At 59.3% G+C, this 129,470-nt stretch overlaps 12 protein-coding genes and 2 long non-coding RNA genes across 42 annotated transcripts; 6 read left to right on the top strand and 8 right to left on the bottom strand.

The window, feature by feature from the left end:
* Nucleotides 1-3,858: 3,858 nt before the first annotated feature.
* POP7 (POP7 homolog, ribonuclease P/MRP subunit) lies at nt 3,859-5,176 on the bottom strand. Its single transcript, XM_008257990.4, has 2 exons — nt 5,021-5,176; nt 3,859-4,884 (listed from the first exon to the last, which is right to left on the bottom strand). The coding sequence occupies exon 2, from the start codon at nt 4,872-4,874 to the stop codon at nt 4,452-4,454; it is 423 nt and encodes a 140-aa protein (XP_008256212.1). The 5' UTR covers nt 4,875-4,884; nt 5,021-5,176; the 3' UTR covers nt 3,859-4,451.
* Nucleotides 5,177-12,194: 7,018 nt separating this feature from the next.
* GIGYF1 (GRB10 interacting GYF protein 1) lies at nt 12,195-25,832 on the top strand. 12 transcript variants are annotated; one of them, XM_051847690.2, is made up of 29 exons: nt 12,195-12,217; nt 12,759-12,805; nt 14,465-14,533; nt 15,400-15,628; nt 16,195-16,462; nt 16,590-16,698; nt 16,794-16,923; nt 17,506-17,601; nt 17,689-17,800; nt 17,905-18,013; nt 18,638-18,678; nt 18,831-19,001; nt 19,141-19,397; nt 19,481-19,589; nt 19,933-20,070; nt 20,238-20,338; nt 20,528-20,699; nt 20,786-20,952; nt 21,035-21,135; nt 21,217-21,333; nt 21,418-21,518; nt 21,734-21,816; nt 21,914-22,066; nt 22,154-22,381; nt 22,617-22,810; nt 22,897-23,057; nt 23,139-23,305; nt 23,382-23,511; nt 23,608-25,832. In XM_051847690.2, exons 6-29 carry the CDS (start codon nt 16,664-16,666, stop codon nt 23,658-23,660), a joined length of 3,126 nt encoding a protein of 1,041 aa, XP_051703650.2. In that variant the 5' UTR covers nt 12,195-12,217; nt 12,759-12,805; nt 14,465-14,533; nt 15,400-15,628; nt 16,195-16,462; nt 16,590-16,663; the 3' UTR covers nt 23,661-25,832. The 12 variants fall into 12 exon arrangements, with proteins under 12 accessions (XP_051703650.2, XP_051703659.2, XP_051703658.2 ...); XM_051847699.2 differs by lacking the exon at nt 12,195-12,217 and adding an exon at nt 12,234-12,388 and having other exon boundaries at nt 21,050-21,135; XM_051847698.2 differs by lacking the exon at nt 12,195-12,217 and adding an exon at nt 12,234-12,388 and having other exon boundaries at nt 22,620-22,810.
* A 709-nt stretch (nt 25,833-26,541) lies between these two features.
* Nucleotides 26,542-31,820, bottom strand: GNB2 (G protein subunit beta 2). Of its 2 annotated transcripts, none has more exons than XM_070064441.1 (11): nt 31,754-31,820; nt 31,355-31,598; nt 29,057-29,202; nt 28,788-28,826; nt 28,576-28,682; nt 28,247-28,310; nt 27,993-28,155; nt 27,836-27,902; nt 27,398-27,599; nt 27,090-27,306; nt 26,542-27,018 (listed from the first exon to the last, which is right to left on the bottom strand). In XM_070064441.1, the coding sequence occupies exons 3-11, from the start codon at nt 29,111-29,113 to the stop codon at nt 26,912-26,914; spliced, it is 1,023 nt and encodes a 340-aa protein (XP_069920542.1). In that variant the 5' UTR covers nt 29,114-29,202; nt 31,355-31,598; nt 31,754-31,820; the 3' UTR covers nt 26,542-26,911. The 2 variants fall into 2 exon arrangements, with proteins under 2 accessions (XP_069920542.1, XP_069920543.1); XM_070064442.1 differs by lacking the exon at nt 31,754-31,820 and adding an exon at nt 29,548-29,590 and having other exon boundaries at nt 31,355-31,517.
* An 8,614-nt stretch (nt 31,821-40,434) lies between these two features.
* Nucleotides 40,435-51,757, top strand: ACTL6B (actin like 6B). Its single transcript, XM_002711912.5, has 14 exons — nt 40,435-40,580; nt 40,990-41,066; nt 41,260-41,425; nt 41,715-41,815; nt 45,251-45,348; nt 46,057-46,151; nt 46,219-46,325; nt 46,924-47,013; nt 47,127-47,188; nt 47,305-47,419; nt 47,556-47,636; nt 47,729-47,824; nt 48,032-48,118; nt 51,494-51,757. Exons 1-14 carry the CDS (start codon nt 40,556-40,558, stop codon nt 51,572-51,574), a joined length of 1,281 nt encoding a protein of 426 aa, XP_002711958.1. The 5' UTR covers nt 40,435-40,555; the 3' UTR covers nt 51,575-51,757.
* Nucleotides 51,758-51,950: 193 nt separating this feature from the next.
* On the top strand, nt 51,951-63,152 carry TFR2 (transferrin receptor 2). Of its 2 annotated transcripts, none has more exons than XM_008257995.4 (20): nt 51,951-52,019; nt 52,613-52,654; nt 53,053-53,113; nt 53,345-53,570; nt 53,686-53,872; nt 55,857-55,997; nt 56,072-56,183; nt 56,277-56,399; nt 56,727-56,843; nt 56,981-57,120; nt 57,454-57,617; nt 58,214-58,333; nt 58,610-58,692; nt 58,796-58,859; nt 58,952-59,019; nt 59,101-59,177; nt 59,265-59,349; nt 59,438-59,665; nt 60,107-60,247; nt 62,548-63,152. In XM_008257995.4, exons 3-20 carry the CDS (start codon nt 53,081-53,083, stop codon nt 62,803-62,805), a joined length of 2,367 nt encoding a protein of 788 aa, XP_008256217.2. In that variant the 5' UTR covers nt 51,951-52,019; nt 52,613-52,654; nt 53,053-53,080; the 3' UTR covers nt 62,806-63,152. The 2 variants fall into 2 exon arrangements, with proteins under 2 accessions (XP_008256217.2, XP_051703662.2); XM_051847702.2 differs by having other exon boundaries at nt 53,053-53,122.
* LOC103348618 (uncharacterized) lies at nt 53,720-60,190 on the bottom strand. The gene is made up of 4 exons (XR_011384556.1): nt 60,041-60,190; nt 55,762-59,694; nt 54,447-54,546; nt 53,720-53,855 (listed from the first exon to the last, which is right to left on the bottom strand). It is a non-coding gene; the product is annotated as an uncharacterized lncRNA (long non-coding RNA).
* A 2,800-nt stretch (nt 63,153-65,952) lies between the features above and the next one.
* MOSPD3 (motile sperm domain containing 3) lies at nt 65,953-68,394 on the bottom strand. Of its 6 annotated transcripts, none has more exons than XM_051847713.2 (6): nt 68,141-68,394; nt 67,608-67,872; nt 67,397-67,472; nt 66,967-67,196; nt 66,256-66,420; nt 65,953-66,155 (listed from the first exon to the last, which is right to left on the bottom strand). In XM_051847713.2, the coding sequence occupies exons 2-6, from the start codon at nt 67,810-67,812 to the stop codon at nt 66,124-66,126; spliced, it is 708 nt and encodes a 235-aa protein (XP_051703673.2). In that variant the 5' UTR covers nt 67,813-67,872; nt 68,141-68,394; the 3' UTR covers nt 65,953-66,123. The 6 variants fall into 6 exon arrangements, with proteins under 6 accessions (XP_051703673.2, XP_008256218.2, XP_002711960.2 ...); XM_008257996.3 differs by having other exon boundaries at nt 68,070-68,155; XM_002711914.5 differs by lacking the exon at nt 68,141-68,394 and adding an exon at nt 67,985-68,119.
* Nucleotides 68,395-68,493: 99 nt separating this feature from the next.
* LOC108176796 (uncharacterized) lies at nt 68,494-69,654 on the top strand. 3 transcript variants are annotated; one of them, XR_001793498.3, is made up of 2 exons: nt 68,494-68,814; nt 68,986-69,654. It is a non-coding gene; the product is annotated as an uncharacterized lncRNA (long non-coding RNA). The 3 variants fall into 3 exon arrangements; XR_007920175.2 differs by having other exon boundaries at nt 68,494-68,872; XR_007920176.2 differs by having other exon boundaries at nt 68,494-68,872; nt 68,950-69,654.
* PCOLCE (procollagen C-endopeptidase enhancer) lies at nt 69,257-74,641 on the bottom strand. Of its 2 annotated transcripts, XM_051847710.2 has the most exons (10): nt 74,150-74,485; nt 73,268-73,376; nt 72,678-72,936; nt 72,405-72,479; nt 71,736-71,860; nt 71,210-71,346; nt 70,610-70,893; nt 70,344-70,421; nt 70,047-70,217; nt 69,257-69,915 (listed from the first exon to the last, which is right to left on the bottom strand). In XM_051847710.2, the coding sequence occupies exons 1-10, from the start codon at nt 74,242-74,244 to the stop codon at nt 69,758-69,760; spliced, it is 1,491 nt and encodes a 496-aa protein (XP_051703670.2). In that variant the 5' UTR covers nt 74,245-74,485; the 3' UTR covers nt 69,257-69,757. The 2 variants fall into 2 exon arrangements, with proteins under 2 accessions (XP_051703670.2, XP_051703671.2); XM_051847711.2 differs by lacking the exon at nt 72,405-72,479 and having other exon boundaries at nt 74,150-74,641.
* Nucleotides 74,642-75,184: 543 nt separating this feature from the next.
* FBXO24 (F-box protein 24) lies at nt 75,185-84,292 on the bottom strand. 4 transcript variants are annotated; one of them, XM_017342581.3, is made up of 10 exons: nt 83,961-84,292; nt 81,722-81,820; nt 81,436-81,619; nt 80,277-80,515; nt 79,857-80,091; nt 79,032-79,190; nt 78,652-78,773; nt 78,322-78,453; nt 76,076-76,246; nt 75,185-75,769 (listed from the first exon to the last, which is right to left on the bottom strand). In XM_017342581.3, exons 1-10 carry the CDS (start codon nt 83,997-83,999, stop codon nt 75,419-75,421), a joined length of 1,731 nt encoding a protein of 576 aa, XP_017198070.2. In that variant the 5' UTR covers nt 84,000-84,292; the 3' UTR covers nt 75,185-75,418. The 4 variants fall into 4 exon arrangements, with proteins under 4 accessions (XP_017198070.2, XP_069920541.1, XP_051703666.2 ...); XM_070064440.1 differs by lacking the exon at nt 83,961-84,292 and adding an exon at nt 82,010-82,235 and having other exon boundaries at nt 78,652-78,704; XM_051847706.2 differs by lacking the exon at nt 83,961-84,292 and adding an exon at nt 82,010-82,233.
* A 98-nt stretch (nt 84,293-84,390) lies between these two features.
* On the top strand, nt 84,391-96,942 carry LRCH4 (leucine rich repeats and calponin homology domain containing 4). 3 transcript variants are annotated; one of them, XM_051847704.2, is made up of 18 exons: nt 84,391-84,746; nt 88,265-88,409; nt 88,535-88,661; nt 88,798-88,903; nt 92,693-92,829; nt 92,955-93,067; nt 93,209-93,308; nt 93,512-93,602; nt 93,689-93,765; nt 93,875-93,936; nt 94,023-94,145; nt 94,231-94,299; nt 94,379-94,482; nt 94,594-94,677; nt 94,880-94,965; nt 95,149-95,286; nt 95,376-95,453; nt 96,622-96,942. In XM_051847704.2, exons 1-18 carry the CDS (start codon nt 84,527-84,529, stop codon nt 96,724-96,726), a joined length of 1,965 nt encoding a protein of 654 aa, XP_051703664.1. In that variant the 5' UTR covers nt 84,391-84,526; the 3' UTR covers nt 96,727-96,942. The 3 variants fall into 3 exon arrangements, with proteins under 3 accessions (XP_051703664.1, XP_051703663.1, XP_002711962.1); XM_002711916.5 differs by having other exon boundaries at nt 84,394-84,746; nt 95,685-96,942; XM_051847703.2 differs by lacking the exons at nt 94,594-94,677; nt 96,622-96,942 and adding an exon at nt 95,685-96,315.
* A 140-nt stretch (nt 96,943-97,082) lies between these two features.
* On the top strand, nt 97,083-98,708 carry SAP25 (Sin3A associated protein 25). Its single transcript, XM_051847712.2, has 6 exons — nt 97,083-97,380; nt 97,545-97,639; nt 97,734-97,834; nt 97,920-98,070; nt 98,164-98,261; nt 98,340-98,708. The coding sequence occupies exons 1-6, from the start codon at nt 97,232-97,234 to the stop codon at nt 98,631-98,633; spliced, it is 888 nt and encodes a 295-aa protein (XP_051703672.1). The 5' UTR covers nt 97,083-97,231; the 3' UTR covers nt 98,634-98,708.
* Nucleotides 98,709-98,820: 112 nt separating this feature from the next.
* LOC100339305 (insulin receptor substrate 1) lies at nt 98,821-101,498 on the bottom strand. 2 transcript variants are annotated; one of them, XM_008258003.4, is made up of 3 exons: nt 100,779-101,498; nt 99,428-100,557; nt 98,821-99,322 (listed from the first exon to the last, which is right to left on the bottom strand). In XM_008258003.4, exons 1-2 carry the CDS (start codon nt 101,185-101,187, stop codon nt 99,446-99,448), a joined length of 1,521 nt encoding a protein of 506 aa, XP_008256225.1. In that variant the 5' UTR covers nt 101,188-101,498; the 3' UTR covers nt 98,821-99,322; nt 99,428-99,445. The 2 variants fall into 2 exon arrangements, with proteins under 2 accessions (XP_008256225.1, XP_051703669.1); XM_051847709.2 differs by having other exon boundaries at nt 98,821-100,557.
* Nucleotides 101,499-105,982: 4,484 nt separating this feature from the next.
* On the bottom strand, nt 105,983-129,125 carry AGFG2 (ArfGAP with FG repeats 2). 2 transcript variants are annotated; one of them, XM_002711917.5, is made up of 13 exons: nt 128,591-129,125; nt 118,345-118,438; nt 117,044-117,159; nt 115,525-115,678; nt 114,753-114,918; nt 114,030-114,155; nt 113,341-113,373; nt 108,643-108,763; nt 108,438-108,505; nt 108,182-108,265; nt 107,244-107,372; nt 106,952-107,037; nt 105,983-106,701 (listed from the first exon to the last, which is right to left on the bottom strand). In XM_002711917.5, the coding sequence occupies exons 1-13, from the start codon at nt 128,809-128,811 to the stop codon at nt 106,642-106,644; spliced, it is 1,458 nt and encodes a 485-aa protein (XP_002711963.2). In that variant the 5' UTR covers nt 128,812-129,125; the 3' UTR covers nt 105,983-106,641. The 2 variants fall into 2 exon arrangements, with proteins under 2 accessions (XP_002711963.2, XP_008256226.1); XM_008258004.4 differs by lacking the exon at nt 107,244-107,372 and having other exon boundaries at nt 128,591-128,964.
* Nucleotides 129,126-129,470: the final 345 nt, after the last annotated feature.

Below are 129,470 nucleotides of genomic sequence, written 5' to 3'. Positions count from 1 at the left end.
GATGGCTCGAGCAGTTAGGTTCCTGACACCCACATGGGAGACCTGGACGGAGCTCCCAGCTCCTGGCCCCAGCCCCAGCCCAGCTCTGACTGCTGCTGGCATTCGGGGAGTGAACCAGTGGGTGGGAGCCCCTGTGTCTCTCGCACATGAGTAAATCACAAGAATGACCCCCGACTCTCTAGCTCTTTGTCTCACCATGTGATCTTAGCACTGCTGGGCCGTCCGTCTGTTCTGGGGCCTTCACCAGAGCCAAGCCCATGCTGGTGCCATGCCCTTGGACTTCCGGAACTGAGAGCTAAGTCAGCCTCTTCTCTGTGTAAAGTACCCACCCTCTGTTAGTGTAACCGAAAACTAACCGAAGCCACAAGTACCCCAGATTTGCGACTTACACACACACGAATCCTTTCCTTCTCCCCATTCCCATTAAGGAGCCTAGAACGGGCCGTCCCCGCTAATGCACCTGGGAAGGCAGCGGACGATGCTCCAAGTGCTTGGGCCCCTGCCACCTCATGGGAGACCCGGATGGAGTTCCCGGCTCCTGGCTTCAGCCTGGCCCAGCCCTGGCTGTTGCAGGCACTTGGGGCGTGAACCAGCAGGTGGAAGATCTGTCTCTCCCTCTCCCTGATGCTCTTCCTTTCAAATAAATAAAGCTTTTTTTTGTTTTGTTTTGTTTTTTTTTTTTTTTTTTTTGACAGGCAGAGTTAGACAGGGAGAGAGAGAGACAGAGAGAAAGGTCTGCCTTCCATTGGTTCACCCCCCAAATGGCTGCCACGGCTGGTGCACTGAGCCGATCTGCAGCCAGGAGCCAGGTACTTCTCCTGGTCTCCCATGGGGTGCAGGGCCCAAGCACTTGGGCCATCCTCCACTGCACTCCCGGGCCACAGCAGAGAGCTGGCCTGGAAGAGGGGCAACCGGGACAGAACCGGCACCCTAACCGGGACTAGAACCTGGTGTGCCGGTGCCGCAGGTGGAGGATTAGCCTAGTGAGCCGTGGCACCGGCCTCTTTCTGACTTTATAAGGCGACTTTACAGTTTCCATTGCGGCCTGGTGCCTAACACAGACCCCTGCATGGAGCGAGATGGGTCGCAGTCAGCCGCCTCTCTTCTCCATGACAAGCACCTGGATTTATTTTATTTATTTATTTATTATTATTATTATTTTTTTGACAGGCAGAGTGGACAGTGAGAGAGAGAGAAAGGTCTTCCTTTTGCCGTTGGTTCACCCTCCAATGGCCGCCGTGGCCGGTGCGCTGCGGTCAGCACATCGCGCTGATCCGAAGGCAGGAGCCAGGTGCTTCTCCTGGTCTCCCATGGGGTGCAGGGCCCAAGCACTTGGGCCATCCTCCACTGCACTCCCGGGCCACAGCAGAGAGCTGGCCTGGAAGAGGGGCAACCGGGACAGAATCCGGTGCCCCGACCGGGACTAGAACCCGGTGTGCCGGCTCTGCAGGCATTGGATTAGCCTATTGAGCCGCGGCGCCGGCCAGCACCTGGATTTCAATGCTGGCCTCTGGGGATGGTTCTGAAGCAGGAAGTCACTTCCTATTCATTGTGGGCTCTGCCCCTGTAGAGTGAGAAGGAGGGAGCCAAGGGGCCCAGCCTTTGCACACACCTCTGCCCCTCCTCCCATTTTCCCAGGCTGGGACGGACATCACCACGCAGAGCCAGGAGGCAGGTGCTTCTCTACAGAGGGGGACGCAGACGGAACTGGAGAGCCCTCAGGGTTCCTTCCCCGCCCCTCCCACCATGTGTGGGCCCCAGGGGATGAAGGGGCCGTGTCCACACCCCCGACCTGCTCCACACTCCCAGAGCAAGCCCCCAGACCCTCTCTGCCTCCAGTGGCGACATCTAGGGGCTGTTTCTGCGGAGCTGCCACGGAGGGAAGCCCTCCTGGCAAGCAGTGAGAAAACATGTACTAGAAACAACACATAAACAGTGTGGGAGCCAGAGCTGCCAAAGCAAACCAAACAGCAGGGCTGCCTGCCACCGCCTGGCCTGGGCCCCGGCCAGGCACGCGGAAACCAAAATACATACGTGCAGGGAGACACACAGGCCGTCCGGCTTCCCGAAGCTTCCCGCCCCGCAGTGGGGGAAAGCAGGGTGAAGGAGCTGGCCGTCAAGGCCAATGGCACGGGGTGGCCAGATGGAGGTGGCAGCAGCCTCCTGCCTTGTTGGCGTTCCCTCCATTGACCCCTTCGCCACACACGCCCTCTCCTTTCTCTGCTCCGCAAACTCCTACTCACCCTTCAACACCCAGGTCAAAGGAGAAACTCCTCTGGACTCCAGCAGGAGGTGAGCCCTTTCGGCGTCCACATTTCTTTATCACAGGTCCTCTTGATAACAACGCAATCCATCTTACTCATCCACCCTCAGATGGCGAGCACCTTGAGAACAGGGTCTGTGCCACACACACACAAGCCTGGCTTTCATGCTTCCAAACCGACCTACTTCCACTCGGCCTAGGATTAAATCGTCACTGGCCCTTAGAGGCGTTGAAGTTCTGTGACCTCCAACAACAGCCGGAAGTCCAGCTTTCGTCCTATCTGGCCCATGTGTATAGTAGTCACCCCCTGGAGATGGTTTCTGGAAACTTCCCCATACCAAAATCCATGGGAGCTCAAGTCCCTTATGTAAGATGGCAAACTTGGGGTACAGCGGGTTCAGTCGCCACCTGTGACACCAGCATCCCTATCAGGGTGCCGGCTTGAGTCCCGGCTGCTCCTCTTCCAATCCAGCCTCACACACCTGGGAAAGCGGTGGACGATGACCCGAGTGCTTGTGCCCCTGCCACCCATGTGGGAGACCTGGATGGAGCCTGCCACTACTGGCTTCAGGCTGCCCCAGCCCTGGCTACTGCAGCCATTTGGAGAGTGAACCAGTAGATGGAAGATCTCTGTCTCTCCTTCTCTGCCTTCAAAATAATAAAATCGTGCAGTATTTGCATAGATTCTACATACCTCCTCACCTACACTTTAGATCTCTACACTTCTTAAAATACCTAATACAATATAAATATTATAAAGTTGCCATTTTGTTTAGGAAAGAACAAAAATTTCAAGTCTGCACATGTTCAGGACACAGTGTTTTCAGAACAAATGTTTTCAGTCTGAATGCATGGATGTGGAACCCGACGCAGGGCTCGCTGTCCACACATCCCTGACCGAAGCACCTTCCACAGAGCATTCCAGTGAAACGGCACTTTAAAAAAAAAAAAAAAAAAAAGGCAGTAGAAGATGGCCCAAGTCCTAGGACCCCTGCACCCACGTGGGAGACCCAGAAGCTCCTGGCTCCTGGCTTCAGATTGGCCCAGCTCCAGCTGTTGCAGCCATTTGGGGAGTGAACCAGCAGATGGAAGACCTCTCTCTCTCTCTCTGCCTCTCTGTAACTCTGCCTTTCAAATAAATAAATCCTTAAAAAAAAAAAAAAAAAAACCTGGCTTTACCCAATATACTGATCTCAAGGGCCACACCAGGGTCACCACCCATCTTTACAAACACTGTTGTGGTAACCCTCATTTTTTAAAGATTTGATTATTAATTTGATGGCAGAGTTTGTAGAGAGGGAGAAACAAAGACTCTCCCATCCGCTGATTCACTCCCCAGCTGGCCACAACAGCCGGAGCTGGGTTGCTCCAAGGCCAGGAGCCTCGTCTGGGTCTCCCACATGGGCGCAGGTGCCCAAGCACTTCTGCTGCTTTCCCAGGCGCACCAGCGAGGAGCTAGAACGGAAGTGGAGCTACCGGGACAGGAACCAGCGCCCGCGTGGGGTGCCGGTGCTGCAGGCAGCCAGGGCAGCAACCGTACCACAGTACCGGCCTGAGGGGATTCTCATTTGGTAAATATAAAAAACCAGGCCATCTCACAAAGATCCAAACGAGTGTTTATTGTCTGTGAGCAGTTATGGGGGTGGGGGGCCTTCCTGTGTCACTGAAGCAGCCCGGCCAGAGCACTTGTGGGTCACCAGGCCACAGCCACCCGGGAGCCTCTTGCAGGGGTTCCGGTCCAGGAGCCCCCGGCCCACCCCCAGTCGGTCGGCTCCCTCCCATACTTAAACCCTCCCCTTCCCCGAGCCTGGCCCATCCCGGTTGTCCAGCCACCCTGCTGAGGTCACTTTCTCGAGAGCCTGGACAACTTGCTCCCGGCTGCTGTCAGCGCGGGATCACCCGGATCACCCGTGCAGGCAGGAACCGCGCCGGGTCCCCTTGGAAAGCCCCCTCCTTCCCCTACTGCAGCGGCGAAGAGGCCGGGGTGGGGGTGGCAGGGCCACTAGCACTTGCTGTCCCTACTGCATGGGACAGCAGCCACAGATGCCGGGAAGACCCACTGTGTGGGCCCAACAAGATAACAGGCCTTGTCCTCCGTGGCTCCGGCTGGAGGAGCCCCCATCTGGGCCCGGCTGTGCAGGGGGGCGGGAAAAGGGCGGCAGGGGTGGGACAAGGGACAGTCAATCAATCACTTGGGCGTGACCCTGAAGACTCGGATGTGGATGGCCGAGTTGTTGCGGATTCGAGTGAGCGGCTCCCGCGCGTCGGTCTCCGGCTCCAGCTCGTCCACCAGCTCCACAGTGGAGGTGTTGGCGGCCACCTGCAAGGACCCGAAGCTGCCGGCCTGCAGCTGCAGGGCGATGTTGATGGCGCGGTTGATGGCCAGGCCCAAGCCATGAATGTAGATCTCCGTGCACGCGTTCTGGCCCCGCGCGCCTCCGTCCAGCAGCTTCTGGCAGCGGGCCAGCTGCGCCTTAAAGTCCGTCTTCATGTTGACGTAAATGTCATTGGGCCTCCGGGGCAGGCGGTGGGGCAGCCGCTTGCGGAGGGTGTACTCCACCGGGTCCAGCTCCGCCTCCACGGGCCCGCGGGGCTCTCGGTTTTCCGCCATGCCGTGCGCCCTGGCACGGGAAAACGGACATCAGGAAGGGAGCGCGCTCGACGACCCCCGTCCCCTCCGCCCTCAGCCCCCCTTTTCCCCTCCCACGCGCCGTCCACCCCGCGCCGGGCCACTCGAGGGTGCCGCCCGCTACCCACCGGCCGCAGGGACGGGAGATGCACGGCGGCTGGCAACACGCTCACCCCCGCGGTCGCGCGCCCTGGCGACGAGGGCCTCCGGCGAAGGCTGCGCAGTGCGCACGCGCGCCGGTCGCGCGCGACCCGCGAATCACCTTCCCGGCCTCCGTTCTCCCCGCCCCTTTCCCGAGCGCTCTCGCGACGGCGCGACGCGTTTGGGTAACGCGAGGCTTCCGGGCGGGATCTACCACGTAGACGCCTCAGGGGCGGGGCCCGAGTCCAAGCTGGGGCGGAGCTCCCGAGAGGGCGGGGTCGGCTGCCTCCCGCCAAGTCCCAAGTTCTCGGCCCGCGGAGGGGTCTCCCGGGGGTGGGAGAAGCAAGTTGGCTGGGGGTCCTCTACGAGGGCTTCCGAAGCGAGCAGGGAGTAGGGTGAACTCAGAAGGCCTCGATGGCGAAGAGGCCTGGAGGCGAGTCAGGGACTCCCGCGTCCCCAGCAGTTCCTCCGGTCTGATGGGCAGCGCCGGCCTCCCGCCCAAGGCCGGACCGGGGACTGAGCGGCAAGGCCACCTCGCCGGAGGACGGGGCTCCGAGACCCCCGCCCCCTCCCGCAGGTCGCGCGATCCGGCCTCATCCCCAGACTCCGCCGGGGACCTCCCGACTGTCCCCGTGCGCGCTGACCACCCTACACCCCTCAGCTATCTCAGGCCGGCTGCAGCCGCTGCCCCCACGGGGTGGCAAGGATGTGCCGCCCCCTGGTGGGCAAGGAGTGGTGGCCACGCGCGGGGTTCCGGACTCCCCAGGGCGTGGGGAGGGGGCGCTCCAGCTTCTGGGCTGGACCCTCGGGCATGCCCTGCCTCAGTTTCCCCATATCCCACATGCCGTCTCGTCAGCTGTACCCTGGTATAAATGAGCTGGCGCGGCTCTTCTCCGGCCGCAGAGGCCAGAGTCTGAAACCATTTGAGCAAAGATTGCAAAGAGCTCAGATTCCCGAGGACTTGGCTCCCAGCACCATGTAAGCCCCGTGCCGTCAGTAGCTTCCGATCCATTCCACAGGGGTGAGGTTGAAGTGGTCAACAGAATAAAGACGTCCGTTCTCTCCGAATTCGTCTACAGATTTCATGCAAGAATCTTGGTAGATCTAAACGAGCTATTTCAAAAAGTATTTGAAAGGCAGGGAGACAGAGAGAGAGAGAGAATCTTCCATCTGCTGGGTCATTCCCCGGATGGCTGCACTGGTCGGGGCTGGGCTGGGCCATGCCCAAGCCAGGAGCCAGGAACTCCATTTGGGTCTCCCACCTGAGTGGCAGGGGTCCACATGCTGGGGCCATTATGCGCTGCTTTCCCAGGCACGTCAGCAGGGAGCTGGGTTGGAAGTGGAGCAGCCGGGGCTTGACTTTGTGACGCTGCCACTTGGGACGCCTGAATCCCTATCAGAGGGATACCCCCTGTATCCTGCCTCACACCCAGCCTCCTGTTGGTGGGTCTGGAAGGGCAGCAGATACAGCTCACATAGGGGACCAGAATGGAGGTCCTGGCTTCATTGAACCTATTGACAGAACATCTGTCTTCGTCTCTCTCTTTCAAATAAATAATCAATTTTTAAAAAAAGAAAATGGGGGCCAGCACTATGGCGTAGTAGGCTAAGCCTCTGCCTGCGGCGCCAGCATCCTATATGGCTGCCGGTTCAAGTCTCAGCTATTCCACCTCCGATCCAGCTCTCTGCTTACGGCCTTGGAAAGTAGTAGAAGACGGCCCAAGTGTTTGGGCCCCTGCACCCATGTGGGAGACCTGGAAGAAGCTCCTGGCTTCTGATCAGCTCAGCTTCTGCCATTGTGGCCATTTGGGGAGTGAACCAGGAAGACCTTTCTCTGTCTCTCCCTCTCTGTGATTCTGCCTCTCAAAAAAAAAATATTTAAAAAAATAAAATGCTGGGATCCTGCCATTGAATTTAAGAATTAGTATATTAATAATCAAGAAAAGAATAAGAGAGGACAAAAAGAAAAAACAAGTCACAATAAAGAAAACAACAGGGGCTGGTGTCACGGCACAGCAGGTGAAGCTGTTTCCCATCCCAGCCACTCCGCTTCAGATCCCGCTCCTTGCTAATGCGCCTGTCAAAGCAGCGGGAGGTGACCCAAGTGCTTGGGCTCCTGCACCCATGTGGGACATCAGGAGGGAGTTTCTGGCTGCTGACTCCAGCCTGTCCCAGCCCCGGCCATTGTGGCCGTTTAGGGAGTGAACCAGTGGATGGAAGACCTTTCTCTGTCACTCCCTCTCTAACAATGTGCATTTCAGATAAATATTTAAAAAAAAAAAAGATGTGGTATCTGCAGGGGGACAGACCCAAAAATCACTAGAACAGAATAGAAAACCTAGAAAAAGGCTCACGCAGGTGGAGCCAACTCGTTTTGACAAATGTTTTTTTTTTATTTATTTATTTTTTTTGACAGGCAGAGTGGACAGTGAGAGAGAGACAGAGAGAAAGGTCTTCCTTTTGCCGTTGGTTCACCCTCCAATGGCCGCCGCGGCCGGCGCGCTGCGGCAGGCGCACCGCGCTGATCCGAAGCCAGGAGCCAGGTGCTTTTCCTGGTCTCCCATTGGGTGCAGGGCCCAAGCACCTGGGCCATCCTCCACTGCACTCCCTGGCCACAGCAGAGGGCTGGCCTGGAAGAGGGGCAACCGGGACAGAATCCGGCGCCCCGACCGGGACTAGAACCCGGTGTGCCGGTGCCGCTAGGCGGAGGATTAGCCTATTGAGCCGCGGCGCCGGCCCGTTTTGACAAATGTAAAAATGGTCCGGTGGGCAGAGGATGGTCTTTTCAACCAGTGTCCACACTGGCAAACAGGCAAAAGAAACTAACCTCGGTCCTCTGTGGACAAGAAATAAATAATAGGAGATGGATGGTAATCTAAGTAGCAAAAGCTGAAGCTGTAAAGCTATTAGGAGAAAATGTAGGGAACAATCTTCATGACGTAGGGTCAGGCAGGGGGCTCCTGGAAATTGTCCCAAAAACAAAATCCATTCAGGGAAAATTGAGAAATTGGACTTTAACAAAATTTAAAAACTGGCTCTGTGAAACATGTTAATAGGATGAAAAGGGAAGCCATGCACGGGGAGAAAATGTTTGCAAATCACTTAGGCAGCAAAGGACTTGTATCCAGAATATATAAAGAACTCTCTATGCTCAAGAAGTCGGCCACAGACAACCCAATTAGAAAATGTGCATAGGCCGGCTCACTAGGCTAATCCTCCGCCTTGTGGCGCCAGCACTCTGGGTTCTAGTCCCGGTCGGGGCGCCGGATTCTGTCCTGGTTGCCCCTCTTCCAGGCCAGCTCTCTGCTGTGGCCAGGGAGTGCAGTGGAGGATGGCCCAAGTGCTTGGGCCCTGCACCCCATGGGAGACCAGGAAAAGCACCTGGCTCCTGGCTTCGGATCAGCGCGATGCGCTGGCCGCAGCGCACCAGCCATGGCGGCCATTGGAGGGTGAACCAACAGCAAAAGGAAGACCTTTGTCTCTGTCTCTCTCTCACTGTCCACTCTGCCTGTCAAAAAAAAAAAAAAAAAAAAAAGGAAAAAAAAAGAAAATGTGCAGAAGTCTTAAAAAATTAATTTATTTGAAACGCAGAGATACAGAGAGAAAATGGGAGAGACACACACAGAGAAGTCTTCCATCTGCTGTTTCAGTCTCCAAATGGCCACAATGGCCAGGGCTGTGATGATCTGAAGCCAGGAGCTTCCTCTGGGTCTCCCACGTGGGTGCAGGGGCCCAAGGACTTGGGCCATCTTCTGCTGCTTTCCCAGGCCACAGCAGAGAGCTGGATGGGAAGTGGAGCAGCTGGGTCTCCATCTGGCGTTGAATAGGGATGCTGGCACTGCAGGCGGAGTCTTTACCAGCTACGCTACAGGGATGGCCCCAGGTCAGAAGCCTTGAGTAGATACATCAGGAGAAGGGGGGGTGGGTAACGATGGGGCTAAAACAAGCGCATCTCAAGATGTCAGTTCCGGGGCAGGCGTGTGGCCGCATGAAGTCAAATGTGTTCCCGTATCAGAGAGCAGGTTCCAGTTCCAGCCACCCAGCCTCTGATCCAGCTTCCTGCTAATGCATCCTGGGAAGGCAGCAGAGGACCGGCACAACTGCTTCAGTCCCTGCCACCCACGTGGGAGTTCCAGAGGGAACTCCAGGCTCTTAGCTTCAGCCTGGCCCCTTGCTAGCTGTTGTAGCGACTTAGGGAATGAACTAGCAGGTGGAAGATAGCACTTCCTCGCGCTCTCTCTCTCTCTTTCTCCTCTCCCCCTCCCTCGATCACTCTGCCTTTCAAGTAGATGAAAATAGATACACATTAAAATTAAAAGCTGTACAACTGCATCAGCCTTTAAGGAACTGTGCACGAAGACCAGGAGGAAGCAGCACCACCGCCTCCCCAGAGTGGCTAAGATACAAAGTATCCACAACTCGAGTGTGGGAAGCAGGCAGGCAGCCTGGCGCTTGCACACAGGGCTTGTGGACCTGAACCATGGAGCAGGTATTCCGGAAAACGGCTTGGCAAGTTCTTCTTTGTTTAAGATTTATTTATTTATTTTAGAGGCAGAGCTACAGACACGGACAGGGAGAGACACAGAGAGCGTGAGGTCTTCCATCTGCTGGTTCACTCCCCAAATGGCCACAACAACCGGAGTTGGGCCAATCCAAAGCCAGGAGCTTCTTCTGGGTCTCCCACGCGGGAGCAGGGGCCCAAGGACTTGGGCCATCTTCTACTGCTTTCCCAGGCCATAGCAGAGAGCTGGATCAGAAGTGGAGCAGCCGGGGCTCGAACTGGCCACCTATGTGGGATGCTGGCATTGCAGGTGAAGGCTTAGCCTACTAGGCCACACACTGACCCCTGCAGTTTCTTCTAAAATGAGACAGACACCATATGACTCGGGAAAAAGCACCCCCGGACATTTAAAAACCTGCACAGTGGTGGCCATCCACAGTTTTCTTTGCAATAGCTCCAGGCTGGAAACAAGGCAGAGGTCTTTCCGTGCAGGAATTGGTAAACCACGGAATGTCCACACCACGGAATACTGGACAGCAATGCGGGCTGGGTTAGGGATGCCTGTTGTGAACACTGGTTATGTCAGCTTTTATTTTAGTTTTATTATTATTAATTATTTGACAGGCAAAGACACAGAGGGAAAGGGAGAGACAGAGAGAGAGTGGTCTCCCATCCACTGGTTACTCCCCCAGATGGCCACAAGGCCAGGAGCCAGGGGTCTCCCATGTGCATGGCAAGTACCTAACAACTGATTTCCCCAAGAATACCCCTCTTCCGATGCTTTCTTTCCCGGATGCATTAGCAGGGAGTTGGATCGGAAGCAGAGCAGGTGGGACTCGAACCAGGGCTCCGACACGCAATGCCAGTGTCGCGAGCCGCGTTCTAGCCCACAGAGCCAGCCCCTAGGGCCGCTAAGCAGGACAGCAGGACCTGCGCCTAGATGCAGGGGCATGCACGGGATTCCGCGAACACGCCGCCCCCTTGCGGGGGTGGGAGGAACAGCCTAGGGTTTCCAGAGGTAGCGAGGACTCAGCCGAGAATGTCTGACCGCGGAGCCCACGTCCTGGAACGGGGAGGGGGCGCGTGTTGAAGCCCTGAACCCCGGGAGGGCAGGCGGAGACCAGCACAGCCTGAGTGGCAGGAGGAAACCCTGGGAGATCTGGCTCCTGGAGCGAGCAGCGAGCGGCTGCGACACGGGCTGCCCGTGGGTGATAAATTCATGATGATGGGCAGGTGCACTTAGCAAGCCGGGGGCCAGTGCTGACTTGCCAAGGGGGTCTATTTGCTCCACCAAAGAACCCAGCTTGTGGCAGGGAGCAATTCTGCACGCACGCAGTTAACGTGAAGGCCCATCCTGTGTCATCATTAACAACAAGCCCGGTTAATGAACAATCTTCAGGATGCCTAAAATATGCCTTAAAAATCTTTGCTGTCCAGGGGTGGGCGCTGCGGCCACATCGGAGCGCGGGTTTGAGTCCCTGCTAGCCCCCCACCTCTGATCCAGCTCCCTGCCAATGCACCTGGGAAGGCAGCAGGTGGCGGCCCAAGTACTCGGGGGTGGGAGACCCAGATGGAGTTCCCGGCTGCTGGCTCCAGCCTGTCCAGCCCCCTTGGCTGCTGTGGCCATTCAGGGAGTGGCTGTGGCATAACGGGTTAAGCTGCAGCCTGCAGCACCATCATCCCACAGACACCTACGGTATCGGCTGCGCCACTTCTGATCCAGCTCCCTGCTAATGCACCTGCGAAAGCAGAGGAAGATGGCCCAAGTGCTTGGGCCCCTGCACCCACGTGGGGGACCCAGAGGAAGCTCTTGGCTTCAGTCTGGCACAATCCTGGCTCCCGTGGCCATCTGGGGGAGTGAAACAGCAGATGGAAGACTCTAACTCTGCCTTTCAAATAAATAAATATATGTATATATATATATATATATATAATTTTTTTTTAAGGCAACGGAACTGTAAGAGGCGACGACAGCGGTCAGAAACTCCAGGTGTCACCAGCCAGCGGGGCCTCGGGCCGTTTCTAGATCGGCAGGGGTTTTGCTCATTTCCTATATCCCACGAGTTCATCAGAACAGTGTTGCACTTTGTCTCCTCCTCCAATCCAGGAGGGCTGCTTGGAGGAAGCCGGCCGGCCAGAAGAAACCCGGGATGCCCCTCACAGGCCGCAGCTGCCATCCCCAGGGGCGCGGGTCACGTGCCGCGGGGGCGCGCGCAGGCAGCACCCCGGGGACACCCCTTCCCCGGCCTGCAGCCGGGGGCCCCGCGTCACGTGACGAGCCGGGCACCCGGGTCACGTGCCGGGGGTGGCGGTGTGAGGCTAGACTCGGGGGCGGCGGGCGTCCGGGCTGCGCCCCGGCGGGCACGCGGGGAAAGCCAGAGGCCCGGGGGTGCGGGTCCGAGCGGGCCCCGGCCGCGGCGGGCGGCGGCGGGCGGCGGCGGCGGCGGAGGGGGCGGCCCCGCGTCCGCGTCACGTGGTGCGAGGCGGGCAGCCATCTTGCTACAAACACAAACAGAGAGGAGCGGCCGCCGCGGGAGCGCCAGCGCCCCCTCCCCCGCCGCCGCCGCCGCCGCCGCCGCCGCCGCCGCCCCCCGGCCCGCCGCGCGCCGCCGCCCGCCGCTCGCCGCCCGCCGCGCGCCGCCAACGCCCCAGGACCGAGCCCTCGCGCCGCCCGCCGGCCGCGGTAAGCGCTCGGCGGCTCCGCGGACCCCGGCCCGCAGCCGGCCCCGGGGCAGGCCCGCCCCCGACGCCGCGGCGGCCGCGCCGAGCCAGCGGGAGCCGGAGCCAGCGCGCGGGCCGCCGGCACGGACTCTCCCCGTCTCCTCCCGGAGGCCGCCGCCGCCTCCGCCGCCCGGTGCGTCCGCCCTCCGCCCCTCCCCGCCGCGGGACCCTCCCCCGGAGCGGGCCCGCCTCGGCGCGGGCTCGGGGTGGGGGGGCGGCCGGCGCCCCTCCCTGAAGGGCACGCCGTCCTCCCGGCCCGGCCCGCGCCGCCCACCCGCGCGCTGCTAACGGTCGCCCCTGCGGAGCCCTGCCCGGGCCCCTCCCGCCCGCGGGGCCCCTGCCCCGGGCCCGCGCGCCCCGGGCCCCGCGGGGCGTCCAGGGCGGGCGCTCCACGACTCGGGCCGACCTGGAAGGCTCCCCCGCCGCCCGTGCCCCCGCGGTGCCCCGACGGTGCAGCAGCGCCCCGGGCGCTCACACTTTGCCTTTTCCTCGCGTAACTTTAGGGAGACCCTCGCCCCTGGTCGTCCCTGGAGTTGCCACCAGCGTCCAGGTCAGCGGCATCCCGGTGCGGGCGCGGCCGAATAAATACTTGCTGGCCGGATCCTCCCTCCAGTCACCCCAGTCTCGCTCCGCTCTTGCTTCTCCAAGCGCGGCTTTCCCGAGCACCGGTCAGCGCCACTGCCCCTCCCGGCTGACAGCTGGCCGCGGCGCCGGCCCCCACCCCCCCTTTGCTGCCGACCTGTGGGAGTTTGGGCCATGACTCCTGCCCCCTCCACCCCAGCTGCCCGGGTTCTGTGGGTCCTGGTCCCCCCACTTGGGGAGAGTTCAGGGCAGAGCTGCCTGGAGCCCCCGGGGACCTCGGGGGTCCGCTGGGGCGGTGATAATCAGGTGCGGGGGTGTGTGCCTGGGCTGCTGGCCACACACGCGTTGGTGCCGCGTGTGACACGGTGCTCAGGGGCCCTGGTGTACGTCGGGATGGAGTTTGGGAAAAGGAAAAGTAGCCCCACTCTGAAGGAGAGAGCGCGGGGAGAAGAGGAAGGCTGTGGGAGGGCTTTGAAAAGTCTAGCAAGAAATGTAAGCATGGCTCAAGCTCTCCGAGCGGGGGGCCAGCGGGGGAGTTTGGGACGGCCCCTGGCCCGGTGCACACCTGCCCCAGCCTCAGATGCTGGGTACCTGGTCCCAGCCCCCGTGCCCTCCCTTGTTGTCCCTGGCTGAGCAAGTGGGCAGAAGGGATCAGATGAGGTCAAGTGTGACAGTGGCTCAGAAGTTAACAGGCCCACGATTGCCAAGGGCTGTTGCTGTTGGGCGGGATGGCTCGGCCGGGAGGAACCCTCACCCCACCCCTCGTGGAGAATCTGCATCCCTAGGCAGGACCAGGTCACCTCCAGGCAGGTGTGGGGCTGTGCCGAGGCCGGAGGCTGCTGGAGGGAGTCACCAGACGCTGTTCTTAGCCTAGCCCAGCGCTCCAGGTCCATGCAGCCTGGGGGGAGCGCCTGGGACCAGGGTGCGTCCTCTCACCTCTCCAGTAGGGGGCAGCAGTGAGGAGCTAGGGGAGCAAAGGTACACTGAGGCAGGAGAGAGAGGACCAGGGAGGGGGCACACAGCTCGGACATAGGCCAAGTGCAGGGCCAGGAGGAGTGTGGCAGGCCAAGGTGGGCTTTGAGCAGCCTGCAGGAGAGAGACGGACGTGGTCCTGCCCACCCCCACCTGCCACCTCTCCCCTCTGCTTTGGTGGTAAGGGATCCAGCTGCTTGGGCCGCAGAGTTTGTGATAAGCAAACTTGGGACCTTCGAAGGTTTGCCTCCTGGCAGGATTTCAGATTCCTCTCGGGACAGCTGTGCAGAGGGAAGATGGGGGGAGGGTCACATCTGCTTTCTCTTCCATTAGGGCTGCGAACCCACAGGGCTTCTTTGCCCCCCTTACAGTCACTGCCCACATTGGGGCCAGAAACGCCTTTGTCAGGGGCTGCTCCGTGCACCCTGGTCCCCTGCCCGTCTGTTCCCCTCTGCTCAGGTGCCACCGCCCTGAGTGGCAGTCCCCTGGGGAGCAGAGGCAGCCCCCCCCCAGAAGTACCCTGCTCCCCTAGTCCTGTTAGTGTGAGGAGGGGGCGGCCCCTTTCCTGCCTTGCCCTCTCTGTCCCCGGGTCTCCCCCAAGGCGTGGGTGGGTTGGGCGTTTGCCCCAGTCTGAGCCACTCCCCTCCACTTCCAGCGGGACAGAGAGGACAGGACACGGGCCACCGAGGAGCCCTGTCTGCACCGCTCCCTGGCAGGCGGGAGGGTGAGTCACCCCTTTTTCTGCTCTCTCGGCTTCTGCCTGGCAGCCTGGCCCGGCCCCTGAGACCCGTGTCTGGCCCTCTAAGGCTGAGCTTGTGTGAGGGATGGGGCTGGTTTTTCCTGGAGTGGAGAAGCCTCGGGTCTCAGTACTTTTCCCCTGAAAGCTTTCTCTCTGGTGGTGAAATACGTGTAACTTGAGCTGCGTTTGTTTTAAAGATTTGTTTATTCGTTTACTTGAAAAAGCCACAGAGATCCTCCATCCACTGGTTCACTCCCAGGTAGCTGCCCCGTCCGTCCGGGGCTGGGTCAGGCCCAAGGCCAGCTCGCAACTCCTGGTCTCCCACGCGCATGCAGGGGCTCAGGCACTTGGACCATCTTCCGCTGCTTTCCCAGGCCATAGCAGGGGGCTGCATGGGAAGTGGAGCTGCCGGGACTCGAACTGGCGCTCCAGTGTGGGGTGCTGGTGTCACAGGTGGCAGTTTAGCAGTTTAGTCTACAGCAGCACAGCGCGGGCCCGTGAGCCACGGTTAGGCAAGCTCTCTGCAGCTTCGGTGCAGCCAGCACCGCCATTGTCCCCAGCGCTTCCTGCCCCCCGCACCCACCGTGTGCTGTGCCTCTGTGTGCCTGCCTTGCCTGGGAGCCTTGCCCACGAGCAGGCCTGCTGTGGCTGCCCCCTCGTGCCTGGAGGGTCTCAGCGTCCCGGCCTCCACTGCACCGCGCAGGAGGCCGTGGGGTACTTGGCCTCTCTGCTGGCTTTGTGTGCTGTGTGCCCTGAAGGGAGACGTTCCCCTGCCCCGGGGGCCGCCACTCCAGGGGCCAGCGTCTCTTCCCGGGCCCCTCCAGAGGGAACCCACTTCTCTTCCTCCCCAGGCTGTGGCGTCCTGGAGTGCATGGTGCAGGCAGAGACAGGCAGCTCCAGCCTCCCTCCCAGCCAGTGACGGAAGCCCCTGCGCCTGCCCCGACGCCTCCCCACTGCCCCCAGAGTCCTGTGCTCGGTCCACCAGGGATGCACCTCCTCCTGGGGGTCTCCCCTGTCCTTTAGAGGAGCCGGTCACTGCCTCCCGTCAGCCTCTGACCGTGACCTTCTCTCTGGTTTATGGTGAGGAATCCCTTGTCGCTATTGCTCTAAGAACTGTGCCCCCTCGGCTTTTTTGGTCGACTGACCCTGACGTGGGGCCGGGGGCCTGGGTCTGTCTGCCTGCCTGCTTGGTGATCCGGCCCGCCATGCACTGGGCCAGGCCAGCAGCCTGCAGCGAGTGCCCCTGCGTTGGTCCTGGGCAGCCTCCTTTCTGACAGCGTCCGTCAACTCCAGCCTCCAGGCAGCCCATCCGGATTCCTTTCAAGAGACAAGTCATTTTGCTCCCAAATTCCACCACTGGCCTCCTCTCCCTGGGATATTTGTGGCTCCAGTGGGGTTTTCGTTTGCTTGTTCTTATCTTTGCCCTGATGTCCACCTTGATCTTGGTTACGTCTGTTCCTAAACTCTGTGCCCTGCCCTGTCTGGACCTCCCACTGGGAGTGCAGAGGAGCTGGTGCACACTGGGCACCCAGGGGCCTGCGCGTGTGCTGGGCAGTGTGGGCCTCCGGTTTATGCAGGGTAGAGGAGGGCGGGGGCAGGGAGGCTGTGGGCCCCCGTCCCTCTCAGCACCTGCCTCTCTCCTCAAGGACTCTTCCCAGATGTGAGGGTCCCTCCCGGACACTGCTGAGGCCAGATAGATAGCCAGTGGCTTGAGGACCCGAGTTCACTCCAGTGCCGGCCCTTTCCGGAGAGAGCCCAGCCCTGCCCTCCCGCTGCCCAGGGGCAAGGCCGCCGGGGGAGGCTGGGCCCAGGCAGCACGGCTGTGACCACCAAAGGCCTCCAGCCCCCAGGTCTTGCCCACCTGAACTCTTCTCGGGTTAACTCATGGTGTGTGCAGCCACGTGGCTGGTGTAGGTGAGTCCTTTCAGAAGCTGGGTGACCCAGCCCAGCCCGAAGCCTGTCCCTGTGCCCGCGGGGCCGGTCGCCCACGATGCAGGTTTCTCCGCTGTCCCCAGGGTCCGGCCTTCTCTGTGCTCCACAGGTGTTTGGAGCGTGAAGCCCGGGTCCTTGCTCGTCACTCACCCCTGACCTCCAGGAGCCACGCCCAGCCTCAGCATGGCGGCGGAGACGCTCAACTTCGGGCCCGAGTGGTGGGTCAAGTGTGCGGTGGCGGGCGTGGGGGGGCCAGGAGGAGAGCACGGCGCCCCAGCCTCGTCCTCCTCTGCCCCCCCCCCACCTGTTCCAGGCTCAGGGCCCTTTCCAGCGGCGGCAGTGTGGCCTCCCCGCCCGCCTCCCCTGCCATGCCCAAGTACAAGCTGGCTGACTACCGCTACGGGCGTGAGGAGATGCTGGCCCTCTATGTCAAGGAGAACAAGGTGGGGGCTGGGGGGCGTTGCTGTGGCTCCACTGCTCGTGGCCTGGGGCAGCTGGAGAACAAGGTGGGGGCTGGGGGGTTGCTGTGGCTCCACTGCTCGTGGCCTGGGGCAGCTGGAGAACAAGGTGGGGGCTGGGGGGGGGTTGCTGTGGCTCCACTGCTCGTGGCCTGGGGCAGCTGGAGAACAAGGTGAGGGCTGGGGGGGTTGCTGTGGCTCCACTGCTCATGGCCGGGGGCAGCTGGAGAACAAGGTGGGGGCTGGGGGGGTTGCTGTGGCTCCACTGCTCATGGCCGGGGGCAGCTGGAGAACAAGGTGGGGGCTGGGGGGGTTGCTGTGGCTCCACTGCTCATGGCCGGGGGCAGCTGGAGAACAAGGTGGGGGCTGGGGGGGTTGCTGTGGCTCCACTGCTCATGGCCGGGGGCAGCTGGAGAACAAGGTGGGGGCTGGGGGGCGTTGCTGTGGCTCCACTGCTCGTGGCCTGGGGCAGCTGGAGAACAAGGTGGGGGCTGGGGGGGTTGCTGTGGCTCCACTGCTCGTGGCCAGGGGCAGCTGGCGCCGTGACCCACCAGCCCCATCCGGCAGGTCCCTGAGGAGCTGCAGGACAAGGAGTTCGCTGCGGTGCTGCAGGAGGAGCCGCTGCAGCCGCTGGCCCTGGAGCCCCTGACGGAGGAGGAGCAGGTGGGCGGGGCTGCGGTGGGGGTGTGGGAGGACAGGCGGGGCGGCGGGGCGCCTGGGTCCTCATTCCCGCCCTGGCTCCCTCCTCAGAGAAACTTCTCCCTGTCAGTGAACAGCGTGGCTGTGCTGAGGCTGATGGGGAAAGGGGCTGGCCCCCAGCTGGCCAGCACCTCCCGTGGCCGGGGCAGCTCGCGGAGCCGAGGTACAGGGGTGACTGCTTGGTGGGGGGTGGGCATGGCTGGAGCCCGAGCACTCGCAGGCGTGTCCTGGCAGGGTTCACACCCAGGTGTGTCCCCTCTTCCCTAGGCCGTGGCCGAGGTGACAGCTGCTTTTACCAAAGAAGCATCGAAGAAGGGGAGGGAGCCTTTGGACGGAACCCCCGGGAGATCCAGCGCAGCCAGAGCTGGGATGACAGGTGGGGGCCGCTGGGAAGGTACGGGCAGCCCTGCCAGGGAGCCCTGGTCAGAGACCTCTGGGCCCTGCCCCGCCCCTTATCCTGATTTTTTTTTTTTTTTTAAGATTTACTTTAATTATTTGAAAGACAGTTACAGAGAGAGGTAGAGAGAGATTAGTCTTCCATCTGCTGGTTCACTCCGCAAATGGCCGCAATGGCTGGAGCTGAGCCAATCTGGAACCAGGACCTTCTTCGGGGTCTGCTATGGGTGTGTGTGTGTGTGTGTGTGTGTGTGTGTATGTACGTGCATGCATGTGCATGTGCAGGGGCCCAAGTGCTTGGGCCATCCTCTGCTGCTTTCCCAGGTGCATTAGCAGGGAGCTGGATTGGAAGTGGAGTAGCCAGGACTTAAACTGGCACCCGTATGGGATGCCGGTGCTGCGGGCCAGTGCTTTACCTGCTGCCCCACAGTGCCACCCCCCACTGTCTTTCCTTTCTCCCTGTGACCTTCCATCCTGTGTGCCCTGTCCCCGCCCCCCCGTCCCCTCTCCACCTTTCTCGGGGCAGAGTGGACGAGGTGCACAGCTGTCTGCAGTGTGGGAAGGGACACTGTCCTTTTTCTGAACAGCCCCTTTTCTCCTGCAGAGGTGAGAGGCGGTTTGAGAAGTCAGCAAGGAGGGATGGAGGTAGGAAAAGGCGAGGACCTGGCCGGGCGACCCGGGGTGGAGTGGGGGCGCAGTAGGGGCGTGGCCGCTGTGGCTCCTCCGCCGCAGGAGGAGCACTGGCAGGAGTCTGCTGGCCCGGCTGCCCTCTGAAGACCGTCTCTTCCCGTGCTCAGCGCGATCCGGGTTTGAGGAGGGCGGGGCCGGCCCGAGGAAGGAGCACGCTCGCTCGGACAGTGAGAACTGGCGCTCTCTGCGCGAGGAGCAGGAGGAGGAGGAGGAGGGCAGCTGGAGGCTCGGGGCGGGGCCCCGGCGGGACGGAGATCGCTGGCGCTGTACCAGCCCTGGTGAGACTGGGCCATGGGCAGCACGGTGAGGGCGGGCGGAGCTGGCTGGAAGCAGACCTGGCCCTGCAGGGTCTGGTGTGCTGCAGAGGAGGGGAGGCCCTGCCCGCTCTCAGATGCTAATTCTCTGACTTTGGCCCAGATGGCGGCCCTCGCTCTGCAGGCTGGCGGGAGCACGGTGAGCGGCGGCGCAAATTTGAGTTTGATTTGCGAGGCGGGGATCGAGGAAGCTGCAGTGAAGAGGAGGGGCGGGGCGGGGGAGGCGCCTCCCACCTCCGGCGGGGCCGCGGGCCTGACGGCTTTGAGGACGACAAGGACGGGCTCCCCGAGTGGTGCCTGGACGATGAGGAGGAGGAGATGGGCACCTTCGACGCCTCTGGGGCCTTCTTGCCTCTCAAGGTACCTGGGGAGCCTGTGCTCGGCCGGGGGGCGTGGCCGCTGCGCCCTCCACCCACACGTCTGCCCCACCCCCACCCCCACAGAAGGGCCCCAAGGAGCCCATTCCAGAGGAGCAGGAGCTTGACTTCCAGGGTCTGGAGGAAGAGGAGGAGGAGCCTTCAGAAGGGCTGGAGGAGGAGGGACCTGAGGCAGGTGAGTGTCGGCGTGGGCTAGGGGGGTGCCAGGCAGGCAGGGGGCCGTCACAGGCTGTCCTGCGGCTAGGATCAGATGAGCTGGTGCTGAGAGATGGGAGAGCGACTCGGGAACAGCAGATCGAGCTCCTGAAGGTAGCGCAGCCGACAGAGGCCCTCGCCGCGGCTGTGGAGCAGGTGTTGGGGGCCCGACGTGTGACGGCCCTGCCGCGGTGTGGCCCTTGGCTGTGTTTATGCTCACGTGTTCCCCCCGGACCAAGTGGGACTTGCTGCCTCTTGTGGGAACTCCAGGTCCAGCCCCCCGTTCTTGGGGTCTCAGCCCCGCCGTCACCCCTCTCTTGCAGGTGGGAAGGAGCTGACCCCGCTTCCTCTGCAGGAGGACAAGTCCAGCTCCCCGTCGCCTCTGGCCACCTTGGGCCCGCTCTGGGGAACCAATGGAGACGGGGAAGAAGCTGTGGAAAAAGAGCTTCCAGCTGCTGAAGGTCGGGGGGCGGGGGCTGGTAGGGAAGGCACGCCCCTCGAGGGGGGGTACACTGGGCATGTGCAGTGGGGGCTACAGAGGGCCCGCTCTTCTGGAGTGGCAGGGGTAGGGGGCCAGGCTGCCCCCCTCCTGCCTCCCATCCCACCTTTTTCTGTTTGTTTTTCCCAGGGGATGAGATGAGGGGAATCCCGCTGAGTCCTGGGGGGGCCTCACCCCCTGGCCCGCCTGGAGATCTGGAGGATGAAGAGGGCTTAAAGCACCTGCAGCAGGTGCGAGGGCGCCTGACAGCACGAGACCCTCGCTTCCAAGGCCGCAGAGAGCCGCTGTGCCCCTGTCCCCGTCCCAGATTCCAGCCTTTTCCTAATTGTGTCCTGCCTTGTCCACACCCTGGCCTCCTGACCCCAACCCCAGCCCCATGCCGAGGCGGCTGAGCCTGACCTCTCTTCCTGGGCTCCCAGGAGGCGGAGAAGCTGGTGGCCTCCCTGCAGGACAGCTCCCTGGAAGAGGAGCAGTTCACAGCCGCCATGCAGACCCAGGGCCTGCGGCACACCGCGGCCGCCACCGCCCTCCCCCTCAGCCACGGCGCTGCCCGCAAGTGGTTCTACAAGGACCCACAGGGGGAGATCCAAGGTAGCAGCAGAGGCGTGAGGGGCTGCTGGGGGCCGCGCCAGCTCCAGGTGTGCCCCCCCCCGACTCCCATGGCTCTCTTGTCGCAGGCCCCTTCACAACCCAGGAGATGGCCGAGTGGTTCCAGGCCGGCTATTTCTCCATGTCTCTGCTGGTGAAGCGGGGCTGCGACGAGGGCTTCCAGCCTCTGGGAGAAGTGATCAAGATGTGGGGTCGGGTGCCCTTCGCCCCAGGGCCCTCGCCTCCCCCCCTCCTGGTGAGCCGAGTTGTCTGCAGAGCAGGTGGGCAGGCGGGGATGGATGGTGGCCGCCGTGTGCACTGGGCATCCTCTCACGCAGGGAAACATGGACCAGGAGCGGCTGAAGAAGCAGCAGGAGCTGGCTGCGGCGGCCTTGTACCAGCAGCTGCAGCACCAGCAGTTTCTGCAGCTGGTTGGCAGGTATTTGGGGCCCCGGGCGAGCTCGGCAGGCTGGCTGGGCACTGGCTCTCGGGGCCCACTGCCCTGCCCGTGTCTCTGCAGCCGCCAGCTCCCGCAGTGCGCGCTCCGGGAAAAGGCAGCTATGGGCGACCTGACGCCGCCTCCACAGCAGCAGCTCACCACGTTCCTGCAGCAGCTCCAGGCTCTCAAACCCCCCAGGTCCGTGCCGCTGCCCCCGGGGTGTGGAGCTCAGAGAGGGTGGGCGGCAGTGAGCCGGGTCCTGAGGGTTTGTTTGCTCCTCAGGGGTGGGGACCAGAATCTGCTCCCGACGATGAGCCGGTCCTTGTCGGTACCGGATTCGGGCCCCCTCTGGGACGTACATACCTCAGCCTCATCACAGTCAGGTGCGTGGTCAGCGGCCCTCCACCCGGGCCCTTTCTCAAGCCCTGGGTCCCCACCGTCTCAGCATGGCCGCCTCCCTCCCTGGCAGGCTTTGGGCAGGTAGGGCCCTGGGGCTGAGGTGGCTTCCCACTGCTCCGCCTCCTACCCCGAGCCAAGGCTGGGCTGAACAGCGGGCCGTGTCCCTGGCAGCTGCTGACGGAGCCCTGACCTCCTGCAGGTGGTGAGGCCAGTCTTTGGGACATACCAATTAACTCTTCGACTCAGGGTCCAATTCTAGAACAACTCCAGCTGCAGCATAAAGTGAGTGGCGTCCAGGGCTGCCGTCTGCAGGGGTGAGGGGCTGGCCAGGCCGCACGGAGGTCGAGCCCCCTCGCCTCTGACGCCCTGCGGCTCTCAGTTCCAGGAGCGCAGAGAAGTGGAGCTCAGGGCCAAGCGGGAGGAGGAGGAGCGGAAGCGCCGCGAGGAGAAGCGCCGGCAGCAGCAGCAGCAGCAGCAGCAGGAGGAGCAGAAGCGGCGGCAGGAGGAGGAGGAGCTGTACCGGCGCAAGCAGGTGGGTGCCCCCCCCACACCCTCCTCACCGCCACCCTGCGCCCCGCCTGGCCCTCACCCTGCGCGTCTCCGGCTCGGCTCCGTGCAGGTGCGGCAGCAGGAGCTGCTGCTGAAGCTGCTGCAGCAGCAGCAGGCGGCGGCCGCCATCTCGGGGCCCCCTGCGCCCAGCTCCCCACCCCCGCTCTGGGCTGGCCTGGCCAAGCAGGGGCTGTCCATGAAGACGCTGCTGGAGTTGCAGTTGGAGGGCGAGCGGCAGCTGCACAAGCAGCCCCCGCCCAGGGAGTCCTCCCGGGCCCAGGCCCCCAACCACCGCGTGGTAAGTAGGCGGGCCCCTCCGCGGTGGGCGGGGCCCCTTCCAGGTGACCTCCAGGGAGGGAGTCGCTGAGCCCGGACTTCGCCAGCCGGAGCCCTGGTTTCCCTGTGTGGTTTTGAAGAATCCGCTTCTTCCCCAGGACCCTCACCTCGTCCCTTGTCCTTTGCCACCTAAACCTCCCCGTCTAGCTCTCTGGGGTGCCGTTGGTTGAGCTCCCCTGACTGCCTGCCATTTGTAGCAGCTTGGGGGCCTGGGCACGGCCCCCCTGAACCAGTGGGTGTCTGAGGCTGGGCCACTGTGGGGCGGGCCCGACAAGAGTGGGGGCGGCAGCGGCGGCGGCGGCCTGGGGCTCTGGGAGGACACCCTGAAGAGCAGTGGGAGCCTGGCCCGCAGCCTGGGCCTGAAGAACAGCCGGAGCAGCCCGTCCCTCAGGTGGGTGCGGGCACCCCGAGGGCTCCGGTGGGCGCAGGCGGGTGGCGGCAGAACCGCTGACGCCTGCCCCTCCTCGGCCCGCTCAGTGACTCCTACAGCCACCTGTCAGGCCGGCCTGCTCGCAAAAAGACGGAGGAGGAGGAGAAGCTGCTGAAGCTGCTTCAGGGCATCCCCAGGCCCCAGGACGGCTTCACCCAGTGGTGTGAGCAGATGCTGCACACGCTGAGCACCACGGGCAGCCTGGACGGTGCGGGCGGCTGCAGCCCGGGGGGGGGGGGGGGGCAGGGCTGGCTGCAGCGGGCCTGACTCCCCGCTTCCTGCCCCGCAGTGCCCATGGCTGTGGCGATCCTCAAAGAGGTGGAATCCCCCTATGACGTCCACGATTATATCCGTTCCTGCCTGGGGGACACGCTGGAAGCCAAAGAATTTGCCAAACAGTTCCTGGAGCGGAGGGCCAAGCAGAAAGCCAGCCAGCAGCGGCAGCAGCAGCAGCAGGTGGGTCGTGGGGCCCTGGGCCGCGGGGCAGGCCGCCCAGCGCCCACTGCTGCCTCACTCTGCTCCGCTCTCCTAGGAGGCCTGGCTGAGCAGTGCCTCCCTGCACACGGCCTTCCAGACCAACCACAGCACCAAACTCGGCCCCGGCGAGGGCAGCAAGGCCAAGAGGCGGGCGCTCATGCTGCACTCAGACCCCAGCATCTTGGGTGAGCCGGGGCCGGGGCCGGGCCGGAGCTGTGCTTCGTTTGCCCGGGGCAGGAGGGGCCTGGTGGAGCTCAAACCCAGCTTCTCCCCGGCTTCAGGGTACTCCCTGCACGGATCTTCTGGTGAGATCGAGAGCGTGGACGACTACTGAGCAGCCCGTCCCACCAGCCCCCGGGGCTGCAGGCGCAGCTTGGACCCGAGGGTCCCCAGCCTGCAGGCTCCTCACAGGAGCATAGGAGGCAGCAGGGGCAGGGTCCCCAGCACTTGTTACAAACCACACGATGCACCTTAACTCACCCACCACGAGGCACTTTACAGATTGGGGGAGGGGTTTTTGTTTTCTGTTTTTTATTTTAAACGACGTTGAAGAAAATGTTAGGAGAGACAAAAAAAACATCGTGAAAAATGAGACTCTTAAACACCCTGTCCCCTGTTGGGGATAGTGGGCGTGACAATGGAAGGTCCACAGAGGTTGGTTGGTTTTTTTTTTGTTTTTTTTTGTTTTGTTTTGTTTTTTGTTGTTTTTTAAGAAAAAAAGAAAAATAATGAAAAAAAAAGTGGTTAGGAGGCTGAAAGGAAAACACACTGTTATTTTGGGGCAGTGAGGACAGAGGCCCCATGGCTGCACTTCCCCTCCTGCCCCCAGAAGGTGGGCCGTGGGGTAACTGGAAGCTGGAGTGCCAGCAGTTTGCACAGCGAGGCCCCCTCGGAGCCCCGCCCGCCGGACCCGCTGTGAACAGCTCGATGCTGCGACCGTGGCCGACCGTGGCCAGGGCGTCCCGGGCGGGGGCCGCAGTCACCCCTTGGCTTTGCTGCTTCGGGGAGAGTTGCACAAGTTGGACAAGCCGCCCGGCTCCCGGGCCGCCCTCCCGCACCAGCTGGCAGGGCAGCGGGGCAGAGCTGCGCGGGCTGGGGCTGGCGGCGGGACGCGGGATGGACTGGCCCTGCCGAGGGGCTTCCCCCACCGCTGCCATTTGGGGGACGGCCTGGGGGTGAGGCGGAATGCCCCAGCTCCTGCCTCGGGGCATGAATGTATTCTCCGGGCCCCAAGCCCCCGCCTCACCCCCGCCAGCGAATGGCCAGGAGCTGGAGAGAGCGCCGCCGAGCCGCACAGACTGAAGGGCAGGGAGTGGGCGGGCAGCTGGGGGCTGCAGCCCTGGGCATCCACGCGAGGAAGTGCCCGAGCTGCAGCGTGCCCTGTGGCCTGTGGACCACCCAGCCCTGCGCCTGGCCCCTCTGTTGACCAAATGGGAGAGGAGTGAGTGGCTTCTCCCCTTGATGCGTTTTTTTAATGTTAGGTAAGGTTGGGGTCGAGGACGGAAGTGGGCGTCTCTCCTGGGGTCGGGGGAGGCCGCCCTTCTGTCGCTCACTTTGAATTCCCGATGCCCTACCTGGGGTTGTCGCCATCGTTTCTTGGTTTCTTAGTAGTTCATCTTTTGGATTTCTCATCTGACTTCTCCCGTTGACCTCATCGCTGAGTGCAGTATTAGGGCGGGACTCTGCCGCTGCCTCCCCTCCATGAATGTATTTCCCCTTCCTGCCTGGGGAAGCAGGGAGCTGCCCCGGGCTCTTCTCCCATCTCTCCTCAGTGAGACGGCTTTTCTTTTTCTTTCTTTTTTTTTTTTTTGCACCAAAGTGGCAGCCGGGTCAGTGTTGGGGGACAAAGCTGGCCTCGGGGTGGAAGGGCCCCTCCACCTGCTGCGCCCTGGTCTCGACAGTGTTAGCGTCTGTGAAAAGACAATATTCTCTCTAAAGCAATAAGGGGGTGACGGGCCAGGGGGAAAAATGTCTTGCTGCTGCTGGCCCCCCAGCTCCCACTGCCCTCTGGCCTATGTGCGGTGGCTTAGAGGTGTGGGAGGAGACTCCTGTTGTGACTGAATGTAACGCCCCTGCCCCTGCCACAGCCAATGCAGGGGAAGGGGGGGCTCTTCCTGTCTCTTCCTGCCCCTTCCCCCCTCAGCTAAAGAGACTTTGAACTTAGGGGGCCCCTGAGCCTGGAGAGGCCTTAACCCTGTGAGGAAGTATAGGGGGAGCCCTCTCCCACCCCTATCCCCTTCTGAGAGTGGTCAATGTTTACAAGCCCTGAGCGCCCCAGCCCAAGGGCTCAGACCCCCCTGCTGGCCTTTCCTAGCCCGTCTTCCTGGGCCCTGGCTGCTCCCCCACCCTGCAGGGGTTCGGGTTGGGGCAGGGCTCTACCTGTTATTCCCTCGTCTGCCTTGTCCCCAGTATCCCCCACTTCCACCCTGTGTGACCCCCTTTTCCTTTACCTGCCCCTGTAAATACCCCTTTCTCCCAATAAAACTCGGTGTGTGTTCTCCTCGTATGCCTGAGCTGCTGTCTTATTTGGGGAAGGGACAGGGAGCTGGTTAAAGAACCCAGGCAGGGACCGCAGATGAGCTCCCTAAGGGAGACAACCGTGCAGTCAAGCAGCAGCCTGGGGTGCCAGCATCCCATATGGGTACCAGTTCAAGTCCCAGCTGCTCCATTTCCGATCCAGCTCTCTGCCACGGCCTTCTACTGGAAAGCAGTAGAAGATGGCCCAAGTCCTTGGGTCCCTGCATCCGGGGGGAAACTCCTGGATCCTGACTTTGGGTTGGCCCAGCTCTGGCCCTTGTGGCCATTTGAGGAGTGAACCAGCGGATGGCAGACCTCTCTGCCTCTGCCTCTCAAGTGAATATTAAAAAAGCCCGGCCTGGGGCCAGGGTCTGAGTCTCAGCACCACTTGAGATTCCAGCTTCTTACTAATGCACACCCTGGGAGGCAGCAGGTGACGGCTCAAGCACTTGGGCCTCTGCCACCCATGGGGGAGATCCGGATGGAGTTCTGGCTGCAGTCCAGCCCTGTGTACAACAGGCGCTTGGGAGGGAACAGTGAACAGGATGTGCCTGCCTTTCCAAAGAACCTCCCTTACCTCTGACTTAGCCTGTGCTGAGGACGAGTGAGGTTTACCTGCTGAGCCTGCTGCTTGTTGGACCCTGCACCCCCAGCTGACTGCCCGGAGGTGGCAGAGACAAATGAGGAAGACACATGTACAGAGTTGGAATTGGTTCCTTTATGGAAAAACTGAAAATATAATAAAAATTAAAATAAAACCAGTTTTAAAAAAGCCAGCCCCTAGGGTTTCCACCCCCTGCCTCTGGCCCTCCAGAGGGGTGAGGCCCTGACCCCAGGGCAGCAAAAGGATGCGGGCTCTCTGCCCCTCCTCTCCCCCATTCCATCCCCATCTTTATCTCTGCAGTGGGGGGCCCCGGGAGGAACCAAACCTGGGTGAGGGAGCAGGGACCCAAGGCCCCGTGGCCCGGGGAGGGAGGCTCATCGTGTACCCAGCCCCAGAGCTCCCGGCCTGTAGTGTGGGCGTGGGCAGGGCCCCTCCCGGCCTGGGCCCAGCTGGGGTTGGGGCAGTTAGTTCCAGATTTTGAGGAAGGAGTCCCAGGAGCCTGTAGCCACAGCCATGCCATCGTCGGTGACCCCAAGGCAGCTCACTCGGTTGTCGTGGCCGGCAAGGACACCTGGGAAGGAGAGGGGCGTCAGGTCTGCAGCCGGGACCCCCCGCGCAGCTGGCCTCAGCACCCAGCCTCACCTGCGCGGTCACCCTTCATAGCATCCCAGATGTTGCAGTTGAAGTCATCGTAGCCGGCGAGCAGCAGCCGGCCGCTGCGTGAGAAGGCGACGGAGGTGATGCCACAGATGATGTTGTCGTGGGAATACATGAGGAGCTCCTGGTCGGCCCGCAGGTCAAAAAGGCGGCACGTGGCATCGTCGGAGCCCGTGGTGAAGGCATAGCCATTGGGGAAGAACTGTAGACAACAGGCCAGGGTATGTGTGTGTGTGTGTGAGGCTCGGTGGGGTGGGGGGGCCAGGGTCTGGGAGGGAGGGGCCAGGACTTACAGCCACGGCGTTGATGTCAGACTCGTGGCCAATGAAGGTCTGTCGGCACATGGAGTCCCTCACGTCCCACAGCTTGATGGAGGCGTCGCAGGCGCCTGACACAAAGGTGCGGCCATCGGGGGCCAGGGACAGGGACATCACATCCCCACTGTGTCCAGCGAAACCCACGGTCTGCTGACCTGTCTCAATGTCCCACAGGGCACTGGAGAGGGGAGAGGAGGAGAAAGGGATCAGACTCGTGCCTGCGAGAGGGCTCTGGAAGGGCCTGGGAGCCTCTGGTGGGGGGGCTGGCACCCGGGGGGCCCACCAGCAGGGGCAGGGCTAGTTGCTTGGACAGCCTCACTCGCCCAGGGTGCACCTGCCTGCCAAGCACCGACGTGGGCACCAAGGCAGGACAGGTGGCTCGGCCCAGACTGCCTCCCCCTGGCGGGGCCTCACCAGGTGGTATCCCCAGAGCTGGTGATGATTTGGTTGTCATCCAGGAATCGGCAGCAAGACAGGTACCCTGGGGAGAAGGGCAGTCAGCCAGGTCTTAATAGGAACCGCGGCACAACCCCCCACCCCCAGCGCCTGTGCCCAGCCAGGCCCCTCTCACCAGTGTGGCCAGGCAGCTCCCGGCTGACCCTGACGTTGCCCTCTCGGGTCTTGAGGCTATAGATGGAGCAGATGTTGTCCAGACCCCCGCAGGCCACAAAGTTCCCTGAGGGTGCGTAGGCACAGGTCATGACCCAGGAGGAGCGCAGCGGGATGGCGTGGACCTGAGGAGGGGGGCAGGGCCCCGTCAGAACCCGCCAAGGCCAAGGCCAAGGCCCTGCAGCCCAGCCCCACCCCTGCTCCCGCTCCCTCTACCTTGTTGGTGGTGTAGCTGTCCCAGATGATGAGCTTCCCGTCCTGGGAGGCGCTGACCAGCAGCCTGGTGGGGGCAGAGGGCAGAGTGTGAAGCCCTCCTCTGGAGAGAACAGCCTCACCCTGGCCCTCCCATGGAAAGGGGGGGGGTCCCTTCTGAGACAAGAAGCCCGCACACCCCTGTTCCTATGGCCCTGTTCGCCACGGTTTTCCCATACACCCCCTCTTGCTCCCATCAGACCTTTGGGGCTGACCCCTACAGATACCCCCGCCCCGAGCCCTGGAGCACCAGGCTCAGCCCAGAGCTGCAGTCCGACCACACACACACACACCTTGAGTCCGTCCCCCAGTGCATGGCATAGATTTTTGCCAGGTGTCCACGGAGGGTCCTCCGTGTCCTCATCTGGATTCTCCCCACTGGGTCCAGCCCAGCCGTGATCTGAAGGTGGAGGGGACAGGCTCAGGGAGGCCCAGGCAGAAGCCCACGGAGCAGCAGGCCTCGGACCTCCCACCCCGGCCCCAGCCAGCCCCAGAGTCACCTCACCTGGGTCAGTGTCGAGTCCCCACATGCTTTCCGCGCATCCTGCAAGACGGGCAGAACCAGAAAGCAGCATGAGAGGAGGAGTGGGGGAGGGCCGAGGCAAAAGAGGAAAGAAAACAGGAGGCAAGAGGGAGCAGGTGACACTGAGCCATCAGGGACCCCTCCCCGCCCCAGAAACTCTCCCCAGCCCGCCCCAGGCACTGGCAGCAGCACCCACAGGCCGCTCCACCCTGCCTGTTCAGCCTCCCCATCCCAGCCGGCCAGGCCCTCACCCGGATCTGGTTCCGGAGCTGCTCGGCCTCCTGTCTCAGTTGCTCCAGCTCACTCATGGCGGCGGGCCCGTGGGGCGGGGTTGGGGGCGGCTGGGGGCCGCGGGACGGGGGCTGGGGGAGGCAGCTCCTGGCCGCTGGCCCGAGGCCTGGGGGATGCAGGGCTGACGTCAGCTCCAAGGCCGCCGCCGAGGAAGAAGGGGGAAAGGCGGGGTGGGAGGGCGGCCCGGAAGGGGTAAGCACCGGGAGGGGGAGGGGCGGCGGCCGCGTTCCCCGCCCCAGCCGGAGCGGGGTCCCCGGCACAGGACAGACGTTGCGGGGGGACTAACCCACTTCCCCAATCTTCCTCCCACCCCCCGGAAACGGAGCGGGAAGTGCAAGAGGAAACGCAGGGGAAACCCCTCCCTCGGACAGCGGCCCGGGCGGGACACCCGCGGCAGGAACTGGGGGGGGGGGTGGAGGTTGGGGGGGAAAGAGTCCCTTAGAAAACAGACCTGGCGTCCGCCCCAGCCTGCACAGGCACCGCCCTCCAAGCACCTAATTTTAAAAGGGGCGGTGCCTCTTTAAATTCACCCCCACACGCCGCACACCCTCCACACACACACCCCCAGCTTCGACAGTGGTGGGGGGGAGACTAGAGGGGGAAGCTGGGCTGTTCGTGGGGTTGCCTAGGCAACCGTCACCCGGACTGAGAGCACCTCATTGGAGAAGTGCCCCCACCCGAGCCCCGTTGCCAAGGCAACCGCATCCACGGCAGAGACCTGTAGGGTGGGTGACCCCACCCCCGGCCCCATCGCCCCCGCCCGACCCAGCCTCCCGCCTCTCTGCAGAACCGGCCGGGGTGGCTGTTTACAGGATTTGGGAAAAGCCGATTGGGCCCTAATAGGTTCGGGACGGCTCACCCCGGATAATCCCCGAGCCGGCTGCGCTCCATTAGCCGTCCGCCGCGGGTGGGGCTGGCAGCCCCACGCCACGGTTCCCTCCGGCCCCGGGGCCGCCCGGCGCGCCGCGCCGCGCCCGCGGGAAGCCCGGGGGAGCCGCTCTCCAGTAATTAGGGCTCCAAAGAGAGGCCCGCGGCCCCGAGGCGCTGAGCTGCTCTCTCCCAGGCGCCGGCGGGCAGCCCCAGGCGGCGCGGCCCGGAACCCCCTCGGCACCCCAGGAGGCCGGCCCCGCGGACCCGGCGTCGGGCCCCCCTCGGACACCTGTGTGATCCGGCCGTGCACTCTGCCGCCCCGGGCGCCCCCACCCAGCTTCCACTTCCCCCAGGCGCTGGGCGTTCCTCTTCCCCACGGATATCCCCCCCCAACACACACACACACCCGCTCCAAGATCAGCTGTCTAAAGGTGGGGGGCACAGCCCCCTACCCACACCCACACCCACACCGGGCACGGACAAAGCCTCTTCCTCCCTGCTGCCAAGCCCAGGCCAGGAGGAAGCCGCTGGGGGCGGGGGCGACCCTCCCAGCCCTCGGTCCCCATCACCCTCCAGCGCCCCCTCGGCAGCCCCCGGAGCCGGGGGACACAGAGCCCAGGGCCCCCAACACCGCCGGGGGGCGTCACCGCCTCCGCAGGTCTAGCGAGGCGACAGGGAGGGGACAGAGGGGGGTCCTCGGCTCTGGCGGCTGGAAGGCGCGGGCTGGGGCCGCGCTGCGAAGCGCCGTGGGCCTGGGCCCTCCCGACCTCCATTTTGCCCAAAAGCAAGCCGGGTCCTTGGGGAGTCGTCGCCCGGGGACAAGGCTCGGGGATCGGTCTTGCACAGGGCCCCGGGGGCGCGTGCCGGGGTCTCGGGCTTCGGGGTCGTGGGGTCAGAATCGGCCGACAGAACCCCAGCGGGGTAGGGTGGAGACGCGCGCGGCCTGGCCCGCCTCGCCCAGAATTCTGGAGTTTTGCAAGGCGAATGCGGGAGAGAACCCCACGGGCGCTACCCCGGGGGGCAGGCGGGCAGGGGCTGTGGGGAAAGGGGGCGGGACGGGGGCCTGAGGGAAGCCCGGAATCTAGCCCAGCCCCTCACCCCCCCCAACTTATAAGGAAGCAAAAAGCAAGGCGGGGATGGGACTGGGTCTGGGGTCGGAAAAAAGGCCACTGATGGTGCAAGGGACGCATGCATTCCCGGGGACGAGGGTCCCCCAGTTCCCCTTCCGGGTTTGGGAGCGACGAGGCCGGAGGAAGGGAGGGGAGGGGAGGTCTGAGGAGTTACGTCCGCTCCCGAGAGGCCAGACCCGGGAGACAGCAGGAAGGGACGTGCCCCTGTGGGAATTTGGGGCTGGGGGGGATGAGGACTCCTTTTGTCAGCGGAGGTACCTGTGGCGGTGGGCCTCTGCGAAGGGGTCGCTAGAGGAGCGCGGGAGGTCCGGTCTTCCTCCGCGGCGGAGGCGGCGGCGGCGGCGGCGGCGACGACGCGGATGGATTTCCTCAGTCACCCCAACTCAACCGTCCAGCGCCGCTCTCCCCAGAGCGGAGGGATCCCGCCCGCCAGTGACGCGGCCCTCGCCGCCGCGCCCAGGGCCCGGCCGGGCGAGACCAACTGTTCCGTGGGGGGGGGTGTCTACAAGAGAAAACACTACGTAAGGGACAGAGAGGACTTAGTTACTCCAAATAGCTTACGCTCTACTACTCCGACGCAAAGCGGGCCACAATAATGGACTTTTTTGCAGAAAAGGGGTAACACACTGCCCCCCCCGAGACTGCCAGAGGTGGTACCGGCACGGGCGAGGGTGAAGCCGCTCTCTGGTCACGTGACAGGCCTCCCGCCCCTCCTGGGTTGGGCGGTTCCAGACTGGGAAGGGGCGCTCGAAGCCCTAGTTCTCGGCATGGCCACGCCCCCATCCTGGTGAGGCCACGCCCCTCCTCGGAGTGGGTGGAGCTAGAGAGACCCGGACGGGCCTGGGACGGGGCCCACCTGGAGGTGGCCAGAGGGAAGACAGCGATTCTGCAAGTCCCGGTCGCCTGGGAACGCCGCTGTCGGGGTCTTGCGCAGGGGGCTGCGTGCCTCCGTAACGCCTCTTGTCTGCTGAGCTCCATCCGTGCACTATTTAAGTCTCAGAACAGTACTATGAGGCCGGCTGCTAGCATTACCCCTTTACCTAGGGCTGTAGCGTTGAGATGTGCACCCGGGCAGACTTGATGACTTAACCGGGCAATTGCATCGCACTGGCCTCTCAGACGGTGGCGATGCAGGGGTGAGGATGTGAGCACAAGCCTCTGAGAGTGGTTCGGGTCAGCTTGTAGCCTTCATTGAGTCTTCCTAATTTAAAGGAATTAAATTTTTAAAATTTTGCCGCTGTTAAAAGCATTACAAATAAGGAGCTGGCATTGTGGTGCATGGGGGTTAGGCGGCGGCCTGAAACGCTGCCATCCCAGGCCTGGCTGCCGTGCTGCTGACCCTACTCCCTGCTGATGCACCTGGGAAAGCAGCAGAGGATAGCTGGAGTACCCGGAGACCTGCCACCCATGTGGGAGACCCCGATGGAGTTCCAGGCTCCTGGCTTCATTTGGGGGAGTGAACCAGCAGATGGACAATGCCTCTCTCTCTGTCACTCTGCCTGTCAAATAAATAATAAATTGTTTTTAAAAGGTATTACCCAGGGCCGGCGCCGCGGCTCACTAGGCTAATCCTCCGCCTTGCGGCGCGGCACACCGGGTTCTAGTCCCGGTCGGGGCGCCGGATTCTGTCCCAGTTGCCCCTCTTCCAGGCCAGCCCTCTGCTGTGGCCAGGGAGTGCAATGGAGGATGGCCCAGGTGCTTGGGCCCTGCACCCCATGGGAGACCAGGAAAAGCACCTGGCTCCTGGCTCCTGCCATTGGATCAGCACGGTGCGCCGGCCGCAGCGCGCCGGCCGCGGCAGCCATTGGAGGGTGAACCAACGGCAAAGGAAGACCTTTCTCTCTGTCTCTCTCTCTCTCACTGTCCACTCTGCCTGTCAAAAAAAAAAAAAAGGTATTACCCAGGGGCCGGCGCTATGGTGTAGTGGGTAAGGCCACTGCCTGCAGTGTCAGCATCCCATCTGGGCACCTGCTCAAGTCCTGGCTGCTCCACTTCCAATCCAGCTCTCTGCAACGGCCTGGGAAAGCAGTGGAGGATGGCCCAAGTGCTTGGGCCCCTGCAGCCGCGTGGGAGACTTGGAAGAAGCTCCTGGCTCCTGGCTTTGGATCGGTGCAGCTCCGGTCATTGCAGCCAATTGGGAAGTGAACCACCAGATGGAAGGCCTCTCTCTCTCTCTGTCTCTGTGTGTGTGTGCGTGTGTGTGTGTCTGCCTCTCCTTCTCAAATAAATAAATATTTTTAAAAGAGGTATTACCCAAAAATATGCATGGATTAGATTTTTTTTCTTGCACCAAAGTAAATGTACATTTTAATTCTTTAAAAAAACATTAATTTTTCAAAAGCATAATTTTTAAAGATAAATTTAAAAGTCATATTCTTAGCTATACAAGTCCCCTTGATGTGTACCTGCCAATTCAGTGACATGTTAACAATAGATAATCCATGTCCGTTAAACACGAGCATTTGGAAGGACCTTCCAGATAACAGAATTGATGAGCTCAGCGACGTTCCTGAAGCCTCTTGGGAGCCCAGCAGACGGAGAGTAGACCCCAATCATGCCAGTCCCCACAGGGCTCCTTTGGTTTCTGTACTCGATGTGCTTCTCTTTGAATCCATCCAGTGAGTTATCTACCAGGTGTCTGCCGAGCCCCACTGATGCATCAAGCGCTGTCCAAGGCCCTGAGGGTTCAGCCGTGAACAGCAGGTGCATCCTCCGGGTCTGCGTGGAGAGGACAGTCTACAGAGAAGACGTGGAAGAGGGCACCAAACCGACCAGGAGCGCTGGTGGCCTGGAGGTGCTGTCTTCTGAAAGCAGACCGTGCAGAGGGGACACATTTGCTGGGCAAGATCAAGAGTGCAAGGTTGGGATGGTTGCGATGGTGAGGTGCCTGTGAGAGGAGCCAGGGGAGATGCTTGGCAGGCAGCTACAGAAGCAGGTCTGGGGCTCAGCAGAGAGATCTGGGTTGGAAGAGAGCAAGCGAGAGTGAGTAGCACATCCAAGCAGATGAAGTCATAAAGAGACTCAGGGAACGGACAAGATGGCCTGAGACCAAGCTACGAAGAACTCCAGTGTTTGGAGGTCAGGCAGAGGAGAAGCTGCCAGAGCAGAGACCAGAGAGCTGAGGAGAATGTGGAGTTCTGGAGCCCAAAAGAAAAGAGGGGAATGGCAGACTGTGTTGGCAAGACCGAGAAGTGTGCATAGGGTGGGGGGTGTGGCTGCCATGGCCTACTTTGGCCAGGGGATGCTGGAGGCGAGAGTCTGCCTGCAGGGGTGAGGGTGAGTGGGCAATGAGGCAGTGCAGACAACAAAAGGAGCCCAGAGGGGGTGGAGAAAGATGGCGCAGCAGTGGGAAGAGAATGTGGAATCCAGATGTTTTGATGGCAACCACTGGAGTGGGTCGTGGGAAGCCCAGGAGGCGAGAGAGAGAGAGAGAGAGAGAGAGAGAGAGAGAGAGAGAAGGGACTCAGGTAGGGGCTGATCAGCGCATGCCCAGTGTGAGAAGGGAGAAGCCCAGGAGCACGTGTGGAGGACCGGGCACTGGCAGGTCTTGCGACTTCCTTCCTCCTCTAACTGTTCCTTCTCAGTCTTCTCCCTGACCTGTTCTCATCAGGGCGCCGTGCAAATGTTGTTTTTCCCAGGATCCTCAGTTCCATCTTCTCTTCTCCCTGGTGCTGCTACTCTGTTAGGTAACTCCACCCACTGCTGTGACTTGACCTCCAAATGGCTCATGACCTTCAACCCTCTGTCTCTAGCCCAACTGTCTCTTCCTCGCAATACACTTGGCATTTGTCCAAAAGGGGACACATTGAGGGTTTAGATTAGAGATTTTAGGCTTGAAGTGCCAGGAGAAATGTTCAAGAGGCAGCTGCCGGCCGGCGCAGTGGCTCACTAGGCTAATCCTCTGCCTGCGGCGCCAGCACCCCGGGTTCTAGTCCCGGTTGGGGCACCGGATTCTGTCCCGGCTGCTCCTCTTCCAGTCCAGCTCTCTGCTGTGGCCCGGGAAGGCAGTGGAGGATGGTCCAAGTGCTTGGGCCCTGCACCCGCATGGGAGACCAGGAGGAAGCACCTGGCTTCGGATCGGCGCAGCATGCTGGCCGTGGCAGCCATTTGGGGGGTGAACCAATGGAAGGAAAACCTTTCTGTCTCTCTCTCTCACTGTCTAACTCTGCCTGTCAAAAAAAAAAAAAAAAAAAAAAAGGCAGCTGCCAAGTCAGGTGTGGGGCCCAGCAGAGAAATCTGGCTTGGAATAGAGCCAAAAGAGTGAGGAGAATCTTCAACCAAACTCTGCAGACCGAGAATCTCCTTTTGGGTGCCGATGGGCAGTGTTGCGCTGGCGTCAGCTCATGCCAGCTCAGACCGGCTCACAAGAGCCCACTGTCAGTGGACACTTCTCTTCCCAGCTCCCTGCCCAGTGAAGTCACTTTGATAGTCACAACTTGAAATCAACCATGGCGGGGGAGTATTTATATCATGGAAATCAGCACGTGCTTCAGATTAGGGTACCCCTTCCAGAAGGGCTGCTAAAATAGTCCCTATACACTGCTGTTCCAGACATCTCACACTCAGCACATTCAAGACTGCATCAGACACGTAGCTCCACGCCCTATCCTGCCCACCCTTCCGCCTTCCCCAAATCTCTCAGCCCAGTTAGCAGCCCCACAACTCACAATCCAAAGATGGCCCAAGCTGCTGTAACAAAGAAGCCCAAAAATTCGGTGACTTAAACCCTAGAAGAGACCGCAGGAGTGTGGACATTTCTGGCCTTCATCCCTGTGTCCAACATGATCCAAGCTGAATCTCAACCTTTGGGAAGGGGGTAGGGAGAGCAACACAAGGTCTTTCCTGGTTAAGGACGCCACTGACTTCCACTCAGAAGTTGGCCAAGACGTAAGGAAGGCTGGGATATGTAGTCTCCAGCTATGGACCCCGAAAAACGTCAACGATGGAAGAGAGGCGATGGGTGCTGGGGTAAGGCTAGCAGTCAGTCGGTGTCATTGGTGGGTACTCGCTGTCAGTGCTGCCTCCTGGATACTGCTGGACTCCACCCCTTCTGCCATGCGCCAGCTGCTGTTCTGTCGGCCTTGCCTATTTCTTGGCCTCGAGGATAGCCCATCTCTAATCAACCTACCAAACAGCCGCCAGAGATATCTTCCTAAGATGCAAATTGCATCGTATACCTTTGCTGTTGAAAACCACACAGCACATGTGCAGCTCCCCACTGTTTCCAAGAGTAGGACCAAGCCCTGTTTGCATGACACCCAGGCCTTGTCTTGTCCCCTTGACTCAGCATGCCTCCCACCCCCCACTCAACTCCATTTCCTTCTCCACCAGAAAAATTCAGGTCATGTTCTGGGGCTCCGCTGAAATATTGCCTCTCGGATGACATTGTGCCTCACTGCAGTGCTGGCCGCGTTCCTATGGCAGTCTTTACTGGATTGTGTGTTTCTGGGCATTTGCCACCTGCCGTGGGCCAGGGGCTCCCTGTGAAGCCAAGCACTTGGTATATCTAGTGGAAGGCTGGCTGAAGCTCAGTCAGCAAGGAGCAAGGTGTGGGGGTCAGAGGGGCCCAGGTCTCACTCTGGCATCTTCAGCACCAATACTAAGTGCTCTGGTCTGGCCAGCCTAAATGTGGCCATGGAATGTGAGAACCTCCAGAGGACTTTACTGAATTAATTGTTTAATCATCCATCTTCCTGGATAGATATTAAAGTCTGTGAGTGTCCCATCAAGTTCTATGAGCCATTTTATTCTCAGTCCCTGCAAGGCACCTAGAGAACATGTGTAGAATGAGTAAAAGTGTGACAACATCTGCCCTTGGCTGGCACTTTTCACAGGCCTCAGTTGAAACCTCAGCTCTGTCACTGAGCAGCTGAGCTGTCCGGGGCAAGTCACTCAACCTGGCTCTTTGTTTCTCCTGCAAAATAGGCTAATAATCTGCTTGTTAAAGGGACTAAATGGCAATGTTTAGAACACTTACAGCAACGCCCGGGACACAGAAAATGCTCTGTATGTTGCTAAATAGAAACGGAGTTGGAGGAGCCAGTGCTGTGGTATAGTAGGTTAAACATCACCTGTGGTGTCAGCATCCCTTGTGGGCACTGGTTCAAGTCCCGGCTGCTCCTCTTCCAATCCAGCTCCCTGCTGGTGGCCTGGGAAAGCAGTAGACGATGGCCCAAGTGCTTGGGCCCTTGCACCCATGTGGGAGACCTGGAAGAAGCTGCTGGTTCCTGGCTTTGGATCAACTCAGGTCCAGCTATTGTAGCCATCTGGGGACGGAACCAGCAGATGGAGAAACCCCCTCTCTCTCTGTAACTAAGCCTCTGAAATAAATTAATAAATCTTTTAAAGTAAATCGAGTTGCTGGTGTGGACCAGTTGGTCTTTGATTTGTATTTTTTTAAAAAAGGTTTATTTATTTATATGAAAGGCAGAGTTACAGACAGATGGAGAGAGAGAGAGAGAGAGAGAGAGAGAGAGCGAGCTTCCATTCACAGGTTCACTCCCCAGATGGCCACAATGGCTGGAGCTGGGCCAATCCAAAGCCAGGAGTCAGGAGCTTCCTCTAGGTCCCCCGCATGAGTGCAGGGGCCCAGGCCCTTGGGCCATCTTCTGTTGCTTTCCCAGGTGCACCAGCAGGGAGCTGGATTGGAAATGGACCAGCTGGGACTCGAACTGGTGCCCACATGGGATGCCAGCACTGCAGGTGCGGCTTTACCCACCATGCCACAGCACTGGTCTCTTTTGATTTGTTTTCTACTCTTAGCCCCCCCGACACTGACCTCTGCCATCAGCTCATATCTGACCCTCCTCCTAGACCAAGCTCCTAATGATTCCCACACATTCTGAAGTGTTCGTGCCTCTAGGCCTGTGCACGCGCTGCTCGCCGCATGGAAGGCCTTTCCCACCCTGTGCCCTGTTTACCTTCCACATTCAGCTCGACTCCACTTCTAGGCTCCTTCCTGGACTCACAGAGATGAGCAGCCCCTGTCTCCACTGGGCCTCCATGTCAGCCATCTTCAGGCATTGTCTCAGCTCTCCCCACTATACCAGACTCCTTATGAGCAGGGATATCTCTTATCTATCTCAACGCACCCCACACACACTGCTTGCACACTGTGGACAGTAAAGACGTTTGCTAAATGAATGGATAGACATATGAAATGCATCAATTATTTCACCTTAACCACTTCTATAACACAGTAGAACCTTACGTCAGATCTCATGAGACAGGAAAACTGGCCACAGTTGCCTTGGAGTGAACCAGGTCTAGTCGCTTTTCTTCCAATTGTGAAAGAAAAATTCACTTATAACCAGATAGACAGCAAGCTTCTAACTTATGCACAATAATAGACAGGCTTTAAAAAAAAAAAGAGGGGCCGGCGCCGTGGCTCATTTGGCTAATCCTCCGCCTGCAGCACCAGAATATGGTACACTGGGTTCTAGTCCCGGCTGCTCCTCTTCCAGTCCAGCTCTCTGCTGTGGCCTGGGAAAGCAGTGGAGGATGGCCCAAGTCCTTGGGCCCTGCACCCGCATGGGAGACCAGGAGGAAGCACCTGGCTCCTGGCTTCGGATCGGCATAGCTCCAGCTGTAGTGGCCATTTGGGGGGTGAACCAACGGAAGGAAGACCTTTCTCTCTGTCTCTCCCTCTCACTGTCTGTAACTCTACCTGTCAAATAAATAAATAATCTTAAAAAAAAAAAAAAAAAAGAAACCTAGGGACATTCTTAGGGCCCAGTGCTTACAGAATCCAGGTCCTTGATTCTGGCATGGGACTGGATATCAGCAGCCTATGGTCAGGGACAGCAGAGCTTGGAGGGAACACAGAGGTCACATCTCACTGGCTGAGAAGAGATGTGGCTCCACCCCCAGCTCCGCCCCCGCTGGGCTATGTGGCCAAGACAGCACCCTGCCTCCATGTGGGGCAACCCCTGCAAAACGCAGGGCTTGGACTCGTGACTGGTAAGGTTTCTTCTGACTGGGAAAGTTCCTGACTCTGAGACGGCCGGTGGAGATGGAGGTTGAAGGGGAGTGGAACTGACTTGGGAGGAAGTGAGGCAACATTTCTCAGTGTTCAGCAGACAGCATGCAGAGGATCAGCATGAACAGAATCTCTTTCACCCCTTCAAACCCCCACCCCCAGCATTTGGAAGATGAAGAGATACAGGCTATGGGAGCTTAGCGGGCTCACGCAGTTCATGCAGGCCTCACATTATAGAGAAGTCAGTGACTGGCCTGTGGTCACTTGAGAAAATGTCAATCTCCTAGCTGCTGGGTCAGCTCCTTCCCTCCCCTCCAGCTCACTCCTCCCACTGACACCTGCAGGGCTCCAGTCTGGGGAGCCAGACCTGGACTCGGAACCCACCGCGGGTATGCGCAATGCCACTGTCACCAGGAAGTAATGAATGAGCCAGCTCAGCCCATCCTTTGGTTGAGGGAAGAGCTGGGTCTTTTCCACAAGGGGCAACCAGTGAGCAGAGAACCCTCGGGGACATGCCGCAGTCACACTACCCTCTTCCTGTGCCATTTCTGTTCTCACAGCTCCCAAACCCCAAACAAGCAGGTGGGAGTGCAGAAGTGCCCCAACACATTATATTCACGTGTGCATATGCACATGCACACAGCCGACACATTATGTTCACATGTGCATATGTACATGCACACACACACACACACGGCCACACTGGCCAGCACAGGCTCAGAGTCTGACTCAGGCAGTCAGAGCTGCTGCTTCACTTCTGCTATCCAAACCTGCTATGCTGGTAGTGCTGGGAGCCCAGAAGAACCCAGGGCCTACCAGAAACTGGACACCGTGATCATTGCCTCCCAGGGAGAACAGGCGGTTGAGCAGAGAGGGAAGGGTAAGGACAGGCCAGCTGAGTGCCTGTGTGTGCATGTGTGCACGTGTGTAGGTGGAAGGCCCAGGAGAGGAAAAGAGGCCATGAGGGAGACCAGGGTGGGAAGACACGGGGAAGAGATGGAGACACACCCCCTCGGGTCGCGCCCTCTCTGTCTTCCCTTCTACTCCCGGGAGACGTCCTTCAGGCCTAGGTGTGACAGAAACCTTGTGATGGTGGCACTCCCCCCAACACACCCCACAGCCCATTTGAAAAGCTACGGCAGCAGGGTCCCCATCAGTCACCCTGTGGGATCCTGGTCTCGGGGAGGACAAGGTCTCCCTCGTTCTCCTACTCTCCTCTCTGCCGCCCATTGCTTAGGGCTGGTCTTCCTGGGGTCCTCCCCGCCGCCGAGCGCGAAGGTGTCTGCGCCTTTAAAGCGGCGGCCCCCGGCCGGGTTATTGTCTCGCCTCGCAGCCAATCGCCGGAGCCGTTGGGGGCGGGGGACCCGGCCTCCCGATTGGCCGCCGCGCGCCCCGCCCGCCCGGGATCCCGGGAGCTGTCCGGCCGCCGCGGTGCTGATCCCGCCGCCGCCCACGGGCCGCGAGCCGCACCGAGGGGCACTATGAGCGGGGGCGTCTACGGCGGAGGTGAGCCGGTCCCGGGCCTCCGGGGCCTCGCGCGCAGCCCTGCGCCCCGTATCCGCGCCACCCAAGCTCGGGGCACCCCGGGGCCTGTCACCTCGGCGCTCGAGCGAGTCCGACCCCAGGTTTGGGTCCCGTGCCACCCCTACTTTCTGTCTTCCCGGGACGCCCCAGGCGCGCCGGGCCCAGCCTCTCCACTATCCAGCCCTTCTCCGCCCGACCCCTGGCTCCGTCCTTCCCAGCCCCGAGAGTGGCCTGAACAAGGCCACCGGGTAGGAGGGAACTCTGGCGGCTTGACCCCCACTCCAAGGCCCCCACTCGGACTGTGGCTCTGCCCTGTCCCCCTTCCTCTCGGATCTGTCCGCGAGGACAGAGTTTGGGGAAGGTCTCCTCACCTGCTTGTCTCCCCGCACAGATGAGGTGGGGGCGCTGGTCTTCGACATTGGCTCCTTCTCGGTCCGCGCCGGGTATGCTGGGGAGGACTGTCCCAAGGTGAGACTTTCAGATCTCTTCCCAAATCCTCCCCAGGCTCGCCACTAACCCAGGGCTCTCCCAGCCGAGCCCACACGCTCTGCTGAGCAAGTGTGGGAGAAGAGCCAGGGGCGGGCTGAGGACCCTGCCCTGGGGCTGAACGGGTAACCGGGTGATCTTCCTTTCTCTGCCCATGCTGCCCCCTCCCACCCAGGCTGACTTCCCCACCACGGTGGGGCTGCTGGCCGCGGAGGAGGGGGGCGGGCTGGAGCTGGAGGGGGAGAAAGAGAAGAAGGGGAAGATCTTCCACATTGACACCAATGCCCTGCACGTGCCTCGGGATGGAGCGGAGGTCATGTCGCCCCTCAAGAACGGCATGAGTAAGGGCCCCCCCCCCCGACCCTGAGTCAGACCAGGAGCCCACTCCCAGCCCGTGGGACTCTGTCTCACAGCCACGGAGTCCTCCTCACAACTGTCCAAGTCCCAGGGACCTCCTCAGAGCCCCCTGTAGCTGCCTGGTTCCCAGCCCAGGAGCCCCAAATTCCCGGGAGTGGGGAAGGGGCTTTTCCTCTGGAGTTGAACTCCCCCTCCCCTGGACTTGGCGTCTCTCCCTGCTTCCTTTCCCGTCGCTGACCCCTCCCCGCCTCACCTGTGTCTTTCTGGCCCCAGTTGAGGACTGGGAGTGCTTCCGAGCCATCCTGGATCACACCTACAGCAAACACGTCAAGTCTGAGCCAAACCTGCACCCCGTGCTCATGTCAGAGGCCCCGGTGAGTGCCCTGGGGCCCCAGCACAGTCTTCCCACCCCTTACCTGTCCTTTCTCAGACAGTCCTTCCAGCCTTGTCATCTTGGGCCACCTGTCTTCCTCTTGCTCTACCTCTTTCTCTTCCTGCTCTATAAGCCCCTCTCCTCTCCAGTTCTTTTTTAATCCTTTAACTTGAAAATAGTTGTAGTACATATGGTCGATTTGCTTTGTAAAACATGTTAAGAAGAAACACTGCAGTTCTTGCCGCCTCTTCCATTTCCCCTTTTCCAAATGCCATTGCTTTTCTCCCTGTTATCTTTTTTTTTTTTTTTTTTGTATTTCTTTCCGTATCTCCCAATATCACACTTACATTGCTGTTTGCAGGTTTTCTATATTAGGCATCATCTAAGAATTTCCTACTAGAAAAAAGAGCATTGAGCTCTCTCCTCCTCTAGCCTATATCACACATACTTCTCATTCCCCACCTTTAAGTACAGTTCTGGCTTAGACTTCCTGAAAGATCAGTATTCACTATTTAGCCTCCTGTTACTATGTATGCTAATCAGGGCTGAGCTGGGGAATCCATGATCGCTTTTCTGTTTCTTGAGTGGCTTTAAACAATCTGATTTTAGCTCTCCTTTCACCCCCACGTCCAGAGCCAGCTGACAGCGCCCATTTCTAGTTCTCTCAGGGTTCCAAGCTCAGTACAGGTTGTTCCTGGCTTTTCCCAGTACTGCCTTACAGCATTTGTAAATCTGTTAAGTCAGTTACTACTCACCGATCTCATCCTTAACTTTCAAAGTTTGTTGCTGGTTGCTCTTTTCTTATTTTCTTTTTTAGATTTTTTTTTTTTTTTTTGGACAGGCAGAGTTAGACAGTGTGAGAGAGAGACAGAGAGGAGAAAGGTCTTCCTTCTGTTGGTTCACCCCACAAATGGCCGCTGCGGCCGGCACACTGCGCTGATCCGAAGCCAGGAACCAGGTGCTTCCTCCTGGTCTCCCATGCGGATGCAGGGCCCTAGAACCTGGGCCATTCTCCACTGCACTCCTGGGCCACAGCAGGGAGCTGGACTGGAAGAGGAGCAACCGGGACAGAACTGGCACCCCAACCGGGACTAGAACCAGGTGTGCCGGCGCCACAGGCGGAGGATTAGCCTAGTGAGCCGCAGCACCAGCCACTCTTTTCTTCTTTTCACAACCTGAGGCACTACTCTTTCTCAGGTGAAATTCACATGACATAAAATTCACCTTTTTAAGTCAATCATTGAGGGGCAGGCATTTGGCATAGTGGTTACGACGCCACTTGGGATGCCTGCATCCTACATCAGAGTGCCTGGGTACAAGTCGCAGCTCTGCTTCTGATTCCGGCTTCCTGTTAGTGTGCACCCCTGGGAGGCAGCAAGTGATGACTCAGTTATTTGGATCCCTGTCCCCCGTGTGGAAGACCTGGATTGAGTTCCTGGCTTCTGGCTTCAGCCTGGCCCAGTCTTGGCTGTTGAAGGATTTGGGGGAGTACATCAATGCATGGGAGCTCTGTCTGTCTCTCTCTCTCTCCATATTTCTGAGAAAAAAGCAATTCCATGATTTAAAAAAATTATTAATATAAAGAGAACAGATTTCGTGTATTTCTTTTTTGTTTTTCTTTTTTCTTTTTCTTTCTTTATTTGACAGGCAGAGTGGACAGTGAGAGAGAGAGACAGAGAGAAAGGTCTTCCTTTGCCACTGGTTCACCCTCCAATGGCCGCCATGGCCAGCACACTGCGGCCGGCGCACCGCGCTGATCCGATGTCAGGAGCCAAGTATTTATCCTGGTCTCTCATGGGATGCAGGGCCCAAGCACTTGGGCCATCCACCACTGCTTTCCCAGGCATATTAGCAAGGAGCTGGATCAGAAGTGGAGCAGCTGGGACTTGAACCGGTGCCTATATGGGATACTGACACTGCAGGCAGAAGCCTAACCTTCTAGGCCACAGTGCTAGCCCCATGATGTTTAATGTAATTATCATCACTATCTAGTCAAAATATTTTCCTCGTCCCTAAAAGGAAATCCCTTCCTTGAGATAGGTTTTTTCCACTGCTCTCTAGCCTCCAGTCTGCTGTCTCTTTGGACAGATCTGTGCCAGGCCTTTCCTATAAAAGGAACCACATAATCTGTGACTTTGGGTGTTCTTCCCCCACTTAGCGTAATGCTTTTTAAAGTGCATCCAGCTTGCAGCGTGTGTCACTGTGTCATTCCTTATTAAGGCTGAATACTGGCTGGCGCTGCGGTTCACTAGGCTAATCCTCCGCCTTGCGGCGCCAGCACACTAGGTTCTAGTCCCGGTCAGGGTGCCGGATTCTGTCCTGGTTGCCCCTCTTCCAGGCCAGCTCTCTGCTGTGGCCCGGGAGTGCAGTGGAGGATGGCCCAAGTGCTTGGGCCCTGCACCCCATGGGAGACCAGGATAAGTATCTGGCTCCTGCCATCGGATCAGCACAGTGCGCCAGCCGCAGCGCACTGGCTGAGGTGGCCATTGGAGGGTGAACCAACGGCAAAAGAAAGACCTTTCTCTCTGTCTCTCTCTCTCACTGTCCACTCTGCCTGTCAAAATAAATAAATAAATAAATAAATAAATAAATAAAATAAAAGGCTGAATACTATGGAATCTATTACAGTTTATTTATCTTTCATCCCCTGGGGGCCATTTGGATCAATTCTGCCTTTGGCTATCAGGGACAGTGCTGCTGTGAACATTCGTGTACAAGGATCTGAGTACTTGTGTTTAGTTCTCCATCACATATGACCCAGAGTAGAGTTGCTGGATCCTATGGTAATTCAGTGTGCGTCTTTTCGGGTAATCACCAGCTGAACCATTTTACATTCTCACCAGCAGCGTGTCAGGGTTTCTGTCTCCACGTCCTTGCCAACACTTGTTGTCTTCTGGATTTTAGTTACATCACTCTCTGGTGGGGGTGAAGTGGTACTCATTAGCCTTTTGCATTTGCATTTGATTATGGTTTCCCTGGAGTCCTGGATCAGAGTAAAATTAGATATGTGTGTTCAATCTACCATTATTAACCCAGAAACCCCGTCTGCTGCTTTGGGCTAGACGGAGGTCTGGGAATGGCCTGAGAGGGGTACTGCCAGAAAAGAGCCCTTAGGCCACGGTGCAAGGACAATGACTCCGGACACAGCTCCGTCCAGAGCTCCTGGGTGATCTTGGGCAAGTCTCTGAGTTTTGCCTTCCTCAGCTAAGTTTGTGCTGTGACATTCTTGACAGCTCTCACATTCTACAGATCCGTGTGAACCAAGGCGCTTGATCTGTGTCCCCTGTCAGAGTTGTGTGTACGTATGTGTGCGTTGATGTACGCATACGTGTACTAGTGTGTGTGTGCGTGTGAGAGTATGTGTGCACCCCCATGCACGGCTGTGGGTCTGGGCCTCTCCCTTGCTGACGCCTCCCGTCCTGCACTTCCTCCCCAGTGGAATACTCGGGCCAAGAGGGAGAAGCTGACGGAGCTGATGTTCGAGCAGTACAACATTCCTGCCTTCTTCCTGTGCAAGACCGCCGTGCTCACCGCGTATCCTCCGGGTTGAGCTGCTCCGCCTGGGCGGAGGACCAGGGTGGGGTGTGTGGAGCGCTGAGCCGGGAGCTGGGCTGGTTCTCTGAAGATCAGTGTCGCGGGTGGACAGACGCCTCCCTTCACCCCACTGGTGCAGAAGGCCCAACGGGTTGAGTGCATGGGGGGCAGATCAAGGATCTTTCCTCATTCCTTGGATCAAGCGGAGTAGAGAGAGAGTCGGACAAGTAGACGGCCGGGGCTGGAGCTGGAGACAGGGAGGGGGATATGACACGGAAGGGGGCTCCTTCCCAATCAGCCAATCAGCGTAAGACACGGGGGGGGGTCCCTCCCAATCAGCCAATCAGCGTAAGACACGGGGGGGGTTTCCTTCTTAAACAGCCAATCAGCGTTGCCCTTTCTTCATGGCCTGCCTTGCCTTGACCCCCGCGCTAGGCTCTGGGGTGATAGGATCGCTTAATTTCAAGGCGCCCGTAGGACACAGAGCTAGGCATGAAGAGCTGGGAGTTCAGAAGGAAGAGAGGAAAAAGCTGTGACTCAGACAGGGAAGACGGGGGTCTTAGGAGCCTCTCGCAGGAGTTGCGCCAGGGGGAGGGACTTGCAGACCGGTGGGCGGGACGCAGGGAGAGCAGGGAGTGACCGAGCCAGATCTGAGTCCCAGTCCCTACTGGCTGCTGCAGTCTCTTTGACCCACCCGTCCCACACCAGCTTTGCAAATGGACGCTCCACGGGCCTTGTGCTGGACAGCGGGGCCACACACACCACGGCCATTCCAGTGCACGATGGCTACGTTCTGCAGCAAGGTGGGGGCTCGGCAGGGGCTGGGGGTGCCCTCGGGAGGACCGGGTCCTGACGCTGCTTCCTCTTCAGGCATCGTCAAGTCGCCCCTGGCAGGGGACTTCATTTCCATGCAGTGCCGCGAGCTCTTCCAGGAAATGGCCATCGACATCATCCCCCCATACATGATTGCAGCCAAGGTGGGGCCCCCAGGGACCCGGAGCTGCCACCACAGAGTCCCAGGCGCTCACCCTATGCCCGTCAGCCCCCTGACCCATGAGCCAGCAGGGTAGAAAGCAGTAGGGCCCCCAGGAGACCCTGGATCCAGTTCCTCCATTTCCAGTCGAGGCATCCGAGACCTGGCCGGGCTGAGGGACATGACTGAGATATTATGCAGCCGGCCGGCTTGCAGAAGGACTGTGCTGTGGGTTCTGGGGTCCAGCAGACCCAGGTGTGAGTTCTGCCTCTGCCTCTGAGCTGTGTAACGTCAGGAACGGTGTGGAAACTCCCTGAACCTCAGTGGAGAGGACTCTGGGAGTGTCCAGTGATACAGCATGCACCTCTCATGAAACACAGCCCAGTGAAAGGCCATTCCTGGAAGCTTCTGGTCTCCCATTGGCACCCATGCTGTGTGACCCTGCCCGTTCTCTCTCCTCTCCATCAGAGAAGGGTGAGGGACACCTCTCCAGGCCCGCAGAGCAAAGATCCCAAGCCAGCCAGCCTAGGAAGGCAGGTGCGGTCATTTGGGCTAGACAAGCTTGGGCTGGGCTGGGGTGCTTAGAGGCTGTACCCCTACAGGAGCCTGTTCGAGAGGGTGCCCCCCCAAACTGGAAGAAGAAGGAGAAGCTACCTCAGGTCTCCAAGTCCTGGCACAACTACATGTGCAACGTGAGGCACTGGGGAGGGCCCCCTGAAACAGACCCCTCCCCAGAGGCTCTGCAGGGGGGTGGAGGTGGATGCTCGGGAGCCAAACCAGGTCCTCACCCCTCCCCGGTTCTCAGGAGGTGATCCAGGACTTCCAGGCTTCGGTGCTACAGGTCTCAGACTCCCCCTACGATGAGCAGTGAGTGGGGCTCGGAGCTGGGGGGTGGGGGAGGAGATGGAATTAGGGCTCAGGGGGGCCCTCCCCCTGGGGCTTTTGTGAGCACCCCAAGCAGAGTCTTGCTCCTTCCCGGGCAGGGTGGCTGCACAGATGCCCACAGTGCACTACGAGATGCCCAATGGCTACAACACGGACTACGGTGCCGAGCGGCTCCGCATTCCCGAGGGCCTGTTTGACCCCTCCAATGTCAAGGTCGGGCTGAGTGGCGGGCACTGGGGTAGTGGCCGGCCGGGGTCCCTGGACACTGGAGGAGGCTGAGAAGGACTACAGGGGTGGTGGTGGTGGGGGGGGACAGAGGGCCCAAAGCCCAGGTCGCCTTTGTCCACAGGGCCTGTCGGGGAACACTATGTTAGGCGTGGGCCACGTGGTGACCACCAGCATTGGCATGTGTGACATCGACATCCGCCCGGTGAGGCCAGAGGCTGGGCAGAGGGGCCCGGGGTTCATGGGGAGGGGGTACGGGGTGTTACCTGAAGGCTTACTCCTCTCTCCTGCTGTCAGGGCCTGTATGGCAGCGTCATCGTCACGGGCGGGAACACGCTGCTTCAGGGCTTCACTGACAGGCTCAATCGAGAGCTTTCCCAGAAGACCCCACCGGTAGGAGCCCACCCTTGACTGGCATCCTGGAATCCCCGTCCTGGCTCCGCCCTCCGGGACGCGGCTCTTCCTGGCCCCGCCCCCAGCAGTCAGTGTTCCGGCCACCAGAGCAGACAGCCTGCCCTTGTGGCTTCTCAGCCCCCCTCCAGACCCCGCCCCTTTCCAGAACCTGGGTGTCTGCTTCCCCCAGCCCCTTTGCCCCCACAGAGCATGCGACTGAAGCTCATCGCCAGCAACAGCACCATGGAGCGCAAGTTCAGCCCCTGGATTGGGGGCTCCATCTTGGCCTCACTGGTGAGAGGGAAGGGGCTTGGCACAGCGCTGAATGTGGGGGAGGGGCGCCCCGACTGCTCCTGCCGCCTCTGCCTGCCTCCACATTCACTCATTCAACAAACTTTTTTTTTTTTTTTTAAAGATTTTACTTATTTGAGAGGTAGAGTTACAGAGAGAAGGAGAGACAGAGCCACAGGTCTTCCACCCCCTGGTTCACTCCCCAGATGGCCGCAATGGCCAAAGCTGAGCCGATCTGAAGCCAGGAGCCAGGAACTTCTGGGTCTCCCACATGGATGCAGGGGCCCAAGCACTTGGTTCATCTTCAACTTATTTCCCAGGCCATAGCAGAGAGCTGGATCGGGAGAGGAGCAGCCGGGACTTGAACCAGTGCCCATATGGGTTCTGGTGCTGCAGGCAGAGGCTTAGCCCGCAATGCCACAGCGCGGGCCCCACATTTTTGGAGAGGGCAGTCAATGAGGACTACTCTAGTAGGACACAAACCAGGGAGCAGGGGGAGCTAGAGTTATTTGGAATGAGGCTGCAGTGTGGTGCCCACTGGGCCAAGTTAGCAGGAGGGAGACCCTGAAGGTTGGGGCAAGGGAGCAATGAGACAAAGCAGGCCTGCCTGGTAGTTCTTGGGATCAGCTTGTAGTCTGGGGTCAGGGGGTCAAGGTTAGGGTAAGAAAAAAAAAAAAAAAAAAAGGTTAGGGGTAAGGAAGTGATGTGACCATCAGGTCCTTCAGGGAAGACCACCAGACCTGAGATCTAGAATCAAAGGGTTCTTGAAAGGTGGCTGGAGTCCTGGAGTGGGTATCTGGGGGGGGGGGGTGCAGAGTGAGGGGCCGCTGGAGAAAGAGGCGGACAGGCAGGGTCTGGGGCCGGAGGCGGTGAGTGCAGTGTGGATCTGCTGCTGGGGCAGAGGCAAGGCGTGGAGCAGGGAGCTGGGATGCAGACTCCATCTGCAGGGCGCCAGCCACCCCAGAGGACAGCAGGGCCAGCCACTAGAAGGGGAACCCCAGAAAGACAGAAAGAGGCTCAGAAAAATTGCAGCTGCAGTCCACGCTTATCTAAAGGCTGGGGCAGGTCAAGCACATTACCGCAGGCCTAGGGTGTGCTTGTTCTAGACATACAGCCTGACAGACCCCAGCTGCATGAGCAAGACAGTCTGCCACAGAGACCATCATCAGGAAGAGGCCACAAAGTGCACAGGTGTTCCTTGGAGAATCTGGTGCAGGTCAGGGGTCATGAAGGGGCTCCAAGGAGCTGAGATGGGAAGAGGTGAAAAAGAAAGGGAGGGTACCCAGACCCGGGGAGCCAAGCAAGGCCCCAGGCCAAGGGCAGGTGCAGTGGGTTCCGGGCTGCAGGGTGGATCGGAAGGAGGCAGAGGGCAAGCATGGGCCCTGCTGTGAGGGGGGAGTGGCTCTCAGCGCTGGCAGAGGGAGCTAATCAGTGAGTTCATGGACAGAATGTGGATTGTTTGCAGGCAAGAGGTCCAGCCCACTAACTCTGGCAGGCGTAGGGCAGCACTGTCCAGCAAGAACACGACACAAGTCACATACGTGATCATACGTTTTCTAGTAACCTCAGTGATGGCTGGGAATTGGTTTTGGGACCCCTCGGATACCGAAATCCCTGGATGCTCAAGACCCTTATATAAAATAGCTTCATATTGCCCGGAACCTCTGCACGTTCCCCTGTAAGCATTAAACCATCTCTAGCTTACTTACAATTCCTAATTTGATGTAAACGCTAGATCAACAGTTGTGTTTTTATTTTTTATTTTTTTATTTTTTGACAGGCAGAGTGGACAGTGAGAGAGACAGAGAGAAAGGTCTTCCTTTGCCATTGGTTCACCCTCCAATGGCTGCTGCGGCCGGCACACTATGCTGATCTGATGGCAGGAGCCAGGTGCTTCTCCTGGTCTCCCATGGGGTGCAGGGCCCAAGCACTTGGGCCATCCTCCACTGCACTCCCTGGCCACAGCAGAGAGCTGGCCTGGAAGAGGGGCAACTGGGACAGAATCCAGCGCCCCGACCGGTACTAGAACCCGGTGTGCCGGCGCCGCAAGGTGGAGGATTAGCCTAGTGAGCCGTGGTGCCAGCCTACATCAACAGTTGTTACACTGTATTCCTTCAGAATCACAAGAAAAAGTACTCTGTACTTGTTCCGTTCAGATGAAATGTTTTGAATCTGCTGGTACAGAATGGGCGGTTATGGAGAGCCAAGACTACGAAGAAACAGCTGAAAATAGAGTATTTTTGAATTAGTGTGTGTAAAACACCATAATTTAATGGGCAATCAATATAAGAAATTCTTAGTGAGATTTTTAAAAAGAATTGTTTATTTATTTATTTGAAAGGCAAAGTTACAGAGAGGTAGAGACAGGGAGAGAGAGACAGAGAGAGGACTTCCATACACTGGTTCACTCCTCAGATGGCCCAACGCCCAGAGCTGTACCCATCCAAAGCCAGGAGCCAGGAACCTCTTCAGCATCTCCCACGTGGGTACAGGGGCCCAAGGACTTGGGCCATCTTCCACTGCTTTCCCAGTCCATAGTAGAGAGCTGGATTGGAAGTGGAGCAGCCAGGACTTGAACTGGTGCCCATATCGGATGCCGGCACTGCAGGAGGTGGCTTTACCTGCTACGCCACAGCGCCGGCCCCAATCAAGATCTTTTACACCCTTTTTTCTGTACTCAGTCATCAAAACCCAGTGTATTTTTCCCACTTGGAGCACATCTTCAACCTGGACTGGCCACATTTCAGGTGCTCGTTAGCCACTCGAGGCTGGTGGACAGCCCGGGCAGCCCGGGTGTAGGGGGTGAGAAAGGCCAGGGCAGCAGCAGGACTGGGTAGGCTCTGTAGGAAGATGGTGAAATCTCGTGTGAATATGAGGGTGGAGGGAGACTCAGGCAGAGATACTCAGGGGACAAGGACAAGAGATTGGGAGCCTGGGGAAGGGTGAGGTAGACCAGATGGCCCAAGAAGGCTGTGCAGTGGGCTGAGAAGAGAAACAGGGATAGAAGTTGGGGACATAGAGACGTGGAAGGGACAGTCTCAACAGGGGTGGGGGTGTGGCAACAGAGCACCTGCCTCCTGGAAGTTAGGTGGTGTCTGGGTAGTGAGGTATTTTGTAGGAAATGGTGGGAGGCCTGGATTTCCCCCTGATCCCGATGCAGGAGTGGTGTGTGTGTAGGGTTAGGTGTTTGGTAAGCGCAAGCCAGGAGCTCGGTAAATACTTGTGAATGAATGATTGAACGCTGAACGCTGAAGCGGGCATTCTCCTAACGAATATGGAACAGAGGTGGAGAGGGATGCGGCCGGGAGGGGCAGGGGCTCAAGCGCGCGGTGGGGTGGGGGGCGGGCGGCGCGTCCTGACCCTGTCCCCCCCACCTAGGGCACTTTCCAGCAGATGTGGATCTCCAAACAGGAGTACGAGGAGGGCGGGAAGCAGTGCGTGGAGCGGAAGTGCCCCTGAGGGCGCCCCCTCTTCAGCCCCCTGCTGCGGGCAGGGGCGCTCAGGAGCGGGGCCGGCTCGGGGCCAGGCCTCCACGGAGCGAGCGCAGATCGAAGCCCTCTACCCCCTACCAGCGCACGGCGCCCCCTCCCCGCCCCCCTCGTCCTCTTAGATTGAGATGTTTCTGAGCTGAAAGAAGTAAAAAGGTTTTAATTAAAACAAAACAAGTTTGACCTCCTTGGGGCTGGGGCGGAGGGAGGCGAGTGGCACCGGGAACAACCCCAGGAAAGACCCGATCGCCCCACGTGTCAGCGGCACCCGGACCCAGCTCGGGGCCAGCTCGGAGCGAGCTGGGGGAGGGTCTGCGGAGCAGAGGCGGCGGCGGGGGCGGGGCGGGGGCGGGGCCTCCGCCGGGCCTGGAGTCTCAGGCGAGCTGCGCTTACACACCCCGGGACCTGCAGCTCAGGTGAGCCGGGACTGCGCTGTGCCTTCCCGGGGCTCCCGGCGGTGACAGGCACGAGGCGGGCGCTGGGGCACTGATACATCTCAACAGCTCAGAATTTCAGGACCTGGGGAGGAGCTGGGGTTTCCCCGGGGAGACCCCTGAGCCCTCCCATTAAGAGCTGCTTGTTCTGGGCTCTTCACTGGGGCTTGGGGACCTGCGCCCTTGGGGTGAAATTGCAGTCATTTGCGCCTGGGATGTGTTTCTGGGGTGAGGGCACCCAGCCTTTCTTCAGACTCTCAGAGAGTGGGTCCCGGACCCAAAAGAGGCAGAAAACCCCTGATCCTAGTTCCACCGAGAGCAGAGGCGCCAGTGCCCAGGAGGGCCATGACTTGCCCAAGGTCACCCAGCCCTGCCCACACCTTGGCCAGGGCTCCTTCCCTGACCCCAGACCCCTATCCTGGAGCAATCACTGGGTTGGGGGGGGGGCGGGTTCTCCCACCTTGCCAGAGCCAGCAGGGGACTGATTCCAGAGAGAGCTCCTCATGGGAGCCCAAACCCCAGCCCCTTACTGTGTGATCCAGCTTAGGTTCTCCCACCCCCACCCCCACCCCCAGGGATCCTGCAGGCTGGACCAGGAGGGGGCCCAGGTCTTCATGGTGAGCCTTCCACAGTGGTGTGGGGGGCTTGGGAAGAGGCCCCCCTGTGCACTGGGAGGGGTGGAAGTGGGAGAGAGGGGGTAGCCACATCTACACCCTGCCCCCTCCTTACTTGGCCTCCTCCCCCACCCCTGACAGGAACTAGGAGGCCAAAGTCTGCCCCAATGTCAAAAAATTGATTGCTTTGCAGGGTGGGGGCAGGAGTGGGGCTGTGGAGGGATTGGCAGGGAGGGCACAGCCCCTCTGCTTGGGCCTGGGCTGGGGTCATGTCTGGAGGGCGGGTCTGAGGCCACCTTAGGGAGGGAGGGCGGCTGGGCTCCGGCTGCCTGCCAGGGCTGATAAGGGGCCCTGGGGGCTCCCACAAACGGTTTTGTCACTGGGGGGGGGCTGGGAATCAGCCTGCAGGGCTCAGGAGGGGACAAGGATATGGAGCCACTTTGGGGTCTACTCCGAAGAGCGGTAAGACCAGTAAGGTGGGGGACAGGCCCTCAGCCCCCTCTCAAACCCTGAGGGTTGGCCCCTCCTCTCCCCCCCCTGCCCTCCCTCTCAGCCTACCTCCCAGACGTCACCCCTGCCCCAAAGTTGCTGACCCTCTTAGCACCAGATCCTTCCCCATCCCCCGGACCACTTTCCCCAGTCTCATGCCCACCCACCCCCCATCAGCAACAGCTGTCCCCTTGGTCCTCCCAGACCATCTACAGGCGTGTGGAAGGCCCCCAGCCAGGACATCTGGAGGAGGAAGAGGAAGAAGGGGAGGAGGGGGCCGAGCCACCGGCCAGCTTCTGCCCCATGGAGCTGAAGGGCCCCGAGACCCTGGGTTCTAGACAAGGGCGTCCCGGCAACATACCCTGGGCAGCAGCAGGACAAAAGGCTGCCCCGTACCTGGTCCTGACCGCCCTTCTGATCTTCACGGGGGGTGAGAGCCATCCCCACCGCCACAATGCAGGGCCCCGGGCTGGGGCTGGGGCTGGGGGAGATCCCTGGGGTCCAGATGGGGGCACAAGGACAATGCCTGTCTTGCCGCCCACCAGCCTTCCTTCTGGGCTACGTGGCCTTCCGAGGGACCTGCCAGGCTTGCGGGGACTCCGTGCTGGTGGTCGGCGACGATGTCAACTACGAGCAGGGCCTGGACTTCCACCAGGGCACGTTGTACTGGAGCGACCTCCAGGCCATGTTCCTGCGGCACCTGGGGGAGGGGCACCTGGAGGACACAATGAGGTGAGCGTCAGCCTGGCCCCCACCTGGCTGTGAAGAGTGCCTCCCCCTTGCCAGCTCAGACTGAGCCTCCTTTTCTGTCGGCCCCCTCTGAGCCCTCCCACCCGCCTTGCCGGCCTCCCTGGTCTACAGCCCTGGGCGGGGAGGGGCATCGGGGATTGAGGTGTGTGGGGGGTGAGGCTCTGTACAAGACAGAGGCAGGACGGGCCAGGAGAGCCCTGAGTGCTGGACACACGGCAGTGGAGCGTTTTGAGGGGCGCCGAGAAGGGGTGATACAGGGAACCAGAGAAGGAAGCCAGGAACAAGTGCCTTTGTGGGCACAGACCTCGCCTCTAGACTGGCAGTCATGAGGCACAGCAAAGGCACCCTGTGTGTGTCTCGTCCTGCAGTGGGCGCTGTTCCCTGCTGGGGAGGATGGGAGAGCTCTCTGTGTCTATCTTTGCCTCTCTGCTTTTCAAATAAACAAAACGAAAGTAAAACCCATAGCTCAGCCATTATCCTCGGTTCGGGTCCAGTGCCATGTCCGCCCCCACCCCCACCCCCACGTCCCCTGGAGCTTGAGTGACTGAAATCCCACCTGTTCAGTGGGTCCAGAGAATAACGGTGGTGCACACTGTGAAGTCCTGTGCAGCAGGGAGAACAGCCAGCCGGAGGCACACAGGGCAGAACGGATGCACCTTTGAAAGGTGCGAAGTTTAGTGGGTTAAAGTGCGTGTTGCCATGCCTGCTCCTGGCTCTACTCTTCCAGGTTCTGACCATTTCTCCTGGGGTGGAACTCTCTTCCTGTGAAGCCAGGCCATCAAGCTGTCCCTGCTGATCTGTTCCCTCCCCCCGCCCCGCCCCACCCCTTTCCTCTGCACACCCTGGCCCACTATGTTTTTGCACTACTTCAAAATCCACACAGTGCTTAAGACCCCCACTTGACAAGTCCACGCACCCCACATCCGAGTGCCCGAGTCTGCCTCCTCCAAGCCCTGGGGGGATGAGAAGCGGAGCATCTCTCTCTTCAGATCTCCAGGACTGGCTGGAGCCGTGGCATGGCAGGCGAAGCCACTGCCTGTGGCCCCGACATCCCATGGGGGTGCCAGTTTGAGTCCTGCCTGCTCCACTTCTGATCCAGCTCCCTGCTGGATCACGTGAGAAAGCAGCAGAGCATAGCTCAGGTCCTTAGGCCCCTGCACCCCGTGGGAGACCCCCAGGGGAAGCTTCCGGCTCCTGGCTTCTGCCTGGCCCAGCCCTGTCTTATGGCCACTTGGGGAGTGAACCAGCAGATGGAGGATCTCTCTCCCTCTCTGCTTCTGCCTCACCATCTCTGTTACACTGCCTTTCAAATAAATAATAATAAATACATCTTTTATTTATTTATTTGAAAGTCAGAGTTACAGAGAGGCAGAGAGAGAGAGACAGAGAGAGGTCTTCCATACATTGGTTTACTCCCCAGATGGCCGCAATGGCCAGAGCTGCACCGATCTGAAGCCAGGAACCAGGAGCTTCTTCCAGGTCTCCCACACGGGTGCAGGGGCCCAAGGACTTGGGCCATCTTCTACTGCTTTCTCAGGCCATAGCAGAGAGCTGGGTCAGGTGCCCATATGGGATGCCGGCACTGCAGGTGGCGGCTTTCCCTGCTAGGCCACAGCACTGGCCCAATAACTAACTATCTACTCACTAACTGACCAACTAACCAACTAAGAGCCTCCAGGCTGCCTGGTGTCTCAGGCCAGCCCTCAGAGGGGTCTTCTGTGATGAGGAATGGAGGTGGGAGAGGGTCTGTCTCAGCAAAAAGGCCATAGGGGGAGCCGACTGACAGCGGGCTGTGCGGGTAAGCCCATGGCAGAGGCGAGAGCCAGGCACACAGGAAGGAGATGGAGGGTCTGCTGCCTCCACCCGCTTACCTTGGCCGCCGCGGGCCTGGGGCAGCTCCGTCTCTGGCATCCTCCCTCTTCTCTCCGTCTCCTCCGAGGCCCTAACGCCACCTCTCCCCACTCAGACAGACTAGCCGTCGGGAACGGGTGGCCGGCTCAGCCGGGATGGCTGCTCTGGCCCAGGACATCCTCGCCACGCTCTCCCGCCAGAAGCTGGACCATGTGTGGACTGACACGCACTACGTGGGGCTGCAGTTCCCGGACCCGTGAGTGCGTGGGGGATGCGGGCGTGCAGCGGGTGCACGCGCGGCCAGGGGCACTCACCACCTCCACTCCTCAGGGCGCACCCCAACACCCTGCACTGGGTCGACACGGCCGGGAGAGCCGGGGAGCAGCTCCAGCTGGAGGACCCCGATGCCTACTGTCCCTACAGCGCCACGGGCAACGCCACGGTGAGTGCCTCCTGCCCGTGCCAGGGTGTGGGACAGCGCGGTCCCTTCTCTCGAAGGGCGGGTAGCACGGGTCACCGTCCTCTGTGTCCCCAGGGAGAGCTGGTGTACGCCCACTATGGGCGCCCGGAGGACCTGCAGGACCTGCGGGCCAGGGGCGTGGAGCCAGCTGGCCGCCTCCTGCTGGTGCGCGTGGGTGTGACCAGCTTTGCCCAGAAGGTGAGGGTCCTTGGTGGTGGACAGCGTGGAGCTGGGGGGGCTCCAGGACCAGATGCCCCCTGGCAGTGGGTGGAAGGTTGTCAGAAGGAAAAAAGAAAAGAGACAAGCCAGTAGGAAGAAAATGTTGGCGGGAACCAAAAGCCAGGCAGGGAGCAATCACTTGAGGGGCTGTGGGGTACCGTCGGGTTTGAAGGGCCAAGTGGTGCCACCCACAGGCTAGACAAGTGCAGGCCAAAGGCTGTGCATTGTAAACTGTGCTCGCTTGTCTTGTCCCACATGACTGGTTTCTCTGGGTGAAGGAGCCTTGTGGCCGCCTTGCTCCCACAGGTGGCCAGCGCCCAGGCCTTTGGCGCCAGGGGGGTGCTCATATACCCAGACCCAGCCGACTTCTCCCTGGACGCACACAAGCTAGGCCTGGCCAGCCACCGCGCTGTGTATGGACACGTGAGTCTCAGGGAAACCAGCAGTGCCTTCCTGGGATCCCAAGGCCATGCCTCCTTGCTGGGAAGGGGGCCGACCCTCCACACCCATTCAGGGAAGCCCAGCCCAGAGTTTCAGGGTGGGCACCCCTTCTACCACAGGTGCACCTGGGAACTGGCGACCCCTACACACCTGGCTTCCCTTCCTTCAACCAAACCCAGTTCCCTCCGGTGGAATCCTCAGGCCTCCCCAGCATCCCAGCCCAGCCCATCAGTGGAGACATTGCTTCCCAGCTGCTGGGGTGAGAGGCAGGAGGGGGCCGGGGGGAGCAGGTGAACTAGAAAAAGGTGACCCTTCTTCTGGGCGGACACACTTCTGGCCAGGACCGAGTGACTGGCCTATGAAGTTCCAGCTAGATTTCCCACCCAGCTCTCCTGGGCGCTGGTGCAAGACACGCCCTGCACAACTGTCCAGGGCAGCCTGGGCTGCACTGCCCCCTTGGACACAGGGTAGGGGCAGAGAGCTGGAGCCAGAGGCGGGTGGGAGGGAAAGGGAAAGGGTGAAGAGTGGGTGTTGGGTTCCTCTGTAGCCTGGCCCTCGGCCATTGCCAATCCTTTGTCTTATTCCTCTCCAGGAAGCTCAAAGGCCCTGTGGCCCCCCAGGAATGGCAGGGGCACCTGCCGGGTCCCCCTTATCACCTGGGCCCTGGGCCAGGCCTGCTCCTTGAGGTCAACAACCACAAGGCCTCCACCCCCATTAACAACATCTTTGGCTGCATCGAGGGCCTCTCGGAGCCAGGTATGCTTACCTGCCCAGAGGGGACAGGGGAGGGAGGCTGGTGGACAGAGGCTGAGCGGGGACGGATGGAGCACCCAGCAGCGGAACGGGCAGTGCTGCCCCACAGTGAGCCCTCCAGCGCTGGAGGTGAGCAGGCCCCGGGCTGGCGGGTAACAGAGACCCAAGCATGAAGGAGGTCAGATGAGAGCCATGACCCTTTCAAGCGTTAACCGGATATAGCTGGTGGGGGGCCAACGCAGCTTGTTCACCTAGAGAGAGCAGGGCTTAAGTGGTACAGGTAAGTGCCACCGGGCAGGAGCAGGGAGGCCTGCGGTGGGGTTCAGACGAGGAGGCTGGAGGTGGGAATGGGAGCAGGGAGTTAGAGGGGAAAACCTGTCGGGACCCAGCAACCAGCGGAACCTGAGGAGCAGTGAGACAACAGAGTCGGGAGTGTCCCCTGCCGCCCTGCCGAGGGAGCAGGCCATTGGGGAAAGCCAAGGGGACAGGACTGGGGTGGCCGACACGCGGCAGCTCAGAGATGGGGCTGGCGGAGAGGATGGAGCCGTGAGGGGTGGGGCCCCGTTTTAAGAGCTGGGCCCCCAACACGCCCTCCCCAGATCACTATGTTGTCATTGGAGCCCAGAGAGACGCCTGGGGCCCGGGAGCAGCCAAGTCTGCCGTGGGCACTGCTATCCTGCTGGAGCTGGTGCGAACCTTCTCCTCCATGGTGAGCAACGGTAAGGTCAAGGCCTGGGCCCTGCGGTGCTGGGGCTGGGACCAGAGGCAGTTGGGAGGGTGGCAACCATGCCCTGGGCTCCAAAGCTGCCTCCTCCACAGCCCCGGCTGTCGCCGAACCTCCTTTTCCTGTAGGCAAAGCCAGCTCGGCACTGGCGGAGCTGAGACAGGGCAGACGCAGGGTGAGGCAGACTGAGAGAGATGTGACTGGGACACAGGAACACAGAGAGGGGGGTCCTTGCTTGGCCCCAGCCATGCCCCTTCCCTCTGCCCCCCAGGCTTCCGGCCCCGCAGAAGTCTGCTCTTCATCAGCTGGGATGGGGGCGACTTTGGAAGCGTGGGCTCCACCGAGTGGCTGGAGGTGACGTGGGGTCCTGGACAGGTGGCCTGACAGCCAGGTGAGCTGGGGGCTCCCCTCCATACCCTGAACACCCCCCCCATACCCCACCTGCACACACACACAGGGCTACCTCAGCGTGCTGCACCTGAAGGCCGTGGTCTACGTGAGCCTGGACAACGCGGTAATGGGTGAGCCGGGGACAGTGCCGCCCCCGGGCCCTAAAGCTCCCGGTCCGCCCTCTTGCCCACCAAGCCTAAGCCATCTCCCTCTGCCCATTCAGGAGATGACAAATTCCACGCCAAGACCAGCCCCCTTCTGATCAGCCTCATTGAGAGCATCTTGAAGCAGGCAAGAGCCCGCTGGGAAGCACAGCTCAGGCAGGGGCGCTGGTGCGGACAGAGCTGACCCCAGCCCGCACCTTGTCCCCAGGTGGACTCCCCTAACCACAGTGGGCAGACCCTCTACCAGCAGGTGGTGGTCACCAATCCCAGCTGGGATGCAGAGGTGTAAGTGGGGGTGGGAGGGAGCTGGGGGGATGGGAGGAGGGGCGGCTGAGCCCATGGAGCCCCTCCCCCCAACCTTCCTGCCCCCAGGATCAGACCCCTGCCCATGGACAGCAGTGCCTACTCCTTCACGGCCTTCGCGGGGGTCCCTGCCGTTGAGTTCTCCTTCCTGGAGGTGAGTGAGCCTCCCGCCCTGGCCCCCAGCGCCAGCCCCACCGTCCGCCCGCACCACGTGCTGCCCCAGCCGCTCCGTGTCCCGGCAGGATGACCAGGCCTACCCGTTCCTGCACACGAAGGAGGACACCTATGAGAACCTGCACAGGATGCTGCGAGGCCGCCTGCCCGCCGTGGCCCAGGCTGTGGCCCAGCTCGCGGGGCTGCTGCTCATCCGGCTCAGCCACGATCACCTGCTGCCCCTGGACTTCGGCCGCTACGGGGACGTGGTCCTCAGGCACATCGGCAGCCTCAACGAGTTCTCCGGGGACCTCAAGGTCCGAGATGCCAACCGCGGTCCTAGCCTCTGGGGGTGGCGGGCACAATATCCCCTTACGGTGGGGCCCGGGCTCCCCCAGCCCCGGGGCCTGGGTCCCCTGTGGCACCCTGGCCTTTTTCCTCCCATCCCTGGTCCCCTAAGCCCCGGGGGCCCTGCCCTCCGCAAACGCCAGAGTCCAGTCCAGTCCTCTCCTCTCCTCTCCTCTCCTCTCCTCTCCTCTCCTCTCCTCTCCCCTCCCCTCCCCTCCCCTCCCCTCCCCTCCCCTCCCCTCCCCTCCATTCTGTCCACCCCCCCACCCCCGCCCCCAGCATTCTGTGCCCCGATCCCTGCCCGCTCCTGCCAGGCTCCGGGTCCCAGCCCCGTCCCCTAGTACCCTGAACCCATCCTGGGCCGGGGTCCTGGCCCCTCCGCCGGCCCCAGCCCGCGCCTCCGCTCTCAGGCCCGCGGGCTGACCCTGCAGTGGGTGTACTCGGCGCGGGGGGACTACATCCGGGCGGCCGAAAAGCTGCGGAAGGAGATCTACAGCTCGGAGGAGCGCGACGAGCGCCTGATGCGCATGTACAACGTGCGCATTATGCGGGTGAGGCCCCGCCCCGCCCCGACGCCCCGCCCCCAGGGACCCTCGGCCTCGCCCGGGGTGGAGGGCGCTCCCTGCCCTGCGCGTCCTCTGGGCCTAGCTAAGCCTGCCCTTGCCAAATGGTGAGATGGACCGGGAGGGCCAGTCACCCTGGCAACATCTAGCAGAGCCCCGCAGTTACCTCCAGAAAGCATGTCGACGGTGGTCCACAGCCTTAGAGGACAAGCTTAAGGCCTGGGTGGTGGAAGAGGCTAGAGAAATTTGGAATGTGGAGCGCTCTCTTTCTTCTGGTAGTGAGCTGGGCGAAACCCAGAGAGGATCCCTGGAGGAAGTGTCTACCTTCTTGCTTCCGGCTGCCTCCTTTGGCATCGCATATTGCCTCTGTTTACAAAGCCTATCCTTCCATTTTTAAAAAAAGATTTTATTTATTTATTATTTGAAAGGCAAAGAGAGGGAGAGGGGAGAGAGCAAGGGAGAGTGAGCTTCCATTCGCTGGGTCACTCCCCAAATGGCCACAGTAGCCGGGGCTGGGCCAGGCCAAAGCCAGGACCCAGGAACTCGGTCCTGGTCTCCCACTTGGGCTGTCTGCTGATTTCCTAGGTGCATTACATTAGTAGGACAGGAATCGGAGCAGCTGGGACTCCGACCAGTGCTCCAGCATGGGATGCCTGCCTTGTAGGGCCGCTTCGTTCCCGGTGCCACAGCGCCAGCCCAAAGCCCATCCCTCTTTTTCTTCCTTGCTTCTTTCTCTGACCTCTCTCCTGCTCCTTTCCCCCTCCACCGAGACGCCTGCGACCCTGAGGTCAGACATGGAGAACCAGCTGGGTCCATTCTCATTCACGGACCTTGGCTTAACTTCTGCTTGGTTTGACCTCTGCAGAAATACAAAAAAGACACCCGCTCTCCCACAGTCTCTCCCAGGGTCAGGAGGCACCTTTGTATGAGATGCATGGCTCCAGCTCAGGGTGGACAGGAAGGGACCCAGGACTGCAGAGCTGGGGCCAGACTCAGAACTTTGTAGCTCAGACAGGGGGTTTGGTAAACTACAGCCAGCAGGCCAGATTCAGCCACTGCGTGGTTTTGTAAATAAAGTTTTATTGCAACACAGCCATGCTCATTGGTTTTCATGTGGCTGCTTGAGTGCAACAGTGGCCACACTGAGTCGTTGCCGTAGGAACAGTCTGGCTTGCAAAGCCTAAGATACCCACTGTCTGGCGTTTTGTAGGGAGTTTGCTGACCTCTGTTTTAGACTGTGACTTGGGTGTTGAGGTACAGGCAGAACTTGAGTTGCTACAAAGAAAAGCCCCAGAACCAGGGTGTGGTGGTGACACAGGCCTGGCTTTCCTGAGAGGCAGGGCGTGGACAGCAGCGCCCGTGCAGTGCAGAGGCAGAGGGGAGCCGAGCGCCTAGGAGTGGGTTAGGGATCGCTTGCTGGAGCATGGCACGCCGGGAGAAGATGCTGGAATTTGAGGGTCTGGGCGCCAAGGGAATCGGCAGGGTTTCTGAGCAGTGCGTGATGTGGCAGAGGGGAGGTTGGGAAAGGATTTTGGCGATGGCGTAAGTGGGCTGAAGAGGAAATGAAGTTCACAGAGGCAGTGCTCTGTCTGAGGGTGGCTGTGGGCCCATGTGCGGCTTCCCAGCCTGGGTACTGAGGGAGGAGGAGGGGCGTGGCAATGGCAGTTGCTGGGAGCTCTGAGTGAACGAGGGAGCTGCCCCTGGGGATTCCGATTTTGCGGGAGTGGCTGCTGTCAGTGGTCGGTTAAACATCTTTGCGGGCTGATTCTGGTATTTGCCGGGAGGCCCGCCTGCTGCCCAGGGAGCAGCAGGAGGAAGCAGAGGGGCCGGCAGCCAGCTGGGAGGAGGTGAGGCCAGAGAACAGCACCGGGTCAGAAGTGACTAGGAGCAGAATCAGGCAGGACTGTGTGTCTCCTTGACCTTTGACCCTGGCTGTGGACATTGGGGGAGGTAGGGCAGAGTGGCTGGGGTGTGGAGAGGTGTGGTATTAAGAGAAACGGCAGGACAACAGATTGTTCTTTGAGGCCTTGGGCAGGGAAGTGAAGGGGCGACCGAGAGGAAGGCTTGGGGGCTAGAACCCAACTTAGCGGGAGGACGTCCCCTGCCCGGCAACTGATGGCGTAAGAGCACGGCTGTTCCTGATTGGGCAGCCACAGGGAGGTGGGACTTGAGCTGCTCCTGGCTGTAGACCAAGCCAGCTAGCAGCTACCAGATCACCGAGGGGCCCCTGGCGGGAAAGAGCCCGGCCTGGAGCCCCCCAGCTCGAGCTGACGCCCCTGTCTGCGCAGGTGGAGTTCTACTTCCTGTCCCAGTACGTGTCGCCGGCCGACTCCCCGTTCCGCCACATCTTCCTGGGCCGCGGGGACCACACGCTGGGCGCCCTGCTCGACCATCTCCGGCTGCTGCGCACCGACTCCGGGGTGGAGCCAGGCTTGGGCTTCCAGGAGAGCCGCTTCCGGCGCCAGCTGGCCCTGCTCACCTGGACGCTGCAAGGGGCAGCCAACGCGCTGAGCGGGGACGTCTGGAACATCGATAACAACTTCTGAGGGCCGCCAGCCCTCCTGGGCGCCCCTGCCGCCGGGCCCTGCGGGGACCTCCTCTCCCCGCTGCTGCAGCGATCAAGGGGACCGAGGTGACCGGCTCGGGCCACTGACCCCTCCTCAGCCTCGGCGCAGACCGCGGCCCCGCGGGTGGGAGGAGGTGACCGACCGTTCCTCCCTAGCCATCCCCTCGCTCACTCTCAGCCCCCTTCCACCTTCTGGAAGGTTGGCCAGGCCTGGGACGTGGCCGCTGTCTTCACGGGAGAGATGGTGGCATAGTGACTCTGTGTCTACAGGTGCTCCGCAGAGGGAGGGCCATGGGGTCTGGATTCAATAAACCTGAGGCCACTGTCTGTCTAGTGCTTGTCGGTTCTTCCTCACCCGTCTCGCTCCTCCTTTGAGACTTACAGGAGGGCTGGGCAGGCGGCCCAGAGAGATCGCAGGAATTTGGTGGGGAAGGCTGAGCTGTAGGAAACTACAAAAATGAAGACCCTTCTCCAGAGACCATCCTGGGTGGGTGGGGACCCGGCTCAGTGCCTCAGGGGCCTGCGCTGTAGCGCAGTGGGCTGAGCCACGGCTGGCCGGAGATGCTGCATCCCACATTCCAGTGCCTGGGTGAGTCCCAGCTGCTCTGCTTCCGATCCAGCTTCCTGCTAACGCACCTGGGAAGGCAGCCAGTTCTGGACCCTGCCGCCCAGAGGGAGGCCACATGGAGTTCCCGGCTCCTGGCTTTAGCCTGGCTCAGCCCTGGCTGTTGCGGCCATTTGCGGAGTGAACAAGCAAAAGAAACCTCACTCTGCCTTTCGGATAAATTAATTAAAAACAAAAACTCAGAAACAATGCTTTCTTCCAGGCTGTCAATCGGCCATGTTTTCTTTGCTACTTACTGCCGCGTTTCCTAGGCACAGCCTCCCAGGCACCCAGGGTGCTGCCCCCCAGACTGGTGGGAACAGCTCATGAGCCCAGGTCCTGCTGGGGGAGGAGGGTGGCAGCTGTTTCTGGCTGCCAGCAGGGACCTCGTAGCCCAGAACCCACCCTCCACTGTCATGGCGAATTTCCCTTCCAAAGCATAAACTCAAAAAATAAGATTATTGGGGTGGGTGTTGTGATGCAGGGGATAAGCCGCTGTCTATGGTGATGGCATCCCATATGGGCACTGGTCTGTGTCCCGGCTGCTCCACTTCCAATCCAGCTCCCTGCTAATGGCCTGGGAAAAGCAGCAGATGGTGGCCCCTTTGTTTGGGCCCCTGTTACCCACATGGGAGACCCAGAAGAAGCTCCTGGCTCCCAGCTTTGATCTGGCCCAGTGCTGGCCATTATGGCCATCTGGGGAGTGAACAAGCAGATAGAAGCTCTCTCTTTCCTTCTAACTCAAAATAAACAAATAAATATTTGGAAAAAAAAACACAAAAATAAGATTACCAAGCATGTCAAGACAGCAACGAAAGATGAAACCTCAAAACAGTGTCCTTCTGAACAAGGGTCCCTGTAAGACTGTAGTGGCCACGTAGCTGTCGGAGCGGCCTCCTCAGGCCTGCCTTGCCCAGCCCTTGTCCAGTGAGGGTGGAGACACAGGCACAGGGTGATTATCCCTTATCTAAAATTCCTGGGACCAGAAGTGCTTCTGATCTTGTTGTTGCTTTTTTTTTTTTCTTCTTTTGACTTATTTATTTGAAAGGCAGAATTCCAGAGAGGCAGAGGCAGAGGCAGAGAGAGAGAGAGAGTCTTCCATCCACTGGTTCACTCCCCAGTTGGCCACAATGGCCGGAGCTGTGCTTATCTGAAGCCAGGAGCCAGGAGCTTCTTCTGGGTCTCCCACATGGGTGCAGGGGCCCAAGGACTTGGGCCATCTTCTGCTGCTTTCCCAGGCCACAGCAGAGAGCTGGATTGGAAGTGAGCAGCCAGGACTTGAACCAGCGCCCACATGGGATGCCGGCACTGCAGGCAGCGGCTTTACCCATCAATCTCTTCCCACCCCTATACAGAAGGTTCTCAGTTTCCAGTGGCTGATTTATGATTTGTTGACTCTGTGATGGTGGGAAAGTGAAACGTATTCAGTAGAAACCCTGCTTCAAACAGATCTTTTTCTGGGCCAGTGCAATGGGGTCTGGGCCTCTCTCTCCATGCCGGGCCACAGCAGCGACTGCAGCTCCCAGTCAGCCCCAGGGGAGTCAGCTGTGCATGGATGCTGGGCAGGTTAGGAAGAGTAAGTAAGTGCACTTTCAACTTAACGTTCTCAACCTACAGAGGGTTTATTGGAAGTAACTTTACAGAGAACCAAGGAGACGGCTGTTTCAAAAGCTTTGAGGGGCCAGCAGATGAAACTGTTGCCTGCAACGCTGGCATCCCATACTGGAGCATCTGTTTTGTGCCCTGGCTGCTCCATTTCCTGCCCAGCTCCCTGTTACTGTGCCTGGAAGGCAGCAGCAGATGGCCCAAGGACTTGGGCCTCTGCCACCCACATGGGGGACTAGGATGGAGTTCCAGGCTCCTGGCTTTGGCTTGGCTCAGCCCTGGCTGTTGTGCCCATCTGGGAAGTGAACCAGCAGATGGGAGATCACTCTCTCTCTTTGCCTTTCAAAAAAAAAAGCTCACTGAGCCCACCAGCAACAAGGCCTTCTCATAGCAATGTGAGTGGAGCCTCCAGTGAATTTTGGGGACCTGCCAGGGCCAGCCTAACGTGGTTATTATCCAAAAGTCTGGCAAGAGAGGTTTGGGGGCCATGGCCGGAGCTCTTCCCAGGCTCCTGGACACAAATGCAGACCCATCCCCTGCATGTTATCAGGGCCACGCCCTCCTGGGGCCTTCGAGGGTTGGGAGGGACGAGACTCCCGGGGCAGTGGGGCAGGCCCCAAGGCCCCCCGAAGCCAAGCTGCACAACTGATGGAAGATCTCTCACCCTGCCATTCAAATAAATAAAATTAAAATCAACTTGCCCCTTGTCCTCATTCTACTGCTAGGAATGGAGGCTCAGAGAAATAACAAGACTTGTTCAAGGCCCTCCAGCACTCACCACGGGCTCCCAAATCCTTCCTGGGCCTCGTCACTGCTCTAGCCACCCAAGCCTCGGGACTGGCAGCGGCAGGAACAGGAGGCTGCCCAGGTACCAAGTAAGAGACAGCAACCTAGGGCCAACGATCCTACGTTTCCCACTGCAATTTTACAAAGTTATTTTATTCAACTTGGAAAATGATACAAATCCCTGGATATTTTGCTCTGGGGATGGGGGAGAGGAGTAGGCAGGAAGGAGGAGGAGGGCGCAGAGGCAAAGAAAGAGGTCACAGTGGCTGCCTGAGTCCTTGCCCGGGGGGCGGAGCGAGGGGCTCAGGTCCGGAGAAACACCACGGTGAGAAGGCCTGGGGGCAGAGGACGAGAGAGAGCGAGGTCAGCAGCCTGCCCCTGGCGCCTCCCTCTCCCTTCTCTGAGGCCCGGGTCCCCAGCCACCACAACACTCACCCAGGACGTAGGCTGCCACCAGCTTCTGTCCCAGGGACACGTGCAGGACCTGGGGCAGCTGGCTGCCCACTTCGTCCTGGAGTGGGAGCAGCAAGAAGGCCACAGACACCATGCCGGTCAGCAAGAAGAGCAGGAAGGAGCTGGTGGCCAGCTGCTGGCGGGGGGCTGCGGGACAGGGCTCATCAGCAGCCGTGCTCTGCACTCCCGCCCGGCCTCAGGTGCTCCAGGGAGGGGGCTCCCCCAGGAGCCCCCAGGTGCGCAGTGCAAAGTACTCTCCCCTCGCCAGCGCCCGTGTCCCCGCAGCCACAGAGAGCCCTCTCTCCTCTAGCTCCCGGTCGTGTCTTTCCTCTCTTGTGCTTTCTTCACGGCCTTCTGGGCGCCCACCTGACGGGCGGGGGCTATTCTCTACTTCCCATACCCAGCATGCAACTCAGCCCGGTGTGGTTGCTCAACACAGGTTTCTTACTGAACCGAACAGGGTTGGCACTGGACAGGAAGTATTGCAGTTAGACTGAAGAAGACTCCGTTCTCTCTGCATAGAAGCCAAAAGCCAGGAAACCTGCAGTCTTCCCTGTGCACCACCCTGCCCCACGTACTCCATATAAAACCTCAACTCTTAGGGCAAAAGGAGATCCCTGGAAACCCAATTAAGTTCCTGTCTAGGCTAACGCTAGCTCCTTCTCCCTACAGAAGCCCCATCCCTTCACTCACTCTCTTGGAAGGGTCTGGCCATGGGGGCTGCTGTCCCGGCAGGGGGCCCCAGCGGGGGCACCGGGTTGGGCTGTCCCTGCAGCTCAAGGGGGTGTGCTGGGGCTCTGAGAACCGAGGTGATGTCCTTGCGGCCCACCACTCGGCCATTGGCTCCCTCCTCGGACAGCTCAATGCGGAATCGGTCCCGGACGTCGTAGTGGCTGGGGATGGGGGCCACATGGCGAATCACTCTGTCCCGCGGAGAGAAGTGGGAGGCGGTGACCAAACACCTCCAGGCGTGCACCCTCCACCCCCGACCCCACCCCCCGCCCTCCACCCCGGCCTCTCCCTCAGGCCTGGATCCCCAGACAGGACAAAGTCTCAGTGCCAAGACAACAGGTTGCAGCGACCCCTGGTTTTGGCCCATCTCCCCTCCCCACAATTCACTCACATGTCAATGCAGGACTGCGCCTTCACATAGCCCTCGGCCTCAAACACCGTGTATTTCGCAGGTGCTGTGCACAGGACTGGGGGTGAAGACGCACCAAGAGACGCTGGACAAGCCCCGGGGGGACGCCTTCGGCCCCAGGGCTGGACATCTGGCCCACCTCAACCAGCCCGCCCGCCCCCAGGTCCCTAGCGGTAGGCGCTCACTCCCTCACCTCGGAAGCAAAGCGCAGTTCCTGTGGGGTTGTAGAGGGTCAGCAGCTGTCGGAGGCCGCTCCGCTGGTCCGCTCTGAATACTAGATCCAGGGGTAAGACGAGGACCGGAACAACCGGTCCCGAGGGAGGAGGGGCGCTCCGGGACCCCCGCCCAGGGGCCCCCGGACCCACCAGCTCCTGGTCCTGGGGCGCCCCCCGGCGCATGCAGGCTCTGGGCGGTCGGACATCCGAGGGCAGAACTAGGACAGGGCCTGGAGTCTAGGGCTGGGGACAAGATGCGACCGTGGGGCAGGGCCTGGACTGATGATGCCGCCGCCGCCGCCTCGGAGCCCCGCTCGAGGGGGCCCTCGCTGACCCAGGCCCAGGTCCCACACACCTGTCCCCTTCCAAGTTTTGCCCCAGGTCCCCCTTCAGATCCCGCCCCAAACCCAACCTCGATGGCCACGCCCACCCCACTAAACCTGCCCCTCGGTGCTCCCAATCCCGGCCTTCTCGTCAGGCTGGGTTCGCGGGCCCAACAAGTCCCGCCCACCTCAGAAGGTCCCGCCCCTTCCGGGCGTTCCGACGCTCCCGCCCCCCTCCTTCCGGCCGGACTCAGCCCGCTGTACAACTCTCCGGAGCTGCCTTTCACGCTCCCTGCCTTCCGACTCGCCTGTGTGCTCCCGACCCCTCCTCCCTGAGCTCGGCCCGCGTCTCGTCGGGCTTCCGGCTCCGAACGGCCGTTGGTGTTATGAGGCTCATCTGGTGGTCAAAACCCCTGCCAATCAGCTGGTAGCCCGACCAAGGCGGCCATATTCCCGCGGGTCCCTGTGTCTGCACTTCCGCCGTACGACCTCTCCTATTGGCCGGACGGTCTCGTTTCCGCCGTAGCGAAACGCCGATTGGTGCGCCTGAAGGCCAAACAGAAGGCCTCACCTCTTGGCGCCGGCGATTGGCTCGGTGACGGTGACGTAAGAGCTTAGCGCGAGTAGCCCCGAGTTAAGCGGGAGAGACGAGGGCGGAGCTGCGGGTTGAGCTTTGTCCTTCCCCTCTCCCTCGGAGAGCGAGGTCCTGGGTCTCCCGCGAGGAAGCGCTTCGCCTCGGCTTCTCGCAGCAGAACCGCTGGAGGCTGCTCCCAGGTGGAACTCGGGCCTCGGCCCAGGGCTCCTATCCCGTTTCTCCCCGTGCGCACTGGTACCGCGGTCCCGCTCCGCCAGCCCCTGCCACGTACATCATCCGGTAGAATCTTGATGGCTTTTACAGGTCAGGAAATAACCCCGACGAGGTGAGGAATCTCACCCTGAGCCGAACGTCAGCAGTGGAGCAAAAGCGAAATTGAGCCTATGAGGATAGCCTGTGTAGAATCCCCCCTTTGTCTTGTATTTCTTTTAACTGTAGAGAGCGCGCTCCCATCTGTGGGTTCACTCCCAGATGCCCACCACGCATCCAGCTGGTCCGCCGGGTGGCAGGAACCCAGACCCTTGAAATCGGAGATGACCCCCTATGCCTGCCTACTTCACCCTGAGCCAGCCCTGCGCCCCTCCAGGGTATGCCCTGGCAGGAGCCAGGACTCGAACCCAGGTACTCCAGTGTGGGGTGTGAGCATCCAACCGCGAGGCGAGCGCCCACTCCTCCAACGTTCCTGTTCCTGCTACAGTACTGCTTGAAATCCTGCTGTATTCTTATTTATTTGGAAGGCAGAGTGGACAGAGAGGGAGAAGCAGAGGTCTTCCATGCACTGGTTCTCTCCACAGACATTGGCATCAGCTGGAGCCGGCCCGGCAGAAACTCCCATCTGGGACTCCCGTGGGGGTGGCAGGGCCCTCACTTGCTGCCTCCCGGGGGAGGGGGGGATTAGCAGAAAGCTGGGGGTGGGGCTGCACCCCAGGCACCCCACAGGGATAGGGTACAGGTGTCTCCCGCTCCCACCTCGTTTCTCTCTCTCCACAGAGTGCCTGGGGAGAATGCTGAGCCTGATGGGGTGTAGGAAGTGAGCAGTGAGGGCCCACGGGACACCCCTCTGTTGATTGCGTGAAAGAATCCACAGGGTGGGCTCGAAACCATAAAGTCGAGGTTTTTTTTTTTTTTTTTTTTTTTTTTTTCAGTTAAGAAATATTTATTCAGATAAGAGAGGGGCCCTGTGGGCCAGGAGTTGGAGCTGGCCTTGGTTTCACACCTGGGACTCGGCAGGTTGGGAGGGGCACTTCCGCTTGCTGAGGTTGGTGAGGATCTGGTGCTGGGTGGGCCGGTAGAGAACCACGAAGCTGTCCGGAGGGAGCACGGGAACTCCGTTCTCTTTCACCTGGCCCATCAGCAGGTAACTGGCTCCTGGGGAGGCGGGGTGGGCGGTGCGGTTACTGAGACCTTGGCCAGCTCCTGGCGCGGGTCCCACACCTCTGTCGCCTCTGCCTCTGCGTGGCTCAGCCGGCCCCTTCCCATTGCCCCGGGGTCTTTGTTACCTTTCTTCAGGGGGCGACAGTGCTTGCAGGGCACGTAAAACTTCAGGGAGGCGTCAGTGGGCGGAGAGGGCAGCTCCAGTCCTCCGGTTTTGTAAGCACCGATGAGACTGACCGTGACCCAGAGACCCTCGCCCGGGCCCCGAACTATGGACTTTACTGTCCCAGTCACCACTGCGGAAGAAGGGGGGTGAGAGATGAACAGCCAGGAGGCCAGGGCTCGGGGGTCCAGGGGAGGGGCTGGTTAGAGGAGGAGCGAGAGCAGGGCAGGGGCGGGGGGTGGGTGGGGGGGCGTCTTACCCAGGTTGCTGGTGCAGAAGTTGCTCTGCATGGTGCCTGTCCGCTGGCACTGCTTTGGGCAGGGGATGCTGGGTACATCTAGGAGGGAGGGGGCCAGGTTGGAAGGCTCCTGCTCCCCTTAGCGGCCTCATTGATCTGACTGGTCTAGAGCTCTCTCCAGCTCTGGGTCCCAGCCACTGGCAGCGGAGAGGCGCCAGGGAGTGAACGGAGTGACTGAGCCCAGGAGGAACGGGGAGGAACGGCCCTGTCCCCCTTCCTGGACTCACCGGGGTCCTGGGGAGGTGTCTTGGCCTCTGGCGGGGCCTCCGGCTTCCCTGCAGGTTGGACGCGCGGCTTCGAGGGCGGCTTGACTTTGGGTCCAACTCCCGGCTTAGAGCCAGAGTCGACGAGTGGGGGACCCGGCCGGGCGTCCTCTCCTGGGGCCTGGGCTGGCCCTTGCGCTGCTGTGCCCCGTGGCAGGATTCGGTAGGAGGCCGAGAAGCCGTCGGCGGTGACGCTGAGATCCGACACGAACTGGACAAGGAGCTCGTTCCCTTCGGAGGAAATGGGGCTGCGGGACATTGCGGGAGGAATCAGGCAGGCCCTTCCAGGCTCCAGGGCCTTTCAACCGCTGCGGGCCGGTCCAGGGGCCGCACCAGCTTCCCGGCTTCGCAGCCCCCATTTGGCTGTCAATTCAGACCCCGGCCAGAAGAGGGGCCAAGGCTCCCTTTACCTGGCCCCTTCCCCGCTCCGCCTACCCGTTTGCGCCCCCCCCCCCCGGCTCGGACCCCGCCCCTCTGGTTGAGCCCCGCCCCTCAAAACAGCGGCTTTCACCTGGGACTGGAGGAGAGCCCAGACCCGCCGCGCACCCCGGGGCCGCCGCTCACCCCGGGGCCGTGTCGCCGCAGAACTTTCCCAGCCTCTTGGCGTCGTCGCTCACGGCTCCGTTGAACACGCTGACCGAGTCGTAGCGACAGTAGGTGTCCGGCTCCAGGTCAAACTTCCCGAAGGTCAGCGCGATGACCTGCCGGCGGACCGAGGCGGGGGCTGCGCGGCGGGACCCCTCACCTCCTCCACCCGAACGCCGCCTCCCGCACCTTTAACAGCAGTCGGGTCTGGCCTCTGGAACCCCCGGGTCCGCTCCCTCACCCCACTGCTGGGGGGGGGGGGTCACACACAGCCAAGGGACCCCCGGCTAGGGGTTGAGACCCTCGCGCCCGCCCGCACCTTGTACCTCGCTCTAAGATCCTCAGGTTGTAATTTTACATTTTTTGTGTGCGCGCGCAAGCCGGGTCTGGGCCTGGTTTTGGTCCGCACCGGCGCAAGCTCAGTGCACAGTCGACGTGTGCTGGCTGGCTGCAGGCTGGACGCCGCCCGAGTCCCCCACGGGCAGGCCCAGCAGAGGGTCAGTACCTGGTCAGGGGGCGCGATGATGTGCCAGGAACAGCTGATGCCCGGGGGATAATCCGACTCGGGCCAGTTGGGCGTGGTCAGGGTTCCCTGCTCCTTCTCCATCCGCCCCCCGCAAAACTGGTGCTCTGGGGAGGGGAGAGAGGAGCGGGGGTGGGGGGCGCTGGAGACCTTGGGTCGGCTTGGGGAGAGCGCTAGGCTGGGAGCCTGGACAGGAAGTTCGGGTGTCTGGGTCTCAGGATGAGGGGAGCAGACAGGAGGGCAGGTTAGCAGAGGCGGCCGGGTGGAGCGGGCGCCCCTGCGGGCAGCGGGAGGAGGAGGAGGCATTGGCTGGGCGCGCTCCCTTCTGGCCCCTCCCCGACCGCTTCCCCTGGGAGATCCCATCCCCCCGGCCTGGCAGAAGGGTCCCCTTCGCAGGCTGGAGCGCCCCCACGCCGTGAGGGTGCCCTCGACTGGGGGCTTAGCCCCTGAGACCCCCAAGGGGAGGTCCCCGCCTGAAAGACTTCAAGGAAGACTTCTGCCGCCAGGAGGGGGTGATGGGACCGCAATCGGGAGCCCAGGGCTGGACGTAGGGGGCTCCGGGTCGGGGGAACTTGGTCCCCCAGCCCTGGGGTGCCCCCTCGCGCCCATCGGAGGGAGCCCGATTGCGGACGAGGCCGGGCAATTACTCACCATCCCAGTAACCCCAGGCCGCCCATTCCACCCGCGGGTCGGTGACCCATTTCCGCCTCGCGCCTGGGGGGGGGCCTGGAAGACGGGGTGGGTGGGAGCGGGAGGGGGGAGAGAAGACCGGGAGGAGGGACTGAAGGGGCAGTTAGTGAGGAGGAAGGGCCAGGGAGGTCAGGGGGCCCTAGGCTCTCGGGCGCGGGGTGGGTTAGGGCTGGGGGCGGGGCCTGCGCCGGGGGCGGGGCCAGGAGGGGCAGGCGGAGGTGCGGGAGGGCTCACCAGTGCCCGAGGTGGCCCGCCCGCTGTACCAGAGCAGGAATCCTCGTCCTCCCGTGCCTTCGTCCGCTGTCATCCTTAGGGTCACCTGGTTGCCGGGGGCGACTAGAGGCGCCGGCCGGAAGGTCCCGCAGAAGCGCCCGAGCCGCTGGCCCGAGGTTCCAGACCCCGCAAAAACCTCCAGAGCATCGTAGCGGCAGGAGGGGTGCAGCTCCAGGTCAAAGACTCGGAAGGAGAGGGACACAGTCTGGCCCTCGGGGACCTGAGACGGGGGACAGGGGCGGGGACCCCCCAAAGTCAGGCCACACACAGATCCCTCTCCCCGGCGGTTCCTACACCACCGGCTTGAGGGGAAAGGGCCCACGTCTAGCTGAGCAGAGGGGGCTGTGCCAGAGACAAGACTGGGGTCTCGGAAAGAAGTTGGGAGTGGAGAATCAGGAGTGGAGCTGTGAGTTAAGAGTTAAAGTGGGATGGACAGTGGGGGCGGGAGTGGAGGGGGCTTGGGCTGGCCCCGCTGTGGGGGAGTCCCCGTGGTGGTCAGGCCTTTTCCCTGGGAGATTTTGATCAGGGCAGTGACCAGAGGGGTCTCTCACCGTGATTGTCCAGATGCACTCTTTATTGGGGGGGTAGAGGTTGGGGAAACCCTCACTTGCCACGTAACCCGAATCCCCAGTCACATCCCCTCCGCACAGGAACACAGGTCTGGGGAACAGAAGAGGGGCTGTCAGGGGTGCAGGCAGCAGCAGAGAGATGGGGATAGGTAAGGACGGGAGGCTGGGGTCGCGGGAAAGAAAGGCCGAGGGGACTTGGGGTGGCTCAGCCACCAGGAAGGGGTGGGCTGGGGAAGACGCCGGCAGAGGGTAGAGAAAAAGCAGGACCCACAACTCAGGCTTCCCTCCAGCCCCCCAGAATCCCCACCCCAACAGGAATTCCGGGAATCCTCAGCCCCTCTTCCCCACTCCCCCCCCCCCTCGTCCTGCCTGGCAGTCAGGGACAGGAGCTGCCTAACCACTTCCAGATGTGGACGCAGCCACGAGGCGATGTTGGGGGGGGGGAGGGGGCCGAGACCGAGCCCAGGCTCCCGAGCTCCCTACCTTTGACCTGGACCTGTTCCAGCAGACCACTGGGGTATCTGACTCCCAGGCCTCCCCCTTGCTGTCCCCTCCCCCCACCATCTCCCTCTAGCTTCTTCCTGGAAGCCAGATGTCCAGCTCCCAAGCAAGTTCAGGATCTTGGCTCCCTTAAACTCCATGGGGGGCCAAGGCTCTGGGTAGAGGGGGAGATTTAGGAGGGCAGAGGATCGGGAGTGGAGGGAGGGGAGCAGCAGAGTGTGGTCTTCAACAGGGGGGGAGATGTTGGGGGTGGGGTGCGAAGTCTCGGGGTGGTGTTAGCAAAAGGACCTCAGGATCCAGACATAACCCCCGTGAAGCAGTCTCGAAGCTCCCTGGAGCTATCTGCAAGATGCTGAGACCTACCTGGTGTAGTTGGGGGTCTGGCCCTGGGCGAGAGGAAGCAGGGCCCAGGCCGTGAGGAGGGGCCCCAGGAGGGAGGCTGTGGCAGCAGGAAACATGTTGGGGGGGAGCAGCGCTGGGGTCCTCGACGGAGCAGCAGCTGAGTTTGGCGGAGGCGGCGGCAGCGGCAGCGGCAGCAGCAGCAGGATAATCAGTGCCAGATGAGGCAGCCCCAGGCGGGTGTGTGGGCGTGGGGACTGGCCAGCGGGGCGGGCGGCAGGAAGGCGGGACAGGGAGACAGAGCGGGACAGTGGCGAGTCCAGGGGCCTCTCTAGGTCTGGGACACATAAATATTGGCCTAAGTAGGGGGTGGCACGGTGAAGGCCACAGGGAGCATCCTCCAGGACCTCTGTGAGGTCCTCTGGAATGGCACTCCGCCTGGGGCCCGGGCCGCCCAGGGGCATGGCCTCTGGGCCTTCCCCGGGGTTGTCCAGCCCGCCCTGACACTCCCGCCCCTGCTTCCGCAGCACCCAGAGTAAAGTCCCTCACAGGACTCCCACCCCGAACCATTCACCTCCTTCCTGGCCACCCCTCCCCCCCGGCCTGTTTTCCACTTCTACTGTGTCTCTCCAAGCCTGGGCCAGTGGGAGACCTGGCCAGGGAGGACGAATTCTGCTCACTCCTGTTTCTAAGTATTTGAAAGTCAGGAGTGGGGTCGGGAGGCATGAGGTGCTGTGGAAGGGAGTGGAACAGGGGGAAGGGAGGGGGCTGGCTCCCTGGGAGTGAAGATGTGGTCTCCTGGGGGTGGGGACACGTCCAGGAAACAGGAGCCATTGGCCCAGATAGTGTGTGTTCACCGAGTGGCCCCAGAAGGTGGGGTTAGGACTTCCAAGTCCCTTGGGCTGGCTGGGGTCTGCAGAGCGGGAAGTGCCAGGTGCCGGCGGCTCTGCAGCAGCTGAGAGCTGGCGCCGGTCCTGCCCTCCCTCACCTGCTGAGACAGGCATCGGCCCCCTCCCTCTATCCGTGATGACCCCTAGGCCCCAGGGCTCCAAACTGGGCCTCATTTCAGTCGTTTTATTCTATTTGTCCATTAAATCTCTCGTCCATGATAGTCGGGTTGGGGGCCCCTCCTGGGCAGCCCCCGGAACATTTTATAAAAGAGGTCCTTGCCCTACCCTGGCGTGGTCAGCAGTCCCCACCCTGAGACCCCTCCCCACACGCAGCATTCATTACCACCAGCCAGTCTCCCCCTAGCCTGTGGCCCCGTCTAGGGGTGAGGCTGGGAGTGGGGAGTCAGCTCTCACGGGTCGGGGAGCCTGGGCTGACCCCGCCAGCTGCCCTCTGCAGCATGTCCAAGGCCTCCCAGAAGAAATCCTTCTGTGCGGCCATCAAGGGCATCCAGCCCACGATCTCCCTCATCTTCTCCATGCGCTCCTGCAGCGTGGGGCAGCTGTGGATCTGGATGAGGTACTCCTTGCAGGCCCGGGCAGCCCCCCCGGGGTCCTGCGATGCACAGGCCCCCGTGGGCTCTGGGGTCCTGCTGGCTGGCAGGTCCCGATAGGCGGTATGGTGCTCGATGTCATGGCTGGACAGCATGTAGAGGCACTCTCTGGTGGAGCAGAGGGAGCAGGCACACAGGGGGACCTGGGGGACGGAAGGGCGAGGCTGAGAGGGGCCAAGAAGCTGGGGCTAACCCTGCTCCTGTGTTCTTCCCTCCCAGGCCCTGCCCTGAGCCAGCAAGTGAGCTGTAGCTGGCTAAGTGCCAGGTTGTGCAAGGTCAGACGAGGCCAGTGGGGTCGGCTAAGGGAGAGCACAGTACGCCTGTAGGGAAGGGAGGTGGGGTGGTGCCGGGGAAATGGGGCCCCTGGGTTACTGCAGGGGTCCCAGCCACAGTCCTGGGGGCAACCTGGCTCCACCACTCTTGCCTTCCCGGCCTGCCCCTGCCCTGACCTTGACGTGGAGCCTGACGAAGGAGGCGCTTCCCTTAGGCCAGCCGGGGAGGCGGCCTCCAGCCCCACAGCCGCAGCCCAGCAGTTCCTTGCTGAAGTCGGAGCTCTGGCTCAGCACCAGGGAGTGGTTGAGGCCACACCACATGGCAATCGGGCATTGTAGATAATGTACCTGAGGGGACACAGGACCAGGGTCCCTGAGAGGGGAACGCTGGGGTTGGGGGGCCGGGTCAGAGCAGGGGGACTAGGAGGCTCAGGGCAGGGTGTAAACTGGAGGGGAAGGAAACGGGAGGCAGAAACCCTGCCTCCCTGAGGTCTGCTCTGCCCCTGCAGACTGGCAGCATCTGTCCCGCCTCCGCGTCCCGGCAGCCCCCAGGAGTCTGACTCCGTGAGGTCTAGCACTCGTTCCTCTTCTTCGCTCCCTGGAAAAGCAGCTCCTTGCAGAGGCCAGGGCCTGCTGTCTGCTCCTCCCCTCTCAGGCCAGTGCCGTTTCAGTTTAGCGGCCGCCCCCCACCATCCTGAATCTCCCTGCCTCTCTCCCTCCCTCCTCTCTCTAGCATTTTCCACTTGTCACCTCGTACTCTTCCCAAGGGCCCCTGTTTTGAAGAAGTACTTCCATGGGATTCCGGCTGCTTCCTACCTCTGCCTTTGAAGCAGCAGAACTGGTGCCCTGACCAAATGGGTTTGACCACATTCTTGTCCCTGCCACAGCCAGGCCTCCCTGAGCCTCCTTGGGCCTGGCTTCTTTCCCTGCCACGCCCCTCACACGCTCTCCCCAGGGACGCTTGACCTCCCGGCTGCCAAATCTCAGGGCCCCTCCTACACACTCACTCCTCTTGAGACTGTCACCACTTTAATTCTGAAGGCGCAGACAAGTAATTTGTGGCTACTCTAGAAAAATCAAATATTGGCAAGCAAAAAATTAATTTAAAAAACCCAGGGAAACCCCACCACCTGTTACTAATATCTTGTTCAAGAGCCTTCGCTGTTGCCTAAACAAACACATGAGTTGTGTATTTTCTTTCTTTTTTTTTTTTTTGACAGGCAGAGTGGATAGTGAGAGAGAGAGACAGAAAGGTCTTCCTTTTGCTGTTGGTTCACCCTCCAATGGCCGCCATGGCTGACGCACTGCGCTGATCAAGGCAGGAGCCAGGTGCTTCTCCTGGTCTCCCATGGGGTGCAGGGCCCAAGCACTTGGGCCATCCTCCACTGCACTCCCGGGCCACAGCAGAGAGCTGGCCTGGAAGAGGGGCAACCGGGACAGAATCTGGCGCCCCGACCAGGATTAGAACCCGGTGTGCTGGCGCTGCTAGGTGGAGGATTAGCCTAGTGAGCTGCGGCGCCGGCCTGGCTATGTAAACCCTTTGATACGTCCCCCCCACACACCAAAACATGTGATAGGACCATCTTTCCGTATCAGGAAATGCATCCTGACAGTGTCACACGGTCACCATTGGCCGTCCGCCTTCCCCAGCCTGTTTGACACTTTCCGCTCTCCTGCCTGCTAGGATGTGGCACCTGGGGCAGCTGCCCCGTCTCAGACACTTGCTTTCTTCACTCCCCTGCCTGCAGACGCCTGCTGGTGTCTCCACCTTTCTCCCAGTCCCCTCTGTCTCCTCACATCGCATCAGTTTCAAGGGCCTTTTGTTTTTGGTTTTTTTTTGTTTGTTTGTTTGTTTTTTTTTTTTGATTTTTTTTTCCCGACACCTCCTGGATCTGTTCCTTCCCATTCACGATCTTCCCTGGGCACTACGGCAGCTGACCTGGGGGGCCTTCTCCTCCTGCTCAGAGTCTGCAAGGACTTTTCCCCAACTCTGCACCTCCCCAGCCCGGTGCCCATCTCCACCACCTCACACTCCCTGCATCCCTGCACCCCTTCTCTGCTCTAGCCAGCCCAGACCTCCCACTGACCAGGGGTGTGCAGGCTTCACCCTGTCCCATTCCCTACTGCCTGGGGTGCCTTTCCCAGTCCCTGCCTGGGTCCTCTCTAACCCAGCAGACCCTCTCACATCTCCTCTCTTCTTGCTACTGTGGCCACTGTAGGGATTCCAACTGCACTCACAGCACAGACCTCACAGTGCCAACCCTTGGGGAGAGAGGACCCCAGTGTCACAGGAACCACAGGCTGACTGCCTAGCTGTCCTGGGAAGTGGAAGTGGGTTCTAAGGAACCCAGAGAGTGGACAGGCCCAGGGATTAGGGAATCTGAGGAAGGGGTGGGGATGAAGCTGCCCGCAAATGACCTCACCTGCGTGGGTTCCCCTCGGTCCATTTTGTCCCCTGTTCCCAGCTGCCCGTATCGGTTATTTCCCTGCATAAAGATTCGGCCAAATTCATCCACCAGGCCAAGATGATTATAGCCAAGAGCACAGAATAGGATCTAAGAGGGAAGACAGAGAGGGGAGGTGGGCACTCAGCTCCCTGCAGAGCAATGGGAGCTCCAGGACCTCCCGACTGCTGACTTGCGTCCCCCGCGGAACTCTACCGTGCCCTGTGCCCCGTCCCACCCGGTCCCCCGGCACCTGATCTGAAGCTCCCCGCCCCGCCTCTGGTGTGCCCCATCCCTCTAGGATCCTACCTTGGCAGGCAGTGAGAGAGCAAGTGGCATCTGCTGGTCCAGGGGGTCAAAGGCTTGAAGGGTCCCAAAGAGATCACGATACACCCCTGGGGTATGCACCTCAAAATACACTCCACCCTGGTCTGGGGGGTCGGGCGCCCTCAGCTCAGCGGCTTTGGGCACCCGTTTCCTAGGGCTAAGTCCCCACCTGGGAAGAAAGCAGCAAGATCTAGGGAGGCTCACACCCAGGAGAAATGCGCGAGCTATGCCGCCCAGGTACCCGACCACAGCGTCTCACTGAGATGCCCCCAGGGGTTCAGCATCAAGCTCTGGGGTCAGGGCTGCCAGCAGATGGGGGGCTGCTCAGGATGGGGTCCTACGATGAGGGAGGTGGTTCTTACCTGTGATGTAGAGGGTACTGCTCTGGTTGGAGGCCATGCAGGTCACACGCAGGTGAGGCAGGCAGCGGGACACCTTCCGCAGGGTCAGCTGGACGGTGTAGGAGCGGGGCTGATCTAGCTGCGTCTCATTTACTACCAAAGAGTAGATCTTGCCTTCCTCTGGGGGTTGGGGGAGGCAGACAATTATGTGGGGGAGGGGCCTCTCCAACGTCCATGTTATTGTCCAAAAGACTCCCTAAGCCAGGAATCAAACATTTCTGCCCTAGGGTGGGACTGGGGGGAAAAAAGTGGAAATGATATAAAGGAAGAATGACTTCAAGTCTCCCAGAGCTCAGCCCCTGAAATGAACCAGAGAAGGTACTTCAACAAAAACCTGGTGGCCAGTTGTCAGCTTTGGAAGAAGCCATTTGAGTGTTGGGAAGCATGAAGTCTGAGGATCTGGGGCCCTGCCTGGCATTCAGACATCCAGAATTTGAGGATGTGGTCAAGTACAGAGGACACTGGGAAAGTCGGGGGGCAGTGCTGAGTACTGAGTGAGGTGCCTGTCATGGATGCTTGGAGGGGTTAGAATTCAAAAATCCAGGCACTCATCAGAGCAGTGTTTTACAAACTCCTTGTTGGGAGCAGGACCCTTTGCTCATGCTGGCATATTATGCAGAGTCCTGGCCTAGAAGACAAACAGAGCTATCCGGATTGACAGGAGGAAGAAGTAGCCTTTGGAGTCCTGAGAAGTGTCCATCCCCTCCCCCCCCTGCTCCACCACCCCACGGCAGGTCCTGGAGAAACTGCAGGAGACCCTGGGCAAACCACAGCTCTAGGTCGCACCTGTGAGGAGCAGCAGCGCCCGGTGGGTCTCCTGCCCAACCAGCACGATCTGTTTGAAGCTCATGGAGTGGTGGAAGGTCATCTTGAAGACTCGCTGCCCGCTGGACTGCAGATAGACCTCAACACAGTCACAGGCCCGGTTGCCGGTTGCACCAACCACTCCTGATTGCTCTCGAGTGGCCAGGACGTAGAGGTACTTCCGGTAAACCGTGTCACATCTTGGGTCTGAGGCGAACTGTGAGGGAGGATGAGGGTGTCTGGGATCAGGGGTGAGGTGGGGCTGTAGGTGGGACATGAGACACTTGGGTGCTGGGTGGGGAAATGAGGTTTTCTGGTTCCTGACGGGGACACGTAGGGACTGGCAGGGCCTGGTTCCTTGGGGGGTGGAGGGTGGCTCTCGGCTGCCAGTGTTCTACTCACATCCTTGGCTCCACGACACAACACAACATAGCGGCAGGCCCGCTTCCACTGGATTTGGCCAAGGGTGGAGGAGACCAGGGCGTTTTTGAGGAAGAAGAGTGTCCCCACGTAGTCCAGAATGAAGACGTGGTCCTTGGTGGGCAGGAAGCGGCGGTAGCCATGGGCTAGCAGGGGGGCCACGCTCTTGCTGACACACCGGCGGCGGCCTCCAAAGGCCTGGAAATACAGCCCCTTGGTGTCTGGAGAAGGGAAGGAGATGGAAGGTTCATGGGGCAGAGGGGGACACAGGGGAATGAGTCACGGTTTGGGCAAACTGGATTTCTCAAGACACCCTGGTGTTTAGCTCCTCCTCCTCCCCAGGACTGGGGTGTAGCCCCTTCCAAGGGAGATGTGGACAGCTGAGGTTCTACCCCACGTCTGAACCTTCGTTCTCTGCCCCACCACAGCCCAGGGCAGATGCTGCTTCTCACTGAGCGCTTCTTGGCATCGCCAACCTTGCATCAGAGGCGTCAAGGGGAACATGGGAATAAAAACGCAGAAGAGAGGCAGAAAGAGGAGAGAAAGGGAATGGCTGAGAAGCACCAGTAACCTCCCGCCCCCCCAGCTCTGGATCTGCTTTCTGGACCAATCTCCTGATCTGTGTGAAAGGAAGCCGTGGGACCGGGGCGCCCTTGGAGGGGCACAGGTGCAGCCTGGTTCCCCAGCTGGGGGTGATCTTGTCCCTCAGGGGATGTGGCTTGTCACAACTAGGGGAGGTGTTGCTGGCATCCAGTGGGTAGGGGCCAACGTTCTGCTAAACACGCTCAAATGCACAGGACAGCAAAGGAGGGATTTGTCCAAAATGCTGGTGGTGACAAGGCCGAGAACCCCAGTTTAGAGGAGGGAGAAAGCTCAGGGGTGGGGAGCTGGGGATGCCTCTAAGGCAAGACCTGGAGTGAGACCTGGCAGGGATGCTACTGAGGGGCGGTGGGGGAGTCTGTCGGCAGGGGGGGGCTCTAGGGTCTTGGAGGAAGTAGTCAAGGGAGTCTGTTTGAATCTGACAGGTTCCTTCCAGAGGAAAGGGAGAGAAGGAAGGTTGGCTGGGACGCAGCCGTAGAGAGCAGGAGGGACCCCACTGTATGGACAAAGGCAAGGAGAAGAGGCTCTGGGGGAGATGTACAGTTAAGAATGGCAGCTCTCTTCCAGGGCCGGACCCCGGATCCCTGCTCTCGGAGGCGGGGACTGAGCTTGTGACAGATGCGTCTCCACACGCCCTCGGCATCGCACACTTGGTGGAAGTAGTGGCAGGTCCGGCCTAGGGCGATCACGTCTCTGACAGGGAGGAAGGAGATGATGTGCTCCACCTGGGGACGGGGAGGAGGCAGGCGTCATCGGCAGCCCCTGGGCGGTCTGGCCCCAGCGCTTCACCCTCGGCGGCGCCCCCCCCCCCCGCCCCGAGGACTCACCAGCTCTGGGGGGAACAACTGAACAGAGACAGGGCTCCCTCTGCCCTGCTTCTCTTCACCCCCAGGCTCCGGGCCACAGGAAGGGCAGGTCCGCTTCACCTGCCCAGAGAAGGGGGATGCGTGGTTCTACGGGGGTCTCGCTTCGTCCTCCCTCCTCTGTTCCTCTTCCGTGGGTTCCCGTCTTGGGGCTCCTCTCAAACCGGCTCTCTCCAGGTCCACTGGCCACCCCTCCCCCAGCTCTGGCTGCCCTGAGTTCCCTGCCCTGCCCTTGCCTGGCCACCCCCTCACCCTGAGCCCCTCCTCCCGTCCGCACAGCCCAGTGAATTTTTGCAGCTTCCGTCTCTGGCTTCTCCTCACCATCCTGACTGCCCCCTCCCTGCTCCTGCCCTCATCTCTCTGGGCCCCTGGGCCCCCCGTACACAGTTCCCTGGCCCCCGGCCCTGCTGCCTTTCCCACACCATGTCCCCTGCCTGGGCTTGGGGGGCTTTTAGGGCCCCTCTGCCTTCAAGGCCCCTCCCTCATGGAGTCTGGGGCAAACAAACCTCTCTGTGACCTCACTGTCCAGCCACTGTGACCTGTTCCCCTTAACCTGGCTCTGGACTTTATCTTCTAGCTCCTGGGTTCCAGCTCAGCTCTGGCCACCTGACGACTCATAGAATGTGCATTTGAGTGGAGAAATAAAGTCTGTGTTCCTGGCAGACGAGGCCTGTACTTTCGGGACCTGCAGGAGGTTTTCCCACTTGAGGCCCTTGTAGCACCGATGCTGCAAAGAAACACTGCAGAACCCTTGACGCCTGAGCAGGCTGGGGCCTCTTGGGGACCCGGGCCAGGCCCACCCAGCTCACAAAAGCATGCACGGGATGGGAGTGGGAACAGTTCAGCACAAATTCTGCACAGTCTCGCGAAAGGCTAAAGCAGACCGCGTTCTTAGTATGGACACTGCACGTGTGAAGACAACCTAGTGAGGTAGGAGAAAGGGATGACCTGACTGTGACAGCTTAGGACACCTCCCAGAATCTGAGCTCTTAGCTTTGTCTTATGGGGGGCGGGCGGGGGGGGGCATTTACGAGGAGAAAGCACAGGAGCTGGTGTTGTAGCCATCCAGGTAGGGGCCAGAGATGTGCACCAATAAGTCCCAGGCGTCGCTGACTCTTCCAGGGGCCCATAGCAACCCAGTCCTGCTGGCCAGCGAGCTCCTCTGTGCAGGGCTGCATAGACCGTTTCGTTAGCTGCGCTGGCGAACAAGCTGTCCACCACGCCATCTGACTCCCTTGCTCACGGTGACAAGCAAACACCTAGTTTGCAACACCCAAGATGGAATGTTCACTTAACAGATGTTCAGGAAATCAGCAGTAGGGACGCAGCGTCATCAGCCATCCTGTGGCTGGGCCACGGACAGCACAGAAGTGGCCTCTCGGTCGCTGATGGCGCTACCAGGATGCTACCAACTCCGAGAAGGCCATGTTTTGTCTCGCATCTCAGTCCCCCTCCTCTTTCTCCATTTTAGCCCATGGAGCAAGCAAGAGGTGGTGTCACTGTACAAAGTGGGGGGGGGGGGGCGCTGCGTGGAGCACTGGGGGTTGTCAGGAACTTGCAGGCTGCCCTCTGCCTCAGTTTCCTGATTTGGAAAACGAAGAACTTGTTCTCATTCTGTCACGGGGCTAGTGTAGGCTCACAGCGGGTTAAGCCCGGGCTGTAACCCCATCGTCCCACATGAGCGCCAGTTCGAATCCCGACTGCTCTACTTCCCAGCCTGCTCCCTGCTAAGGTGCCCGAGAAAGCGGTGGACGATGGCGCGAGTTCTTGGGCCCCCGCCATCCATGTGGGAGACGCGAATGGAGTTCCAGGCTCCTGGCTTCCGTCTGGTCCTGCCCCGACAGCTGTGGGCATCTGGGAAGTGAACCAGTGGACGGAAGATCTCTGTCTCTCCCTCTCTTAAAAACAGAAAGCCCAGGTCTGGTCATCACGACTGCGGCCGCGCGGAGCTGCTCGGGCTGGGTGTCTACAGCCCCCAGGAAGCCGCCCGCCCGGGACCCGAGATCCTAGCGGCCCCTCAGCCTCCGCAGCCAGAAACGGTCCCCGCGGTCCCTTCGGCTGCGACAACGGCCTGCACACTGGCTCCCTGGCTAGCTCCCTAACGCGTCCAGCGTGCGCCACGCTACTTCAGCCCCCGCACTGCTCTCTCTCGGCCAACCCGGCACGCCTCCCTCACATTCTTTACCTCAAAGTTCTAGCTCACCCGCCTCCTCCTTAGCGAAGGGACCGCCTTCTCGCCCATGCTACTGGTAGGTAGGCCCGTCCCTCAGAGAAAGAGGCTGGGCCTGATTTCCTCCGAAGGATCTAATTGGTCTTCTCGACAATCACTCGTCTGTATCTGGCTTGCAATTGGATTTCCTTGGACGAAGCCCTGGGCGGCCTGCGGCTTCTAGTCTCCGCCTCTATTCCATCTAGAGGAGCCCCGTCGTCCCCGCCTCCCGGTTGGACCTGATTGGCTCCATCGCAAGCCATCTAAGCACGGTGATTGGATACGGCTGCGCGGGGCGGGCTGGGCTTGGAGCGTCGGCCGTTAGCGTGCGCTCCATTCTAGTCCCCCTCCCATCCCGCTCCGGGCTCCGGGCACAGAGGCTCCGCCCCCCGGCGGGCTCTGATTAGCCGCTTCCGTCGCGTCTCGGGCCCACGATTGGTCCGCTGGTCCGTGACCCCGCTTCCTCCCCCTCGAGACGACTACGGCAGCCCCGAGGAGGGGGAGGGGGACGGAGGGACGGCCGGTCCCGTCAGTCAGGCCGCGGGAGCCGCCGGGAGCGGATGGCGGCGGCGGTAGCGGCCCCACTCGCCGCCGGTGGTGAGGAGGCGACGGCCACGATCTCCGTGCCAGGGTCTCCTGGTCTGCCCGGGAGCCGCAGTGCAGAGCGGGCCCTAGAGGAGGCCGTGGCCACCGGGACCCTGAACCTGTCTAACCGGCGCTTGAAGCACTTCCCCCGGGGCGCGGCCCGCAGCTACGACCTGTCCGACATCACCCAGGCTGGTGAGTGGCTCGGGCCCCGGGCCCCGGGCCCGACTGGGACCATCATTTGCATAGCCTCGCCCCCACTCTTGCCCCGCCCCTCCGGGAGCCCAGCCCGCCCCTTCACCTGGCTGTCGGGAGCCCCCGCCGCTCCCGAGTGACATCAGCCTGCGAACACCCCCTCCCCGTTGTAGGACCCCTTAGACAATGAACACTTTCCTCGGTTGCACTGGACGCCTAGCGTTTCGGGCCTTGCGTTGTCAGGCACTCGCTTTATTTGCATACCTGCGCACCTGTAGAAGGGTCCCGCCCCTCACCTGGTTGGTTCATTTGCATGACCTTCCACCTCAGTTCTGATCGTTCCATAAAGCAGCCTCCGCGAGCGCCTCTAACCATTCCTTCTGCAACTCCTGCCCCCTTTTCACCGAGATCCGAGCAGCCCCGGGCACCCCCTTGGCGTGCCTGGTGGTCCCGGACCACCTGATGCATCTGCTTGCTTTGCCGGGGTCCCGCCCACCAAGGTCCCCCAGCCAGCCAATGGGAAAGGAGCAGGTCTCCGGGCTCCCCTCACTCTTTTCTCCCTAAGCTCTTCCGCCTGTTTGCCCGAGCCCTCGTCCCAGGCTTTTCCTCGTCCCCGCGCTGTGAGGTCACTGCGGGGCCTGTGACTTCATAGGTGTCCTGGAATTCCCATGGCAGTTTCTGCTTTCCCAAGGGGGAGGAACTGAGGCAGTGGCTGAGAGGAGGGAGGGCTGGCAGTGCCGGGCCAGCTCAGGGCTCCCCTCCACCCTCGTGCCTGTTGGTGCTAGGGGGTGGGAGACTCTGCCGTGACAGGTGAGTCAGGCCACAGCTGCCCAGGACGCAGCCTCTGCTCTGGCGCTGGCAGCTGGGGGGTGGGGACCAGGAGCAGGGCGGAGGCCCGCATTCCCTGCTGGGGTGTGAAGAGGCCTCCCTCGGCCTCTCCTCCCTCAGTGGGGCTGGGCCGAGGAGCGCATTGCTTCTCCAGCAGGTGCCGGCTCACCTGCGTGGGTCGTGGGTCGGCTGGCCTGGACACGCTGTCGCCCTTTCAGCCTCTCCGCTTGCCTCGCTGGCTGTGCAGTGAGTTGGGGAACGGGGTGAGCCCCAGGGGCCGTTCCCATCCCTCAGTCCTGCCCCCCCCAACCCCCAGCTCCAGATTGACCTCAGCAGCTGTGTGACACTCGCCCCTCCCCCTCGCTTGTTTTTTGACAAAGACCAAATGTTATTCTTTACTTCCTCAGGGCTCTGGCTCAGTGAGTGGACTCTTGGGGAAAACTACCCAGAACTCCCAGCTCCCGCCCCCCCCCCCCCAGCATTCCGGCTCTGGGTGCAGCAGATGCTTCTGTGTGCTCTCTGGGGAGGTCCCAGCTTCCTGAGAATCCCCAGCAGTTAGCCCTTTGGGGCCCAGGTTCGAGACCAGGTGGGGTCCATCTCGGGTCCAGAACGCTCTCCTCGGTGCCCCTCCCCACCGCAGGGCACTCATGGCCTGGGGCAGAAAGGGGAAGTGACACAAACAAAGCTGCCCATACCCCGTCCCGAAAGGCTGCTTGCCCACCACCCAGACAGGAGGCCTCCGAGCTCCGCTGCCCCAGCCACTCTGAACACCCCCTCGCCATCCCTGTCTCCCCGGGGCCGGTCCTGATATCCCCTGGACTCTGTTCCCTGGCGGGGGGAGGGGTGCCTCCAGCAAAGGAGAAGTATGGCTCCTTCTCTCACAGACCACATCCTGTGCCCCGTGCCCTGCCTCCTCCAGCACGGGCTCCCTTCCGCTCCTAGCTTTTGCCCCCGCCTCTGCTCGCCCCATCCGAACTTGGCCTCTTCACCCACGAGTGCACACGCAAACACAGTTGTGGACAGAGAAAGCGGGCAGGTGGAGGGCGCGGGTGGGGAGACCGGATGCAGCCCTCCCACCCTCTCCGGAACTGACTTCTGCTGCTGGGTCTCCTGTCTGTGTGCACCAGGGCTGGGGCAGAGACAGGGAGAGCAGCGCCCAAGGCATCAGGCTGTGAGCCACCCCGGCGAACACAGGGCCCAGCGCGCGGTTGTCTCTACTGTGTTTCCTGTCACAAGACTCATTTCCTTGGGGGATATACCCCAGCTCCCCCCCCCCACACACCAGCTTGGGCTCGCCCCTCCCTGAGGAGGCCCTTGAAGAAGCTCACCCAAGTTCTGCCGCCTGGGACTTCCCGCAGCAGGCCCGGAGCCCCTCCCAGTACAGGCTGCATAGAGGAAACAAGAGCGGGCCTCTAGAGACCTGGACGGTCAGTGTGTCCGCCCTGGAGAGGACCCCAAGGCCTGCCTCCTGGCATGGGGACAGCGAGATGCTGGCTGGGGGGGGGGGGTCATGGCCTCTGCCATCCCCTCCTGTCACCCCCTCCACTGCTCGCCTTGCTGAAGGCGCACGCAGAGGTGCGGAGCTCTTGAGGTTCCAGGGCAGTAAGGAAGGAAGTAGAAGGAGACTGATGGGGCTGGCAGGAGGGCGAGAAGGCCAGGCCTGGGGCAGGGGAACCCAGAGGGGGCGCTTAAGGGCTCAGCTTCCAGCTCAGCCAGGCCTCCTTGTCCCCGTCGCCCACCCCCACCCCCGTCCTTGGGAATCTGGGGCTTCCTGGTCCCTTAGAGCTGGTGAAAGACTTGTGTCTGCAGCCAGCTTTAGTGACCTTTGCATTCTCCATCGAGAACGGGAGGAAGGCCCCTGAGAGGATGAGTCCTGCCTTAGGGATTTTCCGTATGGGGCCTCCCAGCCCGTGAGCTCACGGTTCTCTCCTGAGCACCAACCCTATTTTTCTTTTTCTTTTTTTATTTGATTAATTTGTTTATTTGAAATGCAGAGTTAGAGAGAGAGGGAAAGACAGAGAGAGAAAGATCTCCTATTTGCTGGTTCACTCTCCAGATGGCCCCAACAGCCAGAGCTGAGCTGATCCAAAGCCAGGAGCCAGGAGCTTCTTCCGGGTCTCCCACATGGGTACAGGGGCCCAAAGACCTGGCCATCTTCTGTTGCTTTCTCAGGCCCTAGCAGGGAGCTGGATTGGAAGTGGAGCAGCCAGGACTTGAACTGGTGACCATATGGGATGGTGGCACTGTAGGCAATGGCTTAACGTGCTATGCTATAGTGCCAGCCCCCGGAGCACCAACCCTCCTTGACTTTTTGCTTCCAGCTCCCTGGCATTTCGGATGGATGGGAGCCACCAAGGTGACAGAACCGTCCTCCCTTGCAGGACAGCTCTTCGTCTGTGCGTCTGAAGACGGTGTTTGTGGCGTATTCCTCTCCCCCAAGTCTGAGCTTTTCTAGCTCAGTGACCCCAAGTCCTTTGTCATGCCCTTGTCACCCTGGTCATGCTCAGACGATGCTCAGGCTGCCCAAGGCTTTGCTATTTCTCCCAGGAGCACAGGTTTCTAGGCCTGATTCTGTAGGTCTGGGGGCAGAGAGCTGGGCAGCTGGCTCAGATGAAGTTCCAGGCCCTTCTGTCCAGGGCTGGCTCTTTCTGCAGCTGCCCCCTGACCTGTCTTCCACTTGCCTCCCCCAGACCTGTCCCGGAACCGGTTTCCCGAGGTGCCGGAGGCAGCGTGCCAGCTAGTGTCCCTGGAGGGCCTGAGCCTCTACCACAACTGCCTGAGATGCCTGAACCCGGCCTTGGGGAATCTCACAGCCCTCACCTACCTCAACCTCAGGTAGGGTGGGGACCTTGTCCTTCTCAGCCTCCAGGACCCGAGTGACCCTGCTGGTGGCTCTGAGAGGAGGGCAGAGCGGACACTGTGCCCGGGGAGTGAGCCCACTGCCTTTCTCCCTCTTGCAGCCGAAACCAGCTGTCCTCGCTGCCGCCTTATATCTGCCAGCTGCCCCTGCGGGTGCTCATTGTCAGCAACAACAAGCTGGGGGCCCTGCCTCCTGACGTGGGCGCCCTGGGGAGCCTGCGACAGCTCGTAAGGATGGGGAGCAGGGCGAGGGGAGGGGCCGTGCGGCCAGGCACCAGGGCCGCCTTGGGGAAGCTGGGGGAGGCCTGGCCAGGGGCGGAGGGTGGTTTCTGAGGGCTCTTTCCTTGCCCCTTCGTGGTCGCAGGACGTGAGCAGCAATGAGCTGCAGTCCCTCCCCGTGGAACTGTGTGGCCTCTCTTCCCTGCGGGATCTCAACGTTCGGAGGAACCAGCTCAGCACCCTGCCCGATGGTGAGGGGCCAGGGCAGAGGGCTCTCGCGCGGAAACAGCACGCGTGGGGTGGCTTGTAGCCGGCGGAAGTCTGCTGCTCATGTTTCTGGAAGCTGGGAGTCCAGGATCAGGGGGCCAGTATGGTGCGGTTCAGGCAGTGGCCCCTGTCTGGGTTGCTGACTTCTGCCCTCGAGGGCTTTCTTGAAGGCTCCATGCTAGTGACCTAAGTAACTTCCCAAAAGCTGCGCCTCCTAATGCCATCCCTTTAGGGGTTGCAGTTTCTTTCTAAAAATGTCTACTTGTTTTTGAAAGGCAGAGAAACAGTGAGAGAAAGAGACAGATCTCCCAGCCACTGGTTCACTCCCTAAATGCCTGCAACAATCCGTGCTGGGGCAGACCAAACCTGGCGGCTGGGAACGCAACCTGAATGTCCCGTGTGAGTGCCAGGGACCCAGGTACTTGAGCCATCACCCAGTGCTTCCGGGGTTTGCATGGCCAGGAAGCTGGTCTCAGGACTGAAGCCGGGGCTCAGATCCAGGCACTCTGATGTGGGATTTGGACACCACAGTGGCGTTTTAACTGCTGTACTAAATGCCCACCCCATGGGTATCATTACAATGTAAGACTTTGAGTGGGAGCTGGTGCTGTGGTATAGCGGGTAAAGTCCCTGCTGCTCCACTTCCCATCCAGCTCTCCTGTGGCCTGGGAAGGCAGTGGAAGATGGCTCAAGTGCTTGGGCCCCTGCACCCATGTGGGAGACCTGGAAGAAGCTCCAGGCTCCTGGCTTCAGATAGGCCCAGCTCCAGCTGTTGTGGCCATTTGGGGAGTGAACCAGCGGATGGAAGATCTCTCTCTCTCTCTTGCTCTCCCTGCCTCTTTGTAACTCTGCCTTTCAAATAATAAGTAAATAAATTGTAAAAAAGTGCATTAAAAAAAGAACTTTGAGGGGAGCCAAGCATTCGGTGGAAAACAGTGCATCAGCCTTGGAGAGTCTTCAAGGAAGAATCATGGCTTAGTTACCCAGGGTTTTGCAGTATATAAAACAAACTGTAAATGAATGTATTTGATCTTTACCATAAGAACTCCCTGAGGCTGGTAAGGTGTGGATTCTTCAGTTTATTTTACAAATGCGGAAGCAGGCACAGAAAAGGCAGTGTGTGAGTGCGCTGGCTCTGTGCCGAAGGGGCCTGCGAGGTCACCCAGCGTCACTGCTGATCCCACAGGAGCTCTCTGATAGCTGAGTCCCTGAGTCAGCTGATGCCCCACGCCGCCGCCTCCGTGGGGGCTGCATGCTGGAGCCCCGGCAGCGCCACCTGAACCAGCTAATTGTGCCGCCAGCATGTGCTAGCCTCTGCTGCCTTTTTCTTCCCAGGGTTGCTGTGTGCGCCTCCATGTTTAGGTGGGGGCTGGGGAGATGTGGGTGATATGACTGCGACCAACTCTTCAGGGTTTAATGGCTTAGTGGGGAGAGACAACGTTCTTAGGGAAATGTTAGTGCGGGATCCTGACAGAGCCAGGGCAGCTAAGACCCCTGGGGGCAGCGGCGTGGCAGGAGCAGACCTCTACGGAGCATCCCCCGCCTCCCACGTCCAGGCAGAGGACCGTCCACTGCAGGTGGCAGGAGCAGGGCCAGCACAGATGCCGTAGAAGGCAGGCCAGGGCGGGGCAGGAGGGGCCTGGTGCCGCGCGAAGAGAGCAGACTTGGCTTTGAAGGACAGGAGGGGAGTGTGTGAGTGTCAGCAGGGGCACAGCAGCTAATGCCCCTTGAACGCAGCGAAAGTCCTAACCAAAAGCCTGAAGAAGGAAGCTCCATGCAAGAAGGAAGACTGTCTTGGGGCCGCTCACGTGTGGGAGTCCAGACTGGGGCGGCCAGCAGCCCGGGCGTAGCTGCATGGAGGCTTCCTGTGCATGGGAAATTGTTTTATACATTTGCAAATTAATGGGGAGTTGGGGGTTGGAACTTGTGTTACAACATCCCTTTGCTATTTTTTTTTTTTTTTTTAAGATTTATCCTCTTATTTGAAAAAGTTACACAGAGAGAGAAGGAGAGGCAGAGAGAGAGAGAGGGAGAGAGAGGCCTTGCATCCACTGGCCCACTCCCCAACTGGCTGCAATGGCTGGAGCTGTGCTGATCCGAAGCCAGGAGCTGGGAACCTCCCCCAGGTCTCTCACAGGCGCAAGGGCCCAAGGACTTGGGCCATCCTCTCCTGACTTCCCAGGCAACAGCAGAGAGCCAGATTGGAAGTAGAGCAGCTGGGACTTGGACTGGTGCCCGCTTGGGATACCGGCACTATAGGCGGCGGCTCTACCCGCTATGCCACAGCGCCAGCCACCTTTTACCATTCCTTTAGAATAACCCCTTGGACATCCAGTTTCTGAGATGTCTGCCTCATCAGAAGGACTTGTGATGCCACTTAACTCTGTGGCAGGAGAGTGGCCCTGTTAGGCTGATGGGGTCAGTGGCCTTCTGAGAGAGAGCGGATTGGGGAGGGGGAGGCAGGACCTGAGAAGGCATTGCTGTGGTTTGCTGTCACACAGGGAGTCGGGGGTCATCCGTTTTCTCTACTTCCCCACCGCCTCTTCCTGCCTGCTTCCTTCCCGGTCAGCAGGTGCCTTAACCCATTTTCCACTGCGACAACAAAACACCTGAGGCTGAGTCATTTATAAAGAATAGAAGTTTATTTGGCTAATGAGTTCGGAGGCTGGAAAGTCGGAGTGTGGCGCTGGCATCTGCTCAGCTTCTGGTGAGGGCCACGTGCTGTGTCGGCACTGCAGAGGGCATCCAGGCAGGCCAGAAACAGCTTTTATAATCAAGTGAGACGGAAGCAAGCCAGAGAGAGCTTGCTTTTATACCAGAGCTACTGCCTCAGTACCCATAAGCCACTAATCCACCCGTGGATTAATCCAGTCTTGAGGACAGAGCCCTCTGTGCCTGGTCATTCCCAGAGGGTTCACCTCCAAATAGCATTAACACAGGATTTGGGGATTGAGTTTCCATTGCATGAAATTGGGGAATGAACCCTCCAACCATTGCAGTAAGGGTCCAAGTAAGCATTTGATCAGGGTGCTCTGTGGGCCATAAAGAGAGATCCAAGCAGAATGTCCTGGGGACAGAGAGGGACCGATGAGTTCCGTGAACCTGAGGTGTCTGGAAAGGGTCGTGGAAGAGGTGACGCTGGAACTGAACCCTAAAAGGTGCCTGGGTAGGAAAACAGATTCTCCCAGCTGAGCGAACAGGATGTAGAAAGAAAGGCCCAGAAGCTGAGGGACTGGAGGGGTGGCCAGTGAAGTGGGAAATGGGAGTGGAGCACGCTGCGCGCGGGAGCTGTGCTTTGGCTTCTGTGCAGGGCTGCCCTGAATGCAGACAGCCTGTGAGAAGTAGTGAAAGGCTCCCTGCTGGGCAGGAAGAGCCTTGGCCAGGCTGCAGGGCTTGCGCTGGGACAAGACAGAACCCGCTCAACCCCACAGCCCTGGCTGCCTGCCCTGGGAGGCTCTGGAGCAGTGGGACTCACAGCTGAGTTTGTGTCTTGTGCTGTCACTACAGGATTTCAGGATTGGTTCAGTATAGAAGGGCAGGCGAGGAGAAAAGGGCTGGGGTGGGCATTGGAGTCAGGGTACCCAGTATGGGAGACGTTCAGCTCTGAAGGTACGGATGTGAGTGGGAAGAGGAGCAGGGGGGGTCACAGGCTCGGGCGTGACCTGAGACAGCCTGGGCAGGGGCTGCGATGGACCCAGGGGTGACCAGAGTGGCAGGCGAGGAAGCGAGCCGTCCTCGGTCCTGCTCCTGACTCTTCCCTCACTCACCCCCAGAGCTGGGGGACCTTCCTCTTGTCCGCCTGGACTTCTCCTGTAACCGTGTCTCCCGCATCCCGGTCTCCTTCTGCCGTCTCAGGCACCTGCAGGTCATTCTGCTGGATAGCAACCCCCTGCAAAGCCCACCAGCCCAGGTGAGCTGTGGCCCGGGTGGGCCCTGGGACAGGAGCTGAGGGTGGGAGGATCCCTCTTGGCAGCCCTGCAGGCTCAGGGGAGCCACCCTTCTTCCTTCACTCCCCACCTGTGCTTCCTCATTTAGATCTGCTTGAAGGGCAAACTTCACATCTTTAAGTACCTCTCAACAGAGGCCGGGCGGCGTGTGGCTGCCCTGGGGGACTTGGCCCCTTCCCGTCCCCCGAGTTTCAGTCCCTGGTAAGTCCTTGGTGGAAGGAAGGGAGCCCTTGGATACTTCCTGCCCCTTCCCGGCACCAGGGACCCACTGGTTTCCAGGGGAGGCTGAGGGGTTGCTTGCTGCCCCCCACGGGCTGACCACATCTCCTTGGCTGGCCCCAGCCCTGCGGAAGATTTGTTTCCGGGACGCCGGTACGATGGTGGGCTGGACTCAGGCTTCCACAGTGTCGACAGTGGCAGCAAGAGGTGGTCTGGAAATGAGGTAAGGGTCCCTTTTCCAAGGAGATTGGGGGTATCAGTCCTGGGGACAAACACCTCCGAGTGAGAGGTGGCTGGAGTAGGACTGGCTCGGCTGCTGACCCCCATCGCAGTCCCTGAGAGATAGCACCCGATAGGCCCCGAGCCCCTGTGGGCCCCGGCACTGCAGAGAGGCCATCTCCCAGCTCTTCTCTTTGTCTTGTACAGTCGACAGATGAATTTTCGGAGCTGTCTTTCCGGATCTCAGAACTGGCGCGGGAGCCTCGGGGGCCCAGAGAACGCAGGGAGGATGGTTCTGGTGAGGAGTTGGGGCAGGGGTGGGGGCGGGGCGGTATGAGGCCCCAAGGCCTCCGTCTGCTTGCTGACGAGCCCTGGCCCCTGCAGCCGATGCAGACCCTGAGCAGATGGACTTCATTGACAGCCATGTCCCTGGGGAGGACGAAGAGCGAGGCTCTGCTGAGGTGAGGGGCCACCCCTGGCCTCTGCCAGGAGAAGCGTAGTGGGGGGAGGGACACGCCGCTGGCTTGGGGGCCGGGCCTTTCTTCAGCCTCTTCACTGTTCTCTCTTCAGGAGCAGCGGCCGCCTGAATTCAGCCCTGTGGCAGGGGACGGGGAGAGGGTGCCCAGCAGCAGGTACCCCGAGCCCCTCCCGCCGCAGCCCCCAGTGCCCTCTCCGTCCCCGGCCCCGTCTACCTCTCTGATCCCCTCTGCCCCCGCAGGCGAGAGGAGCCGGCCGGAGAGGAGCGGCGGCGCCCAGACACCTTGCAGCTGTGGCAGGAGCGGGAGCGGAGGCAGCAGCAGCAGCAGCAGGGCGGGCTGTGGGGGGCCCCCCGGAAGGACAGGTGTGGGCCGCTGCTGGGATGGGCGGCTCTGCCCGGGTCGGGGCTCCGCCCGCAGAACTGACCACACCTCTCCTGCCCCTTCCAGTTTCCTGAAGCCAGGGACCAGGGCTGCCGGCGGAGCTGCTGTTGCCTCGTCCACGCAGGCCACCTTCAAGTAGGTCTCCTCCCCGCGTCCTGTCCCCACACACGCTTCCCCTGACGAGTCCCTGAGTCCCTTGCTCTGTCTTCCTCAGTGGCCCACCCAAGTCCAATGCCACACAACTGGGAGCTTCAGGGGGGCAGGGAGCCCCTGCCCCTGCCCCTACCTCCCAGGAGCCCCTCCCTGCAGCTGGACCAGGTAGGACACAGATTTGGGGAGGAGGGGGGAGGGCTGGGACCTGGTAGCTTGAGGGAAGAGTGGGATGCTGAGGGGACACCTCTCTCACCTGCCCCTGTTCCTGGCTCCCAGTGACAGCACCTGCTCCCCGGCCACTCGGCTCCATTCAGAGACCAAACAGCTTTCTTTTCCGTTCCTCCTCCCAGAGTGGCTCAGGTGGGTTCCCCATCCCTTTCCCGGCCCCCAGCGCTGCCCTGGCGCTGACCTGACACTGGCCAGTACTAACCCCGGGTCTGGCAGCTGTCTGACCTGTCGTCCTTTTGTGTTGGCAATCTCACAAGCAGAGATGCCAGAGGCGTGGGTGCCGTTCGCTGGAGGAGCGGTGGAGACAGCCACCACGTCCTCCTCTTCCTTTCAGGCCCCTCCTCACCGGACTCTGTCTTGAGACCTCGGTCAGCCCCCCAGGTTCCAGATGAGAAGGAGCTCATGGGTCAGCTGCGCCAGGTGGGCAGAGGTGGGGCCGCGTGGGCAGGGCCTGGCTGTGGCGGGGGCTCCTCCAGCGTCCTTCTCTGGGACCCAGGCCTCCCTCGACACCCACTCTGCCCACCCTGCTATCTCTCCTGAGGGTGGAAAGGAACAGGGTCGAGTTCTTGCTGACCCTGACCGGCTCTTCCTTCTGGCTTCCAGGTCCTTGAGTCTCGGCTGCAGCGGCCCCTGCCTGAGGACCTGGCCGAGGCTCTGGGCAGCGGGGTCATCCTCTGCCAGCTGGCCAACCAGCTGCGGCCCCGCTCTGTGCCCTTCATCCACGTGCCCTCGCCTGCTGTGGTCAGTGGGGGCCTGCGGGCGGAAATGGGGGCTGGGGCGGGAGCTCCTGCGGCTGCTCCCTGATCTTTGCTTTTCTCGCCCACCCCCAGCCAAAACTCAGTGCCCTCAAGTCTCGGAAGAATGTGGAGAGCTTCTTAGAAGCCTGTCGGAAAATGGGGGTGCCTGAGGTAGGGGGGCCGTTGAAGGGTGGCGGTGCCCTGGGCTGCATGCGGGTGGGCTTCTGTTCACAGGGGTGTCTGCTACAAAGGAAGCATGTCAGCACGCCCCTGCCCGCACGTCTGCATGTTGGCGCGGCTCTGCCTGGCACGTGAGGGTGGGGGCGGGAAGGACTGTCCGGCTCTGCTGCTGCTGACGGCCGTCCTTTGTCCTTGTCCACCTGCCCTGCCCTCCCTTCCCAGGCTGACCTGTGCTCGCCCTCGGATCTCCTCCAGGGCACCGCCCAGGGGCTGCGGACCACACTGGAGGCCGTGAAGCGGTTGGGGGGCAAGGCCCCGCCACCCCTCTGGCCCCCCTCTGGTCTGGGCGGCTTCGTCTTCTTCTACATGGCCCTCATGCTGCTGCTCTATGTCGTCTACACTCGGTTCCTGGGCTCCTAGGACCGGAAGTCACCCCTCCCCGTGCCCGCCCTCTTTCTATTTATGAGACTCCTGCTCCTCCTGGCTCCCCACCAGCGGTGCCTTCAGCCCCTACCAAAGACACTAGTGTACCCCTTCACAAACACTGACCTCAGAGGCCCCACTCTGGTACCCCCAGACCCTGGGCCCCCCGCCTCTGGCCCCACTCCTGTAGCCCCCCTCACCCTCAGAGCTGATGGTGCCTTCGTGCCCTCTCCTGCGGCTGCCTCTGGTCCTCCCCCGGGGTGGGGGGCAGGAGCTTGGATCTTTTCCTCGTCTTGCACCCTCCCTTCCTCCCCCCACTGGCTGCTATGGGGGCTAAATTATCTCTATTTTGTAGAGAGAGCTCTATATTTGTAGGGGATGAGGGGGCCCCGCGGGTCCCTGTCTCTTTGTATAAACTGTACAGACCGTGGCTGCCTCTGTGTGTGTGTGTATGTGTGTGTGTGCACGCGTGCAAGTGCGCCCCCGCGCTCCATGTGCCAGCCTGCGGGCCCCAGCATTTCCCTCTGGAAATGACAGCCGCTCCTGCCCCTGAGCCTTGTCGTCTGTGTCGCCCCCTTTCTGTTACCCACTGGCGGCTTCCTCGTGTCCTGTTTGTCCCCGTGTGGTGGGCGCACGCGTCGCCCCGGAACTTTGGCCTCCTATCTGCACCTTGCCTGGCAGGAGAGCTGTGGAGGGGGTGATGAGGGGGAACTTAATCTGGGCCCCTCCCCCCCAGGAGTCCCTGTGCCAGCCCCACCACATCCTGGAAGAGGAGGGGGCCCCGGGAAGGGGCCTCCCCCACATCGCTGCTGTCGTCCACGCACTGCTGGAAAGGTCTTAGGGGTGGAGGTAGGGGCGCGGGGCCAGAGCCAATGGAGACCCTCAGAACACAGAAGATGCATCCGGGCTCTGCTCCCTTACGAGGACTTGGTGAGGGCGGCCTGGGCACATGTGGGCCCGCGGGGCTGAACGCCTGCAGGTGCCGCGAAGGTCTGGGTGGAAGACCGGGCGATGGATACTGTGTCGAGCGCAATAAAAAGAAAACGGAAGCCCTCTAGGCTGGCCTCAGGTGTGAGCGTGTCTACGCAGCCGCAGCCGCGCGTCCCAAGGAGGGGCGGCACCTGCTCCGGCTCGCGGCGGCCGCGCGGGGCGGGGCGGGGCGCGCAGACCCCCGTCGCCAGGGGGCGCCCGCGGGAGGCCGGCGGAAGCGCGCGCCACGTGGCGGGGAGACGCCCAGGGCGGCGGCGTGGCGGCGAGGCCTCGGGGCTCCCTGAGGGCAGGGCCGGGCCGCCGAGGGAGGCTGGGCGCGGGCACGGCTGTGCCGCCCTGCGCTCCTCACACGCGGCATGTTGCCGTGGACGTCGCACCCGTGGGGCGCGAGCGAGGAGACATCATCGTCGGAGGAGCCAGGCCCCTCAGGGGGCAGTGACCAGAGCGAGGCCTGGAGTTCCGGAGAGGAGGCCCCGGGGGAGCTAGGAACACCCCCGCAGGACAGGTGAGGCTGGGCCGGAGCCACGGGCGGACGTCCCCTCCGTAGGCGCGTGGAAGCGCTGTCCGTGAAGTTGAGAAAACCCCCGGGGACCATTCCCCCGGGGCCACCGGCCGCTGGGGCCAAGGGAGAGTTTTGGCGGCCTGGAGCATCTCCGTCCCTGCCCGCAGCCTGCAGTCCCAGGCCTTCAGTCCTTCCTGGATCCGGACGGAGCAACTGGTGCCCCGGCCAGGCCCGGCTCTCGAGCAGACCCCAGGAGCCCCAGGTAGGCAGCAGGCGGGCAGCCTCTACCTAGCCCAAGGCGCTCTCGTGCCTCTGGGCCCACGTTAATCCCTTCAAGTGTCCCCCCCACCCCCCAGTTTCCCACCAGATGACCTGGGACGTGGCCCCCTCAAGGATGAGCCTGCTAGCACCCTGGGACCCCAACTACCAGGCCCCAGCAGGACCTCGGCTGCTGTGGGTGAGTGGGGGGCCTGGTGACTCCCGTGCAGGGGTGTCTTGGGCCGCGGCTGAGGCCCCATTTATTTCTCCTGCCCCCTTTGCAGGGGGCCGGCGGCGGGTCAGGCACCTTCTCAGACCGGACCTTGTATCATCCGTCCTTGTGTCCGCTGTACGAGGCCAGCTCCAGCAGGCGGCTCAGGCCCCCGGTCCCTGGCCTAGGGCATTGGAGTGGCGAGCAGGTGCCCGGGGGCGCAGGTATTTCCCGCGTGCCCCTCGGGCTCTTGGGGGATGCTGCACGTCCCTGCCCCCTCCCCGGAGCCGGGCTGCCCTAGTGGTTTCTTCGTGCAGGGTTCCCAGCGATGTGCAGGGAAGATGTCTTTCTCTCAGACCCTCTGCTGCCCCCGGGGCGACGGGTTCCCCTGTACCTGTCTGAGGCCACCCAGCAGGTGAGCACCTTCCCCTCTGGCCTCCTCCCAGCCGCCTTGTAGGGCCTGGGGGAAACACTCACCCTCTTCTCTCCTCAGGTCATGAGCTCCCAGAGGCTGCTGCTCCCGCCCCCTATCATGTCCTCCTGGGTCCTCCCCACCCAGTCCCAGGGCCGCTCCACCACCTGGCTCAGTGGCCCAGAGCTGATAGCCCTCACTGGGCTGCTGCAGATGAGCCAGGAGGGGGCCAGACCCAGCTCCTCGCAGGCTCCCCTTCTTCCTGTGGGCCCCCCGAACCCTGCCGCTCACCACGCAGGCCCCTGTGGTAGCCAGGGCTGTTCTCAGTGCACAGACCCATCTCATTCACAGCCCCCAGGCCCCCATTTTCCATAGCCCCTCTGGGGGCACAGCCAGCCCCCCACTCCCCCACACAGGTTCTGTTGACAATAAAAGTGTCGGCTTGCAAAATAGGCTTCCTGTGCTTTCTGGCCCCCTCTACTACATCGCTGGCTGCTTTCCCTTCAAACTCTTGTCGCCCCCCGCCCCCCAACACAGGGTGCCGGAATCCACAAGCCGTCTCTAGGCTGAGCAAGCAGGGTGCTTTTAATGAGTGGGCAGGTGGGTGGGTGGTCCCCAGTACAGGCTGGCGAGGGGAACCATTGTGTGAGGCCACGGCCTGCACTAGGACAGTAAGGGGACACCCCACTTTTGGGGGTGCACTAGTGTGAGACCCCTGGGTGTTCCCGTCATTGTGGTGCTGGGGCCCCTGGGCGTAGGCAGGGGCGGGGGGGGGGTTGGCTCATAGGAAAGGCTGCAGGTGTTGGGGGTGGGCAGGCAGGTCCCTAGGGGAGGCGCCGTCCATAGGTGAGGTCCCCAGTGATTCTGGGCAGACTGCGCAAAAACAGGGTCACAGCTCCAGCTGAGAAAGCCAAGTTTGCAGCTGGGGCAGTGGTATTAGGGTTCTAGAATGTTCTCCTTCAAAAGACTCCAACTTCTTAGGGGACCTCCTCCTGAGGATTTCTTAGGCGCCACGGCTGGAAGGAGCAGCAGCCCAGGGCAGAGGCAGTGGTGTGGGGGAGGGTCTGGAGGCAGAGCAGGAGGTCTTTAGCAACTTTGTTCTTTTTTCCCGTGCCCCGCCCCCCACCCGCCGGCGAGACTGGGCAGGGCTGGTGCCAATGTCTCCTCACCGCGGCCTCCTGAAGATTCTAGAATTCTATGCACGCATAGCTGTGGGGGCCGGCCCCCGGGGCGCCCCCTCGCGCTGCTAGGGGCGGCACCAGGTCCAGGTCGACATAGTTGAGGCAGGCGTCGCGGGGCTCCGGCCTGGCACTAGCCACTCGGGCATCACCAGAGGCTGAATACCGCGCGCACGCGGACTGCCCGGGCGGCTCTGAGGGCGGCAGCGAGCACGGCTGAGGCCCTGCGGGGCCCCTGCTCCCCCCTATGCCTTGATGAGCAGCTGGGAGCCTGGATCCGGGCTTCCCAGCTCCGGACTTGCGGGAATGGGGCAGGGCGCCAGAAGGAACGGACTCTGGAGGAAAGCGGTTCATGGGCACGTATTCGGGGCCTCCCTGGTCCTGGAGCGGCTGGCCGGTAGCATCGCTGTTGGTGGCCTGTTGGAGGCCTGGGGGCGCCATCACCACGTAGCTGCCGGCCTCGCCGCCCGCCATGGGCTCGTAGTCCCTCCCTGCCCGCATGCTTATGTAATCCCTGCCCGGATCTAAGCCCTTGGGGTAGGAGGCCGCCGTCCCTGGCCTCGCCAGGGTCTTGAGAGTTGTCTGCTCCACTCTCTCTTCCAGGCACTCTCGATGGCCCAGGCCACTTGACTGGGCAGGGGAGCCCGGGGTCTCGAAGGGACGGGAGATAGGGGGTCTGGAAGCGCTCGTCGGGGAATCTCTGGGCAGTGGCTCAGCCCTGCCCCCTGCAGCACTGCCCCCGAGTCGCTTCATGGCGGCCAGGACCGTCTCGTGAATGCTTTGGGCCACCACGGCGTCGGGCGCCTGCAGCCAGAGCTCCCCAGGACCCGTGGGCGCGGAGCGGCCGAGTTCCAGGAAGAAGAAAGAATCAGCGTGGCCGCAGCGGCGCACGCTGAGCAGGGACAGGCGCAGGGCGGGCGGCGGTGAGGCCCGGGGGTCCCGGGAGCCTCTCTCCCGAGGCTTCCGCAGCAGGCTCAGGGCCCCCGAACCCAGGCACAGGCGGTAGCGTCCGCTGCCCAGGCCTCGTGTCCGCCCCAGCCCTTTGGGTCGCAGCGTCACGGGCCAGACGTCCTGAAACGGAGCGAGGAACCAGGTCTCGGGGTCCTCGTGGGAGCTGGGACCTGGAGAGACAACCGGCTGGGTCACCAGGGGGTTACGGGGCCAGAAGTGGAAGTCACTGCGCCCCGAGCAAACTCTTTAAAGTTTGAACTTTCGATGACCTGGGGGAGGGGCAGGACAGGGTAAACCCAATACTGGAGCCTTGGAACCCCCGCACCACCACCACCACCACCACCACCACCGCCGCCGCCGCCGCCTCGCAGCCCCGGGGTGCGGGCCTCACCGGCGCCGGCGCGCACCTCGAGCAGGGCGCTGTACCACGCCTGCTGCTCAGCCTCGCTGGCCGCCGCCACGCCCAGGCTGCTGTCGCGCGTGTAGAGCACGATCAAGTGGCGCTGGCGCGCATCCGCGCGCTTGCTGATGGTGCACGCTCCTGCCAGGCTCACGCTGCGCCGCGGGCGCGCGGGGCCCCCGAAGCCTGCGCGGAACTTCTCCTCGCTCTCGTAGCACTCGAGGCGCGCCGGGTCCGTGCGCAGCGCGAAGAAGCGGCGGCGCTGGGACTTCTGCTTCCGCAGGTAGCCGCAGAGCCGCACGTCGGCCGGGCAAGCCCAGGGCAGCGGCGGGCCAAGGGGCACGTCGACCGACTGGGGCTCCGGGGTGGCCGTGGGGCCGCCGCCGCCTCCGGGCGTCATCCCGGGCCAGAGGAGGGGCAGCGGCGACCCGTCTCAGTTCCCAGCGTTTCTCTCCGGCTCCCGACTCCAAGTGTGGGGCAAGGGGTCTGCGCACTGAGTGTGCCCGGGTGGCTGCCGGGCTTCCTGGGACACCCGGGTCTCCTAAGGCCTCCTTAGCTCCACCCGCCGCCGCCTCCCGTCCCACCCCTCCCTCGGCCGACCCCTCTCGCGGTCCCCACCCCCGCGGGGTTAACCCCCGCACGCACAGGCTCTGGGATTTGAATCGGGACGTGTAGGAGAGGCGTCCTCCGCCCAGGGACCGGATCCTTTGCAGGGCGGGGAGTGTGGGGGCGTCTCTACCAATCAGCTGACTGACTGTGGGGGCGGTGGACGGCCGCGGCGGGGCAGGCAGGGACAGCCCGTGGCGGTGCAGAAAGCAAGCGTGATTGGCATCGTGTCCTTCGCGATGGCAGTGGCTGGGGCCTCTGCTGTTAGAAGGCTCCAGCGGCGTCCCCGCCTCACAACCCCTTCTTTGTAGGCGGCCGTCTCTATGTACCTCTTCCCACCCAGGAATGGCTCTGTGCTCTTTATGCTCTGCGAGCCATGGCGACTGAGCTGGGCTAGGTCAATTTCTGAGCTGCAGGTCCAGTTCCTCCTTGGCTTTGCAGTGATAGGGGGCATCTTGGGATAAGTAAATTTGCCGGTTGAGCCCTGTTCACAGCCCAAATCTGCCGGAATCCCAGCCAGGTAGCCGGGAGAGCCTCTGGAGCAGGAGCCTGCCATCTCCCAGGGGTACCCCTTCAAGCCTCCCCAGTGCCCTCAGCCCCTCACCAGCCTGGCCTCAGAAATGCTACCTGGGAGGGCCAAAGACTGGTCACAGAAGCACCTCTCCCGGGCAGTCTCCCTTTCCCCCCTGTATGTTGAGTGGTTTGCCATGGGGTTGGGGATTGGACATTTTTGTGTGTCAGTTCTGATCCTAGGACCGCCCACTCTGTGGGGTGGGGATGGCCCTGGTCCTGGTGCACCCTGCCAGGCAAACATGCACTTGGCATCCAGTGGGGCTTTAGCAGGCCTGGTGAGTTCACTCCGGTGGCAAAGATTCCTGCAGCCTGCAGCTGAGGTGGGGGAGGGGAGGCCTACTGTGGCCCCTGGTGAAGATGGTGTTGGGAGATGACCCGCAGGCAGGGGGTAACAGTAGAAGCAAGGATACCTGACTCTCTTTCTCAGTGCAGGGTGTACCAGCCATTTTTTTTTTTTTTTAAAGATTTATTTATTTGAAAGAGTTACAGGGAGGCAGAGCCAGAGAGAGGTCTTCCATCCACTGGTTCACTCCCCAAATGACCGCAACGGCTGGAGCCTAGCTGATCTGAAGCCAGGAGCCAGGAGCTTCTTCTGGGTCTCCCATGTGGGTGCAGGGACCCAAGGACTAGGGCCACCTTCCACTGCTTTCCCAGGCCATAGCAGAGAGCAGGATTGGAAGTGGATCAGCCGGGACACGAACCAGCACCCACATGGGATGCCGCCACTGCAGGCATAGCGCCGGACCCTCCCAGCCAGCTTTTCCCACTTCCCAGGGAAGGGCTGGTTGTGAGCTGGAATACAGGAGAAACCATTGTGTCATTGTGTGCGTGGAGCTTGGCTTCTCAAAAACACCTTTGTGGGGCCAGCACTGTGGCACAGCAGGTTAAAGCCCTGGCTTGAAGCGCTGGCATCCCATATGGGCACTGGTTCGAGACCCGGCTGCTCCACTTCCAATCCAGCTCTCTGCTACGGCCTGGGAAAGCAGAAGATGCCCCAAGTCCTTGGGCCCCTGCACCCATGTGGGAGACCTGGAAGCTCCTGGCTCCTGGCTTTGGATCGGCACAGCTCTGGCTGTTGAGGCCAATTGGGGAGTGAACCATCGGATGGGAGACCTCTCTCTCTCTCTGCCTCTCCTCTCTTTCTGTGTAACTCTTTCAAATAAATAAATCTTAAAAAAAAAAAAAAAAAAGTCCTGGCCTGCAATGCCAGCTTCCCATAGGGGCACCGGTTCAAGTCCTGGCTGCTCCACTTCCGATCCAGCTCCTTGCTAATGTGCCTGGAAAAGCAGTAGAGGATGGCCCAAGTCCTCGGGCCCCTGCACCCACGTGGGAGACCCGGTAGAAGCTCCTGGCACCCAGCTTCGGATTGGCTCAGCTCTGGCCGTTGCGGCCATTTGGGAAGTGAACCAGCTCTCTGTCTCTACCTCTCTCTGTAACTCTTTCAAATAAATAAATCTTTTTAAAAATCACAACAAAAACACACACCTTTGCAAAGGTTGTGTTGAGTGGGAGGCAGGGCATCCCAAGGGTGTGTGTGTGGCCACCAGACAGGCTCCAGGGGCATCCTGGTCAGCCCAAAGCCCCACCCAGGTGCAGGAGAGACACACACTGCTCAGGTGGGGCAGTGGGGACAGTGACAGCTACCCAGGGAGAGGTGGGAATGGGGTGGACCCCTAAACCACCACCAAAACATGACTGTGTTCAAGGCTATGGCCCCAGATGTAGCCAGGGGCTTTGAGATGCCTGCATGCTCCTCCCCTTCCCGGTCTTGCGACTGCCACAGGGCCCATGTCCCTGCTACGGCCCTGGCCTGACAGCCTTTCTCCCCCAGGCTTGAAGGGTCTCCATGCTTTCTCCCTCCTGCTCCTTGTCAGCCAGGTCTCCTTGCAAGCACCCAGCCCTCGTGAGATCACAGCTATTACAGAGACCAGCTCCAAACCCCCTGGTGTCAGAGAACCCCGGGTGCTGGCTAAAAGATACAGCCAGAGGCATCAGGGCTCAGAGTGCCTGGGATCTGGGCAAGAACAGTGGCAGGGAGGGGTGGTAGTCCATGCCAGGTGATTTGGCCTGCTGGGGACCAGGAAAAGCCTGCAGTCAAACAGCTGGCCTACATCAGTTGCCTTAGCAACTCCACGGTCCTGGCCCTACCCAGAGAAGTTATTTTAGGACAGGGAGCGGCAGAACCTTAGCTCTGCCCAAGTGCCTCTCCCAACTGGAGGGTCTGGCTCTGCATCTCTGCCAGGGGCTGGCAGGGCAGAGTAGTCTAAGTCCCTGTAGGAGATTCTTATTAGCAGGGAGAGGAATTCACAGAGAGAGGACAGGCTGTTCCCACTGTGTTCTGGGTCTTCCACCTTTAGTCCCTGCCTGCAGCCCCATAGCCCTGAGGTTTGACTTGGCAGGCTCCAGTGTGCACAGGGTCCTAGGAGCTCGCTCCTGCTTCCTCACACCTGCAGGTGACCCGCTGAGGGCTGAGGCTAAGCCAGAGGACCACTGTCAGCGGAGCATGGCGACAGTGTTGGCCAGGGCACCTGCTGGGGTGAGCTGGGTGAGTCACTCCAGCCTGCCAGTCAGGTCGGCAGGACCAGGCAGGGCCGTGCAGGAGCAAGACACAGCCTCGTCATCTGTAAAGCCAGGGGTTTTTCCACTCTTTCCCTCTCGTCTGGAGAGGAGGTTTGAGGTCCAAGGCACCAGGCTGCTCCGCGCCAGGCACAGCAGCTGCAGCCCATGCCCAGGGGACTCCTGATTTCTCGGCCCTGGTGTCTGATGCTGACCCGGTCTAACTCCTCTGCCCAGGGAGCTGGCTAGAATCCACATGGGACAGAGGGACTGGGCAGAGAAGCCATGGGAGACAGCACGGGTGTGCCTGAGACACACAAAAAGGCCCTTCAGCACCCATCCAGGCCTTTACATCTCAGTCCCACGGCCTGGAAAAGGGTGAGGGAGGCTGGGGAGATAAGAAGACTCCTCCTCCTCCAGCTGGACTCCAGCTTCCCTCCCCTTGCTGGCAGTGAGCAGAAAGGGGAAGCAGACTTGGGGAGAATGACTGTGAGAGAGGGAACAAAGGATGGGGGCCCACCCGGGAGGCCCCACCAGGAGGGTGAAGGCTGGGAAGGCAGGTGCACAGACCCAGGCCAGAGGGCGGCCGGTTCCTGGAAAAGGGGCAGGCCAAGCCTGGCTGGACAAGTGGCAGCAGCTAGAGGTGTTTCCAGAAAACTCTGCAAGTAAATAAACTTCTTGCAACGTCTCCTTGCTTTCTGTGGAAAACCCAGAGAAATGTCAGAGCCAAGAGCTCAAGGGCCCCGAGTTCTGGGGGCAGTGGCGGCAAGGGAGGCCTCTCCGGAGGCAGGGGACGTGTTTACCCCATGCAGCAGTCTTGTCACCACACAAATAGCCCAGACTTTACAGCTGTTGTCATAACATCCCAGCTCTACTGCCTTGACCACTTTGGCACCTGTGTCCTTTGCCCACCCCCCAGCCTGGTGGGACTCACCCCCATCACTGCATCCGGGGAACTCGCACGTCTGCAGGGGTAGCCCCGCCCAGCAGCTCCTTCCCACTGCTAACCCAGGACCGGTCGGGACAGGAACTGGCTCTGTCCTGTCCTTGGCCAACAGCCCAGGCAGTCCAGACCAGTGGAGCCAAGGCAAGGGTCAGTCGTGGTGACTGACCTGTGGCCCCTCCAGCTGGCCTAAAGCAAGACCATAAGAGCCATTTTTTTCTTTCAAACGCAGTTCTTTTCCAACATTGCCTGCCACGAGCTTTGGTGCCGAGAATCAGAGCAGCAGAGGCACATGGAAAAACGAAAAGCACAACCCCGGCCGACGGCACAGAGCCTCTCCCTGGAGAAGCCCAGGCTGGGGGGTGGCTGGGACACGCAGCTGCCTTCCCTCCCCCAACCTGAGCTCCAGCTTGCGTGGTGGAGGCAAGACCCCCCCCATGTAAAGAGCTGTCCGGGAGAGAACGCCTGGGGTCTGTGTGTATGTGGGTGTGTGCATGTAGATGAATGCGTATATATCTCTCTATATAATAGGCTATATTAGAAAATTCTCTCTATGTATAAATATAAAACACTGGTATCCAAACCTGACACCAGTGGCTAACTAAAGTGCTTGTCAGGAGCTGAGCTGTGTAAGTAGCAGGTGAAACCACTTATCCTGAGTGCCAGGATGGGGGTGCTGGGGAAGTAAAACAATGGAGGCAGGGCAAAGCAGGTGCTGGCTGAGCCAGGCACCAGGGGCGCTCAGCTGCCCGGGTCTTCCTGGCCCCCGGGGCTGCCTGGTCACCGTCCCATGTCAGCACCATGCCTCTTCCTTACCCTACTGCACAGTGCTGGAAAGGTGGGCATGGGGGAAGGCTGGTCAGGCTGTGCCCGTAACTTCTACCCACAGGCCACGCGGGAGAGAAAGGTTGTCGTCGTAATTAATCATGTGAAAAAAGGTATACCGCCGTCGCCCTTCCAGGCTGGCTCTGCCGCACTCTTCCTGGACCCCCTGCCTGGGGGAGGCTGTAAGTCCCAAGTGAAGCACTAGTACCTCCACCATCCCGAGACCCCTGCAAAACCAGGCCCCTGTTGGTCTCAGAGCCACAGATAGGCCCACAGGCAAGTGGCCGTGAGAGCTCTAGGGAGCAGGGGGGGCCTGGAAAGCGGGAAGAGGCCCCCGCCAAGGACACAGTGCTACAAGAATGGGTTGGTGGTTGGAGGTTTGGTGGCAAATGGGCTTGGTGAGGATCCAGTCTGGAAAGAAACAACAACAAGTTATGAGATTGGGGAGAAGAGCAGGCAGCGCAGGAGAATGCAGTTTAGGCTCCCTTTCTCCCACCCGCTGGCTGGGCCAAGGGAAGTGGGGAAGTGGAGGTGCTGCGGCCAACGGAGTCCCAGTAGTGGATCCCTCATCCCTGTGGCCTGAGTTCCATCCCTTCTAGAAGTTTCTCCCCCCCTCCCCCCTGCAGCGAGTGATCATGGTGCTGGGACCCTGGGTACTCACCATGAAGGGATTGGTGGAGATCCCAGCTGGCTGGCTCAGGGGCCTCTGCCCCAGCTTGGCTGATCCCAAGTCCCCAAAGGAAGTGCCTAGGAGGCAAGAGCAAGACTGCAGCTGACATGAACTTGAACCTTGGCTGCTGCTGGCCAGGGCAACCCAAGGTGGACAGCAAGGGGGCCCTTCCTGAGAGAGGATGGGGCAGTCAGGGTGGCACGCAGGCAGCCCTTGCTTCCCTAGATTCCCCTACCTCGGTTGAAAGGGAGCCGGGAAGGTCTGTGTGTGCGGGGACCCTTACCATTCTCCTGCTGGGCCAGCGAGCTCTGTGGGGGGAACAGCGGGGCTGGGAAGGGGCTGGCAAAGGTCCCTGCAGGTGGCACAGTCTGCGGGAAGCCAGGCCCCACACTGCTCATCCCAAAGCCGGGCCCTGTGGAATGAGACGTGAGGCTCAGGCAAACTTCTGGAAGATGGGGCTGGAGAATGTCCACTAAGTCCCCCCAACCATGGGAAGATAGGATGTAGTTATCCTTAATGAGAGGTAGCCGGGGCTGGGGGACAGAGTGAGCCCTGGAGCTTCTGCCCCTCCTGCTGCCACCTAACCTGTCCACTCCCTATCCACAGAGGGCATAGCTCTTATACCAAGGGGACCCACAGATCGAGGGCCAGCCCTGTGCCCTATTAAGCTGTGTAACTAGAGCAAGTGTTTAACCTCTGTGCTTCAGTTCTCTCTACAATGGGGACAGTCCTTATCTCACGGGGTTGCTGTGAAAGCCAAACCTGACGTGCACAGCATGGAGCCTGCCTGCCACAGGGGTCAGCTTGGGTTGCTGGTCACTGTCTCTCTTCCTGGCCCAAGGTTTCAGGGAGCTGGGGGTGGGGGATTGGCGTGGGTCTAAGGAGAGAGAAGCAGAGACCAGGGTATGCTGGGATGTGGGGAGAGCACAGGGCCTACAGGGGCTCAGTTTCCCTAGGGCTCAGCCTTGGGGCACAGAAGGGAGAGGCTGGACGCTCAGAGGGGTGTGAGGAGGGTTGAAGAGGAGTCAGTTTTTTCTAAAATGCTTGATTCTGCAGCTCAGCTGCTGCTCCTTTTAGCCTCCAAGCTGGCCTGAAACTGAAAAGCGGCCTGGCCTGGACTGTGAACGCTGCTCCTTCCCACAGTGAGCTGAGGGGTGAGGGAGGGAGACGCAGAGGTGTGTATACCCCAGAATCAGGCCAGGGACAGCGCTGGAGGCTTACCTGGGGCCAGGCCATTGGACTGGAACGGGTTGGTGGAAGGCAGCCGGGGCTGGGCGGCAGGGGCGGCGAATGGGTTGGTGAGGCCTGCCCAGGTTGGGAAGTGGGAGAGAGTGAGTTATTTTCTTGTTTGCTCGGTCCTGGGTTGACTGAGCATTCCTCTAAGAGTTGGTTTGTTCTCTCCCCTCCCATCCTCCAGCAGTTCCAATCTGCCCCTGGCCTTTGGTCCCTTGTCTAGGTCTCCACAGACAGGACTCACCTCCAAAGGCCAGCCCTGGGCTGCTGCCACCACTGGCCGTGGGGACCTGGCCAGTCATCCCGAAGATGCTGCAATAGGGAGGGAAGTTGGCACCACTTTCTCCAGGATCAGGGGCTGCACACCTGCCCTCCTCTCAAAGACGAGGAAGGAGAGCAGGACAGGAAGGGAGGGCAGTGCTGAGGCAGCTCCCCCATGGGGCACCTACCTGCCAGGGACACCTCCGGCTGATGCACCAGGGCCCAGGAGGCTGCCCACCTCGGCGAGGCTATTTGGCTGACTGGCAGGTGCAAGAGGAGTGGTCCCAAATGGAGTCACCTGGCTGCTCCCTGGGCAATTATAGGGAACAAAACGGAGTGCTAGGGTGAGATGGGATGGCAGGAGCAGGAGGTGGTGGAGCAGCAGAGCGACAGCACCTGAGGCAGCCCCTGGCTTCTCCGAGCAGCCTGTTTCTCCGTGGCCGCCCCACGCTGGAGGGCCGTCTCCTGCTGTGAGTCCTGGGCAAGGTGACAGCTGAGCCCTTCTCAGGCTCTGCGGTGCTCAAAGCCACTGCGAGGAAAAAGCAACTCTCCCTGTGTCCGGCTGCCCTCCTGGGCGCACGAGTCTGTGCCCCCCTGCAAGGCAGCATCTCCATTTAGCAACATGTCACACGGGAGGACACAAGTCCCCAACATACTCCGGAGACTCGGGGACAGCGGAGGTGCCAGTGGGGCTGAGGGGCCGGGGTTGCCCACCCTTAGCACCGCTCCCTGTGCCAGCCCTGAGTTTGGCACACTGCAAGATTCTGCCTGTCCTCGTCTTCACGTCCAAAAAGAAAAAGCTCAGAGGGCCAGTGCCGTGAGGGCCGCCTTACAAAACGGCAGTTCCGAGCAGTCGGTCTCCGGGGAGAGGCCCGAGTCCCTGCCACCTTAAGAAAGCCTCTCTATCCAGGCACTGAGACACGCCTGTGCTGCAGGTCCCTGCCGACCACTCTGGGCTGTTAGGGAGGTGAAATGAGCCCACAAACGGAAACGATTGCGTTGTTCTGAACGCTGGAAGACCCATTATTACTGAAGTGAAACGAACTCTGCCTAGTGCCTGCTGCATGTCGTGCTCAATAATCGCCTGCTGAATGGAAACTCGAGTCGGTGGAGTAAGCACTGAAGTCTAGTTGTGGCTCTCCACTTGCTACCACCGCCGGCTCTGCCCGGCAAACCAGCTCTCTCTGAGCCCACCTGTTTCCTTGCCTTCCTGCAGAGCAGCTTGAAGGACCCTCTGAGCTAAGTGAACCTGTAAAGAAAGCGTCATGCAAATCACACCCATGGAAGAAAACACTTCCAGGGCCAGAGAGGCGAGGCAAGGTCTCGGGAAACGTGGAGGGCTGTCTCAGGACAAGACGCAAGGGAACAAGGGCCTCCCCTGGACTCCCAGCTGCTGGTCTTTGGCTTCAACAAGAGGCGTGGGCCCACCTCCTGCTCAGCCTCTGGTTCAGCAGCAGCCTGTCCTGGGTCAGCCTTCCCTGACCCAGTGGTGTGATTTTGACTGCGGTTGTCTTCTCTTTGCACCGCCCTCCTCCTTCATGGCCTGGCCACGTCTGCATCCTTTGTTTCTGTATCAACTCTCTTGGGACTTTCTGTGCAAACGTGCACAAACATGGCAGGTACAGGGTGAGGGGCTGCAGCACTGTTTCTGAGAAAACGCTGGCAACAGCCTGAATATCCATTAGTAGGGGACTGATGAGCTACATATGGTCCATGCCGTTATACGCAGGAGGCTGGTGTTATGGTGCAGCGGGTTGAACTGCTGCTTTAGGCACTGGCATTCCATAGGAGAGCACTGGTTCAAGCCCTGGCTGCTCCACTTCTGATCCAGCTTCCTGCTGATGTGCCTGGAAAAGCAATGGAGGATGGCCCAAGTACTTGGGCTCCTGCCACTCAAGCAGCAGACCCCAATGGAGTTCTGGGCTCCTGGCTTTAGCCTGGACCAGCCCCTGGCTGTTGCAGCCATTTGGAGAATGAACCAGCAGATGGAAAATCTCTATTGCTTTCTGTCACTGTGCCTATGAAATAAATTAAAAAAAAAAGAATTAAGTAGCTCTTTATATATTGGTTTTTGAAAATGATCTAATAGATTTTTAAAAAAACCTGTTAAGTGGGGAAAAAAGGTACAGAACAGCATGTATATTATGCTGTAAAATGAGTTTAAAAAAATAAGAAAACATAAAATGAGTAAGTAAAGGCCACAGGCTCCTCTTTCGAGGCCTGGCTGTGGAGAGAAAGTGAGACAGATGGCATGGGCAAGCCTGCAGAAGCATCTTGTAGGATGGAAAACTTTAAGTGCATTTGTAGGCAGAAGGGAGGATGCCAGAGAGAGTGGAGGTGTAATTCCGATGAGAGAGTTTGGGAAAGGATCTGGGGCTGGAGGGAGGGTCTGCAAGCAAAGGTGCCTTTATAAGAGACAAGAGGAAGAACGAGGGGTGGGGGATGATAGACACAAGACAAGGAAAACTAACACTGGGCTGGGTCCCAAGTCTTCGTTGCTTCCTGGCCCTACAACCACATCCTGGTTTCATGTCAGTGAAGTCTGGGGTTTTTCTGAGTGCCCCAGAACTGCAGTTTGAATTGCAAGCTCTTCCTGTCCCCAAAGCTGCATGTGGTTTTCCTTTCTGAGGGGATCTTCCAAGGGCAAGACACTCAGCATGATGACAGGACCTGGGTTCTCGCATGAGCAGCTCAGGGCCCAGCAGGGAAGTCGAGGTGCCCAGCGCCTACTAGTTGCCACCAGCTCTGAGTATCAGCGCCTGCTGTTGCCACCTCCCGCCCAAACGCCTGGGTTTCTAGATCAACAAGCTGGCTTGCTGAGTGTCCTTCCTCTGTGCAAGGCTCCAGCTGTGCATAGTCAGTTGTTAATCATCTCCAGCCACAGGACACCAGGCAGGCTGGAAAGCCAGCAGGGTGGTGTTGGGTCTTCAGCCGATTCTCTAGGACCCAGGCCTTTCCCAGGCCTTCCCAACTGGCTCAAAACATGTGGAACGTGCACACAGCCCGCCCTCCTCAGATCAGACTCTTCAGTTTTGCTCTGGGTCTTTGTGTTTCAGAAGCTTTCTCCAGCAAGGATCAAGCCTTCTACTCTCCCTCCCAAACATGATGGAGCAGCTACAGGCCCTGGGCTGCAGGCCATGTTGTGCCTCCCTGTGGCCACTAGAGGGCAGAGCGCGCCCTAACCTAGGTGGGCCAGGCTGGTTCTCACAAAGGCTGCGCACAGGAATGCCTGGGCTCTTGTTTGCTTTCCACGTGCTGCTGGATGTTATGCCTGACCTAGAGCAGTTGCAGAGGAAACTGGTTTTATAAACCTCCTTTCTCCATACTCCCTCACACAAATACAAAAATTAAACCAGGCTGGTCAAGAGTCGCGCGCCTCTTCAAGGCTCCTCACTTACCGCTTTCTTCCTTTCTTTTGGGACACGCTATGAGAAGGCTCCTGGCAACATGGGCCCTGGTAAGTTTGTTGAGGTGACTAGATCACCTGGACGAAGGGTTCCTGCCCGGGGCTGGCTGTGGGGCTAAAGCTCTCCTCCTCTCTACCTCTGCCCCGTCAACTCTTGTCTTTAGAGCCTCAGCTGGGCACAGAAGGCATTGTAGTAGGGACCAGTTTGCAGGCTCTTTCCTCTAGTGCTCCACACTCAGAAACACATCTTTCTTGTTTAATTGGATATTCCTGCCTCATTTTACACTCCTGCCGACCGCGCACAAAAGGGGTCACAACACTGGCTGTTATCAGTCTTTAAAATGTTTGTCCACATAATGTATAAAATTATCATACCTGAGTTTACATTTTAGGTGAGTTGAGGATATTTTCATATTTTTTTGCTGGGGATTTCCTGCTTGTATCCTTGCCTGTTATTCTATTTTTTATTTAGAGGAATTAAAAAAGTACTTAATGGATACTAACTTTGGTTCTGTTTCCCATGTTCTACCTCCTCTCTGTTTCCTGACTTAAGCTTTGTTTGGAATGTCTTATTTTTTAAAAGATTTCATTTACTAATTTGAGAGGTAGAGTTACAGAGAGAGGGAGAGACAGAGAGAGAGGTCTTCCATCCACTGGTTCACTCCCCAAGTGACCCCAGTGGCTGGAGCTGGGCTTATCCGAAGCCAGGAGCTTCTTCTGGGTCTCCCACGTGGGTGCAGGGGCCCAAGCACCTGGGCCAACTTCCACTGCCTTCCCAGATCATTAGCAGAGAGCTGGATCGTAAGAGGAGCAGCTGGGACAGGAACCAGTGCCCACACAGGATGCTAGTGCTGCAGGCGGAAGCTTAGCCTACTATGCCATAGTGCCGGCCCTAGAATATCTTTTATCTTATGGATTGTATGACCTGTGCAATTTCTACTGTGAGGATTTATAGAGATTTTGTTTACTAGAATACGGTCAAATTATAAAAGGGTTATATGTTTGAAAATGATGTATACTCTCACTGCTGGTTACATAGCGTTACTTCTATTAGACTTGTTAAGCAGTTCCTCAAGCCGTCTCCTTTTCTCCTTATTTTATCCATTCATCTTGTGAGAGTGTGGTACAGTCTCCTGTTCTGTTGGTTTACTGAATTCTCATTGTGTCTCAGTTTCCATTTGATGAATCTCGCGGTTATGCTGTCACTTTAAGTACATGATTGTCGAGAACTTTGCAAATGTTAACTTTTATCATTATAAAATGTCTCTTCTTCTCCCCACTAAAAACAAAAGCAGCCAATCAGTTCCAGTGGTGCAGTGGGATGGCTGTCAGTAGAAGGAGACTTGAGAAGTGCCACTCTGGGGGCCGCTTGCTTAACTGTCTTCCATGAATTGACTACATTTTAAGGGTTCCTTCCAGACCTCAAAGCAGTATGACCAGAGGGCCCTGAGTAGGCTGTGGCAGGGGAGGAATAACTTACCAAAGCTGAAACTTCCAGTTAGCATCCGACTGGCTGGCAGCGAGGGTAGAGAAGGGCAGGGGCAGGCAGAGGAAGGGAGAGAGAGAGGAAGAGAGTGTAAGTCCCAGGCTTTCCTCCAGGTGTCCAGTCTCTGCAGCTGCCCTCCCAGGAGCCCGGGGTGCTTAAAGGAAGAGGGGCAGCCCTGGCCTAGCAGGACTCAGGGTCTGGGCACTCAGGGCGGAGCCTAATGCCTTAAAAAGGCCTTCAGATTCTCTTGTAGCAGTCAGGAAACAACATAGCATGAGGCTGTAGGCCTTTGCTCTTAAAGGGATAGGTGAGGAGTTCCCGCAGACTACCCCGAACTTTGCCCCAGCCCCTTTGACCCTCTGGGCCAGTCTATCACACAGACAATGAGGGCACTTTAGAGACAAAGCCAGGTTCACTGTGGCTTTTCTAGGCCTCAGGTCTCCATGGTTCCAGCCAGAGCGGTCCCAGTGTGTACCCTGCGTGGCTCTTGCTGCAGGGTGTGGCACTTTCTGAGGGAACAAGCAGAACGCTGGGCCACTCTCCTTTCCGGGAGCCCTGTCCCCTCTGCACGGCTTTGTGGCTAGTGGGGATGTCAGTGAGGGCTGATGTCTGCACGTGGACGGCTGCATGTCTCTCGGAGACAGAGGAAAATGGGGACGCTGGGGACCGGGGGCAAAGTTTACCTGCCGGTGTGGGCTGGGCCGGGAATGGGGCCTGGCCAGCGGGAGGGACACTTCCAAACACAGCGGCACCGGGGCTACTGCCAAAGGCATCAAAGTTGGCAAAGCCCCCAGGAGAAGGCGTGTGGCCTGCAGGTGGAAGGGATGTGAAGGTTACACAGGAAGGCTTGTGCATGTCCATGGAGGGGACCCACCATGACATCTGCCTTCCCACAGGGTCTCTTCAGGCAGGGGTCTGGGCAGAGCCAGAGCCACACAGGGCAGAGGGGCACCCATTCACTCCCTGCACTTTTTTAGCCTTACTCCATGAGGCATCAGCATTTTTGCTGGGGTCTGGTTTGCAACAGAATCACACGGGAAAAACTTTTTTTTTTTCGGTGGGAGAAGGGACTTGCCTCTACTGACTACGGCTGGTCTCTAGGAGGAGGGCAGAGAAAGGAATACGTGATAATGCCACTCCTCCGATTTTCAGAGAGAGTGCACATAATAAAAAGGGCTCCTTCCAAAGTTCTAAAAGGGAGTGGGAGGAACCCCCCCCCCCGGGGTGGGGTCTCATAGTTAAACTCCTAAACGTCATCTGCGCGGTATTACTCAGCTCCCGTCCTCCCAGCCTTGCTCCACAATGGCCACCAGGGTGGTTCCCACAAAGAGATCTGGCCTTGGCTACCCAATGACGGACTGACTTCCTTGTGTCACAGGGAGGTTGGCATGGCCAGTCCCACTTACCTCCAAAGGCTGGGAATGGAGCAAAGGCTGGTGCAGCCTGGGGAGCAGCAAAGGGGTCTCCCCCGATGTCAGCCAGCAGGTCGGTAGTGGCTTTCTTCACAGCAGAGTGGGCCGGCAGCTGGGAGCTCCGGGCCTGAGCTGTGCGGGCCTGAGACTGGCTGACAGACTTGGAGAGAAGAAATTGCATAGAGCACTTAGAACTGCAGACATGACCTGGGCCGGGCAGAGCCAGCCCCACAAGTGGGAGAGAAGAGAGCGAGTAACTGCCCTTGACCGAGAGGCTTCCTGGGCTGAAGCGGCCCTGTCTTCTCAGGACTCCAGCTCCCACAGCTGTACATTTTGGAGCCCAGTTCATGGAAAAGGTACACTGTCTTTTAATTCCATTTCCACAGACTTTCTGAAGTGCCCTTGTATTAGTCGAGGTGACCCTGAGATGCAGTCATGTCACCCAACAGTGCTCTGGAGCCATGACCAGCTCCTCACTCCCAGGTAGTGGGAAGCAGCGTCTTGGCCCCTTCTATCTCCTTGGAGGAAATGGCCAGGTATGGAGCTGGTATTCTGACTTACCTAAACACCACTTCCTGCTGGCTATGTCTTCCAAAAGACACTAAGTACAAAGGTGGCAGATGCAAGAGTACTAATGATAGGAATGAGGACCAACTCACGGGTCCTGTACTGTTGTCCTGCTAGATCTGCTGGGTTTGATACAGGAAACAGACACACCTGTCTTTCAAACCCCAACATAAGCCCAGAGTGCAGAGCTGAGAGGTACCTGGCTCGAGGTGGAAGCAGCAGCTGAGAGAGATGGCACAGGATCACCCAGAAGTGACCGAGGGGGTTTCCCTTCTGGGCCGGAGCCCTGGACAGGGGTGGAGGCACTGCCTTTGGTATAAGTGGGCCCCTTGACTTGGTCTGGAGGGACGTACCTTTGAGAGAGAACAGTCAGGCCGTAAGGAGACGGGTAAAACCTTGGACCGTGCTCAGTTCAGGTGCCTGGCAAAGTGCAGGTGACAGGAGTGGAAGCCCTCCCTCATTTTCTACCATTTCCCTTCGGAGCACAGGGGCTGACAGCTCAGCAGAGCCGGTGTTTCTAGAGCATCCTCTGAGTATCGCAGTGCTTTGTCTTCTGCAGTTGGGTTTTCTCTGGTTCGTGCCCTTTTCCCCTTCTCCCTCCTGCCCACCTCGAACACTGCTGCTCAAGTTTTACCACACCCGCACCCATACCCACACCCACACACACTAATGCTGGTGGACAGGCAATCCTGTCTTCCAACTTCCCACTCAAGGGCCCCCTTTTACTTCCTGGGTGTTTCGTCAGATTCCTCCCTCTCAGTCCCACAGAAACGGTGTCAGTGGCCTCACCCCCTAAGTGCTCACGAGCTGGCCGCCTCCTGCTACTTCTGATAAAATCCCTTCCACTACAGCACATGCAGTCCCCACTCTGGAAGCAACTTCTTAGGACCGAGGACACCCCCAGGAGGGACTCGCACATCAGCCCCTGTACTCTTTGCGAGTTCTTCTCCACCTTAGGTTTACCTCCCCCATCTCCCCACCACATGCATGTTCTGCACGTTCCAGATACCAAACAGCAGCGTCTTCGCTCACCTGGGGAGTGGAAAGGCAAGGGAGAAGGGGAACACGGTTTTCTTTATCAGGAAGACAGGATGCACAGCAGTCATGAGTGAAATGCCAGGGTAAAGGTATAAAGCCATTGGATGTGTGCTTCCCGACGTCTCTACCCATTATGAGATCAGCTGAGCTATAGAAACTACCTCCTGGTGTAGTGCCGGCATCCCACATGGGTGCCGGTTCAATTCCTGGCTGCTCCACTTCCGATCCAGCTCTTATTGGGCCCCAGCACACATATGGGAAACCCAGTAGAAGCTCCTGATTCCTGGCTTCAGATCGGCCCAGCCCTGGCCGTTGCAGCCATTTGGGGAGTGAACCAGCGGATGGAAGACCTCTCTCTCTCTCTGCCTCTGCCTCTCTGTAACTTTGCGTTTCAAATAAATAAATAGATATTTAAAAACAAAGAATTGCTTCCTGCTCCCACTTGGGGTACCTCCCCGCTCTAATCAGTCTCCTCAGAAGAGGGGAGGGACATCAAGTCGCCAGGGTTGTGTCCTTTCCCGTAGATCTATTACTCTGAAGTCAGAAGTTAGCCCTAATTCAGTCTGAGAAGAACAGACTCAACTCAGTTCTAGCCTTTGAGAGAAGCCCAAGTTCAACTCTAGAAACGGCTGTCGGAGGAAGGTCGTCCCCGACACAGGTCTCTGTGGCCTTGCTCTTACCATCTCTTCTTCTCATACTTTTCCTGGAGAAACTCCTTCACCTTCTGAGGGTCCCTGGAATCTGGTATTAAAGATGTCCGAGCATCAAAAAGGCCCAGCCAGATCTTCCTGCAAACCTGAGGGAGTGGAGTCAGGTGACAGGGGGTTGCAGCAGAAAGCATGGAATTCAGATCTCACTTCTGATTTCTTCACCAATAAATATTTACTGAGCACGGACACACTGTTAGGCAAACCGACAAGCCATGAACTATGCCTCTCCTCACAGTCTACAATATAACGGGGAAGTCATGCCTTTGATAAATAAATTTAAAATTATATTTTGTGACTCATATTGAAAAAGGAAAATAGAGAGCCATGAGAATTATGAAGAACTAAAATTGGACGGGCGTGGGGTCAGGAACAATTTTCAGAGTTCTGGCTTCCTGGACAACCTCTGGAGGCCCTGGCGGGCACCTCTATCCAAATCCTCACCCTAAGCCAGGGTACTGCTAACACTACGAAGGCAACTTCCAACTGGCAGATTTAGCTGGAGAAGGGGTTTAACTCCCTTTCAAGAAAATAATGTGGGCTGGTGCCGCAGCTCACTAGGCTAATCCTCCGCCTGCAGTGCCGGTACTCCAGGTTCTAGTCCCGGTTGCCCCTTTTCTAGTCCAGCTCTCTGCTGTGGCCTGGGAGGGCAATGGAGGATGGCCCAAGTCCTTGGGCCCTGTACCCACATGGGAGACCAGGAGGAAGCACCTGGTTCCTGGCTTCAGATCAGCGCAGCACGCCGGTCATAGTGGCCATTTGGGAGGTGGACCAACGGAAGGAAGACCTTTTTCTCTGTCTCTCTCTCTCACTGTCTAACTCTGCCTGTCAAAAAAAAAAAAAAAAAAAAAAAAAAAAAAAAAAAAAGAATGTGGACTTAAACCAAGGGTGTCAAGGTCCACGTAAGCTGAGCTGGCTCCAGGCCTTACTCAGAGGGGCTGGCACAGTTAATTCTCAACAGGGGCGTTCACTATTTTCCCAGAGGGCCCAGGGACTATACCCAGTAGATACAACTTCTTCCCTTGATTTCCCCAAAGAGGGGCTGAGACAAACTATAATTTGAGTTACTAAGAGTCTGTGAATATGCAAATACATACAGGAGAAAACATCTTACATACTAACAAATTAAGGGAAACTCAACTCCCCAAAGACTGTAGGCTTTTTTTTTTTTTTTTTTTTTTTTTTTTTTTTTTTAACCATCTTGAGGTAAGGCCAGCAGACAGGGAAACTGCAGCCCTCCGGCTGGTCCAGCTGTTCGGTGGGTGGCAGCTTACCTCGTTTCCACGAGATTGCAGGAATAGGACTTCAGGCTCAGTGAAAGTGGTCATGGAGATGGACTTGACACGATGAGGGGGGTTCAGGCCTCTCCTGGGGGAGAGAAATAGAAAGGAGAAGTATAGCTCGGTTGGCACTGCAGGTCTGGTTATGGGAGGCGAGGGGGGAGAATGACTAAAACGAGGGCACACAAACAGCTCAGACAGAGCCTCATCTGCAGCTACTTCCTGGTTCCAGGAAAAAAAGGAAACACGAATATCTTAGAGACTTCTAATGAGAGACAGGGAAGAGAGAGTCAGGAGCACACTGTGATCCCAGTCATTTTGGAGAGGGAAGGCAGTCTGTCCATCTAGAAGCTCCCTCTGGTCTGGCTCCAATCCCAACAGTTCCAATGTCCAGCCTGTAGAACCCGGTGGGGGTACTTCTGGGAACTCAGACATGTAACCAGTTCCCATTTCCTGTTCTGTCATTGTTTTAGACCTGCAGCACATCTCCATGGTCCCAGATAAATCTCACAGGCTTGAGGGAAGGCAAAACTAAAGCCCAGGACTATTCCTGGTAACACTAACAACGAGGATTTTGTGACAAAACCCAGATTTCCCAGGCCGGCTGCCCCTCCCCTTGTCTACAAAGAATGGGGGACTGGTGGAGGGGAGGAAGGGGGGTCCCTTTCTCTTTTAGGACGCCATCTCTGGGCAAAGAAATATTCCAGACCTTCTTATTTCTAGATCTTGCAATAAGGCAGGAGGAAGTCAAGTTTAACCACAAGATACGAGGCTGGCACTGCTAGAATACATACCCTGTAGCGATGCTTTTGTGCCTGCTCTGTGTGTTCTGTTAACTCCCTGGGAGTCCTGTTCTGCACACAGAAACCCTGTAGAGATTACAGCAGAAAAGCAGCCTTGCTTGCCCTCACTCAACTGGTCTCTGGGGTGTTCAAACAGGAGAAACTTGGGACTAAGCCAGGCAGGGCTGCATGGGCTCCCCTTTTTTCACACCTGAAGTTTTTACTCTGTCTAGACACACTGCCCTCAGCAGAGTGAAACAAAACTGGCCAAACCAAACCAAAACACACCCTGGGACTGGAGTGAGAGGAAAGCCAGTCTCAGCTGAGGATGCCCTTCCAGACTTTTCTTCTCAGAGAAAAACTGGGCAAATCAAGATCTTAAAATAAAAGTACAGGGGCAGGTGTTGGGCTACCGCACCGGTTAAGCTGCCACTTGCAATGCAGGCTTCCCAGAGTGGAGTCATGGCTGCTCAGCTTCCAGTCCAGCTCCCTGCTAACACACCTGGGAAAGCAGTGGAAAATGGCCCCAGTGCTTGGGCCCCTGCCACCAACATGGGACACCAAGGAGTTCTGGTTTCCTGGCTTCAGAGTGGACTGGTCCTGGCCATTGAAGCCAATTGGAGAGTGAACTAGCAGAGAGAGCACCTCTTTCTCTCTCTGTTGCTTGGCTTTTCACATAAATAAATATTTTTTTAAAAAAGTATTGATGGCCCTCCACATCCGGGGGTATTGTAACCCCAGATTTAACCAGCATGGATCAAAAATAGTTGAGAAAAAAACTGGGTTCATATTGAACATGTCTTGGCTTTTTTTCCCTCATCATTACCCTTTAAACGGTATTATATGTCAACTATTTATATAGCATTTACATCGCATTGTTACAAGTAATGCAGAGATGATTTAAAATATTTGGGAAGGAGGGCATTTGGCCTGGCAGTTAAGATGTTGCTCATCCCATCATAGAGTGCCTGCTTCCAGTCCTGGCTCTGCTCCCAATTTTAGCATCCCGCAAATGCACACCTGGGAGGTGGCAGGTGATGGCTGAAGTACTTGGGTCCCTGCAACCCATATGGGAGACCTGGACTGAGTTCCCAGCTCTTGGCTTTGGCCTTGTCCAGTCCCAGCTGTTGTGGGCATCTGAACCAGCTGATGAGTGATTTCTTTCTCTCTCATTCTGCTTCTCAAGTAAGTAAAATAAAACATTTTTGAAGTAGATAAAGTATATGGGTGGGTGCGTGTAGGTTCTGTGCAAACACCATGCCATTTTATATAAGGGACTTGAACCTCTAAGGGTTTTGGCGTCCACAGGGAATCCTGGAACCAGTCCCCTGTAGGTAGTGATAGGGTCCTGGTTGAGTCCTCAGGAAAATACTTTACCAAATTAACTTTTAAATTCATAGAGAAGGTGAGTGAAAGACACATTCATGCTCACAGGTACACCCACAGAATAACAGTGCTTCTGCAGAATCTGGGAGAACGGCAGTGTAGGTGTTGGTGTGAGTGATGGCAGTGAGGTGGGGAGCAGGGGGACTGATGACACAGTGCCGAGCAAACTTGAAGGGAGCCGCTCTTCTGGATGATAAATGACCCATTATGGATTCTACAAAGGACAGGACACTGGAAGCTAGAGTTAAGGTCATTTTCAGCAACTCTGCTTTTAAGTGAAGGGTCTCAAAATGCCCTTAAAAAAGACAAGCACTATCAAAGAGGACCGATGCCCCCAGGAAACACAAGAGCAAGAAAAAGGAGAGGGGGAAGGAGGAGGAGGCTTTGTTCCTCCATATCACACAATAGCTCTTACTCTTCTGATCACATTTCAGAAGCAGCCCAGTTTTTCCCCTTAAGCCTCTCTTGCTACTGGTTCCGTTTGGTTTGAATACTAGCCAGCCTTTTTTTTTTTTTTTTTTTTTTTTTGACAGGCAGAGTGGACAGTGAGAGAGAGAGACAGAGAGAAAGGTCTTCCTTTGCCGCTGGTTCACCCTCCAATGGCTGCCGTGGCCGGCGCACTGCGGCCGGCGCACCGTGCTGATCCGATGGCAGGAGCCAGGTGCTTCTCCTGGTCTCCCATGGGGTGCAGGGCCCAAGCACTTGGGTCATCCTCCACTGTACTCCCGGGCCACAGCAGAGAGCTGGCCTGGAAGAGGGGCAACCGGGACAGAATCCAGCGCTCCGACCGGGACTAGAACCCGGTGTGCCGGCGCCGCAAGGTGGAGGATTAGCCTAGTGAGCCGCGGCACCAGCCGCCAGCCCATTTTGATACTCTTTCCACAGGCCGTCCCCTTCAGAATGCCAGACCTTTCTGAAATCTGTCTGGGGTAGATGTCACTGCTTCTAGGACCTAGGTCTTCTCCTTTTCCTGTCACTAACAAATATTTTTTTTAAAGATTTATTTTTATTTATTTATTTGAAAGTTACACAGAGAGAGGAGAGGCAGAGAGAGAGAGAGAGAGAGGTCTTCCATCCAATGGTTCACTCCCCAAGGGGCCGCAACAGCCGGAGCTGTGCCAATAAGAAGCCAGGAGCCAGGAGCCTCCTCTGGGTCTCCCACAGGTACAGGGTCCCAAGCGCCTGGGCCATCCTCCACTGCTTTCCCAGGCCATAGCAGAGAGCTGGATCAGAAGAGGAGCAGCCGGGACTAGAACCGGTGCCCATATGGGATGCTGGCGCTTCAGGCCAGGGCGTTAACCCACTGCGCCACAGCGCCGGCCCCACTAACAAGTATTTTACTTTGATAAAATACACAGCACTCTAGTGGGCACTGTGGGGGATAGGAAAATCACAGGATCTAGTCTTTGCTCACCAAGTGCTTAGAGAAAAGACCCAGGAAGTCCGGGCAAAGCACTTCTTGAGGCAGCGGGGTGCCAGTCAGCCAGGCCCTGGCAGATCAGGGAGAGGTGACTCCAGGATGCAGCAGTGGGGAAGGAAGAGACACGGTCACGGGAAAGGTAAAATGCGCTATGTTTACACTAGAGAAACAGATTCGAAGCCTATCTCAGAAAGGTCACTGACATTTCCTGAAAGGACAACCAGGAACGGTTAGCAAAGTGTAAACAGGGAGGTGCACTTCCTTGTGGGGGTGGAGGGGGGATTCAGCTTTGGCACCAATCAAGAAGGGATGCTTACAACAACAGAACTTCTTATGGCTGAACTTGGAGGGGGTGGGGGCAGGCAGAGAAGCTGGGTGATAGGACCGAGGCAGGCAGAGAAAGTTAGAAGTGATTTACATGCTGTGGGCCAAATGAATCTGATAGAACAGGATGTTTCCATAGCACAGTACAAAAAGCACAGCTCTGACCTTGATGTCTGTAGGCTGGATTATGTATAACCAGAGCCACAGTTTGGGGGCAGGGAGAACGTTCTAAAGAGAAGCCTCGCTCTGCAGCCCAGAAGAGGGCCTAGCTCCATGGCCTATGAGTCAGAAGACTTCTGAATCATAGAGGGACCACTGCTGGCTGAGAGAGGCACTGTGGAAACAAGAGCCCCTTTCCTGCTGGCAGCTGACATCGCAGTCTCCATGTGGTGCACCCTTCTGGGCACGCACCAGGGCCCTGCAATGGGCCCAAAGCGACTCACTGGCCTGGAATTCAGCAGCCCCAGTTCCCCAGAGTGTACCCAGTGTAACTCCCAGCTTCTCCCCCACAAGAAGAAGTAGGAGTTAGAAGGAGGCACTGCCCTTCAGTTATCATGCCAAATCCAGTCTGCTATTTCTGACCAGGAGGTGCTAGGGAAACAGAAAGATAAATGTATTTGCCCAGAACAGGGCATGGTTTTCTAGTTGAAGAGGAAGTATGTCGCTGGGACTCAGCCCTCCAGCCAGGCACACCATCTCTATCAACTCCAGTTTCTTTTCTCGCAGAGCACCTAAATGGTATTAGAAATACTTTCAGTTACTTGGCTGATAAAGCCCTTCTACGTGTACACGTTTGGCTGCTCAGTTCTCTCCTTCTCCGCTCTCCCCTTTGATTCTAGTAAGCACACAACGATTTCTACAAATACCACACTTTGTTTTCCTGTGACCATCACCTTCAAACTGGCCTACATTTTGCTGGTATCTTGCTTCATAAAAACATCAAACCTGCTCAGCTGCTTAGATAAGAAGGTTCTGCCAGGTCAACAATGGAAAAAACCAGTTCCACCCAGTACCCAGGTTCTTTTATTTGTGCCAAATTTGAACTTGGGAATTCCTTGCCTCTGAATATTTGTGTTCGAATTCATACACCCTGTATTGTGTTCCTTTGCTCCTGGGATTCCATTCCTCTGCTGAGCAGGGGACAGCTAAACTGGCTGTGCCTTTAGTTTAGGCTCAAACATCACCAAGGAGTCCCAAACAGGAAGCCTCTCCGGCTACCCTGCTGCAGGGTCAATGTCGCTGAGTTGTAGGAAACCTCTTCATTTCCTTTGCTCTGTGTCAGTAGCAAAGGTCAACAGCATCCTCCTGTCCAGAGCCAGGTGGAGTCTGATGACATTACCGCTGCCCTCTTCAGTGCAATCTCTACCTTTTCCCTTTTTTTTTTTTTTCTCATTTTCTTCTCTTCTCATCCCTTTGGAAACTGATTACTTCCTAGCTTTTAAAGCTGCCTTATCCTCTTAGGATAAAGTGCCTGAATATGTAATTTAGTGAGACTCTGGGCAGAGGTGAATATCAAAAGTGATTGAGTAGGGGCAAGGGACACATGCACCTCCCCCAGAATGGGTGGAAATAGACTGAATTACTGAACACCACACTATACTTTTCCTTCCATGGGGATAAAAATGCTTCAATTAGGAACTACAATTAGCAAGCTAGGAAGGGAAACAGGTGCTTGTTGGGGTAGGAACTTGTCACAAACGAAGAACTGTCAAATACATCTCTTGACACCAATCCCTGGGCTCCGCCTACCTGCTATCAGAGTAAATTTGGGCAGAAGTAGAAGAGACAAGGATCTGTTACAAAGACTTAAAGGATGGCCCCAGCCATGGCAAGGAGGCATGTTGCACTTTGTTGAAAAAACTAGGTGTCGGCTGGTGCGATGGCTCACTAGGCTAATCCTCTGCCTGCAGCGCCAGCACCCCGGGTGCTAGTCCCGGTTGGGGTGCCGGATTCTGTCCTGGTTGCTCCTCTTCCAGTCCTGCTCTCTGCTGTGGCCAGGGAGTGCAGTGGAGGATGGCCCAAGTCCTTGGGCCCTCCACCTGCGTGGGAGACCAGGAGGAAGCACCTGGCTTCTGGCTTCGGATCGGCGCAGCACGCCGGTCGTAGCGGCCATTTAGAGGGTGAACCAATGGAAGGAAGACCTTTCTCTCTGTCTCTCTCTCTCACTGTCTAACTCTGCCTGTCAAAAAAAAAAAAAAAAAAAAAAAAAAAACCACCAAAAAAAACCCAAAAAACTAGGTGTCAATGTAAATGCCCATCTCTGATGTCAATGAGGTCTCAGGCCTCAATGTCCACTTATTTCTAAAGAGAAGTGGTTTATCTATAGAGGGACTCAGGCAAACCAGAGCAAGAAAGAACATTTGTGGCAATGCTTAGAATAGATGTTTTCTTGGTGGCATTTTTTTTTTAAACTTCATCTTAAGCTTCAAATGGCAGGTTCACCCTCTGGTAGTGGAGCCAGAAACATAAACAAGCAGGCATGTGTACAAGAAGGAGAAATGAAAAGGAGCTATATATCCAGGTTAAGTCAATTAGGTATTGGAAGAAAACCAAATGAATAAAACTAGGGCAAATTTGGGCCCTAAAATTGTGGCAGTATGGATGCAAATTTAGCAACAGCAGAAACCAGCAGCCTTTCTCTCAGGCCCTCATATAACACTGAGGTTTTTTGCTACAGCTGAGAAAATATTTCTCATTTAAAAAGAGAGCAGGAATGAGCTCATACACACAGCAACGAAGGCATAGTCATGCCCACTCCCCCAAGATGAAAATGTGAATTTGTCTGCAGACCTTAGGAAATTTAGCTTTGGCTGCAACAGTCGACTTTGCTCCCCCAGCCAATCCAGCCAGCTGGGAGCTCTTGTCGTTCTGCTCACTGCCCCCAGAGGACTCCACCCCCTAAGAAGTACACATATTTGTAACAGTCAACAGAAATCTGGCCTTTAAAATAAAGCCAGTCTTGAAGTCTCCTTTCCCTGGCTACGGTGCCAAGCGTGGCATTTCAAATCCCCTTCAATACCCTCTTCATTTTAACAAGGAATATTTCTTTCCTTGCATCAAACCTCAATGACTCTCCAGCCCACATGAAGCTTTATTTACTTCACAGCATTTCTAATATTACCTACAATCACAGACAGAAGAATTTATCTGTGGCCCATGGCGTCTACTAGGAAGGAGCTATACGAAGATGGGGATTTTGTCCATACCCTATCTCCAGTGTTCAGAATAGTGGTTGGGGCTTGCTGGGAACTTAGTATGAAGCAGTTCACTGATTCACTGAACGCGTAGGCTGCTTACCATAACTTTTACTTCCTACCTCCATCAAATCCTAATCTTTGTGCAATCAAGCTTCTGGCTTTAAGACGCTAAATGGTCCGTGTGCTTCCAGGGAGCACACCTCTCCACTGTTTGCTGGAAGGAGTGTGTTCTCTCCTCACTCTGCAGCAAGCAGCAAGATCCCCTGCCTCACAGACCAGCTCTGAGTCCTTCCCACAGCACATCAAAGGGATACAGGCCATACTTTGCTAAGGCCTCTTTAAAAAGGACACATGCCTTGGTCTAGTCCATGCTAATTGGAACTCCAATTAACAAAGCACCAGCAGAACCTAGGCAGACGACCAGGGCCAGGGAAACCTTAGCTGTCTTGCAGAGTTTCTCCTGATGTTTTTCTCCTTATGATCTCAATGTGCCTTCATTTACTGGCCCGGCCTCTTACTCTCCTCTCACTTCTGGCTAGCAAAGGGTTGGCTGAGCGTCTCACTTCTAAACCATCAAAATACATCCCCTCAAGTCTGTCACCTCAAAAATCACTCCCTGAGTAATTTTCACAATGCACTACCAACATTCTAAGCAAAAATGTCCTTTCTAGAATTTCTTTCAACAAGGAAAGGGCTGATTGATTCCTCCTACTTGGTCCCATGAAAATTTAAGTTCCCAGGGAATTAAGCCCCCACCTAGTTTGATGTAAACACATCCCAGACAAAGACAGGCATCTGGGGGGTACTTCTCTACTTAGCAGCTAATCAGTCCTTAGGCCATTGCTACCTCTGTTCAGGGTCTACCCAGATCCCAGGTGTCTGACTTATCACAATTGAGACCAGTAATAGTGGTCACAGGAAAAAGTGGTAAGGTATTGCAGTGTGCACTGATACTAAGCGAGTTAACTTTCCTGGCAAAAGAAACCAGTTTTTTGGTGGAGCGTGGCTCACTAGGCTAATCCTCCACCTTGTGGTGCCGGCACACCGGGTTCTAGTCCTGGTCAGGGCGCTGGATTCTGTTCTGGTTGCTCCTCTTCCTGTCCAGCTCTCTGCTGTGGCCCGGGAGTGCAGTGGAGGATGGCCCAAGTGCTTGGGCCCTGCACCCGCATGGGAGACCAGGAGAATCTGGCTCCTGGCTTCGGATCAGCGGCCATTGAGGGGTGAACCAATGGAAAAAGGAAGACCTCTCTCACTGCCCACTCTGCCTGTCCAAAAAAAAAAAAAGAAAGAAAGAAAGAAAGAAACCAGGTTTTTAATGTGTCCCAGATCCCTTGGCCTTCCTTCTGTCCTGATTTAGGAATATTCATTATAGAAGGGAAATGTTATTTATGGAGTACTGTAAACCAAGATCTAGAAAATAATAACGAGGCCAGCACTTCCCATTTATTCAGTTTCATCTTCCATGCCACCAGCAACGGGAATGAAGTAACACAGTTTCCTAACATTTTTCTCCTAGAACCTAGCTCAGACAGACCATGCATTTTCTCCGCTGCCTCCTTCTCCAGACTCTGTAGTCAGATTTCTCTTTTCATAACAGGATCTTGAGGAATCTGCTCCGTGTCATTGTACTTTACATTATAAATACTCCTCAACGTTCCCATACCTCTCCACAAAGTGCTGGTCCCAATCTCACCTCTCCACGCTCTTGCTTGATTTGCATTTCTATCGCAACTTGTGACAGCATTCCTGTCTATGTTCTAAATCATAGTTCCAAGAGCCACAGTGACTTTTACTGAGGCCCAAATCCAGTTCACGCTCACAATACATAAGCGAGGCTGATCAGAATATATAGAGAAGTTTGGCAAAGGAGGTAAAAACTGAGCAGGGAAGAGAATTTCAAACTGTAACTGAGGAGCCCTGGGTCCTCATTTCTGGTCTGCCATGATCACAGCTAATATCAAACAACAAATGCTGAGAACAGCAACCCCCATATGGCATTGGGCAAGTTACTAAACCACTCTTTGCTTCTGTTCTTCCATCTGCCATGCAAAAACAACACTGCTCCTTCCTTGGCTCCTAAAGGTATAAGAACAAGGAAAGCTTTCTTTGTTAAAAAAAGAAATTAATAGTCATAAAAAAGCCTGAATAAATCCATTGATAAAAAGCAAAGATCTAGTCCTAGTATCAGATGTTAATCATGCATCTAATCAAATAATTACCTAAGGGTGGGGGGAGGGGGAAGAACCTTACTATGTAACAAGAAATGTGGGTTAGAATTGTGGTTGTAAATTAGCTCTGTCATGACAAATACAGTGTTGGTGCCAAGTGTAGCACTGCAGATTATACAACAAATCACCCCTCCCCGCCCCCCAGCCAGAATCTAGAAAGAGTTTACCACCAGGATCCAGCCAGGGCAACAGTGAGCTTAAAGGTGTGTACATGACCACACATTAGCATGGCTCGCTCAGATCTGCACACCTTTGGAAAAGTTACGTGCTCTGCCAGGGGAACCCATCAGCTCTCACCTCAAGGATCTAAGAAATCTATCCTCTGGGTAGCATTCCAAAGCCCTGCAAGATTAGGATCTTCGCGCTGGGCCATGCCTCCTCCTTCCCTGCCACTATCTGTAGGCTGGCATCCTGGCTCAACTCACTCATTTCCAATCGGTTTCTACGTTTCACACGCCAGGAGGGCCACAAACAAGAAGGAAGAAAGGGACTTCTTCACCTTGGGCCCAGCTTTCTCGACCTCTTTCCCTTTCGCCTTCCACCTACATGAAGCTCCCTTTAAAGATCCGCGTCATTTGCTGGCCCTTTAACTCCACCCCCACCCCCCACGCCGCGTTCTTTTCGATTCTCCACACTTTCTCGCTCCCTACTTGCAGTTCTCCCCATCTCCCTCAGGGAGTTTCTCCCTTCCCCTCCGGTGTCCTTCCTCACCCCCACTCTTCCTCCGCAACGCGACTTCCAGCCGCCTCTGCTCTGCCTGCCTGTTCCCCCCCGCGACACCGCTGCAGCGGACTCCCGCGCGTCCCGGGGCCTCCCCACCACCTCCCGCACGGGCTCGAGCCCGCGCCCCCCATGCCGCTCTCCGACCCCCTCTCCCTCCCTCCCCAGCGCTGGTCCACTCACAGGAGGCCGGAGCAGGTGGTGCAGACGAAACTGCCCACGGTGATGTCCACGTAGGTGACCCCGCGCTGGGCGCACTCGAAGCAGTGGCGGTTCCCGGCCTGGCTGCAGCCGCCCAGCTCCCGCACTCGGCGGCACCACACCTCCGAGGCAGCCTCCGCCTCCGCTTTCCCCGCGCCGACCCCGCCACCCGGACCCGGGCCCTTCTTCGCCGCCATCACCATCGCTGCCCACTTCTCGGCCCTCCTCTCCGCAAGTCAGCAATCGCCCCTTCAACTACTGCCGCCTTCCCGCCTCCTCCGCCGCCTTCGCACGCCCGGCTCTCCTGACAGAAGCTGCGAGCCGGCGGCGTCCGCGCGAGACTCAGCCACCCCCGGCCTCGCCTGTCCTGCACGCTGATTGGCTAGTCTTCTCCCACCTCCGCGCTCTCATTGGCTTGCTCTGGAACGGCCTCCGGTTGCCGGAGCCGCCAAGGCCACGCCCACCGCCGTCTGGCCTCAGGCCTCTCCCATTGGCGGGCAGAGACTCCGGCTTCGAGAATTGTGCGTGCTCGGTCCTTGTCCCCGCCCTCTCGCGCCACTGCCTGCACTGCGGCCCGCCTCCCAGTTTTGATTGGTGAGTCCCCGGCATTCGGGCTTCTGTGCTAATTCTGATTGGCTGTCTTGGCTGCAAAGTTAGCGCGCGAGACAGAAGGGGTGTCACGCGCATGCGCATCTCTCACCTTCCGGACGGATGACGGTCATTCCCGCCAAATTTCAAAGCCTGAGGAGCAACAGGCAAAGCAGAAGTGCAGTGGCCCTAGAGGGGCTGAGGGGAAGAGGTGGAGAGAAAAGAACTCGCACGCTAAAGAAGGGAGAGACTGTGCTTTATAAAAATTTATTTA

The sequence above is a fragment of the Oryctolagus cuniculus genome, chromosome 19 (assembly GCF_964237555.1).
Source record: "Oryctolagus cuniculus chromosome 19, mOryCun1.1, whole genome shotgun sequence".
NCBI lineage: Eukaryota > Metazoa > Chordata > Mammalia > Lagomorpha > Leporidae > Oryctolagus > Oryctolagus cuniculus.
The sequence above is the reverse complement of the archived record's forward strand: the minus strand, read 5'-3'. Positions and strand labels throughout refer to the sequence as shown.

Excerpts from the sequence above, each read along its gene's own strand:
- MOSPD3 (XM_051847713.2), bottom strand. The coding sequence starts at position 67,812 with ATGCGCCGGGGGGCGCCCCAGGACCAGGAGCTGGTGGGTCCGGGGGCC. Across the intron at positions 67,473-67,607 it reads AACTGCGCTTTGCTTCCGAG|TCCTGTGCACAGCACCTGCG; the intron begins GTGAGGGAGTGA and ends CTTCACCCCCAG. Across the intron at positions 67,197-67,396 it reads GCGCAGTCCTGCATTGACAT|AGTGATTCGCCATGTGGCCC; the intron begins GTGAGTGAATTG and ends TCCGCGGGACAG.
- GIGYF1 (XM_051847690.2), top strand. The coding sequence starts at position 16,664 with ATGGCGGCGGAGACGCTCAACTTCGGGCCCGAGTG. Across the intron at positions 18,679-18,830 it reads GTCAGCAAGGAGGGATGGAG|CGCGATCCGGGTTTGAGGAG; the intron begins GTAGGAAAAGGC and ends TCCCGTGCTCAG. Across the intron at positions 23,306-23,381 it reads AGCGGCAGCAGCAGCAGCAG|GAGGCCTGGCTGAGCAGTGC; the intron begins GTGGGTCGTGGG and ends CCGCTCTCCTAG.
- FBXO24 (XM_051847706.2), bottom strand. The coding sequence starts at position 82,081 with ATGGTGAGGAGAAGCCAGAGACGGAAGCTGCAAAAATTCACTGGGCTG. Across the intron at positions 78,774-79,031 it reads CAGTACCCTCTACATCACAG|ACCAGGGTGGAGTGTATTTT; the intron begins GTAAGAACCACC and ends CCGACCCCCCAG. Across the intron at positions 75,770-76,075 it reads TCGTCAGGCTCCACGTCAAG|GTCCCCCTGTGTGCCTGCTC; the intron begins GTCAGGGCAGGG and ends TCCGTCCCCCAG.
- GNB2 (XM_070064441.1), bottom strand. The coding sequence starts at position 29,113 with ATGAGTGAGCTGGAGCAACTGAGACAGGAGGCCGAGCAGCTCCGGAAC. Across the intron at positions 28,683-28,787 it reads GGGACTCGACACTGACCCAG|ATCACGGCTGGGCTGGACCC; the intron begins GTGAGGTGACTC and ends CTCCACCTTCAG. Across the intron at positions 27,600-27,835 it reads AGCTCTGGGGATACCACCTG|TGCCCTGTGGGACATTGAGA; the intron begins GTGAGGCCCCGC and ends TCCCCTCTCCAG.
- TFR2 (XM_051847702.2), top strand. The coding sequence starts at position 53,081 with ATGGAGCCACTTTGGGGTCTACTCCGAAGAGCGGTAAGACCA. Across the intron at positions 58,334-58,609 it reads CTCCTCCATGGTGAGCAACG|GCTTCCGGCCCCGCAGAAGT; the intron begins GTAAGGTCAAGG and ends TCTGCCCCCCAG. Across the intron at positions 60,248-62,547 it reads ACAACGTGCGCATTATGCGG|GTGGAGTTCTACTTCCTGTC; the intron begins GTGAGGCCCCGC and ends CTGTCTGCGCAG.
- LRCH4 (XM_002711916.5), top strand. The coding sequence starts at position 84,527 with ATGGCGGCGGCGGTAGCGGCCCCACTCGCCGCCGGTGGTGAGGAGGCG. Across the intron at positions 93,068-93,208 it reads CCCCCGAGTTTCAGTCCCTG|CCCTGCGGAAGATTTGTTTC; the intron begins GTAAGTCCTTGG and ends GGCTGGCCCCAG. Across the intron at positions 94,300-94,378 it reads TCCACGCAGGCCACCTTCAA|TGGCCCACCCAAGTCCAATG; the intron begins GTAGGTCTCCTC and ends TGTCTTCCTCAG.
- PCOLCE (XM_051847711.2), bottom strand. The coding sequence starts at position 74,589 with ATGCCCCTGGGCGGCCCGGGCCCCAGGCGGAGTGCCATTCCAGAGGAC. Across the intron at positions 71,861-72,677 it reads GCGGGCCACCTCGGGCACTG|AGCACCAGTTTTGCGGGGGG; the intron begins GTGAGCCCTCCC and ends TCCCCTCCCCAG. Across the intron at positions 70,422-70,609 it reads GACACCTCCCCAGGACCCCG|ATGTACCCAGCATCCCCTGC; the intron begins GTGAGTCCAGGA and ends CCTCCCTCCTAG.
- POP7 (XM_008257990.4), bottom strand. The coding sequence starts at position 4,874 with ATGGCGGAAAACCGAGAGCCCCGCGGGCCCGTGGAGGCGGAGCTGGAC.
- AGFG2 (XM_002711917.5), bottom strand. The coding sequence starts at position 128,811 with ATGGTGATGGCGGCGAAGAAGGGCCCGGGTCCGGGTGGCGGGGTCGGC. Across the intron at positions 113,374-114,029 it reads GGCCCAGCCCACACCGGCAG|CCAGTCGGATGCTAACTGGA; the intron begins GTAAACTTTGCC and ends CCTCGCTGCCAG. Across the intron at positions 106,702-106,951 it reads TCTCCACCAATCCCTTCATG|ACTGGATCCTCACCAAGCCC; the intron begins GTGAGTACCCAG and ends GTTTCTTTCCAG.
- ACTL6B (XM_002711912.5), top strand. The coding sequence starts at position 40,556 with ATGAGCGGGGGCGTCTACGGCGGAG. Across the intron at positions 47,637-47,728 it reads GTGACATCGACATCCGCCCG|GGCCTGTATGGCAGCGTCAT; the intron begins GTGAGGCCAGAG and ends TCCTGCTGTCAG. Across the intron at positions 48,119-51,493 it reads GCTCCATCTTGGCCTCACTG|GGCACTTTCCAGCAGATGTG; the intron begins GTGAGAGGGAAG and ends CCCCCCACCTAG.
- SAP25 (XM_051847712.2), top strand. The coding sequence starts at position 97,232 with ATGTTGCCGTGGACGTCGCACCCGTGGGGCGCGAGCGAGGAGACATCA. Across the intron at positions 97,381-97,544 it reads GGAACACCCCCGCAGGACAG|CCTGCAGTCCCAGGCCTTCA; the intron begins GTGAGGCTGGGC and ends CCCTGCCCGCAG. Across the intron at positions 97,640-97,733 it reads GCAGACCCCAGGAGCCCCAG|TTTCCCACCAGATGACCTGG; the intron begins GTAGGCAGCAGG and ends CCCACCCCCCAG.
- LOC100339305 (XM_051847709.2), bottom strand. The coding sequence starts at position 101,187 with ATGACGCCCGGAGGCGGCGGCGGCCCCACGGCCACCCCGGAGCCCCAG. Across the intron at positions 100,558-100,778 it reads CGAGGTGCGCGCCGGCGCCG|GTCCCAGCTCCCACGAGGAC; the intron begins GTGAGGCCCGCA and ends TTGTCTCTCCAG.